Here is a 144,179-nt window from a genome sequence, read left to right as displayed (position 1 = left end):
AATGTTTTTGCCCTGTGGCAGCTGGACTTGAGGAACTGAGTAGGTGCATAATTTTTTTCTCAAATCAAGGATACTATTCCAGTTTTATAACAGTGAGAAAAGCAGGAGAATTCAAGGAATGTGAGAATTTGACTGTGCGTCAACTCTAATAAGAAGTGACGCAGCGTGGGAAAGCTCCATATTTATAGACTTTTATGGGCTGATCCACTCTGATTCATCATTAAACATATCATCACTCCCCACCATGAAAATATATGATTGTGAAATATGCAATTTAGTTTGGGAGCTACAGTTTTGGAAACGTTCTTATATCTATAATAAAAATAATATATATAATAAAATACACAATGTGATACATTCTTATTATAAGATTTGGCTGTTAGAGATTATAATGCCACATTTCTTGGCTCGTAGTGAAAGCGGAAAGAAAAAAACACAAAACCCATTTCAAATTTCCCACCAGTGTTTCTACCACATAAAATATTGTCTGTTTCTCTTTCTATCTTTATTATATTTAAATATTATGCTAATATGACTAAGGCATTATTTCAGGTTTGTAGAACATTTAAATTTGTATTAGTCAAGGCAAGACAAATTTATTGATATTTAACAAGGTATGTGATAAAAAAAAAGTTCAACAAAGACACAAAAAGAAACTAACAATCACACCTTCTTTCCAACTCTCATTATTGATTATTATAAACAGGTAAAACTGCTTATTGAAAAGCTTGCAGCACAGAAAACCACACATCTCTTGGCTTTATTTATAGGACAATGACCGCTGTGCTGTGTTCACAAAGCAAACCGTTCACGTCCGTTCAACTTGAAGTTCATTTGTGGTTTATGCATTACATGTACACCGCTTTTAACAAGCATGCACAGCTTTATTTCGTCTCAGATATTTTTAGAAATCAGGAAAAGATGACATTAAAAGTTACATCCGAATACATTTTCATACATGAGGCCCCTGATATTTTTAAAATATTATCTTTAGCATGGAAGTACAGTTGCGCACGTGAAACAGCCAAACCCCAGTAGAGAGAGGGGACTGGGGTGAAGGGGGATTCCCCAAACTGACAAAGGAGAGGGGACAGAAATGAAGCAACCAACAGACCCCCCACAGATGCTTAGAGCTTGAAATTCCCTCCTGTACTCCACTGTTTGGTTTGGAGCGCAAACAAAGGTTAAAGGCCAAATGTCCAACTAGGAAAAAAGATAGTTTTGCTTACTTTGGATTATAATTGTTGCTGACATCTGGGATACATTCTGAACAGTGTTCATAGTTTTTAAAGGATGTTTTGTTGACCAGCACTCATATCAGACACAGTTTTATTGCCTTTAGTAATTATTGGCTTTTATATTTTTAGAAACAACCATGAAATACACTGTCCTGATTTTTGCCCATTATAAAAATCACACAATCAGGATTCAAGTTATGACTTGCTCAATGTCCCTGCAGATTTCCCTCCTATTACACACAATGTCAGTTTATTGTCTATGGCAATAGACACACAACAGTTTCATTCCTCTTCATATTGCTTATATTCTTGTTTGTAAACTCCTAGTTTATTATTCTTCATATTATGTTGCATTGTAAACCTCAGTGCCAGTGCAGTCACACAAAAGTAAAATAAATCTGTGAGATATATAAGATATCTTCAAGTACCTGAGAAACACTTTTGACACTGATTCATTAACAGAACTTAAGACACACACATTTGCACACACAAACAAAGCTCTGTGTTTGTGTTGTATTTGCTCTGTCTCTTATATCACCATTATACAGTTTCATCAGCATTTGTGTCATTCATTTCCTCTAATCACACACGACAAGCCGGTTTGTTAAAAGGGTTTTATAAATAAACTGGACCTAGCTCAAGTTGACTAAACAATATAAATAATATTAATAATGATTCTCTTTTGTCTCACATACAGTAGTCATTTCAAAGTGCTAAAAGAAAGTGCTTGTTACAGAATGAAGCTCTGTTCCTTCACACCAGAGTCCCACCATCTTCACTTCTGAAGTATAGGTTTGGGAAAAATACCTCATCACTGTCATCATCATCATCATCATCATCGATTTCAGGATCTGGGACCTGGGAAGGGTTGGAATGAGGATTAGAAGACAGGAACGCCACCACACCTGGCTCAAACTTTCATTCATTTTCTTATTCTTGCTCCTATTTAGGAGCCTCGGGGGGCTGGAGCCTATCCCAGCATGCATTGGGTGGAAGGCAGGGAAATGCTGGACAGGTCAACAAAGATTAGACAGACAAGCACACTCACACTCCCATTCACACACAGGAAGGGAACGTATAGCGAACCCAGACCTTCTGGCTGGGAGCCGACAGCGCGACGCCGTCGTGCTGCCAGCTCAAACATTTTTGGCAAGTGACTATTACTAATTGTTCTCACCCAACCATAGTATTAGAAGGGAGGAGTTTGGCACACGACAGGACAATTGAACCTATGGTGGATTAGATAATTACAGGGGAGTATTTGCAGGTCAATTTAGCGTGCTTGTCTGTGATTGACAGCTTAGTTGGCACTGCCTGAATAGTTCTGACATGATAAAACCCACTCATCTTGTGCACCATACACATTAAAATCCAACACACCCATGAGCGTAAGGACAAATACAGTTATACATCACCGTTTGCCCAGGAATTTTTTCTTAGTGGGGAAAAGCTTCTCTTAAACTGTATTTAGAATAAATAAAACTAAGGGTTACACTGTAATGGTCCTTTTAAAGTCCGAACCAGAGTTTGATAGGTTGCTACACTGTATTGTTTCACATTGCCTAATATCAAGCAAACATATTGGGTAAATATTTTGGCAGGAGGACCAAAAATTAAACTAGACTGGCAGTAAGAGGATGTTTTCACATTATAATGCTACACCTTGCCATTGAACAACCCAGTATTACTGGGGGTCTTTTCATTTGACGATGTAATGCTCTGCGTCAGATGTAGGCTATTTCCGCTCTGGGGCAGCCGGTAGGTTTTACTCTAGCTAGTGAGAATATTGTTAATGATGCCGCGGTCGCTACTGGCTCGGCAGTTACCAACCAAGCTAGGGTCGTGAAATCTTTACTCTTTGCTGTAATTTGGCTAAAAACAACCCAAACAACCAGCCGTGAACCAACAAAACACACACCAGAAATGAGTTTTTGGTCCACGCCCGAGTCCACATGGTGTGTTCACATCTGTCAAAATGATCTGAGCTTAGCAAAAAGTGAAATCTGTACCAAACGATGTAGGTTTGGAAGCCACCTAAATCGCCTCATTGAAAAAATATATAGGTATATATTATTTGAGTCCAAGGTAACCCAGCACATCTATTGAATAGCAAGGGAAACCATAATGTTCATGTTTGCTTTGTTCCTTTTAGCACTTTGTACCTTTGTTTCTAAGGAAAGTGATATACAAATAGAGTTTATTATTAACATCATTATTATTATTAGTCGCAGTAGCAGCAGTATCAGGAGTAGTAGTAGCAGTTACAGTAGCAGTAATAGTAGTAGTATCAGCAGTAGTAGAATATACCTGCTTGGCAGCCTTGGACTCAGTGTCTACAAAGGCCACAAAATGGATCAGAGTGTATATTCTGGAAGAACAAAGACAACAAAAATTAGATTAAAATGAGATTAAGCAATGGATTAACATCATGAATGTCAAATATTGTAGTGAAAAACTGTACATTTGATCTTATCCATGTGATTACCTGTGGTACAGCATGGCCACAAACTGGACCACAACCAGTACGGCATAGCCCAGGATGAACATGAAGCTGACGGGGTCGATGGCGATGTACTCTCCAGTGAATTCTAGGTCGAGGTCGACTTTGGGGAGGCGGATGGTGAAGGTGGCTTCGAAGAGTTGGAGGGTGAATGTTGCCACCAGCCACAGGGCGTTACAGATGAAGTAGACAAAAGTTATCTATGCATGATGAGAAAGAATAAGATAAGATTAACTTCATGGACTAAATCCTGGCCCATGTGGGGAAATTGTTCCTCTTCTCCTGTCCTTGTGCTTCATAGACTGCCAGCTTTGACTTTTGAAGAAAATCCACCAACAAAATTGAGAGCTAACTCCAACCCACAATGCCCTATTTGTGCTGAACTTCATGTAATGTCTTTGTATTATAACCATTATTTAATTTGATTCATTTGATGACTTAAAAACACATTACCCATAAACAAATTAATCAAGAGTGTCACAATAAAGTCAAAAACGTATTTCCATTGTGTTGTAAAGATGGCAAGGTATATTGGGCTAACTGCATTCAACTTTGATGAGTCACTTAACACCAAACCCAAATCTGTGCAAAGCCTGACATCTAGTGGTAAAAGGCATGCTACTAAAATTGCCATCTCCTATTGGCTGCATCATTGGTGCTAGGTGATGTCACCACCTGTTGTACCCTATAGAAGGAAATGAGGTGATTTGATTGGTCATGATTGAAGCCAGGCCTATCACACCTATTGGTGATGTACAGGTGCGCGCTTCAGGCAATGAAATGAACAAAAATCAGTCGCCATGCCCTGTGCATTCATGCGGTGCAAATTTGACTGCATCTTGTACAGTGTGCCAATGATTGCCATTGATTGCCCAACACGCTCTATTTTCGTGAATCGACGGCACATGGTGCAAAGCGCAGTCAGTGGTGCATGGTGCAGGCGCATAGGGTGTGGCGACTGATGTTTAATATGTAAAGTAATGTAATGTAATTATGTGGCCAGCAGCCTGTGGGCAGATTGGAGGTTAAGTTCTACAAACATTTCTTGCAAGCACAACTGCTTTGAAGGCAAAAATAGCCCCTTTGGTTAGTTAAACCCATATGGACGAGAACAAAGAACCACATTTTTTCTGGCTAAGTGATATTACACTGAAGTACATGTAATTCAATTCCTTCCTGTGGTTTGGGACACACAGCTACCTTGTTTCTGAGCTCTCGGAGGTCATTGGTGATTTTTTTCTGTTTCTTTTTGTCCTCAGGAAGAGGTTCCAGGTACTTTGTCTGCAGTTCTCTCCAGAACTCCTCCTCATCCTGGGAAGAAATGCAGAAACACATTAGACAAAGTTTCATATATTGCATGTACATCATGTCTGCTGCTTATAAGTCATGGACAGGGCAGTAAAGTAACTTTTTTGTATGCCAGCCATATTTGCTGGTGCTTCCAAACCACATTCATTGTTGCATTTCTATTTGTCAGGTAATTTGATGAAGTGCAATGTCTGCAAATAACAATAAATAATAAATTGTATTATAAGTGTAATTCTTGTCCACTTTTGACAAGTATATATGGTGAGCCTCATTTTAAAGAAATTAAATAATAACAGTCTCCTTTGTTCAGATGTGATTCAAAGGCAGACAATTATGCTGAAGTGATAAAGGGAGACCTACACACCTTGTCAAGTGTTGCTTCTTGCAGGTACATGTCATCAGACATGCTCTGTAGTTGTGAGACCCAGCCTGGAAAGAGCATGGAGGTGGGATTGAAGAATTTTAGACAACATGACATGACATCTGAGAGTCTACTGGAATGTCAGTGTTTGGATGTTAATGTCTAGCCTTACATTGATTAGGACATATGAAAGGAGGTTCCTCTTGTCTGAAACAAAATCAGAAACCAAAGTCAGTAAAATACTGAGGTGATTATAATATCATACATCCATTTGTCCATCCATCCAACCGTTCACCTGTTCAACCATCTCACACTTCAGGTTGACAGCTCAGGAAACATATTAAACTACTCCAGTGTTTCACCTCAGAACGTACCTCTGCTCCTCCACAGTGGACCCAACATCCTCCACAACTGTGTTTTGGGGTCGAGGTACAGGTTGTACCACCTCAGATATCAGGTTCTCCTGGCTGATGCTGACTTCTTCTCTACTGCCCTTCTGGCAGGGGTTTTTACAGCATCTGGCCTGCAGGAGGAGCCATTCCAATGCACCTCTGGCTGCAAGGGTAAATTCAGTTTCAGTCCAGTCGACTCAAATCATAAAGTGAAAATATACAGTAGCTGCAAGCAGCTATGCACCAGTTTCCACTGCATGAGGGCAAAGAGCAGAAAACTCCAAAAGAGGATTAGGGCCACACATGAAAAATGTATGTGAGATTAATCTCAGAATTCAGAGTTTAAAGTCAGAACTCTGAGAAAAAAGTTGTAATTCTGAGAAAAAAGGCAGAAAAAAATCAGAAATCTGAGAATAGTCAGAATTCTGAATTTAAAGTCAGAATTCTGAGATTAAAGTCAGAATTCTGAGAAAAAAGACAGAATTCTGAAATTATAGTCAAATTTCTGAGAATAAAGTCAGAATTCTGAGATTCTGAGATTAAAGTCAGAATTCTAAGAATAAAGTCAGAATTCTGAAATTAATGTTCTAAAGTCTAAGAATTCTCAGGATTCTGATTTTATTCTCACAATTCTGAGATTAATCTCAGAACTCAAATCAATTTTTCACATGTGGCCCTAATCCTCTTCCGAAGAAAACTAACATCAAATGTAGACCTGGTAGACACACATCAGTAAGACATCCTAATAGCAGCAAAATTTTGTTTTTACTTGGCTCTAATTCCTTGCTATCGATGTCACACTTGGTGGGTGTTACTAAGTCATAATGTTGATGCTTGTGCCAAGTTTGGTATTGATAGGCCATTCAGAGCCAAATTGATAATATATTAAATATTAATAGAACAGTTATGTGTTCTATGTGATCTGTTCTTTTCTATTCTACTTCAGGGTTCAAACTGGCGTCTACCTTTCTGGACTCTTGTTTGTGGAGGGGCTGCAGGCGTGGCAGCTCCAGCAGCAGGCATCGTCTCTCTGGTGCCCCAAGACACATTGTTCATGTTGACCATGGAGTAAATAGCCAATAGGAGATAGGCGCTTGGGATGCAGAGGATGTAGAGGAAACCATAAAACACCAGGAAAAACTCCTGGGGATGCATTGTCGCGGTGATGACGTAAAGGATTGCCATGGCGATGATGAAGATGCTGCTGGGAGTCAGGATGGTTTTGTCCTTCACCATGGTGCCTGATTGAGGATAAAAAATTAGGACGGATAAATTTGAAGGTTCAAAGCAGCCAGCACCTTAACCTTTAGGCTACTGCCACCACCCACTCATGGTAGCATGGTAATCTCCTATGATACACCCAAGAAGGCTACTGCATAATTATGTTTATGTTGTTGTTGTGGTTCAAAACTCAAAACATTGGAATGTTAATCACAGCCAACACCCAAATTTTGAAATGAACATTGGTTGACACATCAGCTCTTTGGCACCACACCTTGCTCTTATTTTTATGATACAAATAGTATAATAATACTAATAAAAATACACTTATTTGTATAAAACATTTTTTAAAACAAAGTTTAAAAAGTGATTCTCAGTCAAGACAAACAAAACTCCCAGAAACAAGGTTACACAAGAAAGAGGGCAGGAGCATTTATCAATATTTTGATGTGTAAAACATTAAAAGATGTAAGAAAAATGAAAGACAAGAAAAAGAAACACTTGCCAGCACTTAGTTTAAAAGGCTCGGGACTTTCTAATTTACAGCCAAAATGTTATTTTCTGTGGCTGATATTGAGTGGCTAGGCTTAAGGTCCACTTACCTATAATAGACATTACCACTACCAACATGAAGAAGGCATAGCCGACGCTCATAACTGCTGCAATAAGGATCTGAGTGTCTGACTTGAGCTTGAAGCAGAGACCCAGGTAGATAGCAGGAGGTATTACAGCCAGGATCAGTGCGCCGCTGGGGTGAAAGTTAAACATGAAGGTAAAACTACCTGAAAGACAGACAGAAAGCACACACAGGGTCTGGTTTTACAATAGATGAATTAACATAACTTACCGTAATTAACTATCTCTGCCCTTTGAACAGGACCATAATGGAATTTAGTATCCTGGCTTAATTATTTTTGCCTTTTTACAGTGTCATAAATTAATCAATCAGTGGGTAAAGGGCTTCAATTGTATTTTATTTTTGTATTCATTGAAATTATTTGTAAAAAATAAAATAATACTAACGTATATCCAGTGGATTGTGGATTACTTCACTGTGGGAGCAGCAATCCAGTATGCAGGATTTGTTTGTTTTTAAATTTCATTGTCTCATTTTGTCGTATCAAGCACCTGGTCAGGAGGCTGGATGTGCATACAGTACCTCCTTGCTAAATAATGTAAAACCATCAAGTTACACACAGAGACAAAAATCAACCTAACCTGCAATCATGAGGCAGATGGTGGCGGGCCCCAATATGGATGAGGTGATGCCAAAGAGATGGTACAACATGTAGAGTTTGGAGACGGATCGGTTCCTCTTGGAAATCATGTTGGTGGAGCCCAGCAAATCCACAATGTTTGCCATGGTGGACGGACCCCATCGACGACGCTGAATATGTGACAAAATGTGATATAATGTTATACATATGTCACCACACAGACTTATATATATGTCTTTCACAGATTTTAGTTTTTCGGAGGCAGAGCTGCTCTGGAGGCAGAAATAATCTTATTGGTTGAGTTAAACCTCAGTGGGTGGAGCCAAAGAAACTGTTTTTCTTGGTAAGTAATGACTGAAGCCTAGAGAAAAAGACAAGGAGAAAGAGGCAAATGTTATGAAGCATATTTCTCTTGCTCCTGACTGAAAAAAGTTTGGCCATATCAGGTTATCTACGTTAGTAAGTTAGCCTAGCTGACCTTCCAAGTTCAAACTAGCTATACAGCCTATAGCTATCTAAGTTAGTTTAGTTTAGTTAGGTAAGTAAGTTAGTCAGTAGCTAGCTGCTGACCTTCCAACATCATGAATAAAAAAAAAGTTTCCCAGTTCGCTAATTTACACTACAAAAAAATGTGGTTCTTTGGCTCCGCCCATTGAGGTTTAACTCAACCAATGAGATCAGCATGTCTTTCCACAGTGCACTGTGTACAGTTCAGTTCTGTTCTGTTCAGAAACCTGTACTGGTACAGCACACAAACATACTTGGAACTGGCCCAAAGGTGCTGCAGGGACCTTTTTATATTTGTCATATGCAACCAATAAAAACAACCTCTCAGTTTCCCCATGGGAGACTAAAGGGTTCTGATACTGTACCTCACTCATAGGCCCAGTATGAGTAGGGCACAGTATTTGTGCATTGGAAAAAATATCACCTAGCACTCACCTGGTTGTAGAATTCATTGAACTCCTCTGGGGCGTTGGTGTAGGCATCAGACGCTGCGTTGTACTCCACCCTCCAACCCTGCTTCAGCAGCAGAGTACACAGCCAGCGGTCCTCCCCTAGAGGGAGGTAGAGAGAGAGTGTGTGTGTGACAGACAGGGAGAAAGTGAGAGGGATTATGTGTGTGAAAGACAGCGAGATCGAGTGAGAGACACTGAGTGATCTATCAATCAGTCTATTTTGTAGAGTGACCTCTACCTTGGTCGTACTGGATGTAGTGTCTGGCCTCCAGGGACTTGGTGGAGTATCTCTTCATCACGTTGTTGTCCATGAGAGCTGCTGCCCTGAACAGGCTGAAGCAGCCCGGGCTACACAGCACACAGCCGAACACGTGCTCCGCTGTCTTTTGTAGCCAGTGGCCTATAGCATACTCAAACTTCTGGAACCAAACCATGGGACCTGACAAGGGAACAGAGAGATATTATAACACAAACGTCTGCAAAACAAATTAACATTTAGATTGTTATACTGCAAATGTAGATATAAAGTAGACTTCAAGTTTTTGTTGTTGTTGAATTTTTCAGGTAGATGCTCTCAAGATCAAGGAAAACAGAATCGAATCAAATCAAATTGAATCGAATCGAATAGAATAGAACATTTTCCACTCCCGGTGAGGTAAATCCTGCCACATACTGCCACAAAATATATTCTGCTACTGTTGTGATACTGTTGCAATTATTTTTTGTACTTCTTTAATATACTTGTACTGTATTTTTTTTGTCATAGTATACTGTGTGCCAACCTGAACCAGTAGGGTGAATCCTGCCACATGCGGCCCCAACAAGCGGGTACAGTTTCAGGCGATCAATCAGCAGCATCACAGCAGCCGGCTGGAAACCTGTGTCCCCGTCTAAGGCCAGGAGGTAGGTGTTGTGCTTCTCTTTCTGGAGGAACAGGGACAGGAATTTGCTCTGTTTTAGAATTACGCTATAGCCTGCTACTTTCCATAGAGAAATATAGAAGACATGCAATCTATACACACACAAGTTCATGCACACAAATGCCAATTTATATGTACTGTATATATAATCTATATAGTGTGCATAAAGGTTTGACCGATATGGGTTTATTCAGTGGTGATACTGATATTTTTGGATTGAAGCTGCCGACTCATTTTGTGCCGATATTCAACATCAACATCTCTAAATTTCAAGTCAAGTCAAGAAAACTTTGTCATTGTACTGCTGTGCAAGACAACAACACAACAAAATTACGATGGCACTCCCTGATAATAAAAACAATATAAAAAGAACAATATAAATATAAATTTGATTGTTTTCATGCCAACAAATTCCAAAAAGTGTTTCTCCCAGAATTTTATTCTGAGAAGGGTGGAAAAGAAACCAGTGTAGCATTGATCAATTACACAATAATATGTAATCAAACAGCTATCCTGTAGCTGTTGTTGGTGGATGACACTGACTGGCTGATATCCGATTTATTGGTCTAACCCTAGTGTGCATATACACTTTGCACTATACAGCATGTACATACACATATACAATGATGACAAAGTTGGTGTGCTTGTGTGCATGTATGCCTGTGTGTGTGTGTGTGTGTGTGTATATATATGTTTCTGTGTGGATGCATGTGTGTTTTCTGTCATCTCACCTCTATCTTTGTCTTCAGCTCAGCCTCCTCCTCCCCGTTCACCCAGCTTATGTAATATTTAGTCATGAGTCTCCAGCCCAGAAGATAGTACAAGTACATGACCTGGAAAATAACAAATAATGTTTTGCAAAGACATACTGACACAGATACCTCTTTAAAATCCCATACAACCAATGTTTACATCAAACCTGACAATTGTGTTAAAAAAAAAAAATAAATAAAAAAAAAAATAGTCCAACATCTTTTTGATAGAAATTCATACACACAAAAGTAACTAAACCCTAGACCAAAGTTTTTGGATTTGCTGCCATCTAATGGTTAAAAGTGTGCTATTGCAATTGCCATCTGCTGTTGGCTGATCTCTCTCACTGGCATCAACAATCAGCCAATAGCAGATAGCAATTGCAATAGCATGCTTTTAACCATTAGATGGCAGCAAACCCACAAAAGTGGTATAGGGATTAATTTCTCTTTAAGCAAGCCATACTAGCATGAAATAAACAGGATTATTGTGGTAACATAATAATTTTAGAGAAAAATTAGGACTTTTGTTGAGAGATATCCATTTGAAAACGATCACGAGTTTTCTTACAAAATGATCTCTGGCAGAAAAGTAAAGCCAGTTATGTGTTACTGTTAAAGTTACAAATTATCTGAAAAGACCTTTGCTTACAAAATATGTACGGTTTTGATGAGAGAATCATCTTTTTTTTTTTTTTTTTTTACTTTAACTAACTGATATTTTAAGACAAAAATTATTCAAAACTGGATACATACAATTTTGTAATGAAACCCATCACATGATTTGCCCACCTGGGACCATCTCTTCTTGTGGCGGATGAGTTGCTTGTCCTTGAAGTGAACCACCAGCTTGTTCCCGTGAGGCATGGTGACCTCCAGACGACCTCCATACGGCGTCCTCAGGATATTCTGGTCAGGGATCTGCTGCTGCATTCTGAAGAGGCTCCTATCATCCCCCATGAAGATACTGATGCAGAGGATGACAGAGTAGTTCAGAGTTTAAAGTGGCAATCTGCGAGATCCTAATATTTCTATTTTTGGTGAAATCTTTGGTGTGAAGTTGTCATTGCTGTGGTGTTTCTGCACTGCACTTCCCAGAGATCACCTGTCAATCAAACATTGCGGCCAGTATTGCAACGTCGTTTTCCATGGATTTTCTGGTGCTGAAGTTTGAGTTCTATTTTTGTTGTGTTGTGTGTGCCAAAATGTGCATTCCCTAAAACATGTTTCCCTGGCAGTGTGCCCTTTTGTCCTCGGTGTGTGTTGTTATTTTGCCACTGCACAATGAAGTTATTGTGGGTGGAATGCAATTACTGAATGACAGGAGATTAATATATAGCCTGACAACTTCCTTATATAATCATTGGATGCTTGTGGTTTGAGATGAGACCAGAAACAAGCGTGATCTCCGTCCATTACAAGGCAACTAGGTAGGTTACTTTTGGTAGACTACTTTCATTGTAATACCATTAATGTTTTTAAAACTTGGCTTTACCATTTAAAAAGACAGCAATTGGAAAGCAATCTGCAAAAATTTTAATTGTTTTGTTATTTCCTTGTTGTGAAATAGCAGTGAAGACTATGCCAGGGGAAACAAATTTTGGCACAACACCAGCCCTTACTTTGGGCTGCCCTACTGTGGCTCCTCAATGATCTAACAGTGAGACATAGGCCTTCTATGTGAGGTAACTAGGAGACCTACTTTATCTTTTATGTAAAACAGTTCAATGCACTATAAATGTATACCATGTCTAAGCATGGATTTTACCTGTAAACTTCTCTGATGGTTTCCACAAGGGTCTCTGCGTATTCGTTAATGTGGCGTCCCAGACTCCCCGGAACATCTTTGAACGCATCGTCAAAGAAGATATGGGTCTCGAAGATCACATCAGTGTCCTTTGGATCCTTCTTTGGTCTGTATTTGTCCAGTCTGGAGAGTTGAGAGAATCACACAGAGGTGCTTTGATATTTTGCTAAAATCTCCCTAGACTGATTTTTCTGTTGTTTAATTTTCTGAGCTCTCAAGATCTAGGAAGATGCAACCCTGGGACAACGCTGAACTGCATTATCCAAAATGGTTGAAAGAAAATTCTCTGGACAGTCATGCACCTATATTAAGGATTTTTTTTTTCTTTTTCACTATGGGCAGCAGTCCTCCAACTGGAAGGCATTGGTTCAATCGCCTGTGATAGCAAACATACAAAAGTGTCCTTGAACAAGAAACTTGCTCCCTCTAGGGGCGCTGTTGTATAACTGACCGAGTGCTCTCAACTCCCTGTGGTGAGAGGCAATTTCCCTTTGGGGATCAATACAAAAAATAAATCCAACTACTCAATATAGGAATGGGAAAATGACTGTCCATAAAATTTTCTTGTGACCTAGGGGTCTGTGTAACTCACCGGAACACCGAAAAAATTATCTGCATCATCTCGGTGTAGGTCTCATGCCACATGGTCGCACATAGATACACTGTCACTGGGTCTATCGACTTGACACTTGAAATGACAAGATTTGCAAGTTTAAGAAATTGATTTACATTTAGACAATTGACAATCAAAGTCTAGCCAGATGATTTGTTGATGACATCCGTTCCCAAACCCCTAATCCTAACCTGAACCCTCCCCACTACATGCCTAGCTTTTTACTCTTAACCTAAACCTAATACTAATCCTACTTATATATCCTCATTTTGCAGCATTATTAATAACACTATTCCCTATTCAGACTGTGTTGCCTCTTCATTCAAAAAAGAAATTCAATGTTTAAAACAAAAAAATATTTTTTTATTTTTTCAGCCTCATGAGGACGCCACCTATCTCAGTTTCAGATACAATTTTACAATATGTTATCCAGTTGCATCGTTGGATAACACATTTGCATACAGCCAATCATAGCAGCCAATCATAGCATTCCAATTTTCTTCTTTTCTCCAGTTTGTGTTAACCAGCCTTTCAATTTGCATAGCACAAAGGATGGCCTGTTTTCCCCTCATTTGCCATTAGTGGCTGGTCCCCGCCTTCCCAGCAGTTTGGCAGCTTAGCAGACAATTTGTTTTTATATATAAAAAAACATTATTTGAACTTTACAAATGAAAGATCGTTCTGCAACAATTGATACCCCTTTTACTGTAATTTCTAACTACAAAAAGGAATGCAATTTCTAATTTCAGGTGAACTTTAACCCTAAACCCAAGTCCTACCCCTAAACTAGCCCCTTTGTAGGTTTTTCCTGATCCATCCTATCCTATCCTTGTGAGGACATAAATAAAGAAATACAATAATCCACACATACACACATCACACCCACACTTACTACTTCTTCCTGTCGGACATCTGAATATCAAAACGTGTGTTGAGGAGTAAGGACTGCTCTATGAAGGCCCCCTCATACATCCTCCTGATGAACAGGTCTTGGGTTCTCTGAATGCGCTGCAGCTTGAGGAACCAGAGGTGGAGAGTGGCCAGCAGAAGACCCAGCCACCAGGCCACTGCTAAACCTGTGGCAAGATTAACAGAAACATTAAAGGAAAATTTCCACCCTTGGATACTCTTACACTGTTATATACAGTATCATAAATCTGTGATGTTCGGTGCCTTCAAGGAGTTATTTTGTGAAGTGTTGTAGTTGACTATTTTTGTTGTACCCACTTTCCCTCAACCTGCCTTGTCTACTTGTATTTCAGTTAGTGATTTCCTACATTTCCCAGAATGACTTAGGTCTTGTACACAGTATTCTTGCTGACAGGTATGTGACGTGGTGGCCAACAAAACCTGTGTAGAACCCTCACATTGTCTCTTTCTTGCAATTAAAACAACAACAGAAAAATGTAATGTTTCAGTCTCGTGACCCTCCTCTGAAAACATACAACTTTTTGGTCTTGCAGCCTTTCTCAGGTATACATGAGGAGGTTATGCCTGTGGTGTCTTATTGTATTTTATTACATTGTGCCACATTTTATTGTAAGTTTTAACAGGCTCTAGAATCGTACCTGTTAATAGACCTATGTCAATTATCTGGGACAGATCTCGGCTGCAGAGAGTGTGTGTCACATCCAAAACAAGATGCGGGAACGTGCTGCCCTCCAGGGTTTGGTTTCTGCCATACACAGCTACAGTGCAGTAGTCTGTGAAGGTGCTGTTGTCAGTCACATTCAGGTTTGTCCTGTAGTCCTGATAATAAATAAAAACTGGGGCGATGAACACAGCCATAACGGCCAGAGAGGCGAAGTACAAAGGAAGGATGAAACTACGTCTCAGGGCATGCATCTTGCAGGCCGCCACCGCAAACCAGTGGCACAGTGCTGAGGAGATCAGCTGGACCCCAATGAGGATTACTATTGTCCTCGTCTCGCGGTGTGGGATGGTGGTCAGTATGGTCCAGTCCCTTTTGGACAGAGGGACGTAGGCTCCGAGCACACAACCCGTCACCAGGATCCTGACTAGGCTGGAGAGGATGTGAAGCATGTTCCGGCACCGTCTGATGTCTTTAGACAGAACACTCAGGAAGTTTGAGCTGCTGTTGTCGGTAAACAATCTGATGTAGTTCTCCCACCAGTTGAAAGAGGTCAAGAACGACCCAGCGACAGCCAGGCCAGCCCAAATTGCCATCTCGTTCCTGTTTTCGTCCAGCAGGTAGAAGACGAGGAACAGACTGTAGCCCAGCAAGATGAGGACAAAGGCAAATATAGATGGCAGGAGGAACCGATTCCGCTCTCTGGCAATACATTGGGCTGCAATCTGTAAGACCGCAGAGAGGACAGCTACACTGTTGAGTATCGTCACATTGCTCACAATGTCCAAGTGTGGCATAGCCACTATGGTGAGAACCGCTGAACCCAGGGACACCAGGAACTCGATCAACAGAACCTGGGTGACACAAGAAGACAGAAGAAGAAATTTAGTAGTGAAAAAAACATGGATGATTTCCAGTCAGGGACCAAGACAAGGCACTGATATTAAGTTATTAACAATTTTTCCATTAGTGCCATAAGTTTTTCTGTAAGATTTTTCTGTAAGATTTTCTCATTCTAAGCATGCACTTCAAAGAACAAAAAGAAACTGTATTGCAATGATTCCCTACTTCTATCAGAGCATAATTTTAAGTTGGCATGAAGCTGGAGGTGCAATAGCAAAGAAGCCAGTACATAGCAGATCAAAATGTAGGAAAAATACTTTAACCACAGAACTTAAATGGATAGAGTGGTCCTTCCACTGTTTGTCATGGTAATTTGGCTAGTACAGCATAAAATGATGACTATGGAATTTTAAGGGTTAGTTGCTATGGTGGCAACACCAGTCTGGGCATTAAGGTCGTAAAGTGTGTCACACTTGCTTGAGAACTTCAGATGTATCTGTTGCATGAGTGTTTAGCAAACTGTCAAAACTCAACTGAAAGCTGGTGTTTGCGATGAGGTTAATGTAGCATTATCATTATAATTGTGCTTCTCTCTCTAGCTCTTCTTGTCAAAATCAGCATATTAGCAAGCCTAGCTGGTAAGATAGGTAAACTCAATATAGCCCCTTAAATGCTATAAACGAATGTAACTTAGCTTACCTTTAGTGGAGAAAGGGACATTGGCAGAAACAGATTAGCAATAAACATTTCTACTCACTGTGCACAGATGTCAAATCTTTTGACCTATTTAAAAAGACAGAAGCAAGTGGTAAAAGAGCACCACCTAGTGGTGGCTTGCCGTAAGTTGGTTTATACTGAAGCTAGCCCAATGGAACACATTAGGGGTGGGCGATACCGCAAAATTTGGTTTCGATCCGATACCAAGTAATACAGGGCCAGAATCGCCGATATCAATACCGATACTACCGAAAAAGTTTTTTGAATAAACAAAGTGCACACAATTATTTGTGGAGAACAATGAATGTTTTAAAACTTTCACAACTTTTATAAATAAGCAAAGTGCAAATAACTAAACAAAAGCACAAACTACCCTCAACCATTCTTCTTTCCTTCAGTTAGAGCAATGGTTCTCAGGGTGCGCGCCGTGGCGCGCTGCGTGTGTGTGACGTGTATGTTCGTTGTTTGAGTGCACACAACACGACAACAGCAATGGAGAAGCAAAGAGTGCATGCATGTACTAAGATGTGTTCACGACAACGGAACGTTGTTTGCACAGACAGTTCTACTCTTTGATGAAATGGGTACAACGTAGAAGAGAGAAACTGAAACTGAAACTGGTATCGATCCTATTGACGCTAGAATCGATCTTCAGAAACGAGACGTAGTATCTGTAGTATCGATATTTTGGGATCGATCCGCCCACCCCTAGCACACATAAAAATGGCTGCTGCTCCGACGATTCAGAAACGTTGATTTGAATGGGAAAGTCTGTTATATCCATTCAAGTTCTGTGACTTTAACGCACTGGGTCAATTCTGATATAATCTGTGTTGAAGATCTGTTCAACAAGAACAAACCAGAACTTCAGAATGAAAGAATTAAAGTAGCCTATAGATAACCGAGTCATTTAGCCTACTATCATGAATACAATTCCACATGGCTTCACTTCTTCAGAGTGTGAACTTTGAGGACGAGGAAAACAACATAGTAAATACCCCTGTTAGCCCCCAGGTGATGTCACCACCTGCTGCACTCACCAAAATCAAGCACCAAAGATCAGCCAATGGCAGATGGCAATTTCAGTAGCACGCTTTTTACCATTAGATGTCAGGCTTTACACAGATTTGGGTTTGGGGTTAAGTTATTTTGTTTGCTTACATATATACAGTATGTGTGTGTATGTGCTTAAATATACACACACATACATTATTTTTTTTATTTTATCGTGCTGCATTTCTGTCGTGTCATGTTGGATTGCTGTAAAATTCTGGTCAGTTTAGTTTTTACTGCTAGCATGAATTATTTATTATTATAAGCCACTTGGGTCACTGACTCACAGTTGGCCAGACTGAAATAATTGACTTGGGAATTTACAGCACTGATTTGGCTTGTCACACACTAGAAATTTACTGGTTAATAAAATTTACGCACTACTGATCAGTAGGTGGCAGGGCTTTCTCTTACCAAGCCCCTCTTCTCTGGAATCGCCTTCCTATCCAAAATCGAGAGGCTAGCTCGGTTGACTCTTCAAAAGTAAACTCAAAACACATCTATTCGCATTAGCCTTCAACCTCATTTAGTCTGCCCTAAATACTAAACTACGGTTATCCAGCTTATATTCAGTTTTATGTGCGCATGGTACGTATATGTACTGTATGTTACACATTTTTGTGTTTTCATCTGTATCCAGGTATGAATGTAGAGGAGTTTTATGTGCATATTGTGTATTGTTGTATTTTACCTCACTTTTTATATTTTTAACTATTTTAAACATTTTGTTTAGAATGTTTTATATGTAGTTTATCTCACTTTTTACATTTTTATATATTTTGTTAATGTTGCTCATTATTGTTTTATTTTATGTACAGCCCTTTGAGACATATTTTGTGATATCGGGCTATAATAAACTTTGATTTGACTTGACTTACTGATTAATGCAGTTACTCAAAAGTTTCTTTAAAAATGGCAGTATTTTCAGTATAGCATTATGTTTAGTTTAGTATTATAACCAGTATGTTTTAAAACTAAAAAGGCCAAGGTCAATTGGCCTTGGTCAATCAAGCCAAAATCTCAGTTTTCAAAATGTATCTCCATTACTTTTACTAGATCCGATTTCTATACAAACCAGCGTTGTAACATTTTCAAAATCATGCAAGGAAATAATATATTTACCCCTTTAATTGATGGCTTGTTGGTCTTCTCTTAGACCTCCCAAATTCATTGGCCTCTGTTAACCTTTATTGATCAATGGAAGAAATTTACTAGGTGCACATGCTCTGTTTCAGCAGCAGTTCAGCTTCACTTTCATAAGGTTACACCAGTTCACACCTGGAAGCTGTCCAGTACAACCACAGTGTTCTTCTTTTGGCCACTGAAGCTCCTCTGGAGGAATTGGGGGCTAAGTTAACCTTTAGACTAACTTTTAGCCATTTCTCACAGTGAAGTGATATTGAACTTTTCTAAGCTTTATTTACCAGTCGACAGGTTGCAGAGCCTGTATGGTATTTTTTCAGTAATGCACTGATTGACAATCAAGATTTATTCAAAACTGGGAGCTGCCTAGCACAGCCACACTGTTGCTGACTGAGCAGCTTTACTGGAGCAATTTGCCATACAAAACCAACACACTCACAACAACGAAGAACCAGCGAGGATGTTTGTTTTTTTTATTACCCCAAGGCATTAGTCAGAGAGGATGGAAAGTTACTGTTAAAATGTTGTCAGACTCGTCCTTACCACGGCTGCAGTTACTTTGGCTGGCAGCTTTGAGGTTTTGAAGTTTGCCTTCCAGATGCTCTTGAGAAGGAGCAGGACGCTGGAAGAGATGAGAGCGCAGCCAACACACAGCAAGGCGACGGGTTTCTGGTCATCTGGGATGGTCAAAGTGGCCTTATTGGACAGAGTGATCAGCAGGAGGAAAGAGACCTGCAGCAGAGAGCAGAGTCGAGGCAAGACAGATTCAAGTATGAAGTGCTTTGTCACAAAGTGTTTTACAGAGTGAGAAAGGAGAAAAAGAGTATAAATACAGATAAAAAGAAGATACAACAAACTACAAACGCATCACAAATGTTGCTAGGGTGTAGTAGGTGGTTGCTATTATAGAATGGAACTATAAATAAAGATTCTTATTCTTAATAATAATAATAATAATAATAATACATTTTATTTGTAAGCGCTTTACATAGTACTCAAAGACGCTTTACAACAGTTAGTGGCAAATACAATAAATATACAAAAAAAAATACAGAAAAACACTGATACAAAGTGATGATGATAAATGAAGATGATAAAAATGACAAGAGTGTGCATTTCAGTTCTGGAGAGGCAGTGGGAGTCAGATATTGTGGGCCTTTTTGAAAAGGTGGGTTTTGAGTTGATTTTTGAATGAAGGGAGTGAGTCCGAGTTTCTGATGTGCAAAGGGAGGGAGTTCCAGAGGGTCGGGGTAGTGATGGCAAAGGCTCTGTCCCCCAAGGTAAATATTCTTATTCTTATTCTTATTCTTATTCTTATTCTTATTCTTATTCCCTGACACTGGCAGCAAGCATCTTCCAAAACTTGCTCCTGTAATAGAGCCAGAGATTAAAAGAATATTTTTTGAATGGGAGTACTGCTACTTCGGTTACTGTTTTTTGTTTTTTGTTTTTTGTTTTGGGGGGGGGGGGGTTAATTCCTCAAGTTAAAGTAAAACAGTAGTTTAATAAAATAATGATAATAAATTAAGAAAATGTAGAGAATATAAAATGTTTTATGTATTGAATGTACAGTATATAAGATTTAAATGCATCAGTGGACACCTGTTCCCTCTGAATGTTTTTAAACATATCTGCTAACACTGTGCTGTGTAAATCAAAGTGTGTAAAATTTGTGCAATTAAAACTTACTGAAAAGGATCAAAATATTTTTTAATCTGAATTTTAAGTCAAAGGAGATTCCCTGGAAGTGAGTGAATGTTGCCAACAAAGCATTAAGTTTATCCCTAAATGTTTTACAGCATGTCAGTGTCTCAGTGCCCATGAGTCCACTGTGCAAAAATACAATGGAATCACAGTGGTAATTGAAAAATTGTTTTCATGCATATTAAGTTCAATACATATATAAAGATTTAAATATGGCAAACCTTGCTGGAGACAGCCAACCCGAACACCAGCAGGGCGAGCGCACAGAGAGAGAGGAACTTGAGCAGTTTGACCAGTTTCCAAGGAGTCTGTTCATCTTGGATGACCGGGACGTCTCGGCATGAGTCCCACGGCCTCCTGGGGAAAGATAACAAACTGTCAAAATAATGGAATGAATAGACAAAGTAACATATCAACTATATATTGCCTAATTAGAAAACTTCATTTTTTCAGCTGATAAATTTAAGAGGGGGGAAGAATTATTTGCTGCAGCTTCCCATACTGCCCAGGACAACTTTAAAATTACTTTTCTCCTAATAAATCACAGCAGTTTAGAATGAAGTGTTAATTATCCTAAAATATTAGTAGAAACTGAAAATTATCAAAATTGAAGAGTTTCATTCTAAAGCGATATATACTGTATATATTTTTAAAACTGCTGTTACCTGAAATTCATCAATCAACATTTCAAAAACAGGTAATTCTATCCCTCTTGTCTCTGTTTTTTTTCTCTCCCCTTTCCCGACAATTCCCCATCCAGAGGCCTTTTGCTTCTTGCCAGGTTATTGTAATTACATTACAGTTTGTTACATAACACTTGATTTGCCTGATTAAATGCAGGTTCCATTAAAATTACAATTAAAAAAGAAGCTTATAAGCAAAGGTCTTATAACTTGTATCCTTAGTCCAAACAGTGGATATCTAATTTTAGAGCAAGACTCTTACTGACTGATGATACCTTCCTTATTTTCTGCTTAAATAAGTTAACAGCAATTGATGAAAGAGATTAAATGACTATCAGTGCAAAAACATAATCAATTAACGTATCAATCAAAATTGGGCACAAATAAGAACTGACAATGGTTGATTAATATTTCATTTTTCCCTCATTATTTATTGTTAAATAAATTAACTGCTTGTGGTAATAACTAAAAATATTCTACTTCTATTGGTAATAGCAGTTATATAAATATAGAAATATAATATTTTCAATAAAAAAGCACAGACTCACTTTGGTATGTGTCTCTCGTTCTCCATGATTGCGGCAAACCCTGTGCTAAAATTGCCTTTATATTGTTAAGTTAACAGAACATGTGTTTGATCTCCATCCAAATGTCATCGTCAGGACAGCTGAACCTGAAGCACATCCACAGCCATGCCCATAAATATAAGACAACACCCAAACATCTGCAAGTGCTGCTACAGGTGAGGAGCAAGAACAAGCTGAAGGGAAACTCTGCTGTGCTATGTGACCCCACCTTCCTAGTTATTTCTGGGCTGAACTAAACCTGGTACTCTCTCTCATGCAATGTCTTTACCTGTCTATTTATCACAGCACCCATGCAGCACAACCTGGGTAAAACCATAGTAAAACCGCCTGTGTTAATTTTACTCTGAGAGGATAAAAATCAACACTTTGCCAATATTTCTAGAGGTCCACACCCATCAGAGTTAATTTAACATTTTTAGATAGATATTTAGTTTTGAACTCCAATCAACACTTCATGTCAACTCCAACTTTTCACTGGAAAATCAACACTTGACAACACTGGAGAATTTGCTGTGACTTTACAGTGTGTACAGGACAGCCTGAGGCCTGCTGTCACATAGACATATGTTTCCTTTGAACTATATATACTATAATTACAGGAACACCCACCACACACCAGGTAAAATAACCCACAGTATGATATATTAATGTAATATATACACATTTAATTTGATGTTTTATGATGTAAAATGACTTCTTAGTCAAGTTTAGATGTATGTATGTGAGGGTGGACCAGCAGTGAGGCCACTTGCTATACAAGTAATTACTAGAATATTTTTTTTAGAAAAGAATTAATGTAATGCTATTTCTAACCAAAAAAAAACAAAAAAAACCCACTTTCGATACTTATGACAACATGCGCCAATCAGGCATTCCTGACAAAGGTCTCTTCAAACAAAGGTCCCTAAAATGTCTAAAACACTTGAACAATTTTCCAATATCTCATTTTGGAAGTAAACCTTTCATCTGTAGAGTGAGACATACAGTCTCCTCTGTATCGTATATCTTCACTGTCGCCTTCCACTGTGTATGAGGTGCATGTTTTTGCTTGTTTAGATTCTTATATTTGCTAGCATGCTTGTAAAGATAGCTGGTTTGAACAGGAGAATATTGCAGTCGTAAATCACAACTCCCTGGAATCTGGCTTTGAAACTTGTCAGATTTCATTCTCTCAAATGGCAACATACTCAGAATTGTTTGACAGTATTTCTTGTTACTGAAGATTTTTTTCTGGACCTAGTCTGCTTCAACTGTAAGTGAAGAGAATTTTCTATGTAACATGATCAGTAAAAAGAACAGTAATGAGGATGTAGCAGCAAGGCCATTAACGTAGACCGGAAACAACAAAGGCACAAGAACGGAGCCCTGTGGGACTCTGCCTGTTATTATTGCCTTATCAAATGTCCCTCCATTTATAATTACAAATTGCTGCCTGTCAAGAAAGTAATTGTGAAGCCAAGTGTAGCTTTGTTTTGTCTTACACAGACTCACTGGAATCTGATGACATGGACATGACTTGGACATGACGCCCCCCAGCGATGGCTACTTGCAACCCAACACACACAGAAGGGTGAACTGACAACAAATGACAATTTTTATTTTTCCCTTTCAAGCTTTTTAGAATTTCATTTCATTTCAAACTTGTGCAATTTTTTTCAGATTCCAGAAATGATCTTGTGACCCCACAAAATTGTCTTGCACAGGGGTCCCGCTCCAGATTTACAACCACTGATCAAGATTATGTGTGTAGGTCCATCAGTGATTGTGTGCAACGTGTGATCGGAACCAAGCAACTAAAGTGAATCTGTTTTTTCCTCTGCCAAGGAGGTTATGTTTTCACCTGTCTGTCTGTCTGTCTGCAGGATAACTCAAAATCTTATGAACAGTTTTCCATTAAATTTGGTGGACAGATCAGATGAAACCGTTGGCCACTGAAGGAATTGGGTGTTGCTCAAGAGCAACTTGACAGTGATTGTTGGGGGAGGAAAGAGCGTGTCTGACATCCACCAATCAGATTTTCCCAAGATTCAAACTGGCGACCCTTGGGCCACAAGCACGCCTCTCAAACCATTACTGTAGGTTGTTGCAGTCCCAAATCTACTGAAGCCCTACTACTGCATCTTAACACTTGAGTTCAGTTCACTTCGGCCAATCAAAATGTATTGTCTTGTCATTGCCACTTGTATTGTTGGTTATAGTTTGTGTGACACTTTATGAGACTCTTCTGAGATAAAAGAAAGAGCATTTCATTATGTGATAGAGAAGTTATTTTCTATGTAACATTTGTTAATGCCATTTGCTTTTCTGAATAGTATCAGATCGTACTCAGTTGATTTTCTCAATTAAAATGCCCGATAGAAAACCTGAGATCCCTTTCTCAGAATTTTTTCACAACCTTCAATGCCTAAACATTCCTTTGTGCCTTTTTAATTGTAGCTTCCACCCACATCATGAGTGACAAATCAAGAGCCTGAAATTAAATGATGATGACCTTTCTCTCATCAGGGGAGAAACTATGTTGACTCACATACCAAGTGGTTTTATGTGTTTACGCAATAGCAATAATGCAATTATCAATGAATGACACATCCAGTTATAAACATGCATTACAGAAGTATTGGTGCAATTTCACTGTAACAATACAGCACTACAAATTAGCTTGTGACCCCACAAAATAGTCTTGCGCCCTCCTGGGGGGTCCCACTCCAGATTGAGAACCACTGATCACGATTATGTGTGTAGGTCCATCCCTTACAAAAAAGTCACATGTGAAAACCCACATGTGAATTCAAAGCACATGTGCTTTCTGGACACATGTTGGTTTTCACATGTGAACAATTTTTCTCACATTACATTCTGACATCACATGACAGTTTTTTACTTCAGATGTAAAAAAGTTACATTTCTAGATATCTAGTATTTTTTCCACATGTAAAAAAAATTGTGAAAACTTCATTTCACCAATTCGAAAGAGTGTACTTTCAATTCACATGTGGGTTTTCACATGTGACTTTTTTGTGATTGTGTGCAACATGTCATCGGGACCTAAAGTCAGTCTGTTTTTTTCCTCTGCCAAGGAGGTTATGTTTTCGCCTGTTAGTTTGTTTGTCTGTCAGCAGGATAACTCAAAATCTTATGAATGGATTTCCATGAAATTTGGTGGACAGATTAACCTTGGGCCAAGGGACAGCTGATTAGATTTTGGTGGTGATCTCGGACTCCCTCCTTCAGACAGTTATCTATTTTTAGCCATAACTATGGAACCTTTGGCCACTCAGGAATTGGAGGTTACAGTCAGTGCCTTGCTCAAGAGCACCTTGGCAGTGGTTGTTGGGGGAGGAAAGAGCGTGTCTGACTTCCACCAATCAGATTTTCCCAGGATTCAAACTGGCGACTCTTGGGCCACAAGCATGCCTCTCAAACCATTACTGTAGGTTGTTGCAGTCCCAAATCTACTGAAGCCCTACTACAACATCTTAACACTTGAGTTCAGTTCACCTCAGCCAATCAAAATGTATTGTCTTGTCATTGCCAATCACCTTGAAAAATAAAAGGAAGCAGGCCTTGGTATTGTTTGGTGACACTTTATGAGACTCTTCTGTGGTAAAAGAAAGAGCATTTCATTATGTGATAGAGAAGTTATTTTCTGTAACATTTGCCATTTGCTTTTCTGAATAGAATCAGATCGTACTCAGTTGACTTTCTCAATTAAAATGCCCAATAGAAAACCTGAGATCCCTTTCACAGAATCTTTTCACAACCTTCAATGACTAAACGTTCCTTCACGCCTTTTTAATTGTAGCTTCCACCGACATGAGTGACAAATCAAGAGCCCAAAATTAAATGATGATGACCTTTCTCTGAAACTAGGTTGACTCACATATGAAATGGTTTTATGAGTTTACGCAATAGCAATAATGTAATTTTCACTCTAGAAGGATATGTTACATGAATGACAGGAATAGGAATTGATCAAAATCTAAACGTGTCCACTTATAAACATGCATTATTGGTGCAGTTTCAATGTAACACTACAGCAGCAGAAATCTCTCTCTCTCTCTCTCTCTCTCTCTCTCTCTCTGTATGAGACACACAGCAACTCCTTCTTCCGTCCAAACACCATCGTTAAAACTGATCTTACGCTCATCTACCCTTTACCATTTAAGGCTACTTCTAATAAAAAGCCTGAATGCGAACTGCTACACACCCAAAGACGTACTTCCTTAAAAGTTAATTGACAGGTACAACGCACGTTTTGGATTGCAGAGGGACAGGTACTTCAGGCTGCTGTTTTTTAAGGCAGTATTAACAGTAAAAACATACAGACATTTACCTGCTTAGACACGCTACAAAAAACATAACAGTTTGTTTAATCTAGTATTGAATAGTAAGATCAATTTTCTTAAACACGTGGAAAAATCTGACAGCGGGATAACAGTTTCAACAATTTATCAGGAAACTGAGTATCTTGAAATAAAGCAACCCACTAGTATTAATATAATCTCACTTGATTTAAGAAGTAAAAGATGAAAAAATAAAAATTATCTCACTCCACAGTCATTTTTTTTCAGCAGAATATTTGAGTGTCCTGGATACCATCCTTTTAAAAACTACTAGAGTTTGGGTTAATGAATAATAATAATGATAATAATAATAATAACAATATTTTTTAAAGTTACAAAGTGCTTTACAAAGTCAATAAATTGTTTTACAGAATCACTAAAACAGAGGAAATAAAGCATACATAGCACAAAAAGACCAAATCGCAAAAGGCAATTAAACACCTGAATAAAAACAGGACAGGACAAGGAGAAAATAACAAATAAAACATAAAACAAGAGGAACAAAACAGGACATTATGCAAAAGCCTGTTCATAAAATCCATAAAAGAGACACTCTCTCCTCCCTCAACAACTATCGCGAGGTGCCTTTGAGCAAGGCACTTAACCCCGACATCTACTACAGTAGAGCTGCGGTTTACTGGGCAGCTCCCAGCTGTGAATGTGTGTAACTGTATTCATGTCGACATTGTATTTTTCGCCCCTGTTAGTTTGGTAGTTTGTTAGTTTGTTTGTCTCTCAGCCAGAAAATTGAAGTGACAGGAATAATATCTTTGGGTGTAACAGCAGGTTGGAGGTTTGTTCAGCGCTGGCAGAGGTTTGCACTGTCATTCCAGTTGGAATAACACTCCTCAAATGAACTCAGTGTTTTGAAACTGGGTTTGCCCTCTTATGTGTATCTCTTTTTTTTTTACTCAATGGTACATGACCACTTTTACCTTTTTGTTTTGTTAAGCCCTCTGAGGCTTGTTGTGCAATGTCGGGCTATAAATAAATAAAACTTGACTTGACTTGTGCTGCCAGTGGAGACTGAAGAACCGGACCTCGACCTGACCTTTCAACTTGAATCAGAAGGAGTCACTGCACAATTACCAGGATTAGCCTTGTGCATCCACACTCATGTAGTAACACTTTATTAGTGCTCAGGCTGAGCACTACATAAGAGCCGAATTTGTTTATTTGTTTGTTTGTTTGTTGTTGTCATGTGTGATACTTTTCAAAGAGCATCATTTTTATTAATAATAATAATAATAAACTTTATTTATATAGCACTTTTCAAAACAAGGTTACAAAGTGTTTTACAAAACAAGGTAAAATCACCAACAGAGTAAAAACAAAATTGTCATAAAACACAGGAGTAAAATGTAGGACTAAAAGAAAGTAAATAGTAGAGAGGTAGAGAATAAAACAAGGATAAAAGAGAGAATAAAATAATAAAATTGTGATATAAAATAATAAAAGAGAAAGAATAACAGCCACACTAAGGAAATGCTTTTACATAAAAATAAGTTTTTAAGGCGTCACCCTCAGACAAGCCTGAGGGTGACTACAGGCTTAATGTTTCAAGTCCTGTTTCATTCTTGAGATTTTTCTAATTAATTTCCCTCTTATTATGTAAAGCAGCATGGTGGTTGATTATATTGCAAACCACACCTGGGTGTTACATCAAGCTGGTAAACCGCATCGAGCTGGGAAACCACCAAGACTACTAAGACAGTGTTGGACCTGCACCAACAAGGATGAACTTTTAAAGTGGATTAAATCATGGTTTATCAAACTTTAAAGCTAGTTTAAGACTGAGACATATTTTCAATCTCAGTTTATTCTTTTTTTAAACCTAGATTAACTTTCATCCTGTTGCTCAAATTTAAACTTTAAAGTGACAGTTGTGGTTTAGCTCTCTAAATGGCAACATTTTTGAGATGGAGGAAATTGAGAAAGTTCCTCTATTAAAGATAAAAGACAGACAAAATAATTAAAGTTCAAAGACTCAGTTGAGTTATATGATAATTCCCTGGTTTTCATATTCATCTGTCCTCTCCTGAACTCCTGAAGCTGCTGATCTCTTAAAGGCTTCTGCCAGTTGAAGCATCAGCTTTTCCCCAAAGGAAGAGAAATTTGAGCCATGAAGTTTTGACAAAGCTGATGTCAGTTTGCTAGTCTACTTTTTAAGAGGATCGGAGCAACAGTAATAAAATAACTCAGTTAAATTCAAATTTAACCTATATTTTTTTGTTTGTATTTCTATTTTTTTCTTTTGTTTTGTTAATCAATCATATTTTAATAATTTTAATTTAGATTTACATCATTAATCTTACATTTACTAAACTAGGGTTACATTTCAATTTTAAACCTAGTTTCACTAAACTCTGATTATAATTATTATTATAATCTTACATTAAATCAAACCATGCAATGAACTCAAGTTTGAGTCGAGTCACACAACTTGAGAACTGACCTGGCTCAAAGAACAATGACTCAGACTTCACTTGAACTTGAAAACTAGATTTTCTAAGCATTTGGCTTGTGAATTGAATCTGATAATGTTTTTTCTTAATGTTTATCTTAGTCTTATTTCAGGACAATTTTCTGTTTATTCAGTGGGAATACTCTGATATGGGATCTGGTGATTTACGATGATTCAGCCCACAGTAGCTGAACTGGATCTGCAAGGTGGTTTATGAAAGGTGTTGCCGCGTGCTTCAGGTGTTTGTACTGGCACAAACATAATCCTCATTATATAATGGAGGCTTATTATTTTGATTCTATGTTACATGGCTTATCAAAACATTTTGACACCTCATTAGGATAAAACTAACAACTCTGTCAACAAGGCCTCTTGGCTTGCATTTCTTTGTGTGAATTCTGTGGAAACATACCAGAACATCCAATAGTTTTTCTAAGGTATGTTCTGGAACAAACCAGTGATTCATCAGCACAGCAAGGTGTTGCCTCATTCTTGTTTGTACGCAATGGCATTTCAATCATTTGACAAGAATTGCCAATGATCTAACCTGCTGTTTCATAAATCATCTAAACTTCATTTCTGAAATGGATTTGAACATTTTGTTTGATGTTCAGTTTGATGGATGATGATAGCGGCCGGGCAAAACTGTCAGCATGGGCCACGACACTCTGTGGCTCATCATTGCTTCATTGCAACAATACTGCAAAATGTGACACTTCAGTGGGTCTACAACATAAAACACAACGTTGTCTGTCTTAGGACTGAGCATTTTTTCCCCATACTCTTTCAGACTTTTAGTGCAAATCCAAAATTTTCACTAACTGGAAATGATCAAATTCGTTTAATACATTTCCAGACTTTTCAGACCTGCAGATACCTTAGTTAGTAGTTAGTTATGTGGAAACATCACGTCTGCACATGAATGCCCTGTTGCTGCCAATTTATTAGCATTTATTCAATAGCAGTCAATACTCTCATATAAGCATTGCAACAATGACATGTAGCTAAAATCTTGCTTTATTTAGCCTTTGTATCCATTTAACACCAGAAAGGCCGAGCAGCAATTGACAGCTGTTTTGAATTATAGAACAGAAATATTTCAGCTTTCAAAAAGTCCCTATATGACTCTCCCAGACCCACTTTCCCTACAAACGGTTGTCAGGTTTTCAAAAAAGAAAAAGAAAAAGGGCATTGGACATTTAATTATATTCACTGTTCACAGGAAAAAGGAAATAAATTACAAAAAACTTTAGAACTTTACAAATTTTTAGTCCCATGACAGCAGGGGCTCTATGGATCGCAGCGTCGGCCGGTCGCTCTGTTCACCACTTCATGGGTCTGCAGCATAGACTGTAAAAGCTCTGCAGGCTCTCAATCGGGAGACCGGAGTTTGATTCCCAGCAGGGAACAAGCAAATAGGAGTCTGGGAGCAACTGACAGCTTGTCACAAAAAATATTACTCATCCTTTCATAAGCAAATGGCAAGACATTCTAAAAAAAAACCTTTTGTTGATGGATGAAATACTTTCAGAGAAATACACGTGACACTGTGTCATCACATTTTACTTGTTTTTATTTTATTTAAAACTCAACAAATGAAAAAACTAACACCCCCCCTCTCTCTTTCACACACACACACACACACACATATTCATCCTGTACTACAGTTTAACATTTCATCTCATCTTGGTCCCTGTGAAGCGGAGAGAAGAGCAGCAGATGAACACACTGCTGCGTTCTCCTTTGATGTGCAGGGAATCAAACCACAATATTAAAGCAAACCCAATGACAAAGAAGGTTCTTGACACACACACACACACACCTCTGCTTTTTACATCATTATGACATCATCACTTCAACAAGTGGAATTATTTTCTAGGGTTTGTCTTGAGAAAGATCTTCGGACTGAAACAACAATTAAAGTTGTGATCTGGAACCTTCTTTCTCTTTAGGGACTGTAATTCTGAATCAGGCATGGACAGAGGTGTGACCAGGTCGGCTTCGCTCGAGTCTCAAGTCAGTCTCAAGTCTTGAGGAACAAGTTTCAAGTCAAGTCCCAAGTCTAAATGTAGATTACCAAGTCAAGTCCATGTCATTAATGTCAAGTCTCAAGTCTAAATGTAGAACAGCAAGTCAAGTCAGAACAAATCAAGAGTCCAGTATCAATTTAATATCTTAAAGAAAACTAAATATCTAGGACTTTTCAATGCAATATGGTTTTAATAGGATAAAAACGTGGTAAGAGCATCATGAGTTTGATTTCTATAATCAGTTTCAACTTCAATAAATTCAATCATTCCATACAAATTCAGAAAACAGAATTTAAATTCAGTCGTCTGCTGGAACAAATCTCATCACTTTCAATCTAAGTCATTTACACAAACACAAGATCTCAAGACTTTAGAAACCTTTTCAAGTCTTCAAAGTACAAGTCAAAGTCAAGTCCCAAGTCACCAGAACCCAAGTCAAGTCTCAGGTCTTCTCTTCATGCATCAAGTCAAGTCTCAAGCAATTGAGACTGTGACTCAAGTCTGACTTGAGTCCAGGTCATGTGACTCGAGTCTCCACCTCTGGGCATGGACAGAAGGTTGTTATAGTACCTACTAGTCCTCCTCCCTTATACCCTATACCATTCTCTGTACAGTATGTTTGTTCAACTCAAATAAAGATGACTAAAAACCTGTTTTGACACTAGAGAACGTCAACCCTATCGCCCCAACGTAATATTTTCAGATCCATCTAGAAGTCCCTTTCAAAAATCTAAACTCTGAACATGACGTCGTCTAAAAATGACATCTAGGCCTTTTGACAAGCGAGTGCTCATCAGCATGACACTAAAGATTAAAGAAAAATAAAGAACATGAATGAATCAGATCCGAGTCGAATAGTATTTCCACACAAGAGTTTCTACATTTAAGTACTAGATGGGTGGGCTGTGTAGGCTTAGTGTTATTTTCTGGAACTGAGGACTAAACTGACTCTCCTAATGCGGGAACCCTCCACATCTCTAAGCAGATTAAAACAAGCGCTATGATTGGTTTGTCAGGACCGTTTGACTCAAGTCTGCGATGAAACATGGAAACAAAACGTGTCCTGGACCAGAGGGAACAGCAGAAACGTGTTTTATCCTGAAAATAAAATTTGTTATATAACGAGACAGGAGGAAGAGAGAAGTGAAATCTCTGATCTGGTGCCAAATTAATGCCTCACTTGTCAAAACTGTTGGAAAACGTTCAACACCGATACTGATCTAAAGTCTTGTTTAAATACCTTTTAAGTACATTTCATCAGTAAATCATTAGGTAAATCATTTTCTGTATAAAAAACAATGACAAAGCTTGAGTTTCATCATAACATTGCTTCTGAATATTCACCCACAATTGCACTGATTAGGATTCATACAGTCAAAGGTCCTACATTTCAAAATTCAAGACTTTTTTCCAAACTTTTATTTCTTGACTGGATTAGCACATGTTGGACGGTGTTCAGTGAAAGCTGATAGATAGTGGCTGGGCAATACGACTCAATTAGACAATATCACTGCATAGCTGAAGATAATTCTCCATGACAAGTATCACGTCATATTGAGCAATTTTTTCATACTTCTGCAGTTTTTTTGCAACATTTTTTAAGACCTAGAAATTATCAAATGTCTTTTCCAGACCCGTGCAGGAACATTGTAGGCCTCCAAAAGGTTGGTGGAGCACAAGTCCAACTGTTCCACCACAAAAATCTAGTTCCCTCTAGTGGTTTGGTCTGTAACTGCAGCAGAATTAAGCTTGAATTTCATCCATATTACATTCAAACATGCCCAATTTCCATTACAAAGGCTGAGTAACGACAATATAACAACATCATTTTGGTCCTTTTTCTGTCAAAGATGTCTGACCTATGAGCCATTTACAGATTAACATACTATCACAACACAATGCCATATTACAGGTCAAGGGAATGTCTCTTACTTAGAACAATATGCAATGAAAGTGTGTGCATGACTTTGCAAAAATGTGAACCTTTATTGGCGATACTCGTCACAGTGGGAAACTTCTTCATCGGTCTTCATCATCCATCACGTGTAGAAAAAGGATCAGTGTGGATTGCACAGCGATGTGTTCAAAACAACAGCAATGATTTATTCTCTGTAACCTCTGCCTTTCATAAACAAGAATTAGATTTTAATGATTTGCGCGTGACAATATATAATATTATGATGCCATTTTGAGCATATCTGTAGAAGTGGGCCAAAAATGTGGATGCAAAACATTATCAATTTTATTCTGTGGGATGTGAAAATTTTAACGCTCAGTATCTCCAGACTCCTCTGAATGGAAACGGAAGCTTATAATTCCAAAGTCACAGTCTCTTGCAAGAAAACATAAATTCAAGATGGATAACTGACCAACACACTGACGTCTTCTGCCTGGATCAGTCCCAGTGTGAATGAACGTCTGTTGAAGCACAATCTAGCCAATAAGAATTAGTTACAGCCATTTGCCTTTCTTGCCTGACCAAAGTTTGGGGATTTCACTTATTTCACTATTTCTGTGTTGACCGATTGAAATGGCCGGTGCAAGTAAAAATATTAAAAAAAAAAGCAAGGGTGGGAAATTACCACCAGCCACTAGCCAAATGCTAGGAAATTTGGCTGGTGGCTGGACAGTTTGTCTACTCTATCAGCCACTTTTGGACGTAATCGACCATCATTCTGAGGTGCAATTGTATTCTAACAATGTAAGAACTCCTGTCCTGATTTCGGCCCTCAGTGGAACATTACAGCCGTCTTCCCTGCTCTCAGCCTCTCTTGCTGAACTACCAAGCGGTTTTTAAAAAGCTGACAACTCTGTTCTTTGCCTCTCAAAAAAGGGAGTAGCAACACAAACCAGGGATGTGATCAGGAACTGAAAAAAAAAGGAAAACGGTAATCTCCCATTCACAATCAATGGGTGTTGTCTGTCCCAAAATAAAACTGAAATCCCAATAAAAAAATGACATCACACCCCCGACAAAAACATCCACCTGAACTCTACTTCAACTCTACTTTTCATTTCCTCCTCTTGTTTTTTTGTACCCTTTTCTCTCTCTCTTTCTCTCTGTCTCTCTCTCTCCAAGTCCCTCCCTTCCTCGCTCACTCTTTCATCAGTTTCTCCCCCTCCTCCCCAAATCTCACTCGTACTCGGCGATCAACACCATCATGCCGACTCCGAACAGCAGGGCCAGAATCTCCATCAGCGATTGGCCGAAACTGGAGCGCCCCGCCAGCAGCTCCGGAAGCACGGTCACCGTGGCGATATAAACAAATCCGCCGGCTGTGAACGGCAGGATCCAGGCGGTCGCCGCGGCGCCCACGCCTTCGGCCAATAGGGAGCAGGCTGTGCCGGCCAGGGCTCCCAAGGCTGTCAGCAGCTGTAGACACATGGCCTGATGGGAAACAGGAAGAGGAAGAGCGGTTACCGGGGATCGTGTCAGGGTTCCTGCAGTTTCAATTTAAAAATTCCATACTTTCTCCAGACGTTAATTTATTGATTTAAAGATTTTGGTTGGTGTTCATGATGTCCACCATGTGTGTCATTTTGTATTAACCCTGTTCTCTTTCTAAGAGTGGACATGCATGTGGGTCAAACTTAAATGTGACCAACTGGAAGAGCAAGTAATGAAATACAACATAAGAAAATAGAACTAAGTCTACTGTCGGTCCCATTCACATCTTTGAGTGAAACTACACAATTGTCCTGATTTCTTTGCCTTCCTTTCCAACTCTGCCATGACTAAAAAATCACTGAATTTAAATAATTTTTGTCAAATATGATTTTTATAGTTGCATAAAAATGAAACTTAATTGAAAATAAACCTGCATAACATGGTGAAAAAAGTAAGACCTGTAAATGCTTTCAAGACATTTTAATGCTTTTCAAGGCTTCAATTTAGATAATTTAAGACTTTTTCAGACATTTTGAGGAACAGCAGACACCCTGAGATGGAAAGTCAAACTTCACTACAGCTATTTATGCTTCATATTAACATGAACTCTTATAAAGTCCAACTTCAGCCGTCAGCTACCTTCCTCTTGGTGCAGCCGGACTGAACAAGGATGGCGAAGTCTCCGATCTCGTGCGGCACCTCGTGCAGCAGGATGGTGACGGTGGTGACGGCGCCCACCGCTGGACTGACCAGGAACGACGCTCCAATAGCCAGGCCGTCGGTGAAATTGTGCGTGAAGTCAGCTGCCAGGTTCAGGTACCCCGACACCTTGATGTCTGCATTTAGTGAGAGAATGGGGTGAGAGGACAGAGAAAAGTTATGCTTGACGAGGGGTTTTTGAAGGCCGATACCAATATTTTAGGATATTTTGTGCCAACATTCAATATCTTTAAATTTGACCATTTTTATGCCAGAAAAAAGATTTCAGTGTTTCTGCCCGGAATTTTATTCTTGTCAGGGAGGAAAAGCCTCTGAAGTAGCATTTAGACCATCATGGGACACTACAACTCTCCACCACTCATTTGGCCTTTGAATGAACAAACATTGTTGAACAATTAAATGAATAAATGCAAAAAGAAAAGAAGGTTTTGCAGGGAGAAAGCTCCATAATTTTGCTGGTGGACGAAATGACTGGCCGATATCCGATATTTAATAGCATATCGGCCCAATATATCAGCAAACCGATATATCAGTTTAACCCTAGTACATACAAACTGAAATTGTATTTATTTATATATCTGAAAAACAAAAGTTAAAAAAGATTTGCATTTAAATAATTTTGTTGGTATAGTCTATCATTGGGAGTTGTCCCTCCATGCAAGTGCCATATGAGCGAGTGCATGTTGATTGGCTGAAAAAATAATTGTTTGCTAGTATGTTTGCATTGTTAACATCTATTTGTTGCATGTTATACAAGTTACTGTTTTTGGAGCTTGGGGAGCCGTTATCTTATTTAGAACCAGAGGTTGGCCTGTAAAATCATCACCTGTGCTCTTCTCCTCTTTCTTTGGCAACTTCTCGTCTTTGCTTTCTTTCTCCCCTTTCTTCGTCTCCTCCTCCTTTTCTTCCTCTCCATCGCTCTCCTTTTCCTTGGGAGCAGCTGAGAATGGGAGGAGAGTATTTTAGGTAATAATTCATAATAAAATTCAAATTATCTCCAATCCTCTGACATCAGCTACTGACTCTATGGCTACTGTCATGAATCAATATCTTTCCACGCTGCAACAACGTCGATTCCAGAGTTTACCAGCCACTATTTTACTGGACAAACAGATTTTTAGAAGAGGCACAAAACAATAATTGGTGACGTGCAGAAGTGACACAAATAATTTACCAAGGCTTAGCTGGTGGCTGGTGGTAATTTCCTACCGCGGTTAAAATGGGAGGATGTGGGGGATGGAGGGGATGGAGGGGAAGGTGGACAGGTGACTGGATAAGCAGGACAACCCAGCTAGCCTACCTTTGATAAAAATTTACTTATTTTGTTTGTTTTGTAGCCCTAATACCCCATGAACTCTGGACATTAAAAACACAGGAGATTATATCAAAGTAATCATCAGACTCATCTGGCTGACTGAGCAACCCTGCTTCTTGAAATTATCTTCTTTTATGAAAAAGATCTCAGGTAAAGTAACATTCTAGTCTTGTGAAAACCACAGAAAAACAAAACAATGCAGCTTTGACATTTTTCTAAGTTGAATTCAAAGTTTACATCATGGCATTTGTGTGTCCAGTGAGTTTCATCACCCTTGAGCCTTTGAATCCGCAATGTCTAATTTCAAAAATACACAGGCATCAACAAGGAAATAAGCATTCTTTTCTTCATATATAAAAATCTCATTTTTGCAGCTGATACACGTCTGAAAACAGCAATATTGATTTCTGTTTGGTCGTGAACGATTACGTCACGTGCATCCATGGAGAACACACACACATACACAAAAGAACAAGAGGTGAACAGGTGAATGAGTTGCGTTTCGGCCAGCGTACCGTGTGAGTGGGCGTGGGAATGCCCGTGGCCGTGTCCTCCCTTCAGCAGACGCACAAATTTCTCTACGACCAGGAATGCCACGATCCCACCGAGAACCCACAGACCGACGGACATCATGTGGCCGTGGGCAGCTCCTGTGGAGAGGGAGGAGAGGGAACGCTGGTTGGAAACGTGAGATGTTTGACTTTCGGTAGGTGGCGCTGTTTTCTCTGTCTGTTCAGCCATGGTGGCTATCGCTGCTCATGCTAACTACCCAGTTCTTCTTCTTCTGTTTATTCCAAACAAACCAGAATCGTAAAACGCTTCACTTCCTGTGCAACAGAGGATTTTTCCCAGGAAACAGCTACCAGACACTGGCTGTTTAGAACAGAGAATTTAAAAGCTTTCATGAACAACTATAGGTTGAACTGTTTCCGTGCTAAAGCAATTAGTGACAGTAGCAAAACAGACATTTATTTATATGAAAATGTTGCAGATTCTAACCATTTACTGCATGTTTTTGTCCAAAATGCCTTACAGTGCCTTACTTATTTAAAGCCCCAACTAGGGACTAGGGTTGGATATTAGCGGTGGCTACAAACTCCATGTGCATACATCTTTTATATTTCATTTGTAAAGTGTAATTATGTTAACTGCCCTGTGGCTATCAAATAAACTACTAAATAAATACATAAATAAATAAACAGTACTGTGAGTTTCTAAGGTTTTTGTATAGGTGGCTGTAGCTGTTGTCAAATGGGAAAGATGAGGACGAAAATCCCTGGCGTTTGTATTTCTACAACGAATCACAATTCATAGTATTCCCATGATGTCATGTGCATTTCCTACCTTCATGGTGCTTTACCATATACACAGCTCATTGGCTGTGGCTGTCATTTGACTATAATCACCTGTTAATTTATTACAATCACCTGTTATTTTTTTACCAAGATGGCTGTGTGATGATGTAACAGAATGCTATGAATAGTGTTTTTTCTCTTTGTTATTTTTTATCATATCTTGTCTCATCACTTCAGTACAAATCAGTAATCTCAACTGAAACACTGAACTACAGGGTGTGATGCATGTCCTGTGTGTACACTCACAGGTGTTTAATTGCCTTTGTAGCCCCCACATGCAAGACAGAGGGTGACTGACCGATATGCGAGGACCAACTTGTGGGTGTAACGAAGGGAGGGAAACACAGTCCGCCACTTCCAGAGCAGAAGTACGATTCACTATTACCCCACAAAACATCTGTTTAGTCTGACTGCTGCGGCAAATACAGAGCACCAGGTGAAATGACTTGGTGAAAGACAAATAATATGATTCTTTCTTGTTCTGAAATGCAAGGGCCGCGCCTCTCCTGCTGTCAGAGAACTCCATACCGTGGGAGTGGCCGTGGTCATGTGACTCTTCGCTGGCGTGTGAGTGGCTGTGATCTTCGTCTCCATGGTGAGAGTGAGGCTCTGTAAAGACAAATACGGTACAGCAGGAAACGGAGATCAACATCAAGTCAAAAAGACAAAGCAAAGCTTCCTCATTTTTTCTTGATGTGTTGTCGATGTGTTCATCACTCCGAGTGCATGACTGAAAATAGTTTGTTTGTGCATGTTTGTGTGCGTGATCAAAATCATTCTAGAGTGTAAGGCTGCAATTAACGATTGTTTTCATTATCGATTAATCTATTGATTATTTTTTCGATTAATTGATTAATCATTTCGTCTATAAAATGTCAAAAATAATGACAAATGCCCATCACAAGTTACCAGAGCCCAAAGTGATTGCAGAAAAGCTTTTATTTATAATATGATAGAGAGAAAAGCAGCAAATTTCAGCATTTTTGAAGCTGTAACCAGCAAATGTTTGCTTGATAAAGAGTAACGATTATCAAAATTATAATCCATTAATTTTGTCGCTCGATTAAACGATTAATCAACTAAGCGTTTCAGCACTACTAGAGTGTATGTAAATGATACATACCTATTTACGTTCATGAATCACCTCCCCAGAGAGTACACACACCTCACTGCTATGAGGTGTGTCTATGTACGTCAGTATAAGCATGAGTGTGTGCTTGCACTTGCGTGTCTGTCATCGTACATAGCTCGTACCTGGCTACTATAGCATTAGGTATCAGGAGACAGAAACCGAGAGGGAGGAGGAAACAGCAGTACGGCCCTAAAGCTAAGCTGCACTAAGAAACTTCACACTTTCGTGACTCCAAGTGGCGGCGGGAAATAGCCATTTGAAATTTTGAAGGACTTCATTACCCAGAAATCATGTAATGTGCCGCTAACCAAAATTTCTTCTTTGTAGTGGCAAAAAAAAGGTTTGTATTGGCTCAACGCGTCCTGTAATGGAGAAGATTTCCCACCATTAACCATAGCTGACGCCAGAAATTAATTTGGGGAAAAAGGGTGGATCGATCGCCTTTTAATTAGGGGGGACACTTTTCTCTGTAGCAGCCTTAATTTGTGATTGTGACTGATAAGCGTGGGTGTATTTTTACATAAATCTTGCCTAGTGCAGCTTTAATCATATTTTGTGAGGGACAGTCTATATCCCATGAAAAGCAAGTGAAATATGTTTAATTCAGGCTGCAGGTAAAGGCTTTTGTCTACATTTAGCCTATGCTCTATGTATAAATGTTAACAAATACAGCAACTCAGACAGAGACAGAAGAGGAAACCGAGCCAGAGAGAGTAAAAAGAGAGAGACTTGAATGAATCAACCACCTACCCAGAGCGTGCGGTATGAGGTGGAGGAAGGCGTCGCCCAGCAGCCCCCCGGAGGCGAAGCTGAGCAGCACCTTGAGCAGGTTCTGGTGCTGGTCGGTGTTGGACTGGACTGGGATCAGAAACAGGATGAGGAAGGGAGCGGCGCTGATCAGCAGGGTGGCTCCGACAGCCTGGAGACAGGGAGGGAAGGAACTGAGATTTAGTTTTCATCGGTTCACACCTCCTGGAAACAGGGATGGTAACAGACCGCGAGATCATCAGGGATGTGATGTGCAGGCAACACAAGAATCAACTGGGAGAAAAGGGGAAGAAGGACACACAGTGATCTGCATGTAGGCTATTTGGCCAGGTGTTGAAATTTCTGCCTTTCAAAACTCACTTTGTGGACCATATTCTCTATTTCAGAACAAGGCCCAAACCCCACTCCACACACACACACACCTTGAGAGACTTGTGTAGGAAGACATAAGCTCTATCGATGTTGCTGTGAAACAACAGCGTGATCAATAAAATGATTTTTTTCTTGAAGCCTCAAAATGCTAACATGACTCTTTTCTTCCACAGATGTTTGCTGGCTTGTTAGCATTTTGTGACTTCCAGATAATTAAATTATAATGAGACAGATATGAAAAGGTTATGGGCAATTAACAACACCATATACATTTCACATAAATTATTAGAACACAGAAAAAGCAACCACCAGTCGATTTTTTTAAATTGAGCGGGGCACATCTCTTGTACCGCACTTTATGGGCTGTGGCCAATTACAAACGTCACGCCATCCTCATCTATCTACTCCCATTCTCACTTCTCCACCCATCACCTCCTTCACTGGGACCAGACCTGCATCCAGAGCTCCACCGTGTCCCTCTTCTCTCCCTCTGCCTCTCTCTTCACCCTCTCCCCTCCGTGTGTGTGTCCGTGACCACTCTCCTCCTTGTGCACATGAACCACATCCTCCTGATGGGCATGTCCGTGTCCGTGATCATGTGAGTGTGCGTGTCCGTGATCGTGGGAGTGTGCGTGTCCGTGATCATGTGAGTGTGCGTGTCCGTGATCGTGGGAGTGTGCGTCTCCGTGGTGTTCCTCTTCTGGCGGAGGGAGGTTGGCCTCAGCGCTCCACTTGCTCGCTCCATGGTGCATCTTCACCTGAGCGCCGTGAGAGTGTCCGTGGCAACCGCCTTCTCCATGGGAGTGGCCGTGGTGATGGTGGCCGTGGTGACCGTGGGAGTGGGCGTGTCCGTGGTCGCCATGGGAATGGCTGTGAGCTACGGCTAACTGGGAAGCTAGCAGCAGTACTGCGGATGTGACCAGTGTCAGTGCCAGCAGACGTACTGAGGCCATATTATCCCCTGGAGCAAAGAGAAAAGTGGAGAAGAAGAACACAGATAAACACAAACTCACAGTTTGGCTAATGATGAAAGCCAGTGTTTACATGCACTGAGGTTTGGCCACTGTTGCTTCAAAACGGGACTTTTCCAGTCAATTAGGACTGCATGTTATACACACTGGCTTTGGTTGGCTATGCAGCAAAACTGCCGTTTTCAGACATACATAGACATAGGCATTCATTAGCTGGCTTAATAGATAATTCATTACATCTAATAGACTGTGCATTTAATAGACTCAGCGGTGAGACTAACATTATTTGATAATAGCTAACGTTACCTGCTGATGTGTACACTGTGTTATAACTGTAACGTTACGTTCCTAGCCAGCTAACAGTTAACGATAAAGTTTGATTTAGCTTTGTTTCATTTGCTAGCGGCTTCTCGAGGTGATGTAGATGTAAACCAGATAATCGCTTGGCTTTCAAAGGCGTCAACGTTAATCTCATAGTAAACAGCAAAGCAGGACATCAAACAATGCCCGCTGGCCACCGGTTTACTTAAGTTGTTAAGGAAGCCTGCTAGCTAGCTAACCAACTTGCTAATGTGTTGTTGCTGCAGCAGGAGCAACATCACTTCTTGCAAAACACAATAAAAATAAACAATTCGTTCTCACCGGACTTCGTCAAATGTGACTGTCTGCTGAACCGTTGACTAAGTATGTCCTACGTGCAAGGTATAGGGTAAAGTGTTTTTGCCAACGCTGTACTGGTAGGTATTATTTCTCAGACGTGGCATTTAGTCAACTGATCGAAACCTCGCGGGATCACGTTCCATTCCAAAACATGCCTCCTTCCTTGTTCCCTCGATGTCTCTAGTTAGATGGATAAGGACATTTGTTTTTGCTTGAACCAACTTTATTGTGAATTGAATGTATTTCTGAACTTTTTGTAAGCGTACTGACTCATGAAAAATGTTTTCAAGCATTGTGATAATGGAAAGGAGACATACGAGGGATAATAAAGTCTCAAAGAAACATCGCGAGATGTACCGAGTAGTTTGAATCATCCTTCCCCAGGCAGCAGCATCCTGAAGGAAAGCAGGATGTCAGATGCAAAGTGTTTTCTTTCCTTCCTATGCTTCTCTCCCTCCAGATGCGGTCTTGTCGCCAGAATAACCAGAAAATAATGTTAGGGCGTTTAGCCTTCAAAATAAAAGTTTGAACGTGTAGAAATGTTTTGACTATAAAGGCTGTATACTGTATATTACACTTTGCAGCAGCCATACAGAACACAGACAGAAGTGGACACTGTACAGATCACGTTTCATTGTTACTGCACAAGATGCCAAAACACTCCTACAGACCTCACTTTTACAACACACTAACATTTAGGCCCAAGCAGTTTAAGAAAAATCATGTCATGCCCTCAAAGTCCGCCATACTGCAAAACTGTGTACACTTGTAGAATCAATTGGTACTCATAAAAATATATAATAAATTAATTAAAAATAAAATATATACACATTTTGGCAGAAGCTTGTAAATAACTTTAGCTTATAGTAAAATCATTTTAAACTCCTATTTTGTTCTTATGGGCGAAAATTACAGGGGGGACAGGGGGGTTGTCCCCCTCAGTATATCATTGTAAACATAACTATATAATTTTAAATAAAATAATATGCATTGAAAGCACTTGTGCTAATTATAGACGCAAAACGATGCTTTTTAAGTTTCGAAAGATTGCGTCCCCCGCCATATGCCTCACAGTGATTTGGTCCACTGCCTACCATCCCCGAACCCCCACACTCTCCAGTAGAGTCTGATTGCAGCCGCGGTGGGGCGTTCCTGTAGCGGACGGGAACGCCCACTGCTTTGATTGGTTCGTAGAGGACGGGAACGCCCATTTCTTTGATTGGTTCGTGGGATACAAGAACGCCCATTTTTTCTTCTTCTCTACTTTGTATCCTTTTTCCACTGAAACAACTTTTCTGCAGATGTATTTCTGTGCAAAAGATAGTGGTTTGTTTACTTAGCGGTAGTTATTAGGGCCCGAACACCGACCGGTGCAAAGCCCTATTGTAATGCAAGGAATTATTATTTTCCTTTTTCTGCCGAATGATTCGCATTTTTGAGGGGCTAAAGGTGCTCGACAAGTTGCGAAACTTTGCACATGCCTCAGAAGTGGTGAGAAATTCTAGATTTTATGGGTCTTGTGCATGGGTGTGGCAAAATGGCTCAATAGCGCCCCCTACAAAATTTCAAAAAAATACCCCTCGCGCTACGTTTCACCTACATGGACGAAATTTTGTAGGCACATGTATCATGTCCAGACTTAAAAAAAACCTCAATAGGTGCCATGACCTAAACCCAACAGGAAATCAGCCATTTTGCATTTATTGTGGCATTTTTGGCCATTTACAGGGGTCATACTTTAACGAACTCCTCCAAGGAGGTTAATCGGATCCACCTCAAACTTGCTCAGCGGATATAAAAGACCTTGATGTTGACAAGTTGGTAAAAGCTTGAGTTTTCGTACAACGGCGTGGGCGTGGCGAGGCGTCGAATTTCCATGCTTCACCACAAAACAGGAAGTGGTTTATAACTCCACTGTATATGGTCAAATCTGCCCCAAACTTCACATGTTTGCTAAGTGTCTCGGCCTGAACCCATCTAAAGGCCAATATTTAGTTATGGTCATAGCGCCACCTACTGGCAACACAGGAAGTGGTTTGTAACTCCACTGTACATGGTCAAATCTGCCCCAAACTTCACATGTTTGATAAGACTCCCGGCCTGAACACATCTACATGCCAATATTCAGTTATAGTCATGGGTGAGGCGTCGAATTACCATGTTTCGCCACGAAACAGGAAGTGCTTTGTAACTCGACTGTACATGGTAAAATCTGCCCCAAACTTCACACGTTTGCTAAGTGCCCCGGCCTGAATACATCTATATGCCAATATTCAGTTATAGTCATGGGCGAGGCGTCGAATTTCTATGTTTCGCCACGAAACAGGAAATGGTATGTAAGTCCGCTGTACATGGTCAAATCTGCCCCAAACTTCACATGTTTGCTAAGTGTTCCAGCCTGAAGACATCTACAGGCCAATTTTCAATCATAGTCATAGCGCCACCTCCTGCCAACACAGGAAGTGCTTTGTAACTCCACTGTACGTGGTCAAATCTGCCCCAAACTTCACACGTTTGATGACAGTCCCGGCCTGAAGACATCTACAGGCCAAATTGGAATTATAGTCATAGCGCCACCTACTGGCAACACAGGAAATGACACGTTATATACTGAAAAGGCTGTGGCACACCCCGACGTGTGCGAAGTGCGAGGGCCCGATCATCGCTTTAATTCAATTTAGTTTCCTACCATACATATTCACAAACACCCTGTTGCATGTAAGTTAAGTCAATAACACCAGCAATTAAAATAAAATGTTTTTATGGTGAAATATATTTATTACCTTTTCGATTTTTTTCAAATGACAAAGACAGTACAATTCACACTGTGTGTGTGTGTGTGTGTGTGTGTGTGTGTAGAGAGAGAGCGAGAGTCAGAGAGAGAGAGAGAGAGAGAGAGAGAGCAACAGAGAGAAAGAGAGAGAGAGCCATCCTGCCATCATGTCTAACATCCCAACATTTCATCTACTGACTGAGACAGAAAAGCTCAGTGTTATTGGGAGAAAAGGCAAAAACGATCAATATTGCTGCAATGTTTGTATCTAAATGCCACCAAATAAGGGAGAAAATATAAATATTGAAAATAGTTTTACAAATTTTGTCTTGTCAGAAATGCTCCCCTCTCAATGTCCTGTACTGATATACATTGACTCCAATTACTTTTAATGTATTGAATCACTTTTACATACTATTTTTGATATTGTGATGTGAATGAGCTGTGGGACTCACAATTACTGACGTAATGTGTATGGACTGACCGATTGATTGAAGTGAATACAGGTGGGACTGATTGCGAGGCGGGAGGGACACTAAGCAGACAAAAGACTGGGCAGACGCCGCATTTGGGAGAAGCCTCTTGTTGCTGCGGTTCGGCACTCTTTTGGGAGGGAGGGTATCGTTCGCAGTCATTTAGGACTGCCGGCGATGAAGACAGCGAGAGTGATTGTGTTAGGAGGGGAGGTCTGCTGCCTCCTGTAGAAAGTTAGGGGAGTTGGACGGCGTCTCAAGCTCAGACCCCGGGGGAGGGTCTCGCCGAGAGAGAGAGAGAGAGAGAGAGAGAGAGAGAGAGAGAGAGAGAGAGAGAGAGAGAGAGAGAGAGAGAGAGAGAGAGAGAGAGAGAGAGAGAGAGAGAGAGGAGAGAGAGAGAGAGAGAGAGAGAGAGAGAGAGAGAGAGAGAGAGAGAGAGAGAGAGAGAGAGAGAGAGAGAGAGAGAGAGAGAGAGAGAGAGAGGGAGAGAGGGAGATTTTATAAATCTTCTAGTGTCTCCCTAGCCTATAGTTTCACTTTCAATGCGCTTCAACCCATGATGTAACAGTCTTTCCTGAATTTCTATTGGCTGGAATTGGACTCTTGACTGTGTAACGATCTGCGGACCAGAGACAAAGTTTAAACCAGCGGGCGATGTATTCATAATTTTAAAATGTAGCTAGGCCTACTTCTTTATCAAAGCACGATGAAGGAGTTTATTTTGTTGCTCCTCTTCTGTCATGTTGCATCTCCAGGTAAGATCACATTTCAAATCTGCTTTTAACATGTAGGCTATTTGTGATAACTGCAATTAGATTTAGTTACTGCGTAGGCTGATGTCATATTAAGCTGCATTATATTCACATCGGGCTTTGTTAAATTTAGTGTTGGTTGAGGTGAATAAGTTTGTTTTAATCGTCCTAATATTGCTAAGTTAAATGGAGAATGGATGTAAATATATGTATTCAGTGGCGGACTGGCCATCGGGAGGACCGAGACAATTCCCGATGGGCCGCTCGCTTTATGGGCCGGTGGCCACGGCCACAAAACTTTGAGCCGCCTATTTAAAAAACGAGAGGAGGGGGGGATTGAATATTTGATTTTCAAGTGTTGGTCGGATTAAATAGGCTACACGCTGCCGCTCATTGGCCAGTCCTGTGACTGGTCATCGCTACATCTAGTCCAACAATTTCCCGTCGCCAAAACAAGAGTTCAGGAGGTTAAATAAATCCACACTGTAGAGCGATGTTTCGGACAAAATACAACAAATTACTAAATCTCTAATTTCGTTTTGCATAATGATTATGTAAATTCATATATAGCCCTAGGTAGGCTACTGTTTGTTCTGTGGATGTCTTGAGTCAGGAGAGCATGTGTGTAGGCTACAGGTCACTAACTTGGGTTGCAACAACAAATATGATAGAAGCACTGTGTGAACACTGTTTAGGAGTTGACTGTGTATCTTTGGGAGACTGAAACTTCATTATAAAGTTAACACAGCTGCTCTCCAATTCCAGAGAGATGTCTCATGTCTTTGTACTCTCATATATCATATTAAACCATGGATTATTGATCAGATAGAGACTTCTTGGCTCCAAGTTGAATTCCTTTGTAACACATATATCGAATTCCAAAAATAACAAATTTTTCACTTAAGGCATGAATGGAAGCACCAGAATAAACTATGGAAGAAACTCTGGCGCTCTGCTACTTGTAATGCAACACATGTTTAATACAAAGCAGCGTTTTGGTCCAACAGGACCTTCCTCAGACTAGTAAGTGGATCTTGTCATTCGGGTAAATAGATAAAGCCCCGCCCCTCTCTGTGTCCTCAGCTGTGAGGCAGTCATGACATCAGGGTTAAGGTTCAATCAATAAAATATCTTATGGAATCCAGTAGTCAAAAGTGCAACAAATTATCCCAATAACTGCATATTATATACAGAACTATACACATTATGTATACAGCGATTAGATACCATTGTAATGGGACATCGGTCGTACTTGACTTTCATCTAGCAGCACAGAGAAAGAGACTCCATTCTTGTTACAGCATCACATGCCATGGTATCTCATCATTCAGTCCGTTCGGTGATAGGGTTTGTAATGTGTATATATCCAATACACTTCTCTCTGGTGTAAGATCTTTTCAACATCGCCAACTCTATCTGGTGGGTTCAGCTTTTCTATACCACAGAACCTGAATGATGAGATGCCATGTTTACAATCATTGAAATGAACTGCCACTAAGCATTCTCTATCATTTCTCCCGATAGAGCACTTATGTTCGCTTATTTTGTGTTTTTAGAGGACAATAAGTTTTCCCAATGTATGCCAAACCACAAGGACACTTTATCATATAGATGACATGAGAAGTAAAGCATGTTATTACATCATTAATTGGAAATCTTTTGCCAGTATGAGGATGACAGAAGTATTCACATTTTATCATGTTGTTGCATTGTGCACATCCTTTGCATTTGTAGCAACCATTGCGGAGAGAGCGTAAAAGAGTTTGAGAGACGCCCTTCCTAGGTTTGCTGTTGGCATGTGTTGTGGAATTTCTTCACTAAACAACTCAGTTGACTGCTGCTGATTATGCTTTTATTGGATGCTGGATTACATGCTCAGGAGAAAGGTCATCACTCAAGTAGTGAAATGTCCTTCTGACCGGACATTGAGTCAGTATTTATATTTTGCTCGGGTGGAGCAAACAGAGGAAGAGTAGAAACTTACACACAACCAGCCTGCAGTGACACCTACAGACACAGTTTATATAGGCCTATACAATTCCTCTACACATGCACCAATCTGATTACGTCCCCTTCTGTATAGGAGGTTCTCTGAGGTCAGCTGACACTGTAGGATCTGATGACAGTATATGGCAGTATTTTTTCACAATAGTGCCCAATTTGTGAGCATTTGGGGTGTGTGTAGTGCTGAACATTACTGAACGGTTCTTCTTTTTGGGAAGAGTATTTTGCAAGAGTTCTTCACAGGGTTTATCAAGGGCCATTTTAAAGGCCCTTGATAAAGGCCATCCAGCAACTAAATGTCTGTAGCTTTGTCTATGTAGTCATCAGTGGTCTGGCAAATACGTCTGAGCCTACAAAACTGCATCTTGGGAAGACTTCATTTTAATGGCAAAGGCTGGACTCTATTTGCCACCAACAATGTGTTTCTGTCTGTTTCTTTTCTGTACAGAGATGTGCATAGAGAACCACCTACTTTTTCAACCAACATATTGTATATAGGAAATTTACCTTTTTGGTATGGTATTCCATTGTAAAACTGAGATTGGGATCTTTTTCATTCAGTAACCTATCTAATCCCTGTACATACTGTGTATACTTTTGTATCTAATATGCAGTTATTGGGATAATTTGTTGCACTTTTGACTACTGGATTCCATAAGACATTGTATTGATTGACCCTTAACCCTACTGATGTCATGATTGTCTCACAGCTGAGACAGAGAGGGGTGGGGCTTCACACCCAAATGACAAGATCCACTTAATAGTCTGAGGAAGGTCCTGTTGGACTGAAACGTTAGTTTGTATTAAACAGGTGTTGCATTACAAGTAGCCTGGCAAGACCATCCTGATCACGTGACCTCACATTCTGTTTCGCTCCACGGTTCAGTCTGGACTTCTAGCCGCCCACATGGATTTCCTGAAATTACAATGTAACCGGGCCAATCAGCGACTGCGTTGTAGTTGATGACGTAACCGGGCCAATCAGGGACTGCGTCGTAAACAGAAATGACGTCTCCCGAAGCAACGAGCAGTAACGTTAACGTTAGTAAACACAGCCATAAGTGCATTATTTGACTGTTCTCTTTACAAAGACCAGGGCCGGACTGGGAAAATCATTCAGGCCAGGAAATATAGCGCAAAATATAGCCCCAGTCAGGCCACTTTTTAAGCGGGGGGTCTGGGGGTCCCCCACCAGGAAAACTTTAGTTACAAAGACTTCATTTCCTGCATTCTGGTGAATTTTAGTGCATGTGAATCACAAACTAATGAGCCAACAACTACTTAGTACAATGTACTGTTATGAACCTCAAATAAAACCAAAGGTACGTATCATTAAGGAGGGAGATGACACAAGGACTAACGTTTAACCAATATTTATTAAATAATAAATAACTAAATAAATAACTAATGTACTTACAAAATAGAAAATGAGGCCTGGGCATCAGTTCATCAGTGGTGGGTGCAGGGTGTTGAATGAAATGTACGGGTGTCAAACTAGAGTAAGTGTCTGAGATGCAAAAAAAACTAAAACAAATTAACATATATACAACAGCTTAGCTGGAGGTACTGCAGGAGTCAGGAGGGATGGACAGCTGCTGGGTGAAGGTGGGCTTAGACAGACCCTCACTGCCCTGATTGCCAGCCTGCAGAGGTGGGCAACTCTTTTTTCCACCGTCCATCTTCAAGCGCCGGTTATGCTTGAGTAACTTACAGCCAAAATTACAACAGCTTTTAGCCTTCCGTGCCTGGCTGGCTGCCTCGTTTCTATTGGCCATGCGGGTATTCGTCACAGCGCGCAGCGTTCATAACACTTCCAAACGAGGTGGGGGGGAGAGGGGACTGCGCCCACTTAGGAGACAGGAAGTGTATACCATTTCATACCATTGGCGCAGCTTGTAATGCGTCATCTTGTGTATAGAGCATCTTTGCTATCGCGCCGCCGCAACTATTGTAGAAACACTGGCCTGGCCTGGCCTGGCCTGCTTCTATAGTAAGTTCAGTGGCCTGACTGCGGGGAAAAAAAAATAATCTGTGGCCTGCGGGCCATTTAGCAGGCCGGCCACCGGGAAAACTCCTGGTGCTCCCGATGGCCAGTCCGGGCCTGGAAAGACGGCAAAAATCGTTCACTTCTGTAGAAGACATAGCTTGTTCAATCCTTGCTAACGTTACCATATTTATCCCGTGTATCCATTGAACAGCGCACCGTGATGGCGTCACATGTTTTGTTACGCTGATTGGCTGAAGGAGTTTGTCTGTCAAGGCAAGTACTCCCGCCCACTGAAATCGATGTGGGCGGCTAGAAGTCCAGACTGATCCCTGGAGCGAAACAGAATGTGAGGTCACGTGATCAGCATGTACAAACACCAAGTCAAAGGGACTGTTGCTAGGGGGCGCCCCGGTGGCTCACCGAGTGGAGCGCGTGCCATAGGGCTCGGTCTCTCCCGCGGCGACCCGAGTTTGGGTCCGGCCCGCGGTCTTTTGCTGCATGTCCTCCCTCTCTCTCCCATGCCTTCCTGTCTCTCTCACTGTCTCTGTCCAATAGGCTAAAGCATAAAATGCCTGAAAATAAATCTTAAAAAAAAAACACTTAAATTTTCTTCAGAAACTTTTGCCTTTTCTAGTTTATATATACTGTATAAGTAGTGACGCTAAGTCTTGCTGTATTCATGTATGCATCAATGGGGTGGGGATGGTGTAGAATATTTGCAGGCTGGATGTGGGCCAGTCTGAGTCAAAAAGTCCAGGGCCATTTTCTTGTCCCAGTCTGTCCCTGTATGTATTATGTATTGTCTACTATATCTTTTCATAGCTTTTAACACACTCCTCAACCCTCCACCACCTCCACCCTCCACTTTGCTCACTGCTGACATCTTCGCCTCCTTCTGATGACATGAATTTCCCCTTGTGGGATAATAAAGTTTACCTTCTTTACTGATAAGGTTTCTGTCATCAGTAATCAGTTCTCTGAGCCAGCTCAATCTGCTCCACCAGCTAACAGGGCCTCACTCCTCTCATTCTTCCATCTTACCAAGGATCAAGTCTCCGAGCTTCTGCTTGACTCTCGCCCCAGTACCTGTCTGTTGGACCCCATACCCTCCAACCTCCTGCAGGCCATTTCACCCACACTTATCCCTGCAGTCACACACATCATCAATTCCTCACTTACAACGGGTGTGTTCCCCACTGCATTTAAGCAAACTCAGGTCACCCCACTGCTAAAGAAACCTACACTCAACCCATCTCAGGTTGAAAATTACAGGCTGGTTTCACTCCTCCCCTTCCTTTCCAAGATACTTGAGTGCACAGTCTTTAATCAAGTCTCTGAATTCCTTTCTGAGAACAACCTGTATGATCCTAACCAGTCTGGCTTCAAACGCGGACACTCTACCGAGACTGCGCTCTTGTCTGTAGTGGAAACACTGCGATCAGCTGTGAGCTGCCGGTCAGTCTTCTGTTCTAATGTTGCTAGACCTATCGGCTGCCTTTGACACGGTTAACCACCAAATCCTCCTCTCCACACTCGCTGAGCTTGGCTTCTCAGGATCTGCTCTTCGCTGGTTTGAATCCTACCTCTCAGGGAGATCTTTTAGAGTGTCTTGGAGGGGAGAAGTGTTTAAATCGCGCTGCTTGTCCACAGGGGTACCTTAAGGGTCAGTGCTTGGACCCCTTCTCTTTTCAATATACACCACCTCACTTGGTGCAGTCATCCCCTCACATGTCAATTTGCCCTGTACAACATCAGGAAGATCAGACCCTACCTGTCTGAACATGCAGCACAACTTCTAGTACAGGCTCTTGTAATATCACGCCTTGACTATTGTAAGTCCTTACTGGCAGGTCTCCTGGCATGTACGCTCAAACCTCTGCAGATGATCCAGAATGCGGCGGCACGTCTGGTCTTCAACCAGCCCAAAGAGCACATGTCACTCTGCTGTTCATATCCCTCCACTGGCTCCCAGTTGCTGCCCGCATTAAGTTCAAGTCCTTGATGCCTGCCTACAAAGCTGCAACCAAAACGGCTCCTACCTACCTGAACTCCCTCATTCAGGTCTATGCTCCCTCCCGCCCACTACGCTCTGCCAAGGAATGGCGCCTGGTGCTGCCACCACAACAAGGCCCTAAGTCTCTAGCCAGACTCTTCTCTTCCTCTTCTCTTGATCCGCAGAGTCCCTCTCGATCTTTAAGAAAAGGCTAAAGACCCAGATCTTTAGTGAACACCTTCTCACCTGATGGACTGTGTAATTACTAAAAAAATCTGCCTCTATGCACTCTATGCATTGCCTCTATGCACTGCCTCGTAGCACCTATGTCCTGTCGGACTAGAACTTAGCTTTATGGCACTTACTCTCTTTGTTCTCTCCTGACTAGATCCTGCTTGTGTTGTACTAAAATCTCATGTGAACGTCGCTTTGGATAAAAGCGGATGCCAAATGGGAAATTGTAATTGTACTATAGCCTGTTGATTCATTAATAGATTATCACACTCTTGAATCACATCATTCATATTTCATCTGACAATGTGTCCACTTACCACCAGCATATTTAGACTATTTTGTGATTATAGATATTAATGTCAGCTTTGTCAGCTTTCCTTCTATACTGATACTTATTGATATGATGCATTTAATATGATGAAATATTTTAATTAAATAACAGTTGTCAAAATAGCATGATGACAATAATGACTCATCCAGGTCGTAAAATTTTCCAAAAATGAATATATTTTATAATGTTTTGGAGTGAAATAAACTTAAATCTCTGGCAAATTATAAATCCCTTCTGAGTCTGTGTTAATGAATACCAAGCCTTTAATGAAAACTGTCTGTATAAGACACTTGTTTTATTAATTTATTTATTTGACCCATAGTCATCAAACAGAAATTTAAATTCTCTGCTGTGCTCAGGGAACTTTCAACCGATCATACATTGTTATTGTAAAGATTTATTTAAAAAATGTAAATGAAAACCTGAGTTTCTTCCGTTAACTGTTTATCCGACAGTGACTCACTCCCTGAAGTATTTATTCACTGCATCCTCTGGAGTCCCAAACTTCCCACAGTTTGTGGCTGTTGGGTTGGTTGATGAAGTTCAGATCTGTCACTGTGACAGCAACATCAAGAGAGTAGAACCCAAACAGGACTGGATGAAAAAAGTCATAGCAGATGATCCACAGCACTTGGAATGGCACACTGCGAACTGTATGCAGTCCCTGCAGGTCCTCAAAGCTGAACTTGAGACTCTGAAGCAGCGCTTCAACCAAACTGGAGGTTTGTTTATGTTTCACTTTATTCTGCTGAAATGTTTTTCATCCTGGTTTGTTGTAAAGTCACAGAGAGATGTAGCTTCCATCATGCACACACACACACACACACACACACACACACACACACACACACACACACACACACACACACACACACACACACACACACACACACACACACACACACACACACACACACACACACACAGATACGATGACTGGATGCTAGTCTGCTGTACTGATACAGTGTTTCTGTCCATCCCATAATAACCAACAGAGACTTTTAACAGTTTATCTCCACTAGATTAGATTAGAATAATTTATAATATAAAGAACATAACTCTACTGTAGAAACCTGTTTAGTACAACAGTTTCATAACACACAGCTGATAGAATAACATTACTGCCTGGTTTCTCAAACTACGGAGCAGGACTGTAAACTGGACACAGGCTGCTTCTGCTGGGTCCCATATGACAGTTAGCAGTATGTTTTAATAAACCTGCTGACAGGACAAGATGTTACATTTCTCATCCAGGTCACAGGTTGAAAAAGTGTAACACCCAACTCTACTGTGTCCATCCCATAATAAATATATAGTAGAACTACAGATTAGATTACATTAACTCTACTGTACTGACCACAGTGTGTTGATCCATCCCATAATAAATCTCCAGTAGTAGAAACACATTAGATGATAATAACTTTACTGACCACAGTGTGTTGGTCCGTCCCATAATAAATCTCCAGCAGTAGAAACACATTAGATGATAATAACTCTACTGACCACAGTGTGTTGGTCCGTCCCATGATAAATCTCCAGCAGTAGAAACTACGGAAGCCCTGAGAGGCAAGTGAGAAAAAAAAGAAATCTGGTGATCCATTTTCTAAGCCTGATCTAAATTGTTTTCTCTCCTGTGTTTATGACTTAAGAACAGGTGAAAAAAAAAGTTTTGCCAGGATCATTTTTCTAAGTTACTTTTTTTTTTTTTCACCTGTGAAAACGTGAAAAAAAAAAAAGTTTTGGCAGGTGAATTTTTTTTTTTTTGTCAGGCTCATTTTTCTAAGTGTTTGTTGTTGTAATAATGTAACTAATTTCGGCCACAAGAGTGCACCACTACCCCATGTTCTAAATTGGACTAAAAGAATTAGTGGTGCACTCTTGTGGCCGAAATGAGTATTACAACAACAACAAAAATTTCACCTGCCAAAACTTTTTTTTTCCCACCTGTTGTCACAGATGAAATTTAGATCAGACTTAGAAAATGGATCACCAGATTTTTTTTTTTCTCACTTGCCTCTCAGGGCTTCCGTAAGAAACACATTAGACGATAATAACAGATGGAAATAGTTGTTGGTTGTATGGAATGATTGATAGATGGATGGACCAATCAGGACAGACAGACTGCCTCCCAGTCTCCATAATGGTCCTGCTGGTCTCTGCCTTATTCTGACCAGTTGTAGTAACACACTAGTGAAGAGACTCACTGTCCTGGCTGACCAGGTCTAGCCTAGTGACTAATCCTAGGCTGAAACACTCCTTCAGTGGAAGCTTCTAGACCAGCCTCAGGACAGTCTAGTGAGCTTCTGTAGTTTCTCCTAGGAAGAGGATCTTGTGGGACTGATCCACTGGCTGCAGGGTTTCAGTGGATGTGATGTTAACTCCAGGACCAGGTTCAGTGTGTGTCTGCTAGTCAGGACTCCACCTCAGTGTGTGTGTGTGTGTGTGTGTGTGTGTGTGTGTTCCTGCAGCTCACATGAAGCCACTACCTTCAACAGTGTAGATAAACTGTCTGTTGGTCTCTGTGGTAAAGAGAGGATACTGACTGTGTTAGGATCTCACTCTGTTTTACAGCAGTCTCTGCCTCTCTGTCTCTCTCTGAGCCGTCCACACTGTCCACATTATGTTTGGCTGTGAGCGGCTTCCATCCAGCCAGTAACAGCAGTAGGTGTAGATCCTGTTTTGGTGTCTGTGGATCAGTGTGTCTCTGTGGTAAAGATGTGATATCAACCACTGATAGTTGACTGTGCTAGGATCTCACTCTTCAGTCTCTGTCTCTCTCTCAGGTGTCCACACCTACCAGAACATGCTTGGCTGTGCATGGGATGATGAGACTGGAGACATTAGTGGTTATGAACAGTTTGGTTATGATGGAGAAGACTGGCTGGTATTGGACCTGAAGACACTGACATGGATCGCTTCAACACCACAGGCTGTCATCACCAAACAGAAGTGGAATAATGACAAAGCTAACTTAGCATTCTTACAGAACTTCTACACCACGGTGTGCATTTATTGGCTGAAGAAGTATGTGGACTATGGGAAGAGCACTCTGCAGAGAACAGGTAGAGTCACATGACCTGATGTAGTTTCATGAACACAACAATGTTCATCTGTCTCTTCTGTTTCTATAGAAATATTACACTGAATATGAACCAACATATTAGAGACCCACCGTACATGTAACTGTAATGATTTTTTTTTTACACACATCTTTCTGTCTTTCTATCTCTCTCTCTCTCCCTCCCCTCTCTTTCTCTTTTTTCTCTCTCCCTCCCCTCACCCTCTCTCCCTGCCCCCTCACTCCCACCTGTTTCTGTCTTTGTCTATTTCTCTCTCTCCCTCCCTCCCTCCTTCTCTTTCTCTCTCCCTCTCTCTACCCCCCGCCTCCCTCTCCCCCCCCCCCCCCTCTCTCTCTGTCTCTTTCTCCCTTCTCTCCCACTCTCTCTCTCCAGTGCGTCCCTCGGTGTCTCTCCTCCAGAAGTCTCCCTCCTCTCCAGTCAGCTGCCACGCTACAGGTTTCTACCCTGACAGAGGCATGTTGTTCTGGAGGAGAGATGGAGAGGAGCTTCAGGACCTCATGGACCAGGGAGAGATCCTCCCCAACCACGATGGAACCTTCCAGACGAGCGTTCAGCTGAACGTTTCATCAGTCAAACCTGAAGACTGGGGGAAGTACGAGTGTGTGTTTCAGCTCTCTGGTGTCAAGGACGACATCGTCACCAAACTGGACCCAGCAGTGATCAAGACCAACAACCCGGGTAAGACTGAGATCAGAGCTGATGGAGGAGGAGAGACACATTTAGTTTACTTCTTACACCTGACTTGCAATTCATGATGAATGAATGAATGAATGAATGTATTTGACAATATCATAAAATTACAGCTCTGCAAAGAAAAAGGCACTCAAGCAAAGAGCGCCGTTCTTGTTCAACATCAATTATATGTAAATACAACAATACATTGATTTAAAAAAACATAAAAACAAATACCCATTATCAAACAAAATGTTTGTTTTTTTTATATATAAAAAATGATTTTATATATAGTATCTATGCAAAGTTCCAGCCTATGTTTTCTCATGCAGTGTAGTTTCTATGTACTGTATGGTGTTCCCTGATAGCAACATAGTTTACTCCTCCTTGGGGGTAAATTTGGGCTCAGTCTTGTTGACCATACCACCATTTGGGCAACCAGTTTTTAACTCCATGAGAATATTGAAGGAAACCAAACATGCCGGTCGGTTCACTAAAACACATTAGGTGTCTCTCTTGTTTGTCTGATTCACATGACCTCTTCTCTATACTTAAAATACTGAAGTGGAACAAAAACATAACCTGATCCATCCAGTGTTATGTGACAAAGTCTGAATGCTCTGTTTTGGTTCCAGATGCTCCTTCAGGGATCAATACTGCTCTTGTCATTGGAGTCGTTGCAGGACTGCTGCTCCTCCTGGCAATCTGCATCGCTGGAGTCTTCATCTGGAGAAGGAACAATAATGGTGAGGGACGAAGAGTTTTTTTTACTCATCATGAAGCCATTTTACTCTACTACTGGATTTTAGCATACATGCTTGTGACGGTCTTAATGTTATTGTTCCTTAACTTAATATATAGTTTATGTGTGGTGCTTCTGGTAATGCAAAGTCCATACAGAAACATTTAGTTGACATATCTAGTAATAGTGATGCATATATGTAACTTAATTTTCTCTTTGTGTTTCCTTTCATGAATCTTAAATCATAATCTGTCGTTGAATAATAATGTAAACTCTTGTCTGTTTTTCAGGATTCATACCTGCTGATAGTAAGTTTTCTTCCTTAAATAAAAATTAGATTTTTTTTTGGCATCTACTGTACTGACGATTTTAAATCTTTTTGTGATTCCGTCAATCTTACCCAGTTGATTAATCCTCCCACTCATCCAAATCTTAAATGCCCTGTGAAGTCCACCTTAATTGACTTGATTCTGTCTAATGTTCCTCATAAATTCTCAGCTGTTGGTGTTTTTTGCAATGACCTAAGTGACCATTGTGTTGTTGCTGCTATCAGGAACACTAAGGTCCCTAAATTAAAACCACGCATCATTTGTAAGAGGAATCTTAAACATTTTAATGAACAGGGGTTTTATCATGATTTGTTTCATTTTAATCGGAGTAGAATAGAGCTGATCCCTGATGTGGAGACAGCCTGGACATTCTTTAATGATGGTTTCATGCAAATCATAAATACACATGCCCCATTCAGGAGATACAGAGTAAAGGGGCGTGATAACCCCTGGTTTTCCTCTGAGCTAGCAGATACTATTCATGAGCTTAACTTGGCTTGGGCTAAGGCAAGGACAACAGGTTCTACCACTGATTGGCTTGTTTTTAGACAACTAAGAAACAAATGCTCCTCTTTTATCAAGAAAGCCAAATCAGAATATTATTTGTCTGTCACCACTGAAAATCTAAATGATCCTAGGAGATTTTGGAAAACCATAAAATCCCTTTCTGTGAGCAAAAACTCTCAAGCTGTACCTACCTCTGTTATGAAGGATTCTGTTGCTGTTCATGACAAAATGGAGATATTGAATTGTTTTAACGAGCATTTTATATCTTCTGGCTCTCTGTTTGACTCTGATTGTTCTGCGTCTGTGAAACCCTGTACTGACGTCCCAGTGTATACTGGTCAGTCTTTTAATTTCATGTCAGATGCTAATTTTCATTTCTATGCTGATGACACTGTTATATACTGCTGTGCGTCAACTCTTGTACAGGCCATTGAATACTTGCAAAATGCTTTTATTGTTGTCCAACATACTTTACTTCAGCTGAAATTCATTCTTAATGCAGATAAGACCAAACTTATGTTGTTTACCAACTCTAGGAATAGGCCACAAAATATCCCTTCGGTGGTCACTCTTGAGGGAAGTGAAATAGAGGTTGTTAACTCTTATAAATACCCGGGTATTTTGATTGATGACTCCCTCACTTTTAAGCCACATGTGCAGTACCTGGTGAAAAAGCTGAGGCTAAAACTGGGTTTTTATTTTCAAAATAAGTTGTGTTTTTCTTTTAATGTAAAAAAGCGACTTGTTGCCGCCACTTTTTTGTCTGTGTTGGACTATGGTGATCTTTTATATATGCATACCTCTGCTCAGTGTCTTCATATGGTTGACACAGCTTACCATGCTTCCTTGAGGCTTATTACCAATTGTAAAGCTCTGACCACTGTGAGTTATACTCTCGGGTAGGATGGCCTGCTCTGGCCACCCAGGCTCTGTCATTGGTACACTTTTATATATATAAGACAATTCTTGGTCTGCTCCCATACTACCTATGTGTCTTTATCACGCAGAAAAGTGCCGGACAACACTCTTTGCGTTCTCAGGACTTCTTTCTGCTTTCTGTCCCAAATGCCCGTACGGAAATTGGAAAAAGGGCATTTGTGTATTCTGCACCCTCAGCATGGAATACGTTGCAGAATGACTTGAAACTCAATTAATTAATCTCATTACATGCTTTTAAATCCAAAATGAAAGAATTAGAGGCAGTTTCCTTAAGACGTCAATGTTTTTAATTTACCTGGTTAGTTCTTTTTAATTTTGTCTCCTTTTGTGTTTTCTATTTTATTTATGCTGCTGCCTGTCTTGGCCAGGTTTCCCTTGAAAAAGAGATTCTTAATCTCAATGGGACTTTCCTGGTTAAATAAAGGTTAAATAAATAAAATGTGTAATATTATAATATCTGTTGCTTCCATGGTTTGTACTTAAAAAACAAGGCAGACGTCCAGGCATTAGTAAGCAATCATTAATCTCTCATGTACAGTTCTGTTTCTTATAATATTGCTGTTCATTTCAAATTGTTTGTTTTACTTTGTCGTCTTTTTGTAGCTTCAGAGACTTTATCTACCGAAGTTGTACCTCTTAACTGATCACAGTGAGTACTTCATCATGTAAACTATTCTGTGCAGATGTGCATAACTACTGTACTGGCATAATACTCACAGATTTATAAGCAGATACTCTATCTTTACTAAATCATCAATTCCCTTGAGACAAAAACACAATTTAGAATTGTAATTCACATCCACCTGCTGGTGAGGATTCAAAAAACCATTCTGATAAAGTATTTTCTCACTCAGTGTTACAGTATAATTAATTATTATTAAAACATATTATTATTATATTAATAATTAACAGTTGGTGTTGAGTTTTTATCCTAATTCTGATGAACAAAAAAACAGATTGCATCACTCCATATCTAAATGTTATCTTTTGATCCAGAAATTAATATCCCATATATGAAAGCAAATAGACTGCACAGTGTGAACAATAAGTTCATTATTTCACCTTGTCTGCCTGTTAATCTGTTTTGACAGGTGACCAGTGGAGATAAGAAGAGGATGGTGAACTCCAATAAATTGCTGAGGCATCAAGATAAATTGCAGCATTTGTTTCTAATTTGCAACAAAATTGCGCATTAACAAAACGTGTTTTATTGAATATTGAGATTTAAAGTAGGAGGATCTGTCAAAAAGTTGTTGGACAAATCAAATTGTTAAAATGTGCATTGATTTTATTGCCAAAGAAGAATTTCTGGTTGTTTCTTGAATCATTTTTCTGCATTTGTGCTTCACCCCTGCATCCATACTGTATTGTTGCTACTATTAAATGCAGGTTGTTTATTCCTAACTGAGTGACAGTCAGAACTGGCAGCAGCATCACTGTACAGGTAAATCCTCCTCTGTAGGAGTAACAACATCAGCAGAGTACTGATGCTGCTGTACAGCTGTTTCTGCAGAGCTTTAGTGGAGAGGGATTACTACAGCAGCTACCAGAGACCAAACACATGATGAGAGAACAAACAGAGAGGACACTTCCTTTACCATGCTGACAGACACAGCATTTTGCTTTTCAATTCATGAACAATATCTTATGTGTTTGACTTTATAATTAGCTATGAATTGATCAATGATGTTCTTTTTCACTGGTGAGTTTATAAATCTCACATAATGAGTTTGTTTTGGTTCAGTTCAGTTCTCCTGGATGCTGCTGTGGCTCAATGCTCTGCTCTGTCATTGTAAAGCCATTCAAATCTCTATAATGGTGTGGAAATGATCTCCAATCTGTACAGCTTTTTGAATGGGTATTAGAGCAAGACGTTTACATTTAGAATAGTTGTTTTTTAAGTTTTGTATTTGGTGAACTGCATTTTGTTCTTCATTAGGAAATTACAGCTGTCAGATATTGTGTGTAGATGTTTTAATGAATAATGTTGAATTTGATTTAAAATCCAGTGTTGTAAACTGTTCATGTGCGAGAACAATGTTACACACTTTCTGTTAGAGAACATTTTTCTGGAGCTGCTTTTAGCTTTTCTTTCATTGATTTTTTTTGTGGCTTTTATTTATTTTCATTATTCCTTTGGGATCTGCTCTGTTCTGCTTCATTCCAATTTGAATCGTTATGAGTGTGTGTGTGTGTGTGTGTGTGGGAGACACACACACACACACACACACACACTCCAAATTGGAGGAGGTTAAGGAATATGGCATCCCTTTTGTTTAATGAATGAATAAAATGTTTCTGAAAACCTGTTGATTCTCTGTTTATTTATTTGTTGTTTATTTGGGGATCATAGTTACTTGCTCTGCTGTCACTAACTGTCTCTGTTTGTGCAGAACAATTAGACAAATATATGTTGAACTGCAATTAAGATTCCCAAATCAGTGTCAGTGACAGAGAATGTGTGTGGCCTTGTTCAGAATACGAACAAAATGGTAGAAAATTATCATATAATATATATATATAATTATATCATTGCCTTCTGGTTCCTCTTGCCTTTGTAACGCCCTGTCTGAGGAGTTGAGACTTGCAAAATGAGTGTATGGATTTAGCATTTCTACAGACTCGCTTTGATATAATTTCCTACTCCATTATAATTGTCTTTGCCTGTTTAACTCTCACCTTACCCTGGTTTTAATCCCTACTTGGGATTTTTATTGCTCATCACATTGGCTTTGATTTGTTATTTTTTTTATTTTTTTGGAAAGCACTTTGTAAGACTTTTGAAAAGCACCATATAAGTGAAGTCTGTTGCAGCATAATGCACCTCATTTGCATCCACATTAAGAGTGATTGATGTCTCTGCCGTCTCATGACAACAGAAGATGACATAAAATGGCAGCATGCACATGATCTCAGGAAAAACGGATGTGAAAGACTATGCATGCATGTGTGTGTGTTTGTATGTGTGCATGTGTGTTAACGATGTATATGTTACATCACCTTGGTTTGTCATGTTAATATTTTATTACCTAGGTATGATGTTATAAACGTTTTCATATAAGAAGCTTCATGACTTGAGTTATTTTTCGGTTGAACAGTAAGACATTGTACCACTGTAATGCATCCCTCGTGCACACTGGCTGGAGATTTTAACCACTGGAGGGAGCGCTTCACCAGATTTAGGAATATCAATGAAACCCCATTAGCACTTATATGTTGATGTTTTGACCAGGACTGTTGTTTTTCATCCCAGGATATTTACAAATAAAAAAACCCTCCCTTTACACTGTTGTACCTCTTTAAAATATGGGCAGCGGCGTGACACAGGGAGTAGGGAACTCTATAGACTATCAACCAAAACCCTTGTCAGCAAGCATTGGCACTTGCTGAAGTGTCCTTGAGCAAGACACTGAATCCCTACCAGCTCCAGGGTTTGCTGAGCCTGACCTCTGACCTCCCTGTGGAGGGGGAAGGGGGGGGTGGTCTGTTAAGTCTTACATTACATTACAGTAGCTCTGAGCAGCATAGGCTAGCCTAGCATGAACCATGAAGCATAAACCAAAGTATACTTTCACTTTCGTTAACCTCGTTGGATCAGTTCAGAGTCAGGTGACGCTGGACTGAGCCTTAATTGGTTCATGTGTTCAAATGCGACTGATGCTATAGCCGCTCCTCCGCTTTCCTCTCAGTCACGCCCTGGTGCTGCACCGGGTACCATCTTTCTCGACAGCTGGAGCTAGTTGGTGATTCAGAGTTATTATGTTAATATCATTTTTTTTTCCTCTTCCAAGGCTGTAGATAGCAGTGACAATGAAGACCTTCCTGGCTCTGGTCCTCCTGGAAATACACGGCGCTGCAGCTGGTGAGTTACTTTTTAATTGTTTGATTGTAAAAACAAAAATAAATAACAAAACAAAGCCTTATCTGTTTAGCCTTTCTGTGTGCATAAATCTAGGATTCGTTTGATAGGCTTTGATGTTTGGTTTCAGGGAAACGTTTCAGATTATAACATTTAAAAAAAAATAGTGACTAAGTGTTAAAGTCAATATGTCTATTTTCTAAAAGTTTACAAGTATATAAATCCCAAACCCATAACCCATAAATCACTATAATAGTTATGGAAACATACAGTGTGTCTGTGGTAGCGTACTCAATAGTGATTTTATACTTACCTTTGTCCTAAGTTGTGGTGTTTAGGATTGCTTTGCTTTTTGCTTTTAAGCTTTAGCCTAAAAACACAGTTCTATCTGCGTGTCCATGGTGATATAAAACAGGTTAAAACACAATCTCGTAGTTATTCAGGCTCTAACCAGGCCAAACCAAAGGAACATTGGATTGATGAGAAATGCTCCAAGTTTGCTGGACTTTGGATTTTGTTCCAACAAATGTTGTGTTGAAAAGTAACACAAATGTGTATTGTCCCAAAAACCTTGTTGTTGAAAATGACACATCCTCCTTTTTTACAGGGCGTAGCCCGTTGGGCTGCAGGAAGAGAAGTTGATCTCAATCTGAATGTTTTGCTTTGATTTGTGAAACTTTCATCTGTATCCAAAAAATCACACGTACTAGACCTTAATAAAATAACTTTGGCATGCCATGTTTGTTTTGGACTTTCTTACCTCGGGTGACTTGCAGGAAAGCAGCTGAATAAATTTATATTCCTGCATCAGCAAATTCACATTACAAATTACGTATACAAAGGAGTGCAAGGGCCCAGAAAACAATTGTGGCAAATATTACTGTTTATCTAAAATATTTATGTATAAGAGTATTTAGTAAAATAAAACACCATGAAAACACTTGGTAAACACCAGGCAGAAAGAGCCTAAGCCATACAATATCATAAACTGTAAATATCTAATAAACCTCCATTTCCTAGTCCATGATAAAGGTTGGCCTGTCTGTTGCAATGTCAGCAATAGTAAAGATTTATTATGAGTGAGTTATGAGTGAGTGGCTAGATTTTCAGGTCTTATGTACTGCACTGTATTAGCAGGCACCTCATTTATATTTTCTTAACATGGCAACATGCTTGTGTTTAGAGTTTATTACTAATGACCTCAGTATAACCTGTTTTTAAAAAGAGTGACACTGTTTTCTTATGCCACAGTTAGACATTCGCTGCAGTACTTCTACACTGCCACATCGGGAATGCCAGGATTCCCAGAGTTTGTCTATCTGGGAATGTTGGATGACATGCAGATAGATTATTACGACAGTAACATCAGGAGAGTGATCCCCAAGCAGGACTGGATGGCCGAGACTGAGGGACCTGAGTGCTGGGACCAACAGACTCAGGCCTTAATTGGTGCTCAGCATGTCTTCAAAACCAACATTGATGTTGCCAAGCAGCGTTTCAATCAGACTGGAGGTGAGTAGTTCACTGTTATTATGAAAACCATTTATACAGGGTGTGATGTAGGATATAAAGACTAACTAATGGACACACACACACACACACACAGACATATATGCACGCACACACACCTTCATAGAGACCTTCAAGTGTCTCTCCTGCTGTCTCTCGGTGCGTTTCATTAGTCGTTTCAACCGGCCCTCGTTGACTTCCCCTCGGCACTTCCCCTCGGGGAATCCCCGCCGCCATCTTAAGTGTCATTCCATTACCCTGATAACTCAAGTGAACTTTCTGAGATCGACCCTTCAAGGGCCGAGGGCGCGAGTCAACAATGATGTAGACTTCACAAGCGCATCTTTCCCAGGATGCATTGTGATCGCCCGTCAATTCCAGTGCACGAACAGGTGATATATATAAATGTAAGTAAACAAACAATATTTAGATGATTTAGACATATATTTATAATTTATCATCTGCAATATTTTATTACTCATTGTTCTGTGTAATTTGTATTATGTATTATTATTATTATTATTATTATTATTAATAATAATTATTAGGCCTGCTTAAGGGCAAGTGCATTCCATTTCAAATATTCTGCTCCCCCTCAGACCCCGCCCCCCTGCTCTGCAAGTGGCCACTCGCGTGACGCCCGGTGCTATGTATTACCAAGTGCCGAGGGGAAGAGAAGGAGGGTCTGTTAAATGACCAATGAAACGCAGCTTCTGACTGACCAAAGGCTCCTCACCCACTTCCTGTTTATATCTGTGACATCATCCATCAACAGTGTTTTATTCACACAGATTCAACTGTTTGATACTGAGGGTTTTATTCATTCACACACCTGACTGAAACACACAGTCAGACTCAACACACACATTACTAAGACTGAGACTACTGGATGCTGCACTGATACAGTGTTTCTGTCCATCCCATAATAACCAACAGAGATTATTAACAGTTTATCAACAGTTTCACAACACACAGCTGATAGAATAACATTACTGCCTGGTTTCTCAAACTACGGAGCAGGACTGTAAACTGGACACAGGCCGCTTCTGCTGGGTCCCATATGACAGTTAGCAGTATGTTTTAATAAACCTGCTGACAGGACAAGATGTTACATTTCTCATCCAGGTCACAGGTTGAAAAAGTTTAACACCCAACTCTACTGTGTCCATCCCATAATAAATATATAGTAGAACTACAGATTAGATTAGATGATAATAACTCTACTGACCACAGTGTGTCCATCCCATAATTAATCTCCAGCAGTAGAAACACATTAGATGATAATAACTCTACTGTCCACAGTGTGTTGGTCAGTCCCATAATAAATCTCCAGCAGTAGAAACACATTAGATGATAATAACTCTACTGACCACAGTGTGTTGGTCCGTCCCAGTAGGCGGCACCAAGCCAACATCTGCAGGTGGAAATAGTTGTTGGTTGTATGGAATGATTGATGGATGGATGGACCAATCAGGACCGACAGACTGCCTCCCAGTCTCCATAATGGTCCTGCTGGTCTCTGCCTTATTCTGACCAGTTGTAGTAACACTCAGTAGTAGCACTCAAGCCGTCCACACTGTCCACATTATGTTTGGCTGTGAGCGGCTTCCATCCAGCCAGTAACAGCAGTAGGTGTAGATCCTCTGTTTTGGTGTCTGTGGATCAGTGTGTCTCTGTGGTAAAGATGTGATATCAACCACTGATAGTTGACTGTGCTAGGATCTCACTCTGGTTTACTTCAGTCTCTGTCTCTCTCTCAGGTGTCCACATTGCCCAGGTGATGTTTGGCTGTGAATGGGATGATGAGACCGGAGAAGTTAATGGTTATGAACAGCAAGGTTATGATGGAGAAGACTTCATAGTATTGGACCTGAAGACACTGACATGGATCGCTCCAGTACCAGAGGCTGTCACCACCAAACACAAGTGGGATAATAACAAAGCTAGATTAGCCCAAAAGAAGAACTTCTTGTCCCGGATTTGCATTGAAGAGCTGAAGAAGTATGTGGGCTATGCGAAGAGCACTCTGCAGAGAACAAGTAGAGTCACATGGCCTGATGTAGTTTCATAGACACAACAATGTTCATCTGTCTCTTCTGTTTCTAATATACAGAAACATTACAGTGAATATGAACCAACATATAGAGACCCACTGTACATATAACTGTAATGTTTTTTGAATTTACACACATCTGTTCTTTGTCTTTCTCTCTCTCCCTCCCCCCTCTCTTTTTCTTTTTTCTCTCTCTTTCCCTCTCTCTTCCTTTCTGTACCTCTCTCTCCCCTCCTCTCTCTCTTTGTATCTCTGTCTTTGTCTCCATCTCCCCCTTTCCCTCCCTCTCTCTCCCTCCCTGTTTCTGTCTTTCTATCTGTCTGTCTCTATCTCTCTCTCCCTCCCCTTCTCTATTCCCTCTCTCTGTTCCTTTCTTTCTCTCTCCCCCCCCTCTCTCCTTGTCTCCCCCCTCCCTCTCTCACGATCTCTCTGTCTTGCTCCCCTTCTCTCTCCCTCTCCCCAACATCCCTCTCTTTCTCTTTTCCTGTCCCCCTCTCTGCCTATCTCCCACTTTCTCTCTTACTTCCTCCCTCCCTCCCTCCCTCCCCTCCCCCTTCTCTCTCTCTTTCTCACCCCCCACCCTCTCTCTCCAGTGCTTCCCTCTGTGTCTCTCCTCCAGAAGTCTCCCTCCTCTCCAGTCAGCTGCCACGCTACAGGTTTCTACCCTGACAGAGTCATGTTGTTCTGGAGGAGAGATGGAGAGGAGGTTCATGAGCTCATGGACCATGGAGAGATCCTCCCCAACCACGATGGAACCTTCCAGACGAGCGTTCAGCTGAACGTTTCATCAGTCAAACCTGAAGACTGGGGGAAGTACGAGTGTGTGTTTCAGCTCTCTGGTGTCAAGGAGGACATCGTCACCAAACTGGACCCAGCAGAGATCAAGACCAACTGGGGTAAAAGCTTGGATATGCTTCTTTAGAACTGTTTCTGAGAACCGCCCGAAACGAACTTCTGAAAGCCCTGAACCTTCATGGTTTTTCAGAACAAAAGGATATGTAGGAGGAGCTGCAGGCTGTCCATCAAACAAGGGGGAGGGGTAGTAAATAGGAACTAGTCATAGGTCAGAGGTGAAAGCATGTGCTTACTGTTGTCTGTTCAAAGAAATGGCAGCAGGCTTGTTTACCATGTCACAGGTTTATTTGTGGCGCTCCGCCACAATATCAGCACAAGCCACAAAATCAAAAGTTGGTCAGTATATAGAAATTGATCTAAAGCGATCTGTAATGCTGCACGTCACGTTATGCTCTCTGTCGCACCAGAGACTGAACTCACCAGCGCTCACACAGCTGCCACTTGTAAACTCACCACACACACACACACACACAATTTCCCATTTGGCAGACGCTTTTATCCAAAGTGACGTACATATGAGATTTCTATGATCATTCAATAATTTTTATAATAACGGCACCTATAGCGTTTCTATAATAATTATGTCATTTCTTTAATAATTGGCACCTACAGTGTTTCTATAATCAATCAGTCATTTCTATAATAAAAGCCACCTATAAGTTTTTATAATCAATCAGTAATTTCTATAATAATTACCAAAAAAAAAGCCAAAGGAGCCATCGTTACGCACAGCCATTATGCACTGGCACCGCTATATATTGTGAGCCATAATGGCCTGATTGATCACACCAGTAGGTCTGATTTATGATTGCATTATTCTTATTCCCACATTACTGTACGATATGGTGAAAATATGGAAATCTATTTACTATTACTATACTATTACTATTTTACTCTTACTAGAAATCACACTTGCAGAAAAAGGATGTTAATGCACACATCTATAAATATTTAACTCTGTTGAGACCTAATAGGCTACTATGGTGCGCTTAAGGCTCAAAGTAAAATGTTGCACAAATTCCCTCTTTCATATTATCCTGCTCTTTGCTGCTCTTATCCTCTCTTTTAGCTATATCACACTCACCTCAACTGACTCAGAAAGTGTACATATACTTGCTTGGAGGTAGGCACATTCTCATGGCATTCTCCTAATCAATCTCTCTCTCTCTCTCTCTCTCTCTCTCTCTCTCTGTGTGTGTGTGTGTGTCTCATATATGACATATATGGACATATGGATAGAATTCTTTGGGGAAACAATAAGACTTGTATGATGGGGTTTGCACCTGTTTGTTTTTTTTGTTTTTTTTCATTTTCATACCTCCTTGTGTAAAATATCACCAGGCAAAAATGCATTCCAAAAATATCCCCCCTCTCACAAATCGCACCCTGCCGCCGCCTATGGCGTTTCTAATATCATTCAGTCATTTCCTATAATGACTGCGCCTACAGTGTTTTTATAAAAACTCAGTCTTCACTCCTATAGTAACTGCTATAGTGTTTTTCTCCTGGACCGTGCCGCCGCTGTAAGACAAAATTCTCGGGGGAAACACTAGATTAACACCCCAGCCTGCTGTCTCCCCCCAGGAGGTAAAAGCTTGGTCTACACCGCCTACACGGCAGCTTACCGGAAATTGTTTAGTGGAGAAGCTACAGGCAGAAATTTGCAGCTCCCTCCAGTCCCAGCCCTTCACACCTCTTTACATCAGGCCAATCGCTGCAGAGGGGGGCGGCATGTGGAGAGTCACATTTCCGAACTGCATCGCATCGTTTCTCTCCTTGTTGTGGTTTTGTTGTCATTTTAGTTTCTGTCATCCAGTTCAGTTTGGTTTTTGTCAGTCATATTGATACTGTTTTTTTGCTTCTTTTGAGATCAGAAGTTTCCATGAGAAGCTTTTGTCAGTGTTATATATCCAAATGAACAGATGAAATTAAACTTTTGTAAAGATTTTATATATGGTATCTATTGCCTATGTTTCTATGCACTGTATGGTGTTCCAACCAGACAGTTTTAACTCCGTGAGAATATTGAAGGAAACCAAACGTGCCAGTCGGTTCACTAAAATACATTAGGTGTCTCTCTTTGTCTGTTTGTCCATTTCACATGACATGACTCTATACTTAAAATATTAAATGGAAAAAACAGACATAATCTGATCCATCCAGTGTTATGTGACAAAGTCTGAATGCTCTGTTTTGGTTCCATGTTCTCCTTCAGGGATCAATACTGCTCTTGTCATTGGAGTCGTTGCAGGACTGCTGCTCCTCCTGGCAATCTGCATCGCTGGAGTCTTCATCTGGAGAAGGAACAATAATGGTGAGGGACGAAGAGTTTTCTACTCCACTAGCATAGGATTTAGCATACATGCTTGTGGCAGTGCTAATGTTATTGTTCCATAACTTCATATATATTTTATGTGTGGTGCTTCTGTTAATGCAAAGTCCTTAAAATGTAAATATTATCATAACAAATACATTTAATTGACATATGTAGTAATAGTGATGCACATACATGTAACATAATTTAGTGTTTCCTTTCATTCATCTTTATTTGTAATCTGTCATTGAGTAATAATGTAACCTCTTGTCTGTATTTCAGGGTTCAAACCTGCTAACAGTAAGTTTTCCTTTGATTGTTTTTTTGGCATCTGCTGTACTGTAATGTGTAATATTTGGATCTGTTGCTTGCATTGTTTGTACTTAAAAGACAAGGCAGAGGACCAGGCATTAGTAATCAATCACTAATCTCTCATGTCAAGATCTGTTTCTTACTTTATTACTGTTCATTTCAAATTAAATTCTTTTACACTGTCGTCTTTTTGTAGCTTCGGAGACTTCGTCCAGTGAAGTTGTACCTCCTAGCTGATCACAGTGAGTACTTCATCATGTAAACTATTCTGTGCAGATGTGCATAACTGCTGTACTGGCATACTACTCACAGATATAGATACTCTATCTTTACTAAATCATCGATTCCCTTGAGGCGAACACACAATTTAGAATTGTAATTCACTTCCACCTGCTGGTGAGGATTCAACAAGCCATTCTGATAAAGCATTTTCTCACTCAGTGTTATAGTATAATTAATTATTTTTAAAAATTATTATTATTATATTAATGATTAACCGTTGGTGTTGAGTTTTTATCCTTATTCTGATGTACAAAAAAGCACATTGCATCACTCTATATCTAAATGTAATCTTTTGATGCAGAAATTAAATATCCAATACAATATGAAAGCAAATAGACTGCACAGTGTGAACAATAATAAGTTATTTCACCTTGTCTGTCTGTTAATCTGTCTTGACAGGTGACCTGTGGAGATAAGAAGAGGACAGTGAACTCCAATAAGTTACTGAGGCATCAAGATGAATTGCAGCATTTGTTTCTAATTTGCAACAAAAGTACACATTAACAAAACTTGTTTTATTGAATATTGAGATTTAAAGTCATAGGATCTGTCAGAAAGTTGTGGGACAAATCAAATTGTTCAAATTTGCGTTGATTTACTCTGCAAAGACGAATATTTCTGGTTGCTTCTTCTTGGTTCTTTTTTCTGCATTTGTGCTTCACCCCTCCATACTGTATTGTTACTACTATTAAATGCAGGTTGTTTTTTCCTAACTGAGTGACAGTCAGAACTGGCAGCAGCATCACTGTACAGGTAAATCCTCCTCTGTAGGAGTAACAACATCAGCAGAGTACTGATGCTGCTGTACAGCTGTTTCTGCAGAGCTTTAGTGGAGAGGGATTACTACAGCAGCTACCAGAGACCAAACACATGATGAGAGAACAAACAGAGAGGACACTTCCTTTACCATGCTGACAGACACAGCATTTTGCTTTTCAATTCATGAACAATATCTTATGTGTTTGACTTTATAATTAGCTATGAATTGATCAATGATGTTTATAAATCACACAAAATGACTTTGGTTCAGTCCTCCTGGATGCTACTGTGGCTCAATGCTCTGCTCTGTCATCGTATAGCTGTTTAAATGGTGTGGAAATGATCTCCAATACAGCATTTTGAATGGGTATTAGAGCAATAAGTTTTCATTTACAATTTGAATTGGTGTGTGTGTGTGTGTGTGTGTGCATGCATGTAGGGGGAGATTTTGAAGGAGGTTAAGGAGTATGGTTCCCCTTGTTCAACTTGCACAGAAAATGGTTTACATTGTTGAATAAATAAAATGTTTCTGAAAACATAATTAAGAGTTTTTTCTCTGCTTATTTCTCTGCAAAAACCAAGGTTCGCCTTGGTGTGTGAAATGTCCGAACCACGTTGGAGGCCTCAAAGACGGAACAAGTCCTCAGTGGGATGAAGAGGCATCACCTGGACACAGACTTGGGGACTCGAGTCACATGACTTGGACTTGTGGCAGACTCAAGTCACAATTTTAACCACTTGAGACTTGACTTGATTTGGGTTCTGGTGACTTGGGACTTGACTCTGACTTGTACTTAATGACGATATATGGAGACATTTAGCCCCTCGTATGTACTTCATGTTAGACTTTGGTCTCTTAGATTTATTGTATGTGTTGTAAGTTCTTCTATGTTGTATTTGAACCTGCTGCTTAGTTGTAGGCCTGTATGTTAGTAGTGACTACTGCTTGTAGTTTGAATTTGTTTGATGCAATTAAAAAAAAAAAAATAGAACTTCTGGTCAGTCATTCGTTATTTCAGAAACTTGGCTGGGTGGTTTTAGTTGATGGGAGGGGCGGGAAATTGATGATGGTTTTATTGGTTGTAATTTTTATGTAAGCCAAGTCACGACTAAAGAAGTCTCCACCACTACAGATTTTCTGTTTCCGTTAAGTAAAAGTAATAATATTTTTATATGAAAACAGCCTAAAGTAACATAAAATCTGTGTCATTTCTTGGCATTAATTGTCAAATACGTGTATGGTATGATAGATTGAGCTAAAAACAAATTCAGTGTGACTTTGTGTGTGATACCACATCTTTGCCTAATCCTCTACTGTGAGCATATTTATGACTGAGAGACAAAAAAATCTGTAAAATCTGTCGTTGTGTGTGAAGTAATGAGTTGTCTTCTCTCCCTAGCCTATAGTTTCACTTTCAAATAACAACCTCAGCGCTTCAATTCAGCCTAGTAACCAATGATGTAACAGTCTTTTCTGAATTTCTATTGGCTGGAATTGGACACTTGACTGTGAGGCTGACTGTATAACGGTCTGCAGACCGGAAGCAAAGTTTCAACCAGAGGACGATTTATTCATTATTTTAAAATGTAAGCTACTTCTTTATCAAAACAAGATGAAGAAGTTTATTTTGTTGCTGCTCTTCTGTCATGTTGCATCTCCAGGTAAGATCACATTTCAAATCTTTCCTTTAAATATGTGGTTGTTGTAACTGCAATTTGATTTAGTTAGTGCATTATATTCACATGGCTTTGTTGAGTTTAGTGTTGGTTAAACCGAGAATAAGTTGTTTTAATCTTCCTAACATTGCTAAATTAAATGGAGAATGGATGTAAATATATGTATTATCTACTATAGCCTGTTGATTCATTAATAGATTATCACACTCTTGAATCACATCATTCATATTTCATCTGACAATGTGTCCACTTACCACCAGTATATGTAGACTATTTTGTGATTATAGATATTATATATATACATATTATATTATATTATATTATATTATATTATTATGTCAGCTTTGTCAACTTTCCTTCTATACTGATACTTACATATATTTGACAGTGTTTTGGAGTGAAATAACCTTAAATTTCTGGCAAATTATAAATCCCTTTTGAATCTGTGTTAATGAATACCATGCCTTTACAAAATTACTGAAAACTGTACATTATTCAAGACACTGTTGTGTTATTCATTTATTTATTTGTCCCATAGTCATCAAACAGAAATGTAAATTATCTGCTGTGCTCAGGGAATTTTCACCCGATCATACATTGTTATTATAAAGATTTATTTTAAAAATGTAAATAAATAAATGAGTTCCTTATGTTAACTGTTTGTCCCACAGTGACTCACTCCCTGAAGTATTTCTTCACTGCATCCTCTGGAGTCCCAAACTTCCAAGAGTTTGTGGCTGTTGCGTTGGTTGATGAAGTTGAGATCGGTTACTATGACAGCAACACCAAGAGAGCAGAACCCAAACAGGACTGGATGAACAAAGTTATAGTAGATGATCCAGAGCACTTGGAGAGGCAAACTGAGAGATGTATGTGTTCCCAGCAGGGCTTCAAAGCCGAACTTGAGGCTCTGAAGCAACGCTTTAACAAAACTGGAGGTTTGTTTATGTTTCACTTTATTCTGCTGAAATGTATTTCATCCTGGTTTGTTGTAAAGTAACAGAGAGATGTAGCTTCCATCACACACACAGATACGATGACCGGATGCCAGTCTGCTGTACTGATACAGTGTTTCTGTCCATCCCATAATAACCAACAGAGATTATTAACAGTTTATCTCCACTAGATTGGATTAGAATAACTCTACTGAACTGCCCACAGTGAGTCGCTCCATAATAACTCTACTGTAGAAACCTGTTTATCACAACAGTTTCACAACACACAGCTGATAGAATAACATTACTGCCTGGTTTCTCAAACTACGGAGCAGGACTGTAAACTGGACACAGGCTGATTCTGCTGGGTCCCATATGACAGTTAGCAGTATGTTTTAATAAACCTGCTGACAGGACAATATGTTACATTTCTCATCCACGTCACAGGTTGAAAAAGTTTAACACCCAACTCTACTGTGTCCATCCCATAATAAATCTCCAGCAGTAGAAACACATTAGATGATAATAACTCTACTGACCACAGTGTGTTGGTCCGTCCCAGTAGGCGGCACCAAGCCAACATCTGCAGGTGGAAATAGTTGTTGGTTGTATGGAATGATTGATGGATGGATGGACCAATCAGGACAGACAGACTGCCTCCCAGTCTCCATAATGGTCCTGCTGGTCTCTGCCTTATTCTGACCAGTTGTAGTAACACACTACTGAACAGACTCACTGTCCTGGCTGACCAGGTCTAGCCTAGTGACTAATCCTAGGCTGAAACACTCCTTCAGTGGAAGCTTCTAGACCAGCCTCAGGACAGTCTAGTGAGCTTCTGTAGTTTCTCCTAGGAAGAGGATATTGTGGGACTGATCCACTGGCTGCAGGGTTTCAGTGGATGTGATGTTCACTCCAGGATCAGGTTCAGTCTGTGTCTGCTAGTCAGGACTCCACCTCAGTGTGTGTGTGTGTGTGTGTGTGTGTTCCTGCAGCTCACATGAAGCCACTACATTCAACAGTGTAGATAAACTGTCTGTTGGTCTCTGTGGTAAAGAGAGGATACTGACTGTGTTAGGATCTCACTCTGTTTTACAGCAGTCTCTGCCTCTCTGTCTCTCTCTGAGCCGTCCACACTGTCCACATTATGTTTGGCTGTGAGCGGTTTCCATCCAGCCAGTAACAGCAGTAGGTGTAGATCCTCTGTTTTGGTGTCTGTGGATCAGTGTGTCTCTGTGGTAAAGATGTGATATCAACCACTGATAGTTGACTGTGCTAGGATCTCACTCTGGTTTACTTCAGTCTCTGTCTCTCTCTCAGGTGTCCACACCTACCAGATGATGATTGGCTGTGAATGGGATGATGAGACTGGAGGTTATGTTAATGGACATCATCAGTATGGTTATAATGGAGAAGACTGGCTGGTATTGGACCTGAAGACACAGACATGGATCGCTTCAACACCACAGGCTGTCATCACCAAACAGAACTGGGATAATGACAAAGCTGACTTAGCATTCTTACAGAACTACTTCACCACAGAGTGCATTGATTTGCTGAAGAAGTATGTGGACTATGGGAAGAGCACTCTGCAGAGAACAGGTAGAGTCACATGACCTGATGTAGTTTCATGGACACAACAATGTTCATCTGTCTCTTCTGTTTCTAATGTACAGTAACATTACAGTGAATATGAACCAACATGTATAGACCCACTGTACATATAATTATAATGTTTTTTGAGTTTACTCATATCTGTTTCTGTCTTTCTATCTCTCTCTCCCTCCCCCCTCTCTCTTTCCTCTCTCTCTCTCTCTCTCTCCCCCCTCACTCCCACCTGTTTCTGTCTTTGTCTATTTCTCCCTCTCTCCTCCCCTCCCTCCCTGCCCCCCCCCCCCCCCCCCCCCCCCCCCCCCCTCTGCAGTTCTTCCCTCGGTGTCTCTCCTCCAGAAGACTCCCTCCTCTCCAGTCAGCTGCCACGCTACAGGTTTCTACCCTGACAGAGTCATGTTGTTCTGGAGGAGAGATGGAGAGGAGCTTCAGGACCTCATGGACCAGGGAGAGATTCTCCCCAACCATGATGGAACCTTCCAGACGAGCGTTCAGCTGAACATTTCATCAGTCAAACCTGAAGACTGGGGGAAGTACGAGTGTGTGTTTCAGCTCTCTGGTGTCAAGGAGGACATCGTCACCAATCTGGACCCAGCAGTGATCAAGACCAACAACCCGGGTAAGACTGGGATCAGAGCTGATGGAGGTGGAGAGACACATTTATTTTACTTCTTACACCTGACTTGCAATTTATGAATGAATGAATGAATTTGTTTGACAATTTCATAAAATTACAGCTCTGTAAAGAAAAAACACTCAAGCAATGAGTGCTGTTCTTGTCCAACATCAAATTATATGTAAATACAATACAATACATCGATTTAAAAAATACAACAAATACTCATTATCAAACAAAAAATAATCCTATTGGCCTCTGAGCCATTTCTTGAGCGCACATTTCAAACCTCCTAGACCTTTAAGTGTCTTAATATTACTTGGCAACCTATTCCACAAACTTACTGCTGCATATAAACAAATACTACAACAATACTACAATAAACAAATAGACATAACCTGATCCATCCAGTGTTCTGTGACAAAGTCTGAATGCTCTGTTTTGGTTCCATGTTCTCCTTCAGGGATCAATACTGCTCTTGTCATTGGAGTCGTTGCAGGACTGCTGCTCCTCCTGGCAATCTGCATCGCTGGAGTCTTCATCTGGAGAAGGAACAATAATGGTGAGGGATGAAGAGTTTTTTACTCCTCATAAAGCCATTTTTACTCCTCTAGCATAGGATTTAGCATACATGCTTGTGACAGTCTTAGTGTTATTGTTCCATAACTTTACATATACATTTTATGTGTGGTGCTTCTGCTAATTCAAAGTCCATGAAATATAAATATCATCTTAACAAATACATTTATTTGACATATCTAGTAATAGATGTATAAAAGACCAAATAATGAAAGACAAGAATTGTACTTTTGAACTGTGTAAAGTGAGTACAGAAGAGGTGGAAAAATTATTGCTGTCTATCAATAATGAGAAACCACCTGGTATTGACAACTCCGATGGAAAGCTACTGAGGATGGTAGCTGACCATATTGCCGCTCCCATTTGCCATATCTTTAATTTGAGCCTTGAGAGTAATGTTTGTCCCCAAACCTGAAAAGAAGCTAAAGTCATTCCACTACCCAAGAATGCTAGGACTGCCTTTACTGGCTCTAACAGCCGACCAATCAGTTTGTCACCTGTTCTTAGCAAACTCTTGGAAAAAATTGTATTCGACCAGATAAAATGCTATTTCTCTGTCAACAATTTGACAAGTGACTACCAGCACGCTTATAGGGAAGGTCACTCAACATGCACAGCACTTACACAAATGACAGATGATTGGCTGAAAGAAATTGATAAAAAGAATATCGTGGGAGCAGTACTGTTAGATTTCAGTGCTGCCTTCGATGTGGTTGATCACAAATTATTATTGAAAAAACTCATGTGTTATGGTTTTGCTCCATCTGCCTTATCATGGATAGAAAGCTATCTATCCAATAGAACACAAAGAGTTTTCTTTAATGGAAGCTTTTCAGATGCTAGACATGTAGAGTGTGGAATTCCACAAGGAAGTTCGCTTGGCCCTTTACTTTTTTCTGTATTTACTAATGATCTTCCACTTGCTCTTAAAAAAGCCTGTGTGTCCATGTATGCTGATGATACAACAATATACATGTATGCACCCACAGTTAATGAAATCACTGCAACCCTCAATAAAGAGTTGCAGACAGTACTAGAATGGGTTACTAGCAACAAACTAGTCTTAAACATATCAAAGACTAATAGCATTGTATTTGGTACAAATCACTCCTTGAGCTCCAGACCCCAGCTGAATCTGATGCTGAACAATGTAGCTGTTGAGCAAGTAGAGGAAACAAAGCTTCTTGGTATTATTTTAGATTGTAAACTGTCATGGACAAGGCATATAGACTCTTGTTGTAAAGATGGGGAGGAATATATCTGTTATAAAGAGGTGCTCTGCTTTTCTAACATCACACTTGACCAAACAAGTGACCTGCAGACTCTAGTTTTATCACATCTAGACTATTGCCCAATGATATGGTCAAGTGCTGCAAAGAAGGATCTAGGAAAACTGCAGCTGGCTCAGAACAAAGCAGCTCGTCTTGCCCTTCGATGCACACTAAGGTCTAATGTAAACAACATGCATATCAATCTCTCCTGGTTGAAAGTTGAGGAGAGGCTGACAGCATCACTCCTTGTTTTTGTTAGAAACATTAATGTATTGAAAATTCCTAATTGTTTGTATAGTCAACTCACATTTAGCTCTAACATACATACCTACCCCACCAGACATGCCACTAGAGGTCTCTACACAGTTCCTAAATCTAGAACACAATCAAAGCAACGCACAGTATTGTATCGAGCCATGGTTGCATGGAACTCACTTCCAGCTCAAATTGCTAAAGCACACAATAAAGCAAGCTTTAAAAAACAGGTGAAGCAACACCTAATAGCCCTACGCTCGTAACCACATTTTGTACATTTTTTTTTTGGATAGGAATATCATATCAATATGTATATAAATATGTTGTAAGATTTCACTTTGTATGTATATTCAGTGCTTAGGAATTTAGTGCATATCTATATATATATATGTAAGTGTATATGAAGAAGAATATGTATAGTAATATGTTTGTGAGAAAGGATATTGTTAGTTATATTTTCTGATTTTAATATCATTTGGTTGTTTTGTCTGTAAGTATCTTATCTGTTGTCATGCTTTTATGTTTTGTGTGGACCCCAGGAAGAGTAGCTGATGTTCTGCATTAACTAATGGGGATCCTAATAAAATCCTAAATCCTAAATAGTGATGCACATACATGTAACATAATTTTGTGTTTCCTTTCATAAATCTTAATTTGTAATCTGTCATTGAGTAATAATATAATCTCTTGTTTGTATTTCAGGATTCAAACCTGCTAACAGTAAGTTTTCCTTTGATTGCTTTTTGGCATCTACTGTACTGGATCTGTTGCTTGCATTGTTTGTACTTAAAAAGGACATGGCAGAAGGCCAGGCATTAGTAATCAATAACTAATCTCTCATGTTCAGCTCTGTTTCTTACATTATTACTGTTCATTTCAAATTAAATTATTTTCTTTGTAGCTTCAGAGACTTCGTCTACCGAAGTTGTACCTCCTAACTGATCACAGTGAGTACTTCATCATGTAAACTATTCTGTGCAGATGTGCATAACTGCTGTACTGGCATAATACTCACAGATTTATAAACAGGTTCTCTATCTTTACTAAATCATCGATTCCCTTGAGACAAAAACACTATTTAGAGTTGTAATTCACATCCACCTGCTGGTGAGGATTCAAAAAGCCATTCTGATAAAGCATTTTCTCACTCAGTGTTTCAGTATAATTACAGAAAACAGTTGGCGTTGAGTTTTTATCCTTATTCTGATGTACAAAAAAGCACATTGCTTCATTCTATATCTAAATGTTATCTTTTGATCCAGAAATTAATATCCCATACAATATGAAAGCAAATAGACTGCATAGTGTGAACAATAATAAGTTCAATATTTCACCTTGTCTGTCTGTTAATCTGTCTTGACAGGCAATGAGTGGAGATAAGAAGAGGATGGTGAACTCCAATAAGTTACAGAGGCATCAAGATAAATTGCAGCAGTTGTTTCTAATTTGCAACAAAAGTGCACATTAACAAAACTTGTTGAGATTTTAAGTCATAGGATCTGTCAGAAAGTTGTTGGACAAATCAAATTGTTAAAATTTGCGTTGATTTACTTGCCAAAGATGAATATTTCTGGTTGTTTCTTGGATTGTTTTTCTGCATTTGTGCTTCACCCCTGCCTCCATACTGTATTGTTGCTACTATTAAATGCAGGTTGTTTTTTCCTAACTGAGTGACAGTCAGAACTGGCAGCAGCATCACTGTACAGGTAAATCCTCCTCTGTAGGAGTAACAACATCAGCAGAGTACTGATGCTGCTGTACAGCTGTTTCTGCAGAGCTTTTGTGGAGAGGGATTACTACAGCAGCTACCAGAGACCAAACACATGATGAGAGAACAAACAGAGAGGACACTTCCTTTACCATGCTGACAGACACAGCATTTTGCTTTTCAATTCATGAACAATATCTTATGTGTTTGACTTTATAATTAGCTATGAATTGATCAATGATGTTCTTTTTCACTGGTGAGTTTATAAATCTCACATAATGAGTTTGTTTTGGTTCAGTTCAGTTCTCCTGGATGCTGCTGTGGCTCAATGCTCTGCTCTGTCATTGTAAAGCCATTCAAATCTCTATAATGGTGTGGAAATGATCTCCAATCTGTACAGCTTTTTGAATGGGTATTAGAGCAAGAAGTTTACATTTAGAAATATATTTTTTTTTTCAAGTTTTCTGTTTGATGCACTGTATAAGAGGTTAGTGAGATTTGTTTATGTTTTAGATGTTTTAATGAATAAAGCAAGAATCAGAATTTAGGTAACACTTTAGGGAACACATATTAACTATTAACTATGGATTTTCCCTTAATAGTATCGTAATTTCCCCCAATATGTGATACTAGCACCTTATAAGCATATATGTGCAACACCTTCCTTACTAACTGCTATAAGCACTAATTAGGAGGCTGTTGAGGGAAAACCTATAGTTAATGGGGTATACAATAGTGCAGAATAAGGAGCTAATAAGTGGTTTGTAATGACTAATAATGAACCAATACAATACTAATATGCATGCTAATAAGCAACTTATTAATAGTTAATATGTGTTGCCTAATCTAAAGTGTTACCAGAATTTTTAGTATCCGATGCTGTAAACTTTATTTGGTAGAACAATGATTCTTTCTTTTAAAGAGCATTTTTCTGCAGCTGGTTTTAGGTTTGTTTGTCTTTTTGTGTTTTTTTAATTTATTTTCCTTGTTCCTGTGGGATCTGTTCTGCTGTACTTCACTACAATTTGAATTGGTGTGTGTGTGTATGTGTGTGTGTGTGTGTGTGTGTGTGTGTGTGTGTGTGTAAATTGTAAAGCCGTTCAAATCTCTATAATGGTGTGGAAATGATCTCCAATCTGTACAGCTTTTTGAATGGGTATTAGAGCAAGACGTTTACATTTAGAATAGTTGTTTTTTAAGTTTTGTATTTGGTGAACTGCATTTTGTTCTTCATTAGGAAATTACAGCTGTCAGATATTGTGTGTAGATGTTTTAATGAATAATGTTGAATTTGATTTTAAATCCAGAGTTGTAAACTGTTCATGTGCGAGAACAATGTTACACACTTTCTGTTAGAGAACATTTTTCTGGAGCTGCTTTTAGCTTTTCTTTCATTGATTCTTTTTGTGGCTTTTATTTATTTTCATTATTCCTTTGGGATCTGCTCTGTTCTGCTTCATTCCAATTTGAATCGTTATGAGTGTGTGTGTGTGTGTGTGTGTGTGTGTGTGTGTGTAGGGGAGACTTTGGAGGAGGTTAAGGAATATGGCATCCCTTTTGTTTAATGAATGAATAAAATGTTTCTGAAAACCTGTTGATTCTCTGTTTATTTATTTGTTGTTTATTTGGGGATCATAGTTACTTGCTCTGCTGTCACTAATTGTCTCTGTTTGTGCAGAACAATTAGACAAATATATGTTGAACTGCAATTAAGATTCCCAAATCAGTGTCAGTGACAGAGAATGTGTGTGGCCTTGTTCAGAATACGAACAAAATGGTAGAAAATTATAATATAATATATATATATAATTATACCATTGACGTCTGGTTCCTCTTGCCTTTGTAACGCCCTGTCTGAGGAGTTGAGACTTGCAAAATCAGTGTATGGATTTAGCATTTTTACAGACTCGCTTTGATATAATTTCCTACTCCATTATAATTGTCTTTGCCTGTTTAACTCTCACCTTACCCTGGTTTTAATCCCTACTTGGGATTTTTATTGCTCATCACATTGGCTTTGATTTGTTATTTTTTTTATTTTTTGGAAAGCACTTTGTAAGACTTTTGAAAAGCACCATATAAGTGAAGTCTGTTGCAGCATAATGCACCTCATTTGCATCCACATTAAGAGTGATTGATGTCTCTGCCGTCTCATGACAACAGAAGATGACATAAAATGGCAGCATGCACATGATCTCAGGAAAAACGGATGTGAAAGACTACGCATGCATGTGTGTGTGTTTGTATGTGTGCATGTGTGTTAACGATGTATATGTTACATCACCTTGGTTTGTCATGTTAATATTTTATTACCTATGTATGATGTTATAAACGTTTTCATATAAGAAGCTTCATGACTTGAGTTATTTTTCGGTTGAACAGTAAGACATTGTACCACTGTAATGCATCCCTTGTGCACACTGGCTGGAGATTTTAACCACTGGAGGGAGCGCTTCACCAGATTTAGGAATATCAATGAAACCCCATTAGCACTTATATGTTGATGTTTTGACCAGGACTGTTGCTTTTCATCCCAGGATATTTACAAATAAAAAAAACCTCCCTTTACACTGTTGTACCTCTTTAAAATATGGGCAGCAGCGTGACATAGGGAGTAGGGAAATCTATAGACTATCAACCAAAACCCTTGTCAGCAAGCATTGGCACTTGCTGAAGTGTCCTTGAGCAAGACACTGAATCCCTACCAGCTCCAGGGTTTGCTGAGCCTGACCTCTGACCTCCCTGTGGAGGGGGAGGGTCTGTTAAGTCTTACATTACATTACAGTAGCTCTGAGCAGCATAGGCTAGCCTAGCATGAACCATGAAGCATAAACCAAAGTATACTTTCACTTTCGTTAACCTCGTTGGATCAGTTCAGAGTCAGGTGACGCTGGACTGAGCCTTAATTGGTTCATGTGTTCAAATGCGACTGATGCTATAGCCGCTCCTCCGCTTTCCTCTCAGTCACGCCCTGGTGCTGCACCGGGTACCATCTTTCTCGACAGCTGGCGCTAGTTGGTGATTCTGAGTTATTATGTTAATATCATTTTTTTTTCCTCTTCCAAGGCTGTAGATAGCAGTGACAATGAAGACCTTCCTGGCTCTGGTCCTCCTGGAAATACACGGCGCTGCGGCTGGTGAGTTACTTTTTAATTGTTTGATTGTAAAAACAAAAAAAAATAACAAAACAAAGCCTTATCTGTTTAGCCTTTCTGTGTGCATAAATCTAGGATTCGTTTGATAGGCTTTGATGTTTGGTTTCAGGGAAACGTTTCAGATTATAACATTTAAAAAAAAATAGTGACTAAGTGTTAAAGTCAATATGTCTATTTTCTAAAAGTTTACAAGTATATAAATCCCAAACCCATAACCCATAAATCACTATAATAGTTATGGAAACATACAGTGTGTCTGTGGTAGCGTACTCAATAGTGATTTTATACTTACCTTTGTCCTAAGTTGTGGTGTTTAGGATTGCTTTGCTTTTTGCTTTTAAGCTTTAGCCTAAAAACACAGTTCTATCTGTGTGTCCATGGTGATATAAAACAGGTTAAAACACAATCTCGTAGTTATTCAGGCTCTAACCAGGCCAAACCAAAGGAACATTGGATTGATGAGAAATGCTCCAAGTTTGCTGGACTTTGGATTTTGTTCCAACAAATGTTGTGTTGAAAAGTAACACAAATGTGCATTGTCCCAAAAACCTTGTTGTTGAAAATGACACATCCTCCTTTTTTACAGGGTGTAGCCCGTTGGGCTGCAGGAAGAGAAGTTGATCTCAATCTGAATGTTTTGCTTTGATTTGTGAAACTTTCATCTGTATCCAAAAAATCACACGTACTAGACCTTAATAAAATAACGTTGGCATGCCATGTTTGTTTTGGACTTTCTTACCTCGGGTGACTTGCAGGAAAGCAGCTGAATAAATTTATATTCCTGCATCAGCAAATTCACATTACAAATTACGAATACAAAGGAGTGCAAGGGCCCAGAAAACAATTGTGGCAAATATTACTATGTTTATCTAAAATATTTATGTATAAGAGTATTTAGTAAAAAAAACAAACAATGAAAGCACTTGGTAAACACCAGGCAGAAAGAGCCTAAGCCATACAATATCATAAACTGTAAATATCTAATAAACCTTCATTTCCTAGTCCATGATAAAGGTTGGCCTGTCTGTTGCAATGTCAGCAATAGTAAAGATTTATTCTGTATCTGAGTTATGAGTGAATGGCTAGATTTTCAGGTCTTATGTACTGCACTGTATTAGCAGTCACCTCATTTATATTTTCTTTTGCTTCACCCAGACTGTCTTAACATGGCAACATGCTTGTGTTTGGAGTTTATTACTGACCTCAGTATAACCTGTTTTTAAAAAGAGTGACACTGTTTTCTTATGCCACAGTTACACATTCCCTGCAGTACTTCTACACTGCCACATCGGGAATACCAGGATTCCCAGAGTTTGTCAGTCTGGGAATGTTGGATGACATGCAGATGGATTATTACGACAGTAACATCAGGACAGTGATCCCCAAGCAGGACTGGATGGCCGAGACTGAGGGACCTGAGTGCTGGGAGCAACAGACTCAGGCCTTAATTGGTGCTCAGCATGTCTTCAAAACCAACATTGATATTGCCAAGGAGCGTTTCAATCAGACTAGAGGTGAGTAGTTCACTGTCATTATGAAAACCATTTATATAGGGTGTGATGTAGGATATAAAAACTAACTAATGGACACACACACACACACACACACACACATACACACAGACATATACGCACGCACACACACCTTCATAGAGACCTTCAAGTGTCTCTCCTGCTGTCTCTCGGTGCATTTCATTAGTCGTTTCAACCGGCCCTCGTTGACTTCCCCTCGGCACTTCCCCTCGGGGAATCCCCGCCGCCATCTTAAGTGTCATTCCATTACTCTGATAACTCAAGTGAACTTTCTGAGATCGACCCTTCAAGGGCCGAAGGAGCAAGTCAACAATGATGTAGACTTCACAAGCGCATCTTTCCCAGGATGCATTGTGATCGCCCGTCAATTCCAGTGCACGAACAGGTGATATATATATATATGTAAGTAAACAAACAATATTTAGAGGATTTAGACATCGTAGGAGCCAAATAAAGAAGTATTCTGTTGGACTGTGTGGTTGGTATGTGCCCCATGTGGCCAACCTCGGCATTGAATTGTTGATAAATTAGCATCCGTTGATGGCGTCATGGTCATTAGTACCGGCTGTGCACAGTGCATGCTGCTTCAGGACGCCAAGAGCCGAAATTGTTTTTCAACTGGTTTTAAGCTAAGTTACTTGTTCAAAGTGAAAGTTTAAGTTTGTTTGTTTTTTTTGTACTTTGGTTTGCCGCGGCATATCCTGTTTTGGTCACTATAGCGTAGTTTGACGCACACACACACACACACTCACACACACGTTGCCTTTCTATCTATTCATCAACTGGACTACCGCTGGACGCCAAACCGTGAGTAACCTGCGGAACGAACGTAACTTCGTAACCTTGTTGTGTACGTTTCTTGGCGATAGAAATATGGCCTAATGGACCTTTAGAAGGAAGCCATAACAGACATATTTATCATTTATCATCTGCAATATTTTATTACTCATTGTTCTGTGTAATTTGTATTATTTATTATTATTATTAATTATTAGGCCTGCTTAAGGGCAAGTGCATTCCATTTCAAATATTCTGCTCCCCCTCGGACCCCGCCCCCCTGCTCTGCAAGTGGCCACTCGTGTGACGCCCGGTGCTACGTATTACCGAGGGGAAGAGAAGGACGGTCTGTTAAATGACCAATGACACGCAGCTTCTGACTGACCCAAGGCTCCTCACCCACTTCCTGTTTATATCTGTGACATCATCCATCAACAGTGTTTTATTCACACAGATTCAACTGTTTGATACTGAGGGTTTTATTCATTCACCAGCAGTAGAAACACACATTAGATGATAATAACTCTACTGACCACAGTGTGTTAGTCTGTCCCAGTAGGTGGCACCAAGCCAACATCTGCAGGTGGTAATAGTTGTTGGTTGTATGGTGTAAGGGAAAAATAAACTTCACCCTTTGTGGGTCAAAATGAATAAGCAAAGGTTCAAGAGTCTTCTGTGGATTCTTTATTCAGACATGCATGGTTCAGTTCAGTGTTCCAGACAAGCAACAAAGAAGTGACAAAGAAAGGAGTGGAGATGATTCACTTATATAGATTAGAGTAAACAAAATCATAAATCTCGGCACAGAGCCAAACCCACAGTTCAGATTTCTTGGCACAAAGACAAGCCACAGCTCAGTTCATTAACTATGTGTCCACCTATAGGATCACACAAAACCACACATCATTACATCATTATGGTATGTAGAGAAGAAAAGACACTCTACTCTGAGAACAAAGAACAAAAGAACAGAGTGTGTTATTCATATAAAACAACACAATATTCATTTTATTTCTTACAATGGAATGATTGATGGATGGATGGACCAATCAGGACCGACAGACTGCCTCCCAGTCTCCATAATGGTCCTGCTGGTCTCTGCCTTATTCTGACCAGTTGTAGTAACACTCAGTAGTAGCACTCAAGCTGTCCACACTGTCCACATTATGTTTGGCTGTGAGCGGCTTCCATCCAGCCAGTAACAGCAGTAGGTGTAGATCCTCTGTTTTGGTGTCTGTGGATCAGTGTGTCTCTGTGGTAAAGATGTGATATCAACCACTGATAGTCAGTGTTGGGGGTAACGCGCTACAAAAGTAACGCGTTACAGGTAATATATTACTTTTAGCAGTAACGAAGTATTATAACGCGTTACCAATAGGATTTCGGTAATATTATTACAGTTACTATGTCAGGTAACACGTTACCACCCAAAACACACCGCGCGCCGGACCGCCACCAGAAAAAAATATCCCCCGAAGAAGACTGTTGCCATGGCTGCAGGCTCTACATTTTCGAAATGGGTATACTCCCATTACTTTGAGTTTATCAAAGAAAAGGACAACAACATAATAGTCAAGTGCAATCTATGTGTAGGGAAGCCGAGGGAACTGTCTACAGCGAAAAATAGCACAAGTAACCTGAAGAAACACCTGGAGAGGGTTCATGCTAACACGAAGCTAACTGAGAGAGACGACGTTGCTAGCAGCAAGCAGAAGAGAAAGGCAGAGGACGAGAGCGCGAGCAAGCGGAAGCAACAGAAATTGGATTTCTCTGACATGCTTGAACCCCGAGAAGTGAGGAGGCTCGTGGCAGACTATGTTGTCGAAGATATGCAGCCTCTGTCAACAGTAGAATCACCAGCTTTTAGAAAGCTTATCAGCAAAATTCCTGTCAAAACCAATAAGGTAAGCTAACGTTGCCAATGTAGAGACCAGGTTATGCCGAGGTACGCTAGCGATAGCGTTATTATTATAAACCGTAGCCTAAACAGCGGCATATAGCCATATAATTGTGTGGTTGTGTTACAGATATATATGTGTGGTTACCGTCAGATACTGGGTGGTTACAGATATATATCTGTGTGGTTACAGATCGCTGATTGCCCATTTAAACCGTAGCATGAGTTTAATACCTACGTTAGCTATCTTCTTAATTTTTCAGCATCATGTACTACCTACTAGACAGAAATACATTCGCCAAAGAGTTGGATAATTCATATGCTTTAATGGAAAAGGAGCTAAAGAAAACAATTAAAGCGCAGCAGTATGCATCAACATGGATCGATGCAGGTACTTTGAAATGAGAGAAGGTGGCGATAGCTTGTAAAAGATTCAGGGGCCGACACACTTACGACGCAATTGCAACAGAGCTAGAGGACATTTTTTCCCAATATGGACTGACCAACAATAAAGTGACTGCATGTGTGACGGACAATGGAAGTAACTTTGTGAAGGCGTTGAAGGAGCATCAACAGCAGCAAGTAAACTCTGAGTCTGACGAGGAGGAGGAGGTCGAGGATGATGGCAAGGTGACCTTTACAGACCTCCACAGTGTGCTCACCACCGATAATGATGCCCAAGACAGTCCATGTGCACTGCCTCCCCACCATAGATGCGCAGCCCATACACTTAGTCTAATTGCGAACAATGAAGTTAATAAATGGCTGGCATCTAATCCAGAATCGCGGTCTGTGTATCATAGTGCTACAGGCAAATGTTCAGCACTGTGGACGAAGGCCAGCCGCTCCACAGTTGCATCAGAGTGCCTGGAACAGGTCAGTGATAGAAAGCTGATTGTCCCCACAGTAACACGGTGGAACTCATTCCATGACGCCTATGCACGGATCATAGAAATGCTGCAATGCTCCAGTGAAACATGGCCTATCGCAAATGACCGCTGGACTGCCTGACATTATTGTGGGAGCAATCAAAGGTCGATTTGCCGCAACTCAACTCCAAGGATGCGTTGTTGGCCGCTGTCTCGCTGCCCAAGTTCAAGCTGCGCTGGGTAAGAGACGAAGCCAGAAGAGACCACATTAAGCTCCTGCTCACTACGGAGTGCCGCTCCCTTACACAAGAGCCTGCAGCCCCGATGCCCGATCCTCAACTCGCTGCTGCCGCCTCCAGCGAGGATGACTTTTTTTCCTTTGATATACAGCCTGATGCCACCACTGACTCCAGTGCGCCCATGTCCATGGAAACAGAGGTGATGGATTATCTCAAATCTGCCCCTACGATGGAAAGCCTGCACCAGTTTCCAAGAATTAAAAAAATCGCACTCCGCTCTAACGCCCCAACACCATCCAGCGCACCAGTCGAAAGACTCTTCAGTCTCGGGAGTCTTGTGCTCACCCCAAAACGAAACTGTCTCGGTGATGGACGCTTTCAGTGGCTTCTCCTGATACGCTTTAACAGGTACTTTAGTGGTATGGAATAGGCTCCAGAGCCCTAAGTATAGGTCTAGGCTAAGTGCCTTCAATAGTTTTATTTATCAGCCTTTGTTTGGCTATAGGTTTCCTCGGTTGTATATTTAGCCTTTGTTTGGCTATAGGTTTCCTCTGTTTAGCCTGTGTTTTTTATTTTTTTTTTATTTTTAGGCTATGCTTAGCCTACATATTAATATAGGCCGGGGGTCAGCAATTAGGTTCAACCATGGGCCAGTTTTTTCATGATTTTTCATTGGGGGGCCGTTACCCGGTGCAGTGTAAACGCAGGACTATATGTTTTTTTATTTATTTATTTTAATTAATTTAAGAATGAAATAGATTTATAACAGTGTTAAGGACTGTATCTGAGGGGGAATAAATGGCATCAATACACCATGTCTGTTTGACTGCCAACCATTTGTGTTTGTGAAGAACAAATCTGTTATTGTTATATAGGCTAAAGTTGTGGAATTAAAACAGTTGTTAGAATTCACACATTAAACTTTAATTTCTAGTAGGTTTAATTTCAGCACCATGCACTGTTCAAATAGCAGCCATAGTTTTATGGTGTGGGGGATAAATGTATAGATGTAACAAGGATATATTGCAATAATTGGGATTTACAGGAGCCTTGTGTTTATTTTGTTATCTACAATAGATTTGTGAAAAAAATATGTAAAAGATTTGATGTAAACTATTAAAGTCAAAACTTTCATCAGGGGGCCAAATATTTTTTCTGCAGGGCCGAATTTGGCCCACGGGCCGCTATTTACCTACCACTGATATAGGCTATGCGTGTGTTTAATAGCCTAAGTTCTTGGTGAAGTCTCCATGTGGGACTGAAATGGGCCATATTTCGTAATGATGAGTCATTTGTTGTTTGTGTTGGTCCCATGCTCTTTTTCTTATTGCTATTTCAGGGCAGGATATAGGCCTAGCTCGTAAAATATTGGTTTGCAAAATAGTCACTCATTCTGGTTTACTTCAGTCTCTGTCTCTGTCTCTCAGGTGTCCACATTCTCCAGAGGATGTATGGCTGTGAATGGAATGATGAGACTGGAGAAGTTAATGGTTATGATCAGTATGGTTATGATGGAGAAGACTTCATAGTATTTGACCTGAAGACACTGACATGGATCGCTCCAGTACCAGAGGCTGTCACCACCAAACACAAGTGGGATAATGACAAAGCTAGATTAGCCCAAAAGAAGAACTTCTTGTCCCAGATTTGCATTGAACAGCTGAAGAAGTATGAGGGCTATGGGAATAGCACTCTGCAGAGAACAGGTAGAGTCACATGACCTGATGTAGTTTCATAGACACAACAATGTTCATCTGTCTCTTCTGTTTCTAATGTACAGAAACATTACAGTGAATATGAACCAACATATAGAGACACACTGTACATATAACTAATGTTTTTTGAATTTACACACATCTGTTCTTTGTCTTTCTCTCTCTCTCTCTCTCTCTCTCTCTCTCTCTCCCCCCTCTCTCTTTTTCTTTTTTCTCTCTCTTTCCCTCTCTCTTCCTTTCTGTACCTCTCTCTCCTCCTCTCTCTCTCTTTGTCTCCATCTCCTCCTTTCCCTCCCTCTCTCTCCCTCCCCCGTTTCTGTCTTTCTATCTGTCTCTATCTCTCTCTCCCTCCCCTTCTCTTCCCTCTCTCTGTTCCTCTTTCTTTCTCTCTCCCCCCTCTCTCCTTGTCTCCCCCCCGCCCTCTCTCACGATTTCTCTGTCTTGCTCCCCTTCTCTCTCCCTCTCCCCAACGTCCCGCTCTTTCTCTTTTCCTGTCCCCCTCTCTGCCTATCTCCCACTCTCTCTCTTACTTCCTCCATCCCTCCCTCCCCGCCCCTTTCTCTCTCTCTCTCTCTCTCTCTCTCTCTCTCTCTCTCTCTCTCTCTCTTTCTCTCTCTTTCTCACCCCCCACCCTCTCTCTCCAGTGCTTCCCTCTGTGTCTCTCCTCCAGAAGTCTCCCTCCTCTCCAGTCAGATGCCATGCTACAGGTTTCTACCCTGACAGATTCATGTTGTTCTGGAGGAGAGATGGAGAGGAGCTTCATGAGCTCATGGACCACGGAGAGATCCTCCCCAACCACGATGGAACCTTCCAGACGAGCGTTCAGCTGAATGTTTCATCAGTCAAACCTGAAGACTGGGGGAAGTACGAGTGTGTTTTTCAGCTCTCTGGTGTCAAGGAGGACATTGTCACCAAACTGGACCCAGCAGAGATCAAGACCAACCGGGGTAAAAGCTTGGATATGCTTCTTTAGAACTGTTTCTGAGAACCGCCCGAAACAAACTTCTGAAAGCCCTGAACCTTCATGGTTTTTCAGAACAAAAGGATATGTAGGAGGAGCTGCAGGCTGTCCGTCAAACAAGGGGGAGGGGTAGTAAACAGGAACTAGTCATAGGTCAGAGGTGAAAGCATGTGCTTCCTGTTGTCTGTTCAAAGAAATGGCAGCAGGCTTGTTTACCATGTCACAGGTTTATTTGTGGCGCTCCGCCACAATATCAGCACAAGCCACAAAATCAAAAGTTGGTCAGTATATAGAAATTGATCTAAAGCGATCTGTAACGCTGCACGTCACGTTATGCTCTCTGTCGCACCAGAGACTGAACTCACCAGTGCTCACACAGCTGCTGCTTGTAAACTCACCACACACACACACACACACACACACACACACAATTTCCCATTTGGCAGACGCTTTTATCCAAAGCGACGTACATATGAGATTTCTATGATCATTCAATAATTTTTATAATAACGGCACCTATAGCGTTTCTATAATAATTATGTCATTTCTTTAATAATTGGCACCTACAGTGCTTCTATAATCAATCAGTCATTTCTATAATAAAAGCCGCCTATAAGTTTTTATAATCAATCAGTAATTTCTATAATAATTACCAAAAAAAAAGCCAAAGGAGCCATCGTTACGCACAGCCATTATGCACTGGCACCGCTATATATTGTGAGCCATAATGGCCTGATTGATCACACCAGTAGGTCTGATTTATGATTGCATTATTCTTATTCCCACATTACTGTACGATATGGTGAAAATATGGAAATCTATTTACTATTACTATACTATTACTATTTTACTCTTACTAGAAATCACACTTGCAGAAAAAGGATGTTAATGCACACATCTATAAATATTTAACTCTGTTGAGACCTAATAGGCTACTATGGTGCGCTTAAGGCTCAAAGTAAAATGTTGCACAAATTCCCTCTTTCATATTATCCTGCTCTTTGCTGCTCTTATCCTCTCTTTTAGCTATATCACACTCACCTCAACTGACTCAGAAAGTGTACATATACTTGCTTGGAGGTAGGCACATTCTCATGGCATTCTCCTAATCAATCTCTCTCTCTCTCTCTCTCTCTCTCTCTCTCTCTCTCTGTGTGTGTGTGTGTGTCTCATATATGACATATATGGACATATGGATAGAATTCTTTGGGGAAACAATAAGACTTGTATGATGGGGTTTGCACCTGTTTGTTTTTTTGTTTTTTTTTCATTTTCATACCTCCTTGTGTAAAATATCACCAGGCAAAAATGCATTCCAAAAATATCCCCCCTCTCACAAATCGCACCCTGCCGCCGCCTATGGCGTTTCTAATATCATTCAGTCATTTCCTATAATGACTGCGCCTACAGTGTTTTTATAAAAACTCAGTCTTCACTCCTATAGTAACTGCTATAGTGTTTTTCTCCTGGACCGTGCCGCCGCTGTAAGACAAAATTCTCGGGGGAAACACTAGATAAACACCCCAGCCTGCTGTCTCCCCCCAGGAGGTAAAAGCTTGGTCTACACCGCCTACACGGCAGCTTACCGGAAATTGTTTAGTGGAGAAGCTACAGGCAGAAATTTGCAGCTCCCTCCAGTCCCAGCCCTTCACACCTCTTTACATCTGGCCAATCGCTGCAGAGGGGGGCGGCATGTGGAGAGTCACATTTCCGAACTGCATCGCATCGTTTCTCTCCTTGTTGTGGTTTTGTTGTCATTTTAGTTTCTGTCATCCAGTTCAGTTTGGTTTTTGTCAGTCATATTGATACTGTTTTTTTGCTTCTTTTGAGATCAGAAGTTTCCATGAGAAGCTTTTGTCAGTGTTATATATCCAAATGAACAGATGAAATTAAACTTTTGTAAAGATTGTATATATGGTATCTATTGCAAGTTCCAGCCTATGTTTCTATGCACTGTATGGTGTTCCAACCAGACAGTTTTAACTCCGTGAGAATATTGAAGGCAACCAAACATGCCGGTCGGTTCACTAAAATACATTAGGTGTCTCTCTTTGTCTGTTTGTCCGATTCACATGACATGACTCTATACTTAAAATATTAAATGGAAAAAACAGACATAATCTGATCCATCCAGTGTTATGTGACAAAGTCTGAATGCTCTGTTTTGATTCCATGTTCTCCTTCAGGGATCAATACTGCTCTTGTCATTGGAGTCGTTGCAGGACTGCTGCTCCTCCTGGCAATCTGCATCGCTGGAGTCTTCATCTGGAGAAGGAACAATAATGGTGAGGGACGAAGAGTTTTCTACTCCACTAGCATAGGATTTAGCACACATGCTTGTGGCAGTGCTAATGTTATTGTTCCATAACTTCATATATATTTTATGTGTGGTGCTTCTGTTAATGCAAAGTCCTTAAAATGTAAATATTATCATAACAAATACATTTAATTGACATATCTAGAAATAGTGATGCACATACATGTAACATAATTTTGTGTTTCCTTTCATTAATCTTTATTTGTAATCTGTCATTGAGTAATAATGTAACCTCTTGTCTGTATTTCAGGGTTCAAACCTGCTAACAGTAAGTTTTCCTTTGATTGTTTTTTTGGCATCTGCTGTACTGTAATGTGTAATATTTGGATCTGTTGCTTGCATTGTTTGTACTTAAAAGACAAGGCAGAGGACCAGGCATTAGTAATCAATCACTAATCTCTCATGTCAAGATCTGTTTCTTACTTTATTACTGTTCATTTCAAATTAAATTATTTTACTTTGTCGTCTTTTTGTAGCTGCGGAGACTTCGTCCAGTGAAGTTGTACCTCCTAGCTGATCACAGTGAGTACTTCATCATGTAAACTATTCTGTGCAGATGTGCATTACTGCTGTACTGGCATAATACTCACAGATATGTAAGCAGGTGCTCTATTGTAGCATTTCACCTTGTCTGTCTGTTAATCTGTCTTGACAGGCGACCAGTGGAGATAAGAAGAGGACAGTGAACTCCAATAAGTTACTGAGGCATCAAGATAAATTGTAGCATTTGTTTCTAATTTGCAACAAAAGTGCACATTAACAAAACTTGTTTTATTGAATATTGAGATTTAAAGTCATAGGATCTGTCAGAAAGTTGTGGGAAAAATCAAATTGGTCAAATGTGCGTTGATTTACTTGCCAAAGAAGAACATTTCTGGTTGTTTCTTGGTTCATTTTTCTGTATTTGTGCTTTGCGCTCCATACTGTATTGTTGCTACTATTACAGTAAATGCAGGTTGTTTTTTCTTAACTGAGTGACAGTCAGAACTGGCAGCAGCATCACTGTACAGGTAAATCCTCCTCTGTAGGAGTAACAACATCAGCAGAGTACTGATGCTGCTGTACAGCTGTTTCTGCAGAGCTTTTGTGGAGAGGGATTACTACAGCAGCTACCAGAGACCAAACACATGATGAGAGAACAAACAGAGAGGGCACTTCCTTTACCATGCTGACAGACACAGCATTTTTGTTTGTCAATTCATTAACATTATTTTGTGTGTTTGTGTGTGTGTGTTTGTGTGTGTGTTTGTGTGTGTGTATGTAGGGGGAGATTTTGAAGGAGGTTAAGGAGTATGGTTCCCCTTGTTCAACTTTACATTGTTGAATGAATAAAATGTTTCTGAAAACCTAATTAAGAGTTGTTCCTCTGCTTATTGCATCTGAGGTTCGCCTTGGTGTGTGGAATGTCCGAACCACGTTGGAGGCCTCAAAGACGGAACAAGTGGGGATAAGTGAATGTCACTGGACTTACTTTATGATGGATCCACCATCCTCCATTCAGGTCACAAACACCCACACACATGGTGTAGCCATCATTCTCTCAAAGGAGAAAGACAAAACCTTGCTGGAATGGGAACCAGTGAGAGAGAGGTTGATCAGAGTACATCTCAGTTCAAAGTACTGCAAACTAACCATCCTGCAGTGCTGTGCACCAACAAATGAGGCTGAAGAGGACAAAGACAACTGGTACGAACTCCAAAGTACCCCAACACAACATGCTTCAGATAACTGGAGACTTGAGAGCCACAGTGGGCTCTGACAGTACCAACTACCAGAGAGCAATGGGCACCCAGGGGTGCAAAGAAAGAAACAACAATGGAGAACACCTGATTGACTTGAGCATGAACAACAACCTTGTCATAAGCAGAACCATTTTCCCACATAAGGACATCCATAAACTCAGGTGGAAGTCACACACAAACGAAAGTTTGTTGCTGTCATAAACTAAGTCACATTATTTTTCAAAAAAGGTAAAAGCAAAAATGCCCTAAAGCTACGCAATATAATGGAGATGTACAGTATGAAGACATTTAGCCCCTGGTATGTACGAGAACTTCCGGTCAGTCATCTGTTATTACAGGGTGGTTTTAGTTGATGGGACGGCGGGATATTTCAAAAGTCAATGATGGTTTTATTGTCCCCACCACTAAAGATTTTCTGTTGTCCAGGAAGAAAACGTAATGAGATTTTTAACCCTATATAAAAATAGCCTACAATAACATAAAATCTTTGTCATTTCTTGGCATTAATTGTCAAATGTCGATAGATATTTGAGATAGAGATAGTCAAGAATGAACAACATAATGGGTTCTCCATGTCGTGGCCACGACATAATGACCTCGTTCCCATGCCTTAAGTCGCTTCCACAACATAAGGATCTAGTTCCATGAGATAGTAAGAAAAGTCATGGGATTTTGATATAAAAATACAATAAAATAAAATCTTTGTGTTGTTTTTTTTTGGCATGAATTGTCAAATAGGTGTATGGTATGATAGTTAGATTGAGCTAAAAAATGCAGTGTGATTTTGTGCGTGATACCACCTCTTTACTAAAGCGTTTTCAAAATAAGTTAGGGTTTTCTAAGTCTTCTAGTGTCTCCATCGCTTAGTTTCACTTTCAAATAACAATCTCAGCTCTTCAATTCCGCCTAGTAACCCATGACGTAACTGTCTTTTCTGAATTTCTATTGGCTAGAAACTTTGGGCCGCTGACTGAGGCTGTCAGGCTGACAGTGTAACGATCTGCGGACCGGATGCAAAGTTTCAATACTTTGGCCTTTTCATTATGTTTTTTTTAGCAGAGGATCTATGGATCACACTGTCGGTCGGTCGCTCTGCTCACCACTTGCTGTAAAGTGGGTGAAAGTGCGCCGCAGGGAGTTAGACTGCAGACTCTCGATCGGGAGACAACAGTTTGATTCCTGGCAGAGACGCTTCAACAAAATGCAACGTCGCGGGGCTGTTGGACTCTTTGTATTGTTAAATGTAGGCTACTCCTTTATCAAAACAAGATGAGGGAGTTTATTTTTTTGCTCCTCTACTGTCACGTTGCTTCTCCACGTAAGATCACATTTAAAATCTTTCTTACGTAGACTAGTTATAACTGCAATTTGATTTAGGCTGATTTAAGCTGCATTATATTCACATCTGGCTTTGTTAAGTTTAGAGTTGGTTAATTAATAATTGTCAGTACTTAATCATCACATTCTTTTACCTTCTTTTAACCATTTACAAAATTAATGAAGGCTTATAGTGTCATAGTCATTGAAATTCTCCGTTGTGCTCAGGGAATTAAGAACCAATCATAAATTGTTAATATAAAAATTGATTTGACAAAACCTGAGTTCCTTACGTTAACTGTTTCTCCCACAGTGACTCACTCCCTGAGGTATTTCTACACTGCATCCTCTCAAGTCCCAAACTTCCCAGAGTTTGTGGCTGTTGGGATGTTTGATGAAATTCCAGTAATTCACTATGACAGCAACACCAAGAGAGCAGAACCCAAACAGGACTGGATGAACAAGGAAGATGATCCAAAGTACTGGGAGATGAGTACTGGGTACTTTGTGGTCTCCCAGCAGCAATTCAAAGTCAACATTGATATTGCAAAGCAGCGCTTTAACCAAACTGGAGGTTTGTTTATGTTTCACTTTATTCTGGTAAAATGTTTTTCATCCTGGTTTGTTGTAAAGTAGCAGAGTGATGTAGCTTCCATCACACACACACACACACACACACACACACACACACACACACACACACACATATCACAGCCTTCACCAGCCTTCTGTTTTATTCACACAGATTCAACAGTTTGATATTGAGGGTTTTACTCATTCACACACCTGACTGAAACACACAGTCAGACTCAACACACACATTACTAAGACTGAGACTACTGGATTCTAGTCTGCTGCACTGATACAGTGTTTCTGTCCATCCCATAATAACCAACAGAGATTATTAACAGTTTATCTCCACTATATTCGATTAGAATAACTCTACTGAACTGCCCACAGTGAGTCGCTTCATAATAACTCTACTGTAGAAACCTGTTTATCACAACAGTTTCACAACACACAGCTGATAGAATAACATTACTGCCTGGTTTCTCAAACTGGAGCAGGACTGTAAACTGGACACAGGCTGCTTCTGCTGGGTCCCATATGACAGTTAGCAGTATGTTTTAATAAACCTGCTGACAGGACAATATGTTAAATTTCTCATCCAGGTCACAGTTTGGAAAAGTTTAACACCCAACTCTACCCAACTCTACCCATAATAAATACTGTATACAGTAGAACTACAGATTAGATGATAATAACTCTACTGCGCGGCCCACAGTGTGTTGGTCCATCCCATAATAAATCTCCAGCAGTAGAAACACATTAGATGATAATAACTCTACTGACCATAGTGTGTTGGTCCATCCCAGTAGGCGGCACCAAGTCAACATCTGCAGGTGGAAATAGTTGTTGATTGTATGGAATGATTGATGTTTCTGTGGATGTGATATCAGCCACTGCTAGTTGACTGTGCTAGGATCTCGTTCTGGTTTACTTCAGCCTCTGTCTCTCTCTCAGGTGTCCACATTGTCCAGTTGATGTATGGCTGTGAATGGGATGATGAGACTGGAGAATATAATTGTTATCATCAGTATGGTTATGATGGAGAAGACTTCATTGCATTTGACCTCAAGACAATGACATGGATCGCTCCAACACCACAGGCTGTCATCACCAAACACAAGTGGGGCAGAGATAGAGCTTATAATGAGTATTGGAACAACTACCTCACCAAGGAGTGCATTGATTTCCTGAAGAAGTATGTGGACTATGGGAAGAGCACTCTGCAGAGAACAGGTAGAGTCACATGACCTGATGTAGTTTCATGGACACAACAATGTTCATATGCCTCTTCTGTTTCTAATGTACAGAAACATTACAGTGAATATGAACCAACATATAGAGACCCACTGTTCATATAACTGTAATGATTTTTGAATTTACACACTTTTTGTATTTCTGTCCCCCCTGAGCTCTCTCTCTCTCTCTCTTTCTCCCCTCCCCCTCTCTCTCTCTCTCCAGTGCTTCCCTCGGTGTCTCTCCTCCAGAAGACTCCCTCCTCTCCAGTCAGCTGCCACGCTACAGGTTTCTACCCTGACAGAGGCATGTTGTTCTGGAGGAGAGATGGAGAGGAGGTTCAGGACCTCATGGACCAGGGAGAGATCCTCCCCAACCACGATGGAACCTTCCAGACGAGCGTTCAGCTGAACGTTTCATCAGTCAAACCTGAAGAGTGGGGGAAGTACGAGTGTGTGTTTCAGCTCTCTGGTGTCAAGGACAAGTTGGTCACCAAACTGGACCGAACAAAAATTAAGACCAACCGGGGTAAGACTGCGATCAGAGCTGATGGAGGTGGAGAGACACATTTAGTTTACTTCTTACACCTGACATACAATTCATGAGTTTTGTTTCTGTTGTACTGGACTGGACCGTTTCTCTCCTTGATGTGGTTTTGTTGTCATTTTAGTTTCTGTCATCCAGTTCACTTTGGTTTTTGTTTGTTTCTTTTGAGATCAGAAGTTTTCATCATTCACCCAAATGAACAGATGAAATTAAACTTTAAAAAAACATTTTATATAATAATAATAATGATAATGATAATGATAATGATAATGATAATAATAATCTTTATTTATATAGCATTTTTCGAAAGACAGTTACAAAGTGAGGCAAAAACTGCATAAAAACATAAAATAAGGTAAAACAGATATAAAAAAATAATAAGCAAAGATCCTAAACAGACTTAAAACAGGAGAATAACATGGTGACATAAAAGCAGAACAGACTACAACAAGACTAAGTCTAAGAGCCCTGCGACATTTTCGTTCGCGGGGCTGTTCGAGGTCCTCAGACTGTGCTCTGGCTGATACAGGCTTAAAAGATCTCTAATATAACTAGGGGCTAAACCACACTGAGCCTTAAAAGTCAACAGCAAGATCTTAAAATCAATTCTATATTTAACAGGCAACCAATCAAGAGAGGCTAAGAGAGAGGTAATGTGGGCACATTTCTTGGTGTTTGTTAAGAGTCTGGCAGCTGCATTTTGGACCAAAATGCATGTATGGTATCTGTTGCCAAGTTCCAACCTATATTTTCTCATGTAGTTTCTATGTACTGTATGGTGTTCCCTGATAGCAACATAGTGTATTCCTCCTTGGGGGTAAATTTGGGCTCAGTCTCATTTACCATACCACCATTTGGGCAACCAGACAGTTTTTGACTCCATGAGAGTATTGAAGGCAACCAAACGTGCCGGTTGTTTCACTAAAACACATCAGGTATCTATGGAAAGAGATTGGACTCAACTATTGACAAATTCTCTTCTTCCTTGCAATATTCTCAAATGTAAAATTGGCTTGTGAAGTATTGAATCTGCATTTGTGGATCAAGTGGTACGCGTACATTCAGTGACACAAGTTTGAGACTTCCCTCTTTTATTTTTAGCCCCGCAACAGTAGGGGCTCTATGGATCGCACTGTCGCTCGCTCTGTTCACCACTTTATGGGTCCCGTGGGTGAAAGTGTGCCACAGGGAGTTAGACTGCAGACTCTCAATCGGGAGACCAGAGTTCGATTCCCGGCAGGAAGGAACATTCAATGTCGCGGGGCTGTTAGACTCTTAGTCTTGTTTTCATTTTGAGACTATCCATTCCTGCTCGATCCACACAAATAGCTACTGATCCCACACAAATGTGGCTACTTCCTGTGTGCGCCCAGAGCAAGCAAGCCAGCTAGCGCTAGGTGGCAGTCTCCTGCTTCTGCACAGCAGTGGCTCGTTCATAGCGCGCATAGAGCAAAACCACAGCAGGACAACTGGTACTAACTGACCCTCTCACCTCGGTCTAGCAAAGACAGTGAAACCACAGCCCCATTACAGATAATTAATTTAAGACAATACAATTCTGATGGCAAAAATTATTACTGAAGGCAAAACACACGTGATGTTTCTATTATACACAAATTTGTCAATAGTTTTGAGTCCAATCTCTCTTCATATCTCTCTTGTTTGTCCGATTCACATGACCTCCTCTCTATACTTAAAATATTAAATGGACCAAATAGACATAACCTGATCCATCCAGTGTTCTGTGACAAAGTCTGAATGCTCTGTTTTGGTTCCATGTTCTCCTTCAGGGATCAATACTGCTCTTGTCATTGGAGTTGTTGCAGGACTGCTGCTCCTCCTGGCAATCTGCATCGCTGGAGTCTTCATCTGGAGAAGGAACAATAATGGTGAGGGACGAAGAGTTTCTAACTTATCATAAAGCCATTGTGATCCATTAAGATTTAGCATACATTCTTGTGACAGTGTTCATGTTATTGTTCCATAACTTCGTGTATATTTTATGTTTGGTACTTCTGTTAATTCAAAGTCCATAAAATGTCAATTGTATCTTAATAAATAAATTTAATTGACAAATCTAGTAATAGTGATGCACATACATGTAACATAATTTTGTGTTTCCTTCATAAATCTTAATTTGTAATCTGTCATTGAGTAATAATGTAACATCTTGTCTGTATTTCAGGGTTCAAACCTGCTAACAGTAAGTTTTTCTTTTAATTGTTTTTTGGCATCTACTGTACTGTAATGTGTAATATTTGGATCTGTTGCTTGCATGGTTTGGCAGAAGGCCAGGCATTAGTAATCAATCACTAATCTCTCATGTCCAATTCTGTTTCTTACAATATTGCTGTTCATTTCAAATTGAATTATTTTACTTTGTCGACTTTTTGTAGCTTCGGAGACTTCGTCTACTGAATGTGTACCTCCTAACACATCGCAGTGAGTACTTCATCATGTGAGAACACAGTGAGTATGTTAAAGATTAAATAAAAATAAAAATGTAAACTATTCTGCGCAGATGTTCATTCAACCAAAGGTACATAATTGATGTGCATAACTGCTGTACTGGCATAATACTCACAGATATATAAGCAGATATTCTATCTTTACTAAATCATCAATTCCCTTGAGACGAAAACACAATTTAGAGTTGTAATTCACATCCATCTGCTGGTGAGGATTCAAAAAGTCATTCTGATAAAATATTTTCTCACTCAGTGTTGCAGTATAATTACAGAAAACAGTTGGCGTTGAGCTTTTATCCTTATTCTTATGTACAAAAAAAAGACTACATCACTCTATATATTTTGGTAACATTTAGATATTAATATCCCATGCAATATGAAAGCAAATAGACTGCACAGTATGAACAATAATAAGTTCAATATTTCACCTTGTCTGTTAATCTGTCTTGACAGGCGACCAGTGGAGATAAGAACTCCAGTAAATTACAGAGGCATCAAGATACGTTGCAGCAGTTGTTTCCAATCTGCAACAAAAGTGCACATTAACAAAACTTGTTAAGATTTTAAGTCGTAGGATCTGTCAGAAAGTTGTGGCACAAATCAAATTGTTAAAATGTGCGTTGATTTACTTGCCAAAGAAGAATATTTCTGGTTGTTTCTTGGTTCATTTTTCTGCATTTGTGCTTCACCCCTGCCTCCATACTGTATTGTTGCTACTATTAAATGCAGGTTGTTTTTTCTTAACTGAGTGACAGTCAGAACTGGCAGCAGCATCACTGTACAGGTAAATCCTCCTCTGTAGGAGTAACAACATCAGCAGAGTACTGATGCTGCTGTACAGCTGTTTCTGCAGAGCTTTAGTGGAGAGGGATTACTACAGCAGCTACCAGAGACCAAACACATGATGAGAGAACAAGCACAGATCCTGTACAGGCCCACGGCACGTGTGTCCAATTCATTTCAATTCAATGCGATGAACCTAAGCATTGCCACACGTTTATCGGTTAAATAACCTATTCCACTAATGTTACTTCAAGGTAATAATGTTACCGACCGTTAAAGTTTGTATGGCAGCAGAAGACGTGTTATTACCGTTTACAAATCCCGTTACTAACACATGCAAGTTGTGGAATTTGAAGTTTCACTTTAGTTTTCACAATGGGAGACTCTGTTGGATGGTCATGGCTAGAAGGTATCCACATTTTGTTGAGCAGACGTGTCTCTCGTGAGAGTTGGTCTGTGTCGCTCTCTGTAGTAGAACAGGGTAGCTGTCTGACGTTGATGTCGCTGTAGGCGATCGCACGGAATATCATAATAAAAAGCTTAGAGGCGCTCTGATTAGGTGAAAAAAATGAAAAAGCCTTTATTGACTACATGGCTGAACACTGATTAAAAATTTAAAAAGTAAAGTAAGCATCTATCTTCGGATCTTGGATCTTCGGACGGATCTTATATTTGTTTATTGCCCTTTCCGAAGAGCAGCTGTCATAGGCTACATGTTTGTCCATTGAAAACACAGAAGAACCCACACAACGCTCTTTCTCTTATTAGCAAGGGTGGAAATATTTTGCTGAAGTATTGTACTTAAATATACATTTGATCACATCCATACACATTTTGTGGCTCTCCATAAACATCAGAAACTGGACAATCGGCCAATTGTGGATCCATTCACAGTGAACGATCAGTCAGCAAAGAGAAAAGTGTGAAAAAATGTTAAATTCCAATAAACTTCAGAAACTGTGGGCGCTGTCTGCCATTTTTGTGGTTACCGTACTAGTAACCTAGCAACAGTCACCTCCTTGCAGTCAACAGAGCACCAGTGCCGACGAGAGTTTGACAAAATGCGGATACCTTCTAGCCATGACCCTGTTGGATTGAGTACAAAGCTGCTGGTCTGTGCATCGCCCGCCTGACCGCCTGACTGACTGACTGACTGACTGACTGACTGACTGACTGACCGACTGACCTGAATCTGCCTGGTGAAGCCCTCAGCTGCACCATGGGAAAAAAAGAAAGAGGACACTTCCTTTACGATGCTGACAGCCACAGCATTTTTGTCTGTGAATTCATGAACAATATCTTGTGTGTTTGAGTTTATAATTAGCCATGAAGGTTAGGGTTACAATAAATTACGTTATTTTTTTCTGGTGAGTTTAAAAAGCACACAAAATTTGTTTGACTTTGGTTCAACACAGTTCTCAGATGCTGCTGTGGCTAAGTGCTCTGTCATTGTAAGGCCATTCGAATCTGTAATGGTGTGAAAATGATCTTCAATATGTGCAACTTTTTGAATGGGTATTAGAGCAAGATGTTTTCATTTTTTGTTTTCATTTTTTTGTTGTTTTTTAAGTAGGCTAAGTTTTCTATTTGGTGAACTGGATTCTGCTCTTCATTAGGAAATTACAGCAGTCAGGTGTCATGTGTAGATGTTTTAATAAATAATGCTGAAATTGATTTAAAATCCAGTGTTGTAAACTGTTCATTTGCTAGAACAATGTTACACACTTTCTGTTAGAGAACATTTTTCTGGAGCTGCTTTTAGCTTTTCTTTTATTGCTTCTTTTGCGTGGCTTTTATTTATTTTCCTTGTTCCTTTGGATCTGCTCTGTTCTACCTCATTCCAGTTTGAATTGTTATGAGTGTGTGTGTGAAAGAGAGTGTGTGTGTGAGTGAGAGACAGAGAGAGAGAGAGGGTGTCTGTGTGTGTGTAGGGGGAGATTTTAGATTTGGAGGAAGCTAGGCTATGGCACCCCCCTTAGTGCAACTTGTACAAAATAGGGTTTGATGAATGAATAAAATGTTTCTGAAAACCTAATTCAGAGTTGTTTTTCTGCTTATTTCTGTGTTGTGTATTTGGGGATCATAGTTGTTTTATAACCTAACAAGGATTGTTAAAACACTGACCCAGTGCCTTGGCTTTGTGTGGTTGGACTATCCTTTTTGTTGTAATAAGAAAAATTATCTGTGACATCCAAATATATAGCTAATAGTAAAGAAAAATCTACCTAGGCCTATACATTAAACAGCTTGGTGTTCCCTGCTTTCTCCTATCGACTTTGATTTGCTAAATTGGTTTCCACTCTGTTGCCATGTCATCCTCCAGAAAAGTGAAAATGAGATCAATATTATTTTTACAGACCCTATCATCAAAACAACGGAATCTTAATGTCCTACAAATTAAGACACCACTGATCATGGAGCTTACATTTTATTCTGTAGGCTATTGGTTAAAAATTATGTGAATCTATACCATTGCTGTCTTCATCTTAATCTATTCCAGCTTGTTGTTGGCTTGCTCTTTGGTGTCGGGTCGTAATGTAACGACCAGCTTGTTACCTTAGGCTAACGTTAGCTAGTTTACGCTAAAACCCAAGCTGTGAAGCTTAACAACACTTTACAACATAGTTTATGCAAATTTACGGACCTCCCTCATCTCTGTCACGCTCTGTTTGGGCAGGAAAATGTCAGTTACCGTTACAACTTGGTTCAGACCAGACTGGCAAAAAGTAAGGCTTTTACTCTGAAATGGAGGTCCGTCCTGTCTGGAAGTGAGAGCCCGTCCTGCTCACGCCTCCACAGTTCTACTTTTCTGGGTTGACTAACAGCAAAAAGTAAAAATGCAGCCACAAGAGGGCAGCAGTGCGCCATTTCATGGAGTCATTGAGATAAAAGTGGGCTAAAATTATAAATTTACACACTATCATGTGGTGTGCACTCCTGTCCTCCTCTGGCAGAAAATATTATGTTATACTACTAAGCTCTACCACTTTTTTTCTCCTTTGCTATCTCAATTATATTAACGACTACTGATCAAGCTAACATGTAGCATATTATACTGTAGTGTGCCCGCTAACTGTTATCGTTGTTGGTGCACTTACTGCTGTTCCTGCTGGATGCAATATTATTTTCAGCCACCAGAGGGCAGCATTGCGCCACTTCATGGAGCAGTAGTGCACGTCTGCCCTCTTGTGGCTGAAAACAGTATTACACGACTGAACCACTACTGCACTGCTGCTACCTGTTAACCTGTTAGCTTTATCACCAAGTCAATATATTGAATATTGAGATAGCAGAGGGGGGGAATGATAAAACTTGGCAAAGACATCTCTGGCAAACTTATTTTCACCTGTTTTTAAGTCTTTATATTGAGATAAAGGCGGAATAAAATTAGAATCCACACCTGCACTATCATGTAGTGTACTGCACTCCTGTTCTCTTCTGACTGAGTTCTACTAGCCTACTAAGTTCTACATTTTTTTTCTCCTTTGCTATCTATAATTGCTAACTATTGATTACTATTGATCAAGCTAACATGTAGCATTTTATACTGTAGTGAAGTGCCTGCTAGCTGTTGCATTGAACAAGTTACTGCCGTTGGTGCATTTATTTCTGTTCCTGCTGGATGTAATTGTGACTACCAGAGGGCAGCAGAGCGCCACTTCATGGAGCAGTAGTGCTGCCCTCTTGTGGCTGAAAACAGTATTACATCTAACAGGGACTGAACCACTACTGCACTGCTACTAACCTGTTAGCTTTCTAAGTCAATATATTGAGATAACAGAGGGGGGAAATGGTCAAACTTAGAAAAACGATTTCTGGCAAGCTTTTTTCACCTTTTCTTGAGTCATTATATTGAGATAAAGGCGGGGTAAAATTAGAAATCCACACCTTGTACTAGTGTAGTGCACTCCTGCCTACTTGTGGCTGAGTTGTAGCCTACTACTAAGTTTTAAAAAATAATTATCCTTTGCTATCTCAATATATTTACTATTGATCACTATTGATCACTGTAGTGAAATGTCCGCTAGCTGTTGTATTGAACAAGTGATCAGTTTTCTATGAACCTCATTAAGTTACATTAATTCACCCCTTAATTCATGCAAAATCCCCTTAAAATTAATTAATGTTTATGTAATGGAAAAATGAAGGACATTTCAGGGATAAAATTAAGGGGTTTGGTTTCGTAGTCATTGGTGCACTTACTGCTGGATGTAATATTATTTTCAGCCACCAGAGGGCAGCAGTGCGCCACTTCATGGTGCAGCAGTACTCTTCTGCCCTCTTGTGGCTGAAAACAGTATTACACATGGACTGGACTACTGCAGTGCTACCTGCTAACCTGTTAGCTTTTTCACTAAGTCAATATATTGAGATAACAGAGGGGGGGAATGGTAAAAGTTATAAAAACGATCTCTGGCAAACTTATTCTGACTTTTTCTTGAATCATTACATTTAAGATAAAGACTAATAGTGTGCTTGGGGACTGAGAGGTCCCGGGTTCACGCCTGTTCCCTGCTGGTTGTCATATTATTTTCAGCCACAAGAGGGCAGGAGTTCACCGCTGCTCCCTGTTCAATAGGCCTGAACCCTCCCGTGTATCAAGAGCATTCACCTTCAGTTTATCGAGCAGTAGTGCACTCCTGCCCTCTGGTGGCTGAAAATAATATCACATTCAACAGGGATTACCTCCCATCTTCACGTGAACCCAGAGGATCCCAAAACATTAACACTTCTGTTAAACCGGAAACAGGAAAACTAATTTCAGAACTTAGAAAAGGATGCTGCCGATTTTGTTATGCTTCTCTCCAGATGCGTTCCTAGAATAACCAGAAAATAAGACTTCCTGTTTGGGCGTTTAGCCTTCAAAATAAAAGAGCGCAAGTTTGAACGTGTAGAATGTTTTTGATTATCAAGGTTGTAGGCTATATATTACACTTTACAGCAGCCAGACTGAAGTGGACACTGTACAGTTCACCTTTCATTGTTACTGCACAAGATGCCAAAACACTGTAGCCTACTTTCACAACACACTAACATTTAGGCCCAAAATCATGGCAGGCCCTCAAAGTTTGCCATACCGCAAAACTGTAACATTTGTAACTGTCATTGGTAATCAACAAAATATATATTTAATTAATTAAATAAATATATATTTTTGGCAGAAGCTTGTAAATTAGTTTAGCTTGTAATAAAATCATTTTAAACTCTTATTTCATTCGTATAATGTTCATGCTGTACATTATCCCTTACATAAGATTTCCTTGATGAGTTTAGTTAGTGACTGGCTGGTTGATAGATGCTACAAGTTGTGTGTAATTGACTTCCATAAGCCACCAACATGAACCAATATGGTACTAGTTGGTTAATGCAAACAGTTTATTGAGAGATCTTGGTTAGACATGTAACATGTTTTTCTGAAAGTTCTGAAACTTTTCTCTTTTGTCTTTTAACCACTGACAAAGAGGCTGTAAAAGTTTTAATGATTGAATTTGGTGTAGGCTACTTTATTCAGTGGAATGTAAATAAAGGGACAAGCAGAAGGAAATGGAGCTCCAACGGGCTCAACTAGAACTTCCGGTTTGTAATGACGTCTCTGTGTGTTTTGCAACACTGAAATTGAAACCGCAGAGCATCTGTTTTTTACTTGTCAATTTACAAAAGTCTTCTTGGATAGATTACATGATTAGATGTCTTCCAAATATAGGCTAGTAATAAAGTATGTTATTTTCAAGCAGAAAAACTTTATATAAAATGTATATTTGAATATTTATTTGAATATAATTTTTTAAAGATCCCTCCAAAGTTTGTTGCTTTCATAAAATCAATCACATTATTTTTCAAGTCTGAAAAAAAGTTAAAAGCAAAAATGACCTATAGCTATGCAATATAATGAAGAAGATATATGATAAGACATTTAGCTTACTTTATGTCAGACTTTGGTCTGTTTAAATTTTATTTTTATAAATATATTTATTTTGCATGTGTTGTGAGTTCTTATACATGCAATTAGAAAAAAAAATAGAACTTCTGTTTAGTCATCTGTTACAGAAACTTGGCAGGGTGGTTTTATTTGATAGGAAGGGAGGGATTGTTCAAAAATCTATGATGCTTTTATTGGTTGTAATTTATAGGCTAAACTTACTGGTACACCATGAAGTCACCACTACAGAGAGAGGGGGTGGGGAGGTGGGGGACTAAAGAAGTCACTGCCACAAAACATCGTCAGTTTTCCAGGAAGTAAAAGTAGCTAATGAGATATTTATTGTGTGATACCACATCTTTGCCTAATCCTCTACTGTGAACACATTTACGACTGAGAGACAAAACAAAATTGTAAAATCTGTCATTATGTGTGTGAAGTAATGCGTTTTCAAAATCATTTGGTGTTTTTATAGGTGTTTCCCTCGCCTAGTTCCACTTACAAAGAACAACCTCAGCTCTTCAATTCAGCCTAGTAACCCATGACGTAATAGTCTTTTCTGAATTTCTATTGGCTAGAATTGGATCCTCGACTGGGAAGCTGACTGTAACGATCTGCAAGTTTCAATCAGCAGACTATTTTATTCATTCATTATCTTCAACTGTAGGCTACTTCTTTATCAAAACAAGATGAAGGAGTTTATTTTGTTGCTCCTCTTCTGTCACGTTGCATCTCCAGGTAAGATCACATTTAAAATCTTTCCTTTGAACATGAAGTTGTTATAAGTGCAGTTTGATTTAGGTACTGTGTAGGCTGATGTCACATTAAGCTGCATTATATTCACATCTGGCTTTGTTGAATTTAGTGTTGGTTAAGTCGTGAATAAGTTTGTTTTAATCTTATTGTTAAGTTAAATGGAGAATGGATGTGAATATATATTAGAATAGATATTTTCTACTGTAGCCTGTTGATTCTTTAATAGATTATCACACTCTTGACTCACATAACTCATATCATAATATTATTTCGAAAAAGGCTTAATTCGTTCCCCTACATATATGTATTTTTTAGAGTTATTTTGACATTGTTTGTCATATAAATAACGAAAAATGCAAAATCATGAATGGCAAGACCTCTGAGAGGATGTAGCAAAACGGACTGGCTACGGAAGACTGATTTGAGGCACTTAGGGCACTCTAGAGCAGTGGTTCTCAACGTGGGGTCCGGGGACCGCCAGGGGTCCTTGAGGGGGTTCCAGGGGGTCCACAGCAAACTGATGAATTGTTAAACTTCACCATTACTTCATTCACTTGAAGTTAACACAGTTAGAATGTAGAAGAATGACTATTTTGGTCATAGTTTCACTCTTATCTCTCTACCTACAATACAGATAGTCATGGAATTCTGGACAAAATCATATCTAACAATAAAAATATTCTCAGATTTGGGTCGGAGAGGCATCATATGAAAAACGTTGAGAATCACTGCTCTAGAGACACACTTTGAATGTTTTTTTTATGTTTTTAAACTCTATTGTACATGCTGGACAGTAAACACACACACATACAGCAGTACCTCCAATTCTGTGAATTGTGTATGTTTATTTCAAACTCCCTGTTACAAACAAAATGAATTTCCACATTTGTGGACAACAAAGGCATTCTATTCTATTCTATTGAAAATCTCCTCAGATGGCTCCATTACTCTCTCTGGCTCACTTTATCCAGTGGGAATGTAAATAAGGCAACAAGTGGAGCTTCACCAGGCTCCACTTCCTTCCTTTACTACAATGTTTGTAATGAATTCTTGAGGCTTAGATTGAATTTGAACTTTAATAATTGCGTGTTGTGCAACACTGAAATTGACACTGCAGAGCATCTGTTTTCTATGGAGTCCTGGAAGTTTCGTTTTGTTTCTTTATTCACACATATACAAATTTAAAAGAGGATACAATATATAATTTGCAAGTGAATGTGAAGGAGAATTGCCTAAAAACCCTCCAGGGGCTTGAAAAGTGGCATTCTCCAGGCAGCATATTACAAAAAATAATTACAGCAATGTAAAATACACAATTTGAATGCATTTATAAACTAGAAGGGCACTCGGAGAGCGCAGACCTCCGCCAAGGTTCGTGCCATTATTGCTCGCTCGTGAGTCGGATCCGGACCTGCTCCAAAATTCAATGGGCTCCTCCTTGGCCCATGCTACACCCCTCCACGAAGTTTCATGAAAATTGGGCCAGTAGTTTTTCCGCAATCCTGCTAACAGACAAACAAACAAACAAACAGACAAACAAACGGCACCGAAAACATAACCTCCTTGGCGGAGGTAATAAGTTTAGACATAGTAAAAAACGGAGACATAGTTCAGCATAGTACGTGACAACAATGCATCCCATAACACCCATCTATTACACAAGTATAAAGAATCAGTCATAGTCATAAGACACACACACACACACACACACACACACACACACACACAAACACACCAAGAATACTCATTTATAATACATGCAAATATACACAAACACTATTAACAGACTAAGAGTAGACACTCATGTGATATGGTTTAGAGTTTTCATAAGACAAGAAAGATAAAGAAGAATATACACATAAATAATGACCAAAAAAATAAAAATAAATAAAAAATAAAAAAAACAAGCCATATTCATAATAGGCCTTTGGACTTGTATGACAAGGAAAATATTGGTTGGACCCAGCTTATATAGGCAGCCCATATGGAAAATATTGGTTAGTTAGGAGAAGTGATTTCAGGGCTCTTTTGAACTGCTGTGAAGACAAATTCAAAAAATGTAATGGCAGAGAATTCCATATTTTGGACCCTCGGTAGAATATACTACTGAGATTGGGAAGTACGGGAATAAGGAGACAAAGGCTACGTGTGGAATAATTATGGAATTGATAATTGTATGCAAATATGTCATGAAAAAAAGGGGGAAGGGTTCTTTTTAAGGAACTATGAACAAATAAACCAATCTGGAGATGGTTCACTTGATAAACGCTGAGGACACCTAAATGAAGAAATAGAGGCTGAGAGGAATGTCTTTGATGTACACAACTTATTATTCTTAGAGCTTGTTTCTGGAGATGGTATATAGGCTCAAGTTTGGTCTGATGAGTACTAGCCCAAGCTATGTTACAATAATTAATATACGGATAAACCATAGAATAATATAACATAGTGGCTACCTCAGTGCTGATAAGTGGTGGGTTTTGCCTAGTATACCAATACTCTTGGCCATTTTCGTAGTTATGGCCATGATATGAGGTTTCCAAGTAAGGATTTATCAAGCAGAACGCCAAGGAATCGTGTAGAACGACGGAGGTGAAATGCTGTTTTTGTTGTTTTTCTTTAACTCGTGGGAACGTGGTGTATGTCATGGTCACAACTTACTAACGCATGGGAACGAGATAATAAATTAGACAAACCGATTGACTGATCACACATGAGCAGGTCTAATTTATGCACTGCTATGTGCATTATTGTTATACTGTCATACTGATTTGGTGACATTATGTGAACCTATTTACTCGCACTAGAATAAAGATGAACGAAGGTGAACTTGTAAGAGCTTTCCCAGCATTCAGGAATGAAATGGTGAAGTTGTTCCAGACAGGACGTCAGATTTGTAAAATGGTCTTTACACATTTTTTAGGGGTCCAAGCACGTTTTTGTACGGATTATTATTATGCCGCTTCTTCTTCTTCTGCCTTAAAAGTATCTGGATCTCAGAAACCGTAAGAGCTACAGCAACCAAACTTGGCAGGTCCAAAGTTTCAGCCGCTACTCAGGCAACAAAAATCATGTCAATTGGCCTCATGGTGGAGCTATAACAAGCAACTTTATGTTTTGGCCTATAACTCCTGAACCATACATCATAGAAACAAAATTCCATTTTCCCTGGATTCTTTGGCTCATTCCGCATCCATATAGGCCACGCCCATTTCCATCTGACTTGATTTTCCGCTGATTTTCCAAAACTGTTTTTTTTACTACTACTACTACAAATTTTGTCCAATCTTCACCAAATTTGGTACACAGTAGGCCTAGATCTGGACTGTCCTGCATAAAAGTTATCGCACAGTTTTTTGATATTCCATACCGTTTTGATATAATTGGCTTCCAAAGTTTGGTCAAATGTTGTGGGCGGGGTCTATTTTACAAAAATTGCCATAACTCAGGAACACATTGTGCTCTCTCAACCAAATTTGGTACACTTGTGCAGGTATTAACTCTGAGCCAATATGCAAAATTTGTTGTCATTTCACCTATAGGGGGTGCTATAGCAACATTTCAATTTTTAAATGGCCTTCAGTCGGTCACTGTAGAAACAAAATGATTTGCCTTTATTGCTGGATTCCTTGGGTCAAGCCGCATCTATCCATATAGGACACTCCCATTTCAGCCCACAAGGGTTTCCGCCATTTTGAATTTGGTCAAAAACACATTTTTCGCTACCTCTTTTACAAACTTGATCCAATCTTCAGCTTCTCTGGACTGTCACAAAAGTTAATGAGCAGTTTTTTGATATTCCATAAAGTTTACTATTATTACTGTATTAAACAGCGCCTCCCTCTTGCCCCTCCTCTCTGTCTCTCTCTCCTTTCTGCTCTCCATGCCTCCATGGTGCTGACAAGGCGCACACTGATCCCACATGCATTAATTGTCAAATAGGTGTATGGTATGATAGTTGGAATGAGCTAAAAGTTGAAGCTTGCCTAATCCTCCTACTGTGAGCATATTTACGACTGAGAGACTTAAAAATCTGTAAAACCTGTCGTTATGTGTGTGAAGTAATGCCTTTTCAAAATCAGTGAGGATTTTGTTCAGCCTAGTAACCCATGATGTAATACTCTTTTATGAATTTCTATTGGCTAGGGTTGGGCTCTTGACTGCGAGGCTGACTGCTGACTGGATCAACCGGCTGACACTATCATTATTTTCAAGTCTACTTCTTTATCAAGATGACCAACAAGATGAAGGAGTTTATTTTGTTGCTCCTCTTCTGTCACGTTGCATCTCCAGGTAAGATCACATTTTAAATCTTTCCTTTAAACATGTTGTTGTTATAACTGCAGTTTGATTTAGTTACTGTGTAGGCTGATATTAAGCTGCATTATTCACATCTGGCTTTAAGTTTATGAAAGTGAATAAGTATGTTTTAATCTTCCTATTATATCCTAGTATTACAAAGTTAAGTGGAAAATTATGTGAATATATATTTTCTACTACACCCTGTTGATTCTTTAATTAATAGATTATCACACTCTTGACTCAAACCACTCACATTATAATATTATTTCAACCAATAATGTGTGTTCACTTATCACCATTTAGTCCATAGAATGATTGAATGAAATATCCACCTTTTGAACAATAAGGACAGCATCAACTGTTTGTTTTTGTTTTTTGTTTTTTTAAATAATTATTCAGGAATTTCAGGTACTAAAACTCTCTGAAAATGGATACATTCTACATTGTTTAGGAGTGAAATAACTTTAAATTTCTGGCAAATTCTAAATCCCTTCTGAGTCTGTGTGAATGAATACCACTGTCTGTACATTACTCTTTGCTCAATACACTGTTTTATTTATTTATCTATTTATTTATTTTGTCCCATAGGCATTGAACAGAAATTGAAATTATCTGTTGTATTCAGGGAATTGACAACTGATCACACATTGTTAGTATAAAAATTGATCTAAAAAATGTAAATCAAAATCTGAGTTCCTCATGTTAACTGTTTGTCCCACAGTGACTCACTCTCTGGAGTATTTAATGACTGCATCCTCTGGAGTCTCAAACTTCCCAGACTCTATGGCTGTTGCGTTGGTTGATGAAGTTCAGATTGGTCACTGTGACAGCAACATCAAGAGAGCAGAACCCAATCAGGACTGGATTATCAAAGTCATAGTAGATGATCCACAGGACTTGGAGTGGTACACTGCGAGATGTGTGGACTTCCAGCAGTTCTTCAAAGCCGAACTTGAGACTCTGAAGCAGCGCTTCAACCAAACTGGAGGTTTGTTTGTTTCACTTTATTGTGCTGAAATGTTTTTCATCCTGGTTTATTGTAAAGTAACAGAAAGCTGTAGCTTCCATCACACACACACACACACACACACACACACACACACAGATACGATGACTGCATGCTAGTCTGCTGTACTGATACAGTGTTTCTGTCCATCCCATAATAACAACAGAGATTTTTAACAGTTCATCTCCACTAGATTAGATTAGAATAATTTATAACAAAAAAACATAATAACTCTACTGAACTGCCCACAGTGAGTCGCTCCATAATAACTCTACTGTAGAAACCTGTTTATCACAACAGTTTCACAACACACAGCTGATAGAATAACATTACTGCCTGGTTTCTCAAACTACGGAGCAGGACTGTAAACTGGACACAGGCTGCTTCTGCTGGGTCCCATATGACAGTTAGCAGTATGTTTTAATAAACCTGCTGATAGGACAAGATGTTACATTTCTCATCCAGGTCACAGTTAACACCCAACTCTACTGTGTCCATCCCATAATAAATATATAGTAGACCTACAGATTAGATTAGATGATAATAACTCTACTGACCACAGTGTGTTGGTCCATCCCATAATAAATATATAGAATACTAGAGATTAGATGGTAATAACTCTACTGACCACAATGTGTTGGTCCATCCCATAATAAATCTCCAGCAGTAGAAACACATTAGATGATAATAACGCTACTGACCACAGTGTGTTCAGGTTCAGTGTGTGTCTGCTAGTCAGGACTCCACCTCAGTGTGTGTGTGTGTGTGTGTGTGTGTGTGTTCCTGCAGCTCACATGAAGCCACTACCTTCAACAGTGTAGATAAACTGTCTGTTGGTCTCTGTGGTAAAGAGAGGATACTGACTGTGTTAGGATCTCACTCTGTTTTACAGCAGTCTCTGCCTCTCTGTCTCTCTCTGAGCCGTCCACACTGTCCACATTATGTTTGGCTGTGAGCGGCTTCCATCCAGCCAGTAACAGCAGTAGGTGTAGATCCTCTGTTTTGGTGTTTGTGGATCAGTGTGTCTCTGTGGTAAAAATGTGATATCAACCACTGATAGTGACTGTGCTAGGATCTCACTCTGGTTTACTTCAGTCTCTGTCTCTGTCTCTCTCTCAGGTGTCCACACCTACCAGATAATGTTTGGCTGTGAATGGGATGATGAGACTGGAGAAGTTAATGGTTTTGGTCAGCATGGTTATGATGGAGAAGACTGGCTGGTATTGGACCTGAAGACACAGACATGGATCGCTGCAAAACCACAGGCTGTCATCACCAAAGAGGGGTGGAATAATGACAAAGCTGCCATAGAAGGCTGGATTAACTACCTCACCACGGAGTGCATTGATTGGCTGAAGAAGTATGTGGACTATGGGAAGAGCACTCTGCAGAGAACAGGTAGAGTCACATGGCCTGATGTAGTTTCATGGACTCAACAATGTTCATCTGCCTCTTCTGTTTCTAATGTACAGAAACATTACAGTGAATATGAACCAACATATAAAGACCCACCGTACATGTAACTGTAATGATTTTTGAGTTTACACACATCTTTCTGTCTTTCTATCTCTCTTTCTCCCTCCCCTCTCTTTCTATTTTCTCTCTCTCCCTCCCCTCTCTCTCTCTCCCTGCCCCCTCACTCCCACCTGTGTCTGTCTTTGTATATTTCTCTCTCTCTCCCTCCCTCCTTCTCTTTCTCTCTCCCTCTCTCTACCCCCCTGCCTCCCCCCCCCCTCTCCCTCTCTCTCTCTCCTCTCTCTCTCTCCCCCCTCTCTCTCTCTCTCTCTTTCTGTCTCTTTCTCCCCTCTCTCCCTCTCTCTCTCTCCAGTGCTTCCCTCGGTGTCTCTCCTCCAGAAGACTCCCTCCTCTCCAGTCAGCTGCCACGCTACAGGTTTCTACCCTGACAGAGGCATGTTGTTCTGGAGGAGAGATGGAGAGGAGCTTCAGGACCTCATGGACCAGGGAGAGATCCTCCCCAACCACGATGGAACCTTCCAGACGAGGGTTCAGCTGAACGTTTCATCAGTCAAACCTGAAGACTGGGGGAAGTACGAGTGTGTGTTTCAGCTCTCTGGTGTCAAGGAGGACATCGTCACCAAACTGGACCCAGCAGTGATCAAGACCAACAACCCAGGTAAGACTGGGATTAGAGCTGATGGAGGTGGAGAGACACATTTAGTTTAACTGACTTGTAATTCATGTGTTTTCTTTTTGTTGTTCTGTACTGGACTGTTTCTCTGCTTGTTGTGGTTTTGTTGTCATTTTAGTTTCTGTGATCCAGATCAGTTGGGTTTTTCAGGATTTTTATTTTATCAGTTTTATATATCCAAATGAACAGATGAAATTAAACTTTTAAAAAGATTGTATATATGGTATCTATTACAAGTTCCAGTCTATTGTCTCATGCAGAGTAATTTCTATGTACTGTATGGTGTTCCCTGATAGTGAGATAGTTTACTCCTCCTTGGGGGTAAATTTGGGCTCAGTCTTGTTGACCATACCACCATTTGGGCAACCAGACAGTTTTAAACTCCATGAGAATATTGAAGGAAACCAAACATGCCAGTTGGTTCACTAAAACACATTAGGTGTCTCTCTTGTTTGTCTGATTCACATGACCTCCTCTCTATACTTAAAATACTGAAGTGGAACAAAAACATAACCTGATCCATCCAGTGTTATGTGACAAAGTCTGAATGCTCTGTTTTGGTTCCATGTTCTCCTTCAGGGATCAATACTGCTCTTGTCATTGGAGTTGTTGCAGGACTGCTGCTCCTCCTGGCAATCTGCATCGCTGGAGTCTTCATCTGGAGAAGGAACAATAATGGTGAGGGACGAAGAGTTTCTTAATCCTTATAAAGCCATTTTTACTCCACTAGCGTAGGATTTAGCATACATGCTTGTGACAGTCTTAGTGTTATTGTTCCATAACTTCATATATATTTTATGTGTGGTGCTTCTGATAATGCAAAGTCCATAAAATGTAAATATAATCTTAACAAATACATTTAGTTGACATATCTAGTAATAGTGATGCACATACATGTAACATAATTTAGTCTTTCCTATCATAAATCTTAATTTGTAATCTGTCATTGAGTAATAATGTAACCTCTTGTCTGTATTTCAGGGTTCAAACCTGCTAACAGTAAGTTTTGCTTTGATTGTTTTTTGGCATCTACTGTACTGGATCTGTTGCTTGCATTGTTTGTATTTATAAAGGACATGGCAGAAGGCCAGGCTTTAGTAATGAATCACTAATCTCTCATGTCCAGTTCTGTTTCTTACATTATTACTGTTCATTTCAAATTAAATTATTTTACTTTGTCATGTTTTTGTAGCTTCGGAGACTTCACCTGCTGAAGTTGTATCTCTTAACTGATCACAGTGAGTACTTCATCATGTAAATTATTCTGTACTCAACCAAAGGTACATAACTACTGTACTGGCATAATATTCACAGATATATAAGCAGATATTCTATCTTTACTAAATCATCGATTTTCTTTAGATGAAAACACAATTTAGAGGTGTAATTCACATCCACCTGCTGGTGAGGATTCAAAAAGCCATTCTGATAAAGTATTTTCTCACTCAGTGTTTCAGTATAATTACAGAAAACAGTTGGCATTGAGTTTTTATCCTAATTCTGATGTACAAAAAAACAGATTGCATCACTCTATATCTAAATGTTATCTTTTGATCCAGAAATGAAACCTCATGCAATATCAAAGCAAATAGACTGCACAATGTGAAGAATAATAAATTAAATATTTCACCTTGTCTGTCTGTTAATCTCTCTGTTAATCTGTCTTGACAGGCGACCTGTGGAGATAAGAAGAGGATCATGAACTCCAATGAGTTACAGAGGCATCAAGATAAATTGCAGCAGTTGTTTGTAATTTTCAACAAAAGTACACATTAACAAAACTTGTTTTATTGAATATTGAGATTTGAAGTTATAGGATCTGTCTGAAAGTTTTGGACAAATCACATTAGTCAAATTTGCATTGATTTACTCACCAAAGAACAATATTCATGTTCTTTTCTCTTGGTTCATTTTTCTGCATTTGTGCTTCATTACTACACTTTACTACATCATTACACCCTGTCTTCATACTGTATTGTAACTACTATTAAATCAGGGATGCAAGCTCATGGAGAGTGAAAAAGGTGACAGATACCAGGGCAGGCACAAAACCACTCAGAAATCATTCACTTAAGTGCCCTATTTTGGGATCAAAAAGGTGACTGTCACCTAAAAGTGACTAGTTTGCCTGTAAATGCAGGTTGTTTTTTCTTAACTTAGTGACAGTCAGAACTGGCAGCAGCATCACTGTACAGGTAAATCCTCCTCTGTAGGAGTAACAACATCAGCAGAGTACTGATGCTGCTGTACAGCTGTTTCTGCAGAGCTTTTGTGGAGAGGGATTACTACAGCAGCTACCAGAGACCAAACACATGATTTACTCTGTAAATCAGAGTAAATCCCCCCCCCCATCGCAGCCCCAGCTCGTCACCCATAATCACAGCACAGTAACTTGGACCCTGGACCCTTGCCCCTGACCCCCCTCCCCCTAACCTGCACTAAATCGCTTGATCTGGACTATGTTGCACATGGATATTATGCACCTTGACTATAAGCTTGGATTCAACTTACACAGAAGTTTGTTATTACACAGGACTTAATGCTCAACATCACTTTGGACACTGAAGACGCTTGAGATACTTTTAATTTTAGTCTTATATTTTTTTCCCTCATAGTTTTATAGTGTTATATTTATTTATATTGCCTTGTATCTTTCCTGAACTATTTTTATTACCTTATTACTGTACTTTGGTCAGGAAAGGTCAGGTCACAGGTTGAAAAAGTTTAACACCCAACTCTACTGTGTCCATTCCATAATAAATAAATGAATTAAATTAATAAATAAATAATAAATTAACTCTACTGTACGGACCACAGTGTGTTGGTCCATCCCATAATAAATCTCCAGCAGTAGAAACACATTAGATGATAATAACTCTACTGACCACAGTGTGTTGGTCCATCCCAGTAGGCGGCACCAAGCCAACATCTACAGGTGGAAATAGTTGTTGGTTGTATGGAATGATTGATGGATGGATGGACCAATCAGGACAGACAGACTGCCTCCCAGTCTCCATAATGGTCCTGCTGGTCTCTGCCTTATTCTGACCAGCTGTAGTAACACACTACTGAACAGACTCACTGTCCTGGCTGACCAGGTCTAGCCTAGTGACTAATCCTAGGCTGAAACACTCCTTCAGTGGAAGCTTCTAGACCAGCCTCAGGACAGTCTAGTGAGCTTCTGTAGTTTCTCCTAGGGAGAGGATATTGTGGACTGATCCACTGGCTGCAGGGTTTCAGTGGATGTGATGTAAACTCCAGGATCAGGTTCAGTGTGTGTCTGTTCGAATCAGCTCAGCTCTTTCCCGCAAAGTCTGCCAGAAACTTGGGTGTCATGATTGATGACCAACTAACCTTTAGGAGCATGTGGCTTCTGTTGCTCGGTCATACCGATTTTCCCTGTACAACATCAGGAAGATCAGACCCTACCTGTCTGAACATGCAACACAACTCCTAGTACAGGCTCTTGTAATATCATGCCTTGACTACTGCAAGTCCTTACTGGCAGGGCTCCCGGCATGTACGCTCAAGCCTCTGCAGATGATCCAGAACGCGGCGGCACGTCTGGTCTTCAACCAGCCCAAAAGAGCACATGTCACTCCGCTGTTCATATCCCTCCACTGGCTCCCAGTTGCTGCCCGCATCAAGTTCAAGTCCTTGATGCTTGCCTACAAAGCCGCAACCAAAACAGCTCCTACCTACCTGAACTCCCTCATTCAGGTCTATGCTCCCTCCCGCCCACTACGCTCTGCCAAGGAACGGCGCCTGGTGCTGCCACCACAACAAGGCCCTAAGTCTCTAGCCAGACTCTTCTCTTCTGTGGTTCCTCGGTGGTAGAACGAGTTACCACTCCGTTCGATCCGCAGAGTCCCTCTCAATCTTTAAGAAAAGGCTAAAGACCCAGCTCTTTAACGAACACCTTCTCACCTGATGGACTGTGTAATCACAAAAAATATATATATATACTTCTTATCTGCCTCTATGCACTCTATGCATTGCCTCTATGCACTGCCTCGTAGCACCTATGTCCTGTTGGACCAGAACCTAGCTTGTTGTTCTCTCCTGACTAGATCCTTGCTTGTGTTGTATTAAAATCTCATATGTATGTTGCTTTGGATAAAAGCGTCTGCCAAATGGGAAATTGTAATTGTAATTGTCTGCTAGTCAGGACTCCACCTCAGTGTGTGTGTGTGTGTGTGTGTGTGTGTGTGTGTGTGTGTGATCCTGCAGCTCACATGAAGCCACTACCTTCAACAGTGTAGATAAACTGTCTGTTGGTCTCTGTGGTAAAGAGAGGATACTGACTGTGTTAGGATCTCACTCTGTTTTACAGCAGTCTCTGTCTCTCTGTCTCTCTCTGAGCCGTCCACACTGTCCACATTATGTTTGGCTGTGAGCGGCTTCCATCCAGCCAGTAACAGCAGTAGGTGTAGATCCTCTGTTTTGGTGTCTGTGGATCAGTGTGTCTCTGTGGTAAAGATGTGATATCAACCACTGATAGTTGACTGTGCTAGGATCTCACTCTGGTTTACTTCAGTCTCTGTCTCTCTCTCTCTCAGGTGTCCCACATTCTCCAGTTGATGTATGGCTGTGAATGGAATGATGAGACTGGAGACATTAATGGGAAGTTTCAGTATGGTTATAATGGAGAAGACTTTGTAGCATTGGACCTGAAGACACTGACATGGATCGCTCCAACACCACAGGCTGTCATCACCAAACAGAGATGGGATCCAAACAAAGCTAATTCAGCATACAGGAAGAACTACCTCACCAAGGTGTGCATTGATTGGCTGAAGAAGTATGTGGACTATGGGAAGAGCACTCTGCAGAGAACAGGTAGAGTCACATGACCTGATGTAGTTTCATGGACACAACAATGTTCATCTGTCTCTTCTGTTTCTAATGTACAGAAACATTACAGTGAATATGAACCAACATATAGAGACCCACTGTACATATAACTGTAATGTTTTTTGATTTAACACACATTTGTTTCTTTTTCTGTCCCCCTCTCTCTCTCTGTCTCTCCCTCTCTCTCTTTCTCTTCTTTCTCTCTCTCCCTCTACCTCTCTCCCCCTCTCTCCCTCTTTGTCTCTTTCTCTCCCTCTTCCCCTTTCTTTCTTGCTCTCTTTTCCTCCCCCCACTCCCCCCTCTCTCCTTGTCTCTCTTTTTCTCTCCCTCTCTCCCCTCCCTCTCTCACCATCTCTCTCTCACTCCCCCTCTCTCTCCCCCTCCCCAACATCCCTCTCTTTCCCTCTCTCTCTCCCCCTTTTCCTACCTCTCCCTCCCTCCTTCTCCTTTTCTGTCCTCCTCTCTCTCTTTCTCTCCCTCTCTCCCTCCCCTTCTCACCATTTCTCTCTGTCTCTCTCCCTTCTCTCTCTCTCCGCCCCCACCCATCCCCCACTCTCTCTCCACTCCTCCCTCTCTTTCTCGCCCTCTCTCTCCCTCTCCACCCCACTGCTCCTGTCTCTGTCTCTTACTTTCTTGAGTGACTTCATATATAGTTTGGTGCCTCTGGTGATGCAACGTTTATAAAATGTAAATATCTTAAGAAATACATTTAGTTGACATCAAATCTGCTGTCAGTAATTTTCTTCAATTTGATTGTTATTTGGCAAGTACTATACTGTAATTTGTAATAGTTGGATCTGTTGCTTGCATGGTTTGTACTTATAAAAGACATGGCAGAAGACCAGGCATTAGTAATCAATCACTAATCTCTTTCAATATTCTTTCATTTTTCTTTCAATATTACTGTGAATTTAAAAATAAATTATTTTACTTTGTCGTCTTTTTGTAGCTTTGGAGACTTCATCTACCGAAGTTGTACAATTTACGGTTATAATGCACATCCACCTGCTGGTGAGGATTCAAAATCCATTCTGATAAAACATTTTCTCACTCAGGGCTACAGTATAATTAATTATTATTATTATTATTATTATTATTATTATTATTATTATTATTATTATTATTATTATATTAATAATTTACAGTTGGCGTTGAGTTATTTTCCTTATTCTGATGTACAAAAAAGCATATTGCATCATTATATATCTAAATTTTATCTTTTGATCCAGAAATTAATATCCCATACAATATGAAAGCAAATATTCTGCACAGTGTGAACAATAATAAGTTCAATATTTCAGCTTGTCTGTCTGTTAATCTGTCTTGACAGGTGACCAGTGGAGATGAGAAGAGGATGGTGAACTCCAATAAATTACAGAGATATCAAGATATTATATTATTATAGTATTGTTGCTACTATTAAATTGTTTTTTCCTAACTGAGTGACAGTCAGAACTGGCAGCAGCATCACTGTACAGGTAAATCCTCCTCTGTAGGAGTAACAACATCAGCAGAGTACTGATGCTGCTGTACAGCTGTTTCTGCAGAGCTTTTGTGGAGAGGGATTACTACAGCAGCTACCAGAGACCAAACACATGATGAGAGAACAAACAGAGAGGACACTTCCTTTACCATGCTGACAGACACAGCATTTAGGTTTGTGAATTCATGAACAATATTTTGTGTGTGTGTGCGTGTGTGTGTACGTGTGTGTGTGTGTGTGTGTGTGTGTGTGTGTGTGTGCGTGCGTGCGTGTGTGCGTGTGTGTGTGTGTGTGTGTGTGTATTTTGAAGGAGGTTAAGGAGTATGGTTCCCCTTGTTCAACTTGCACAGAAAATGGGTTACATTGAATAAATAAAATGTTTCTGAAAACCTAATTAAGAGTTGCTAATTTTCTGCTTATTTCTCTGCAAAAACCAAGGTTCGCCTTGGTGCGAGGAATGTCCGAACCACGTTGGAGGCCTCAAAGACAGCACAAGTCCTCAGTGGGATGAAGAGGTATTACCTGGACCTTCTGGGAATAAGTGAATGTCGCTGGACTTGCTTTATGATCGATCCACCATCCTCCATTCAGGTCACAGACACCCACACACATGGTGTAGCCATCATTCTCTCAAAGGAGAAAGACAAAACCTTGCTGGAATGGGAACCAGTGAGAGAGAGGTTGATCAGAGTACATCTCAGTTCAAAGTACTGCAAACTAACCATCCTGCAGTGCTGTGCTCCAACAAATGAGGCTGAAGAGGACAAAGACAACTGGTATGAACTCCAAAGCACCCCAACACAACATGCTTCAGATAACTGGAGACTTGAGAGCCACAGTGGGCTCTGACAACACCAACTACCAGAGAGGGGCACCTCTGGAGAATGGGCACCCACGGGTGCAGAGAAAGAAACAACAATGGAGAACGGCTGACTTGAGCATGAACAACAACCTTGTCATCAGCAGAAACATTTTCCCACACAAGGACATCCATAAGCTCAGGTGGAAGTCACACACATAGATAAATGTTGTTTTTTTAAGACTCCTCTGAAGTTTTTTGCTTTCATAAACTAAATCATTCTATTCCAAATCCTTGAAAAAAGTTAAAAGCAAAAATGCCCTAAAGCTATGTAATATAATGAAGACATTTAGCCCCTCGTATTTACTTTATGTTAGACGTTGGTCTGTTATATAGATTTATTGTATGTGTTTTAAGCTCTTCTACGTTGTATTTGAACCTGCTGCTCAGTTGTAGGCCTATATGTTTGTAGTGACTACTGCTTGTAGTTTGAATTTGTTTGATGCAATTATAAAAACAAATAAAATAATAGAACTTCTGGTCAGTCATTCGTTATTACAGAAACTTGGCAGGGTGGTTTTAGTTGATGGGACACAAGGATTTTTCAAAAATCAATGATGGTTTTATTGGTTGTAATTTATAGGCTACACCTGCTGGTACACCATGAAGTCACCACTAAAGAAGTCTCCAGCACTAAAGATTTTCTGTTGTCCAGGAAGAAAAAGTAATTAGATTTTGATTTAAAAATAGCCTACAGTAACATAAAATCTTTGTAATTTCTTGGCATTAATTGTCAAATAGGTTTATGGTATGATAGATTGAGATAAAAAATTGCAGTGTGACTTTGTGTGTGATACTACATCTTTTCCTCATCCTCTACTGTGAGCATATTTACGACTGAGAGACAAAAAACAACTTAGTTTCACTTTCAAAGAACAACCTCAGCACTTCAATTCAGTGTAGTAACCCATGACGCAACTGTCTTTTCTGAATTTCTATTGGCTAGAAACTTTGAGCTCCTGACTGAGACTGTCAGGCTGACAGTGTAACGATCTGCGGACCGGATGCAAACTTTCAATACTTTGGCCTTTTCATTATGTTTTTTTTTTAGCAGAGGATCTATGGATCACTGTCGGTCGGTCGCTCTGCTCACCACTTGTTGTAAAGTGGGGGAAAGTGCGCCGCAGGGAGTTAGACTGCAGACTCTCGATCGGGAGACAACAGTTTGATTCCTGGCAGAGACGCTTCAACAAAATGCAACGTCGCGGGGCTGTTGGACTCTTAGTCTTGTTAAATGTAGGCTACTCCTTTATCAAAACAAGATGAGGGAGTTTATTTTTTTGCTCCTCTTCTGTCACGTTGCTTCTCCAGGTAAGATCACATTTAAAATCTTTCCTGTGAACTGCAATTTGATTTAGTTAGGCTGATATCACATTAAACTGGGTTATAGCCTATTCACATCTGGCTTTGTTGAGTTTAGAGTTGGTTAATTACTCATTGGCCGTAATTAATACAACCCACTCCTGAAACATCACTGTTTTCACTTGTCACCAGCATAGTTATAGCATAGATCCTCAGTTGTTTTTTTTTTTTTTTTTACCAAACCAGCAAAAGCCGTTTGAGGGCGCTGTGTTAATAGATATTGTCAGCTGAACCCAAACAGCTTCCTTCTATACTGATAATTACAGTTATGATCAATTTAATATGATTAGATTATACAATTAACAATTTAGAGCAATGTGGATTTTAAGAGTTTCACTTCATAATGAAATATCCACCATTTAAAAAAAATAAAATGACCCATACTCTAACAAAATGATTGCTGGCATGAAATTAAAGCACATTATGGGTTACTACTGAAGTTATTTTTGGAAAAAATGACTCATGAATTTCAGATAGTAACTTTTCCAAAAATTGATATATTTTTTGGAGTTTTGGAGTGAAATAATGTTATATTTGTAGCAAATATAAATCTGTTCTGAGTCTGTGTTAATGATAACCAAGTTCCAACCCTTTACAAAATGAATGAAGACTGTCCATACATTACTCTTTGCTCAAGACAGTTGTTTTATCTATTTATTGATTTATTTATAGTCCCACAGTCACTGAAATTCTCTGCTGTGCTCAGGGAATTAACAGCCGATCATACATTATAAAAATGTATTTGACAAAACCTGAGTTCCTTCCGTTAACTGTTTGTCCCACAGTGACTCACTCCCTGAAGTATTTCTACACTGCATCCTCTGGAGTCCCAAACTTCCCAGAGTTTGTGGCTGTTGCGTTGGTTGATGAAATTCAGATAGATTACTGTGACAGCAACACCAAGAGAGCAGAACCCAAACAGGACTGGATGAACAAAGTCACAGCAGATGATCCACAGTACTGGGAGACGCAAACTGGGGTTTGTGTGAGTAACCAGGAGTTCTTCAAAGCTGAAATTGAGACTCTGAGGCAGCGCTTTAACCAAACTGAAGGTTTGTTTATGTTTCACTTTCTACTGCTAAAATGTTTTTCATCCTGGTTTGTTGTAAAGTATCAGAGAGATGTAGCTTCCATCTCACACACACACACACACACACACACACATCCTTTCTGTTGCACACACACACATGCCATCTCTCTCACATGCACACAACACACACATACATACTCAGTCACGTTCAAAGACAATGCTCTAATATTCTATCAGGCTCAAATGTATGTATGTCAGTGTGTTGGTCCATCCCATAATAAATCTCCAGCAGCAGAAACACATTAGATGATAATAACTCTACTGACCACAGTGTGTTGGTCCATCCCATAATAAATCTCCAGCAAGAGAAACACATTAGATGATAATAACTCGACTGACCACAGTGTGTTGGTCCATCCCAGTAGGCGGCACCAAGCCAACATCTGCAGGTGGAAATAGTTGTTGGTTGTATGGAATGATTGATGGATGGATGGACCAATCAGGACAGACAGACTGCCTCCCAGTCTCCATAATGGTCCTGCTGGTCTCTGCCTTATTCTGACCAGTTGTAGTAACACACTACTGAACAGACTCACTGTCCTGGCTGACCAGGTCTAGCCTAGTGACTAATCCTAGGCTGAAACACTCCTTCAGTGGAAGCTTCTAGACCAGCCTCAGGACAGTCTAGTGAGCTTCTGTAGTTTCTCCTAGGAAGAGGATATTGTGGGACTGATCCACTGGCTGCAGGGTTTCAGTGGATGTGATGTTAACTCCAGGATCAGGTTCAGTGTGTGTCTGCTAGTCAGGACTCCACCTCAGTGTGTGTGTGTGTGTGTGTGTGTGTGTGTGTGTGTGTGTGTGTGTGTGTGTGTTCCTGCAGCTCACATGAAGCCACTACCTTCAACAGTGTAGATAAACTGTCTGTTGGTCTCTGTGGTAAAGAGAGGATACTGACTGTGTTAGGATCTCACTCTGTTTTACAGCAGTCTCTGCCTCTCTGTCTCTCTCTGAGCCGTCCACACTGTCCACATTATGTTTGGCTGTGAGCGACTTCCATCCAGCCAGTAACAGCAGTAGGTGTAGATCCTCTGTTCTGGTGTCTGTGGATCAGTGTGTCTCTGTGGTAAAGATGTGATTTCAACCACTGATAGTTGACTGTGCTAGGATCTCACTCTGGTTTACTTCAGTCTCTGTCTCTCTCTCAGGTGTCCACACCTACCAGAGGATGTCTGGCTGTGAATGGGATGATGAGACTGGAGACGTTAGTGGTTATGAACAGTATGGTTATGATGGAGAAGACTGGCTGGTATTGGACCTGAAGAGACAGACATGGATCGCTTCAACACCACAGGCTGTCATTACCAAACAGAGATGGGATCAAAACAAAGCTCAGTTAGAATACTTACAGTACTACTTCACCAAGGAGTGCATTGATTGGCTGAAGAAGTATGTGGACTATGGGAAGAGCACTCTGCAGAGAACAGGTAGAGTCACATGACCTGATGTAGTTTCATGGACACAACAATGTTGATATGCCTCTTCTGTTTCTAATTACAGAAACATTACAGTGAATATGAACCAACATATAGAGACCCACTGTACATATAACTAATGTTTTGGAGTTTGCACACATCTCTGTGTTTCTGTCTCTCTTTCTCTTTTTCTCTCTCTCCCTCTCTCTGTTTCCCCACCCCTTCTCTCTCTCTCCCTCTTTCTCTCCCTCTCCACCCCCCCACCTCTCTCTCCCACTCTCTCTTACTTCCTTCCTCCCTCCCTCCCCGCCCCCTTCTCCCCCCTGCTCTCTCTCCCCTCTCTCCCCTCTCTCTCTCTCTCTCTCTCCCTCTCTCTCCTCTCTCTCTCTCTCTCCAGTTCTTCCCTCGGTGTCTCTCCTCCAGAAGACTCCCTCCTCTCCAGTCAGCTGCCACGCTACAGGTTTCTACCCTGACAGAGTCATGTTGTTCTGGATGAAAGATGGAGAGGAGCTTCAGGAGCACATGGACAAGAGAAAGATCCTCCCCAACCACGATGGAACCTTCCAGACGAGCGTTCAGCTGGACGTTTCATCAGTCAAACCTGAAGACTGGGGGAAGTACGAGTGTGTGTTTCAGCTCTCTGGTGTCAAGGAGGACATCGTCACCAAACTGGACCCAGCAGTGATCAAGACCAACAACCCGGGTAAGACTGGGATCGGAGCTGATGGAGGAGGAGAGACACATTTAGTTTAACTGACTTGTAATTCATGTCTTTTCTTTTTGTTGTTCTGTACTGGGCCGTTTCTCTGCTTGTTGTGGTGTTGTTGTCATTTTTTGGGGTTTTTTCAGTTTTTTTTTAATCCGTTTTATATATCCAAATGAACAGATGAAATTAAACTTTTAAAAAGATTGTATATATGGTATCTATTACAAGTTCCAGTCTTTTTTCTCATGCAGAGTAATTTCTATGTACTGTATGGTGGCTCAGTCTTGTTTACCATACCACCATTTGGGCAACCAGACAGTTTTTAACTCCATGAGAATATTGAAGGCAAACAAACGTGCCGGTCGGTTCACTAAAACACATTAGGTGTCTCTCTTGTTTGTCTGATTCACATGACCTCCTCTCTATACTCAAAATACTGAAGTGGAACAAAAACATAACCTGATCCATCCAGTGTTATGTGACAAAGTCTGAATGCTCTGTTTTGGTTCCATGTTCTCCTTCAGGGATCAATACTGCTCTTGTCATTGGAGTCGTTGCAGGACTGCTGCTCCTCCTGGCAATCTGCATCGCTGGAGTCTTCATCTGGAGAAGGAACAATAATGGTGAGGGACGAAGAGTTTTTTTTATTCATCATGAAGCCATTTTTACTCCACTATTGGATTTTAACATATATGCTTGTGACAGTCTTAATGTTATTGTTCCTTAACTTAATATAGTTAATGTGTGGTTCTTCTGGTAATGCAAAGTCCATAAAATATAAATATTATCTTAACAGAAACATTTAGTTGACATATCTAGTAATAGTGATGCATATATGTAACTTAATTTTCTCTTTGTGTTTCCTTTCATGAATCTTAAATCATAATCTGTCGTTGAATAATAATGTAAACTCTTGTCTGTTTTTCAGGATTCAGTTCTGCTAATAGTAAGTTTTCTTCCTTAAATAAAAATTAGATTTTTTTTTTGGCATCTACTGTACTGATGATTTTAAATCTTTTTGTGATCCCGTCAATCTTACCCAGTTGATTAATTCACCCACTCGTCCAAATCTTAAATGCCCTGAGAAGTCCACCTTAATTGACTTGATTTTGATTAATGTTCCTCATAAATTCTCAGCTGTTGGTGTTTTTTGCAATGACCTAAGTGACCATTGTGTTGTAGCTGCTATCAGGAACACTAAGGTCCCTAAATTAAAACCACGCGTCATTTGTAAGAGGAATCTTAAACATTTTAATGAACAGGGGTTTTATCATGATTTGTTTCATTTTAATTGGAGTAGAATAGAGCTGATCCCTGATGTGGAGACAGCCTGGACATTCTTTAATGATGGTTTCATGCAAATCATAAATACACATGCCCCATTCAGGAGATACAGAGTAAAGGGGCGTGATAACCCCTGGTTTTCCTCTGAGCTAGCAAATACTATTCATGAGCGTAACTTGGCTTGGGCTAAGGCAAGGACAACAGGTTCTACCACTGATTGGCTTATTTTTAGACAACTAAGAAACAAATGCTCCTCTTTTATCAAGAAAGCCAAATCAGAATATTATTTGTCTGTCACCACTGAAAATCTAAATGATCCTAGGAGATTTTGGAAAACCATAAAATCCCTTTCTGTGAGCAAAAACTCTCAAGCTGTACCTACCTCTGTTATGAAAGATTCTGTTGCTGTTCATGACAAAATGGAGATATTGAATTTTATATCTTCTGGCTCTCTGTTTGACTCTGATTGTTCTGCGTCTGTGAAACCCTGTACTGACGTTCCAGTGTATACTGGTCAGTCTTTTAATTGCGTATCTTTCTCTGTGCAGGAAGTTCATAAAGCCCTAAAAACTTTAGATCAGAAAACCCTCAGGACCTGATCTTATTGATTCTTACTTTTTGAAATTGGCAGCTGATTTTGTAGCAGAGCCTCTTGCATATCTTTTTAACCTTACAGTGGAAAATAAGGAAATTCCTAGGATATGGAAATCTGCTTTTGTTCTCCCTTTATTAAAAGGGGGTGACCCAGCTATTTTAAATAACTATAGGCCAATATCTAATTTATCAGTACTGGCTAAAATTGTTGAAGCTCTTGTGAGTGATCAACTAAAGGAGTTTTTATACACCAATGCCATTTTATCAACATATCAATCAGGCTTTAGAAAAAAATACCATCACAGCTGCACTGAAGGTGGTAAATGACATTTCTGTTGCACTTGACAAGAAGCAACATTGTGCATCACTTTTTATTGATCTGTCCAAAGCTTTCGACACAGTTGACCATGATGTTTTAAAACTTAGACTTCTTAACTCAGGACTCTCGGAGAAAGTAGTCGCTTGGTTCTCAAACTACCTTAGTAATAGGTCTCAGTGCATTAGATATGATGGTCTATGTTCTGATATTGTATCCGTCTACAAGGGTGTACCACAGGGCTCTGTATTAGGTCCACTTTTATTCACTATTTATATAAATAATCTGGGTCAAAACGTGTCAGATGCTAATTTTCATTTCTATGCTGATGACACTGTTATATACTGCTGTGCGTCAACTCTTGTACAGGCCATTGAATACTTGCAAAATGCTTTTATTGTTGTCCAACATACTTTACTTAAGCAGAAATTCGTTCATAATGCAGATAAGACCAAACTTATGTTGTTTACCAACTCTAGGAATAGGCCACAAAATATCTGAATACTCTGTTTTGGTTCCATGTTCTCCTTCAGGGATCAATACTACTCTTGTCATTGGAGTCGTTGCAGGACTGCTGCTCCTCCTGGCAATCTGCATCGCTGGAGTCTTCATCTGGAGAAGGAACAATAATGGTGAGGGACGAAGAGTTTTTTACTCCTCATAAAGATCCACTAGTATAGGATTTAGCATACATGCTTGTGACAGTGTTCATGTTATTGTTCCATAACTTCATATATAGTTTGGTGCCTCTGGTGATGCAACTTTCATAAAATGTAAATATCTTAAGAAATACATTTAGTTGACATCAAATCTGCTGTCAGTAATTTTCTTCAATTTATTATTTGACAAGTACTGTACTGTCATTTGTAATATTTGGATCTGTTGCTTGCATGGTTTGTATTTATAAAAGACATGGCAGAAGACCAGGGATTAGTAATCAATCACTAATCTCTCATGTCAAGTTCTGTTTCTTTCAATGTTGCTGTTCATTTCAAAATAAATTATTTTGCTTTGTAGATGTTTTGTAGCTTCGGAGACTTCGTCCAGTGTTGTACCTCCTAACTGATCACAGTGAGTACTTCATCATGTAAACTATTCTGTGCTGATGTGCATAACTGCTGTACTGGCATAATACTCACAGATATAGATACTCTATCTTTACTAAATCATTGATTCCCTTGAGACCAAAACACAATTTAGGGTTATAATGCACATCCACCTGCTGGTGAGGATTCAAAAATCCATTCTGATAAAACATTTTCTCACTCAGTGCTACAGTATAATTAATTAATATTATTATTATTATTATATTAATAATTAACAGTTGGCGTTGAGTTATTTTCCTTATTCTGATGTACAAAAAAGCACATTGCATCATTCTATATCTAAATGTTATCTTTTGATCCAGAAATTAATATCCCATACAATATGAAAGCAAATATTCTGCACAGTGTGAACAATAATAAGTTCAATATTTCAGCTTGTCTGTCTGTTAATCTGTCTTGACAGGTGACCAGTGGAGATAAGAAGAGGATCATGAACTCCAATAAATTACAGAGATATCAAGATATTATATTATTATAGTATTGTTGCTACTATTAAATGCAGGTTGTTTTTTCCTAACTGAGTGACAGTCAGAACTGGCAGCAGCATCACTGTACAGGTAAATCCTCCTCTGTAGGAGTAACAACATCAGCAGAGTACTGATGCTGCTGTACAGCTGTTTCTGCAGAGCTTTTGTGGAGAGGGATTACTACAGCAGCTACCAGAGACCAAACACATGATAAGAGAACAAACAGAGAGGACACTTCCTTTACCATGCTGACAGACACAGCATTTTGGTTTGTGAATTCAATGATGTTCATTTTTACTGGTGAGTTTATAAATCACACAAAATGAGTTTGACTTTGGTTCAGTTCAGTTCTCCTGGATGCTGCTGTGGCTCAATGCTCTGCTCTGTCATTGTAAAGCCGTTCAAATCTCTATAATGCTGAATTACTTAATTCCAGTTTGAATCGCTGAGTGTGTGAGAGAGAGATTGCGTGTGTGTGTGTGTGCGTGTGTGTGTGCGAAAGAGAGAGTGTTTGTGAGAGAGGGAGAGAGATAGAGAGAGGGTGGCTGTGTGTAGGGGGAGATTTTTGATTTGGAGAATAACCCCTTGTTAGTGTAATTTAACAAAATAAGGTTTGATAAATTAATAAGATGTTTCTGAAAACCTAATTCAGAGTTGTTTCTTTGTTTGTGTGTTGTGTATTTGGATATCAAAGTTGTTTAATAACCTAAAAAGGATTGTTATGACAAAGGTCTATTAGGTTTATCAGATTGATAATTTAGAGACCAACAGAAAGTCACGTGACATCCTCATCAGGTCATTTCTCAGTTCAGAGGGAGATACATAATCTGTCCAGAGGGGGCGCTGTGACACTGCTGAGTCCTCTGTAATGGTAAACTCAATGATAAACTTTTTTTCATTAACATTTATAAAACATTAAGACATCGTAGATTTACACTTTAAAAATAACCAAGTTAAAAAAATGACAAACATAAAAAAAATCAAAGTTAAAAAATTAGTTATACGTATATGTTTAATTGTTTCAAAGCTAAACCCAGTGAGCAAAAACATGTGTTTTACTGTTAATTAATGAACACTGTCAACACAAACTGAAACATGAGACATCAGGTGATCAATGATCCCACCTTCTGATTTCAACTAAATCAAATGAGCAGTCAAAGATTTTAGCTTTGAAATGAGTCAAACCTCTGATAAAGCAACAACTGATAGGTAATTAATCACTCTAATCATTAACACATTTGAAACAGCTGCTCATATAACATTAACATTTTTTTTTTTTTCTTTCAGAAATAAAACGTATTTCTGCATCAAATGTGATGCAGATTTTTATGTTGTTGGTTAAACTTTGGGGGGAAATCTGATAATGAGCGCCGGACACACTCTTTCAAATCTATAAGGAAGAATGAAAAATGTCACAAACTGTACCAGAAAAAAAATATCACAAATGTTGTTTCATTAGCCTACCAGGAATGGCAGAGCAATGGCACTGAACCTTTTGGGTGTTGAATGTGTGTTTCAGTTAGTTTCCTCTAGAGGGCAACATAACTCTGAAAACTCCTCTGCTGAGAATGAAGCAAGTTACCAGAGAGAAACAAGTTACCAGAGCAGATTTTCAAACCTTCAGCCTTTCACAGTGTCCTTTCCTTAATTTTTTCAACCATTAGTTATCCAGCTTAGTTCTATTGTGAAGGATAATGAAGGATTTATGAAGGATCTCCTCAATGGGAGATCTGGCCAAGACAACAGTATATTTAGTGAGAGACAGAACAACACATTCTGTAAAAAAGTAATACGCAAACTTAGAAAGAAAGTGAGAGAAGGAGAAGAAGAGAGACTGAGATGAAGACAGAAACAGAGAAAGAGACAAACAGAGACAGAGAAGGAGGATAAACAGTGGTTAAAACTTGAGTAAAACAGTCACCTTAGTGTGTGTGTGTGTGTGTGTGTGTGTGTGCGTGTGTGTGAGTCCTGCAGGCATGATCATCAGTGTAAAAATGACTCAATTTCATAATATTTTCAAGGAAATTATACTGGCAAAATAAGAGATTAAAAAAAGCATGTTCATGTTTATGTAAATGTATTTTGTCATTAAAAACAATAAGTATATAAAAAAAAAAATGCAAGTTTTACAAATAATTTGTGAAAACAGAACTGGCAAATGGTAAATAGGCATTGGGTAAATTAAAACATGTATGTGTAGGTTTCAAATTATTACAAAAACTGAAAGAATGACTTGGAGCATGGGGATAATACATAACAACAGACTGGTCACCTACAAAAATTGTCGTAATTGGTAGTCTAGCAGTCAGAGAAGAGGGCTTGTAACCAGAAGGTTGGTAGTTCAAACCCCTGACTGTCTGGGAAAACCTGGAAGGATAAATGAATCAGTAAGGCTCTCCTCTCTCTCTGCCCGCAAGGCAGGTAACCCCCATCTGCTCCAGTCAGCTGCTCAGACCAACAGCAGTGGCTGCACTGGGCAGCTCCCAGTACGAAGGTGTGTAACTGTATGAATTTCACATTCATACAGTTACACACCTTCGTACTGGGAGCAGGATGTTGTTGAAAATGAGTGTGCATGCTCAGTCAACTGTGATTGGATAAATAAAGGGTTGAAAAAAAATCTATCTGTTGGTCTCTGTTCCTAGCTTCATCTTTCACCCCTTCTTGCCTCCATCAGAAAAGACTAACTGCTAACTCAAACATTCTTTTTCTTAACAGTTCTCCTATTCCCATAATAGGAGCGTAGATGACAACAGAATGCAGTGTGTGGTAAAATATTCAGAAACTGCTGATATTGAATGAAAGAGGGCACAGGTTTTCTTTCAATTACTGATGGATTATTTTTCAAGGATCTTTCCTCATTCTCCTTCTTTTATATTTTTCTCTCAAATCCAACAATCTCAACATACTGTGAATTTCAGGTGATTGATCGGCCTATCAGAGGCAACAGAACCAGCTTTGTCAAATTCACTTACTTTCCTTTACTTTGTAATTACACTGTAATTACAGAGCAAGAGACAGCCACAATCTTTTGATCCGATTAATCAGTTTATTGTAACTACTACAGTGAGTAGATATTTGAACTAGAATAGAGATGGCAAACTATTCATACCACAGAAAGTGACATGACACACACACACACACACACACACACACACACACTCAGTATTTTCCCCACATGATTTAAGCAAAGATTACTCAATAGAAGACCGTTAAAAGTGAATTAAGTGAATTTGACTGCTGAATTGCAGGTGCATAGGCCACAAAAACTGCAAAATTATTTAATGTGACAAGGGGAAACGTCTCAAAAATAATGACAACACATACCAAACACAGACAAACTGCCTCTACAGTGGAGGAACAGTGGTGGCAGTCGAAGCTCACCAATAGAGATAGACGGACACCTCACAAAACTACATAAAAAAACGGCCTCAAAAACGATCACAAAATTAAATCATTACCTCTGTGTCACATACATTTTACCTTCATAAAGTTGGTATTTATGGCAGAGCTGCCATTCAGAAACAGCTTGTATCCAAGGCCAACGCACAAAGATGCATAACCTGGTGTGAGGAGCACAAAACCAAGTTCTAAATTTGTGCATAAGAACTTCCAGTACGCACAAGAAAATTTATATTCATCAAACGTGTGTATATGCACAGCGTTACGCAATCAACAATATTAAATCCCATACATTCTATATGGCTGTGATCGTGCACGGCCAAAGTCATTTACATAAAGAAACGCACCAAACTGACCATATAGAGCAGTCCAGCGATGACATTTCTTTGTAGGCCAATGCAGAAGTTAGCTCTGCCATGGTTCTTTGGCCGCAGCCCCACTAACTTAACTTCATAACTTCAATTGGTTTTTGAATGTGGCTTTGGACTGATGCCGAAAATAAGATCTGTGTTTAACGCAGGCTTGTGATATTCATACATTTAGTTATATGAGATAATTTTGACAAATCAAAACTGCTTTCATGAATTTTAAAGCATAATTGTAATCCATATTAGTAAAAAGCTAACACTAGGCTAACCTGCGAAAAATATGAAGTACAGCAGACACAAAGCTTCAGTTTCAGGCAGCTATCAAATTCAGAAACCTAAAATTTAAAAAAACTACAATTGGAAAAAGCTATAAATCGGTAAATCTACAGTCTAAATTGAAAAGAGCGTGAGTACTACAGTTCAGAGGCTTTATGACGGATTATTCTGCGTTATGACATGTTCTAAGACAAGTTAGCCATTTGCTAGCAACTTACTTTATTAGGGTGCATAAAACCTTCACAATTCACAAATGGGATGTTTAATGGTTTATTTTATCTCACAGAATTAAACATTTCTTAATCAAACTTTCTTAAAGCTTGTCTTAACCACAGACCTTATTTTCAGTCTTTTAACCAAATTCAAGTTAAAATCGTAATCACTTTTCAGCCGAGGGAACCCATGGCTCAAAAATGCTGACTCACTTCCGGGTTTTAGGAATCAAAACTGGACCGCTCTATTTGCTCAACAACCTTCCCTTTGGGCCACTGTAGATGCAGATTAAATTGTTGTGAAGAACATGGAGCACATGAAAAAACAGAGAGGAACTTTACAGATTGTCTTATAAATGAAGTAGGGCAATACCAAAATGTGCTGACATGGCAGACAATTTAGTGAGAGTATATGCACTATATTTATTAGGAATGTGATTAGTGTCCTCTTCCAACTATTATAGCACTGTGCTTACTTAACAGTTAATTTCTCCTTTGGATAGTCATTTCAAGTTTTTGCTAATGTCTAATGCAGACTAGTAGAGCTATTTTACCCGCAATTACACTTTTCTACCACCAGGAGTTTGTGCGTACACACAGAAATTGATAAATCACATTCTGTGCTTAGAAACATTCGTACATCTGGATGGGTTTACATTTGACTTCAAGTCCGGCTCCTTCCACAGCCTCCCAAATCAGCAGATCGAAACATCATTGAAACTTTATGGACAGTAGATTTCCACCTCCTTCATCCCTCAAAGAACTGCAGGCTTTGCTTCATGAGGAATGAGGAAAAGTCCAGTATCCATGCGGCACACAGTTCAGGACGCAGTGTGACAGCAGGACAAGGAGGACTGAAGCTGTTCTGAAGGCAAAGGACGGCCCTGCTCCTTATTAGCTTCTTGAATTTCATATATTGTTCAGCATTAACATTATTTTGTCCACTCTCTATATATACAAATAAGCATTTTATCACTATGTGCATTGCAGCTTGGCATGCAGCAGGTTTCAGCAGCTTGGTGAGAGTCCAGCAGCGCACAGGAACCAAACACATGAGACAGCAACACTGAGGAGGATGGAAACCTGATGGAAATGCATGGGATCTGTTCAAACCTCGTGGACTGGGCACATGTTGTGGAGGCAGAAGTGGTTTCATGTGTAAAGACTAGCCGTTCCAAACTGTGGAACTCTCTCGCACTGAACCTGAGAGCCACTGATACACTCAGCAATTTTTGAAATAATCTAAAAGCATATTTATTTAGTATTGCTTATACTGTTTTTCATTTTGTAATCTGCTAATTTTCTCTCTCTGTCTCACTGTGTTTTAACTCTTAAGTTTTACATGGTTTCTAAACTGTCTAATGTTTTAAATGTATCTGTTTTTCTCTCACTCTGTTTTTTACCTTACTTTGTCTTTTCCTTTATTTAAGCACTTTGAGCTGCATTTTATGTATGAAGAGTACTATATAAATAAAGTTTTAGTATTATTATTATTATGACTGTATGAAGATGAGACATTATGAGGCATTGTAAGTCATGCAAGATTTGTGCAAACAACACTAAGTAATGAGACTAGACAGCAACAGTAGTGAGGTTACAGGCACTTGCATAGATTTTGCAAATACTGTTAGGTGAGTGGGATTACAGAATTAGTGCTCCAGACTGTATTGGTTAATGGACATTTTACACAAATATACTGTGTGAAATGTGAAGGAAATTTAAGGAGACATTGTGGTTGAAGTCAGGTGGAATCCTTCAGACCTTTGCAATCAGAATAAGACACCATTTCAATGCCACGTTCAATAAATACACATAAATATAAATATACATGAAGATACAAAAACAATTTGTGCACACTGGTGCTGAGACAAATCAACAGTTTACAGATATTAACTCTCATTCTGATATATCTATTTGCTGATATATCAGGCTGATATTGGGCTTTTATTAAATATCAGATATCAGCTTACAGAGAGTTAATATCAGTTTACAGATATTAACTCTCATTCTGATATATCTATTTGCTGATATATCAGGCTGATATTGGGCTTTTATTAAATATCAGATATCAGCTTACAGAGAGTTAATATCAGTTTACAGATATTAACTCTCATTCTGATATATCTATTTGCCGATATATCAGGCTGATATTGGGCTTTTATTAAATATCAGATATCAGCCAGTCAGTGTTGTCCAGCGGCGATGTGATGGACGTTTCTCCCTGACCACAGCTACATGGAAGAATGCAATGAAATTTGGTTTTCATCAAGTGTATTAAAAAAAATATCTAAGTTGGAACTAAACGCTCAAATCTGATTCATAACTTTAGACTCAATGCATTAGAACCACATTTAGGCTTTTGCTAATGTCAGAGTTTTGCATTAACAGTTTATTACGATGTTATACTGCATGGTAATTCATTGTGTGTGACAGTATTGGTGATAAGGCAGCAGGACGGCCTGGAGACTGTTCTGTAACTGAAAGGTCACAGGTTCAGTCCCTGTCCTGTCGAAGTCTCCCTGAGCCAGACTCTGAGCCTGCTCACTCATTGTCTGCAGCTCTAAATTAAAGTAGAGGCTAAACACCGAAAACGTAAAATGATTTTACCATTTCATACTTTGAGAAACAAGAGACAGATGTCAGACACACACCCAGACAGACAGACAGAAATCCAAATCAATCAATATCCTTGTCATTGAGTAAAGTCTACTTCAAGTTCACACGTTCTCAGGGGCGTCTGCAGCCGGCTGCTCATTTTGTCCGGGGGAACTCCGCTGACCCCCAAGCCACCGCCGGGGATTGTCCTGATGCAAATCAGGGGGGGGGAACCAATTCATCGTCGCACAATTCGATTAGACATCTGCATATTGAGCATCTGCACCCCCGAAAAACTGCCAATACCACACCCCCCCTCCCCTGTCGCCCCCACATTCTCCCGCCCCCCACGGGGGTAGCGCCCCACGACCCCGGGGGCGGCCTCTGTCCCGGCTCCCCCCCCCCCGTCTCCCCCGTCTCCCCCTCCTGTCCCCTCCTGACCCTGTCAGGCCCGGCTACAATACCTGACCCCGCCCCACAGACGGGACGAGTGGAGTTCAAGGTAAACGTCCCTTTCTCTGCGTCCGTCTGCGGGCCGCCCTGTCCGGCTCCTGTCCGATAATCACATGCACCGCTCTTTTTTTTTTTCATACTTTCTCACACACACACACGCACACACACACACACACAGTTATTTTATCACAACCTTTTTTTGGAGGAGACATGACTTTGCCTTGAAAATGAAGGCTTTTCTTTTTCCGGAGCTTTTCCATCCTAATCAATTCCGACCGGTGGCTCTTATTCAGACGTCTCTCCCACTCAGACGATTTCCCTCCTTTTTTTTTTTTTTCACTCTTATTGATTCATCAGGCTCTCTTTCAGCGCTGGGAAGAGACAGCGAGCATGTCAAGAAGTTTAAAGCAACATGTGTTTGAGCCCTACCACACACAATGCAAAGTTGAGATGTAATGTGGAGAGTCCCGGCCATAAAACCTGCACTGTTTTTTTGCTGTGTTGACACCTTGTAATAGTTGTGTTGATGAATGTATGGTGACAACTGTCTTTCATATATAGATATATGAATGCACATATTACAAATATCTCAAGGGAACACCAAAATAAATGTTTAACATCTGAAAGAAACATCAGAACTCACCAGCTATCCAACATGAAGAGTTGTGTCTGTCTTTTGTATCATTTTATTCTGTATAAAATACTGTGAAAACTTTCAAACAGATCATCAAAACCAACCAAAAACCTTTCTTTGTTCATGCAGAAGACTGTGGTCGTTGGTATGGCTGCTCAATCAACTTTCCCCGGATAAATAATGGTTAAAAAAACAATGTAATCACTGATAATCTAAAAATAGTGCTGTGTGAGGGAGAGAGAATCCTGTGCTGATATAAAAAAGGAATACTCAAAAAAAACAGTGGGGTAGCACATCTGAAAAAATGTCTAGATACAATGTTCCCCTCGCCTGTATAAACTGACCTTGCACTTGTGTGTTTTTAATGCTCTGAAGAAGGATTTTCTTGCTGAAACTTGTTAGAGTTTTGTGCTGTGTACTGTATCCAGTCATTTTTTGCCCTAATTTTGAATGTAATGTTTTCGAGTGGTCATATTGGAACTAGAAACAGAATCTAACACTGCTGTTCCATCAGAGCAAACATTAGAGAACAGCCAACCCAACCATAGACTCAAATTAAGCTCCGTATTTCCATTAGATTACACACTGACATTTTGAGGCCTTTGGCAGGCGCTCTCTCATCCACTGAAGCTGGAAATTGTAAATTGCATCGTCTTGTTCAAGAGCAAAATATTAGATGCTGTTGGTTGATGCCATGTGCTGGTCACTTAAGCTTTGTTCACACTGCAGCTCAAAGTGTCCCAATTCTGATTTTTCCCCTCACATGTGACTCAGATCTGATGTTTTCTAATCAGTGTGCACAGCAAAAAGCTGCATGGAGTTGCATTTTCTCAATTCTGATCTGGACCACATGGATATTCGGTACAAAATCAGATCCAAGGCACGCGACTTGCATTTGAGCGCTCAAGTTGGAATTTATCAGTGTTGTCATGACAATAAGTAAATCTTACGTCATTCACCTGAGAGAATAGAGGTTTTGCAGTTGCATTACAAATCTCCAAGCAACCACAGCTGGCACCGTCATGGAGATCCATCGGAGAATTGGCTATACATAAAAAATGTCTATATATAACCAAGCTGGATAAAGAGAGATAACCTGATGAGGATTGTTGTGGTGTGGGTGTTAATGTAATGTTATGAGTAAAAGGGAATGGTCCAATAAGGTAGATCTTTTTCCAAATGTGGGTTACTGTAACACAGTAAACATAAATGAAAATTCCTCCCTCAGACACTCACACATTGTTATATATCACCAATCTCAGAGTTATTTTGTGATGAAGTGTTGCAATTTACTTTTTTATTGTAGCCTTTCCCTCACTTTCCCTCAACCTGTCTTGTCTACTTCAGTTAGTGATTTCCTACATTTCCCAGAATGCCTGGTGTCCATCCCCAGAGTACAGGCATGAACTAGTTGCATTCAGCTGTGGGTTGTTATACATGACCAGAGTAAAGTTAGCTTGGTATTGGATGTTCGTGGATATTCGTTTTCCCACCTTCAATGACTTGTAAAGCAAACAAGTAAAAGTACATTGATGAATACATGTGTGATTACTGGAAGAGGAGGAACAATTTACAACCACTGGTTTCAATATTTGAGAAAATATTGAATACTTAGTTCATGTGAGAAACATGCTATTGAAATTTGAATGTGTTTATACATAAGAAAAATATTTTCTCAAAACTTGAAGGCACATACGGTAACCAAAATGTGTTGAAAATAAGTGTTAGAAAACAGTTGTGACGTCTTTTGTTATTGTTTCTCTTTTCGCCATCGTTGTCAGTTCATACTGGCATCAAATATGGGTTACATTAATCTCACGTAGCCACACCTCCAGCTCAAATGATTGAGGTCTGGAGAAATTCTCATCATAAAACATGGAAAAACGAGACCTTGCTGAGCCAAAGGCAACACTGATTGGTTCTGAGTTTGAAAGATTCTCCCACAATCCCCCGGAAACGACACTAGGTTTGTTTTTCTGCCCGGGTAGAACAAGTTTGCATCATTAGCTTATAGCCACAGCGCTAGCTACTTCGCTGAGTCAATTCAAGTTAACATACAAAATCTTTGGGTAAATTAAACAATCGAGATAAAAATAGATGAAAATTTTGAATTAAGACTTAATTATGTTATACCAGAAGTAAGCTCATTACACCAGATCGAGTCTCTAACTGTAGAAACTTCCTTGTTGTTCCTGCAACAGCAAACAAGTGAGCAGCAGCGGTAGGCTCCGCCCCAGACGAATGTGACTGGTTTGAATGGTGACGATGGCGGATGTCATCATCATTCATCAAATTGTTTTATTTTCTATCTAACATTGTGTTTAAATTTCTCCAGACCGGTGTTGTTTGAGCTGGAGGTGTGGCTATGTGAGATACGGGGTACTTCATGGAATAGATCATAACAGCCATCCAAAAAAATCAGATATGAGCAGCAGTTCAGAAATGAGCATGAAGCGAATTTCTAAAAAATGAAAGTGTGTCAGCGCACGTGTGTGTGTGTGTGTGTGTTTGTGCGCGTGCGAGCATGCATGTGAGTGAGTGTGTGTGTATGTGAATGTGTGTGTTCCTCGGTGCACATGTGTCGGTATGTGTGCCACTGATCACTTTGAACCTCGTCCCTCTGATTCTTGGCAGGAAGTGAGCGTCAGCAGCTCTTGGTCATAAAACTGCTTTTGGTCGCTCTCCCAGAATGCACTGGGAGGGGAGAGGACAGAGAATCTCTGTGTCACCTCGCCATGGCACGGGATGTGAAGAGATTGCTGGGAATGTCAATAATCACTCGAACCGAGGACAAGCTACTGACTGCTCTCAGTGAAGAACCACCTGAACATCACTTGAGGGAAAAATCAAACAGAATTATCTCTTTAGTAAAGCAATGACACCTGCAAGGACTGTTTACTGCCTTTTATCCATTTACTGGATACTGGTTCCATTCCAAAATGTTATGAATTTTAATTCAAACAACAAATTCAAACAAATTCACAACAACAGTTGATAAGACTAGACAGGGAATATAGTCAATAACCTGATATAGTATATGTCAAGAGTTTCCTTCCAATCTGAAATATCCACCAATTGAAAAAGGCAACATCTCTTGATACAAAATGATTGCTGGCATGAAAACTCACTGTGAATTAATAAGTGATTGCGTATGAAGTGATGAAGTATTTTAAGACTTTTCTTTACAAAATAGTTAAATTTTTGATGATGTAATTCCTGTTTCCTGTATTTTTCAACTGTTACATAACAATCTTATCCAAAAAAGGATTAATAGAGACGTGGAATAAAACCTTTCCGATAAAATAATGTTTAAAAAAATGTTATTACCTGATACACTGTACATTGCTAACTAACTACTCTCTATCGGCAGTTGATATAACACAATAGTGATCCAACCTATTTCCAGTTCATAAATCTTTTCCACTGTCTGTTCTAAACAGCCGGTGTCTGGTAGCTCTTTCCTGGGAAAAAACCTCTGCCGCACAGGAAGTGCTGCGTTTTACGTTTCCGTTTGTCTGGAATAAACAGGAGAAGAAGAACTGGGTAGTTAGCATGAGCAGCGATAGCCACCATGGCTGAACAGACAAAGAGAACAGAAACTCAAACTGCATCAACAGAAAATCCAAAGAAAAAGACGTCACAAAAAATGAAGAATCTCACAGATTACCGCTTCTAACTTTTTACTATTATGGTACCTGAAGGGTTCGGGATAGCTAATAACCTCAATGATATTCACTTATCAGCCAATTTCTTTGATGCCAGCAACCATTACATAGATATCGCATTTTTCAAATGGTAGCTATCTGTTCCAATTGTTTTGTTTTAATTTCATCTAGGAGTGATCATGATGGGTGAGCCAATGCAAAAGTCCTTGTGTCTGATTTTCTGTATAGAGTAAGGGTTAGGAAAGTACTTCATATCGATGCTATGAGATAAAACAAAAATATCTCATATCAGTGGAATATTTTCAGGAATATCTTGACATTGACAGTGAAGTTTGAATAGGACAGAATAATATAAAGCAAAATAGTTTTCTACCCCTCCAATCTGTAGAATAAAGACGATAGAGGGGAAAAAAAAACCTGATTGAGTTGTCAAATTCGGTGTCTGTTAATGTTATCTGTCGTGGAGCTCGGGGCTCAGCGTTCTCCCATCGGGGTATATTTGTAGCTACAACACAATGTTCAAAAGCCTTTGTCCCTCATCCTATTGCTGTGATCTGCGTCTCGGGGCTTGTGGACAAAAGGTGTCAAACGGAGCGTTGGACTTGGCCTGCCATGTCGTCCTGAGGCTGCTCCTAATCCTATTACTGTGGGCTGCAGAGGAGCACGGATCCTGCACTCCCTTCATCCTAGCACTATTAAAGTCTAAGGGGCCCTGTGTGTTTACTCTGTGTGTGTGTGTGTGTGAGAGAGAGAGAGTGTGTGTGTGTAATTGCATTGTAAGCGATTCCTTATCCACGTTGTCATAATGTGTTATCCACTGATGCGGTTGGAGGTTGGCCGTCTTTCTCAGTTTGCTACGGGGCAGGTGGACATTTCAATCTCGCGCTCTCTGCTCTCCCCCTACTTCAGCGTAACGCACAACTGCAGCCGCTTGATACATCATACAGCAATAATGAAGCTTCGACTGAGATCTTAATCTGGAGAGTATTTGATGCCATGGTGGAAAAAAGAAAAGAGCTTCTTATGCACACTTGAAATGTCTCACAGGAATAGGACAAAAAAAGTAAAATACATACAGAAGAGACAAAATGTCGACTCACTCTTTGCAAATATCATTCAATCTGACAATTTTGACGTCTAATAATTCTGCTAGCATGTGACAATTTCAAGTCACATTATTTTGATTGTACTGTATGTTACAATAATTATGTGCGCTCATTGGGAGAGAATAGAAACGAGCCAAACTTCAGGCGCTGCTGAGCTCTGTGGTATTGGAAAAAGAGTAAATTCAACCCCGGTGTGCATGAATTTCTGTGAATGTTTGACAAAGTGAAAAAGTCTACAAAGAAAGTGAAAGTTGGACATTATTGTAAGAAAGCTAAAGAAACTAAAACCTTTAAAGTCAGTCTAGGAACCCGCTGAGTTTCGGTGGCTCAGGGTTCTGCAGCTGAAATGTAAAAAAAAAAACACTCATACTCTCCATTTACTACTTTTTACATTTAAATTATCCACTTACATTTTACATTTACATTTTAGCCATTTAGCTGATACTTATGCAAAGTGATGCACAATTAAGTGTAACAGAAGAATAAGTTAAAATTCCTGAATTGGCGAAATTGCAAACAGCCAACTATAAGGACTGCAAAGGTCAAAGCCACAGTTCAGACAAATAGATAAAATAATCTAAATCCTGTGTCCCTAGAATGGTCCTGTATGTTAGAGAAGTGCTATGTAAAGAAATAAGAGCCAGGAAGTTTCAGAAATTTTCCCATGTTGAACAAAATATGATTCGTTGCCCCCCTCAGTCTGTCCTATTGTCTGTGAGGAATCAAAAACGACCGGAATGAAATGTTGGCGAAGGGCCTTTTGTTTTCCCTGGGTATCACTTATGTGGCTAAAGTGCAGGTCGCGGCCACACAGACAGACACACAGGCACACACAGCCGTCCGCAGCCTCTCAATAGTCGCATTTGCGCGTACATTGACCAGAGTCAATTGCCTGTCAAATGCTATGTGCGATTAGGCACCAGTAGGTATAAGACCTAATGCAGGGAGCCTCCCAAAGAGGCCAGCCTGGACGTTGGGGGGCCCCACTCCCTGAACCTCACTGCCCTCCTCTCTCCCCTTCACCCTCTGCACCCCCCTCCTCCCCCCAACACACACACACACACAAACACACACTTTCATCTCACCGCCCAGTTCAATGTTAATGTCCAGCGGTGTCCACTCCCTGGACTTCTCCCTCCCGCGCAA

At 39.9% G+C, this 144,179-nt stretch overlaps 7 protein-coding genes and 1 long non-coding RNA gene across 13 annotated transcripts; 6 read left to right on the top strand and 2 right to left on the bottom strand.

The window, feature by feature from the left end:
* Window positions 1–1,991: 1,991 nt before the first annotated feature.
* Window positions 1,992–13,320, bottom strand: LOC139928413 (chitin synthase chs-1-like). Its single transcript, XM_071920965.2, has 15 exons — window positions 13,268–13,320; window positions 12,637–12,798; window positions 11,661–11,835; window positions 10,848–10,949; window positions 9,979–10,120; window positions 9,435–9,635; window positions 9,180–9,295; window positions 8,239–8,407; window positions 7,623–7,802; window positions 6,765–7,040; window positions 5,411–5,475; window positions 4,939–5,049; window positions 3,724–3,938; window positions 3,546–3,606; window positions 1,992–2,096 (listed from the first exon to the last, which is right to left on the bottom strand). The coding sequence occupies exons 1-15, from the start codon at window positions 13,318–13,320 to the stop codon at window positions 1,992–1,994; spliced, it is 2,133 nt and encodes a 710-aa protein (XP_071777066.2).
* A 16,651-nt stretch (window positions 13,321–29,971) lies between these two features.
* slc39a7 (solute carrier family 39 member 7) lies at window positions 29,972–41,230 on the bottom strand. Its single transcript, XM_071909399.2, has 8 exons — window positions 41,110–41,230; window positions 39,949–40,457; window positions 39,107–39,275; window positions 37,753–37,833; window positions 36,385–36,519; window positions 35,381–35,494; window positions 34,474–34,670; window positions 29,972–33,834 (listed from the first exon to the last, which is right to left on the bottom strand). Exons 2-8 carry the CDS (start codon window positions 40,447–40,449, stop codon window positions 33,580–33,582), a joined length of 1,452 nt encoding a protein of 483 aa, XP_071765500.2. The 5' UTR covers window positions 40,450–40,457; window positions 41,110–41,230; the 3' UTR covers window positions 29,972–33,579.
* A 3,754-nt stretch (window positions 41,231–44,984) lies between these two features.
* Window positions 44,985–70,860, top strand: LOC139923710 (major histocompatibility complex class I-related protein 1-like). 2 transcript variants are annotated; one of them, XR_013507500.1, is made up of 9 exons: window positions 44,985–45,128; window positions 52,130–52,396; window positions 54,458–54,736; window positions 65,958–66,260; window positions 68,435–68,533; window positions 68,816–68,833; window positions 69,042–69,087; window positions 69,527–70,253; window positions 70,469–70,860. XR_013507500.1 is itself a non-coding variant. In XM_078290447.1 (8 exons), exons 1-7 carry the CDS (start codon window positions 45,080–45,082, stop codon window positions 69,080–69,082), a joined length of 1,056 nt encoding a protein of 351 aa, XP_078146573.1. In that variant the 5' UTR covers window positions 44,985–45,079; the 3' UTR covers window positions 69,083–69,087; window positions 69,527–70,427. The 2 variants fall into 2 exon arrangements, 1 of the variants encoding a protein (XP_078146573.1); XM_078290447.1 differs by lacking the exon at window positions 70,469–70,860 and having other exon boundaries at window positions 69,527–70,427.
* Window positions 58,547–60,250, top strand: LOC144542895 (uncharacterized). The gene is made up of 2 exons (XR_013507502.1): window positions 58,547–58,592; window positions 59,035–60,250. It is a non-coding gene; the product is annotated as an uncharacterized LOC144542895 (long non-coding RNA).
* Window positions 70,861–70,882: 22 nt separating the features above from the next.
* Window positions 70,883–80,129, top strand: LOC139923709 (major histocompatibility complex class I-related protein 1-like). Its single transcript, XM_078290446.1, has 8 exons — window positions 70,883–71,548; window positions 72,235–72,501; window positions 73,816–74,097; window positions 74,420–74,725; window positions 75,186–75,284; window positions 77,530–77,547; window positions 77,729–77,774; window positions 78,191–80,129. Exons 1-7 carry the CDS (start codon window positions 71,500–71,502, stop codon window positions 77,767–77,769), a joined length of 1,062 nt encoding a protein of 353 aa, XP_078146572.1. The 5' UTR covers window positions 70,883–71,499; the 3' UTR covers window positions 77,770–77,774; window positions 78,191–80,129.
* Window positions 80,130–81,605: 1,476 nt separating this feature from the next.
* LOC139908637 (uncharacterized) lies at window positions 81,606–119,362 on the top strand. The gene is made up of 15 exons (XM_078290513.1): window positions 81,606–81,672; window positions 82,944–83,204; window positions 88,432–88,710; window positions 89,364–89,666; window positions 91,867–91,965; window positions 92,248–92,265; window positions 92,474–92,511; window positions 94,928–95,057; window positions 95,370–95,630; window positions 96,581–96,859; window positions 97,085–97,387; window positions 99,196–99,294; window positions 99,591–99,608; window positions 99,802–99,874; window positions 116,461–119,362. Exons 1-14 carry the CDS (start codon window positions 81,621–81,623, stop codon window positions 99,849–99,851), a joined length of 2,190 nt encoding a protein of 729 aa, XP_078146639.1. The 5' UTR covers window positions 81,606–81,620; the 3' UTR covers window positions 99,852–99,874; window positions 116,461–119,362.
* LOC139919848 (major histocompatibility complex class I-related protein 1-like) lies at window positions 111,512–130,969 on the top strand. 5 transcript variants are annotated; one of them, XR_013507499.1, is made up of 9 exons: window positions 111,512–111,625; window positions 112,356–112,622; window positions 113,760–114,038; window positions 114,469–114,774; window positions 115,369–115,467; window positions 115,771–115,788; window positions 120,593–120,654; window positions 120,974–121,299; window positions 121,565–122,463. XR_013507499.1 is itself a non-coding variant. In XM_078290442.1 (8 exons), exons 1-8 carry the CDS (start codon window positions 111,565–111,567, stop codon window positions 121,046–121,048), a joined length of 1,167 nt encoding a protein of 388 aa, XP_078146568.1. In that variant the 5' UTR covers window positions 111,512–111,564; the 3' UTR covers window positions 121,049–121,368. The 5 variants fall into 5 exon arrangements, 4 of the variants coding, with proteins under 4 accessions (XP_078146568.1, XP_078146570.1, XP_078146569.1 ...); XM_078290442.1 differs by lacking the exon at window positions 121,565–122,463 and having other exon boundaries at window positions 120,974–121,368; XM_078290444.1 differs by lacking the exons at window positions 120,593–120,654; window positions 120,974–121,299; window positions 121,565–122,463 and adding exons at window positions 115,982–116,027; window positions 130,259–130,969 and having other exon boundaries at window positions 111,514–111,625.
* LOC144537852 (major histocompatibility complex class I-related protein 1-like) lies at window positions 123,141–128,438 on the top strand. The gene is made up of 6 exons (XM_078290512.1): window positions 123,141–123,296; window positions 124,133–124,399; window positions 125,583–125,861; window positions 126,247–126,552; window positions 127,080–127,192; window positions 128,388–128,438. The coding sequence occupies exons 1-6, from the start codon at window positions 123,248–123,250 to the stop codon at window positions 128,436–128,438; spliced, it is 1,065 nt and encodes a 354-aa protein (XP_078146638.1). The 5' UTR covers window positions 123,141–123,247.
* Window positions 130,970–144,179: the final 13,210 nt, after the last annotated feature.

This window comes from Centroberyx gerrardi, chromosome 19 (assembly GCF_048128805.1).
Source record: "Centroberyx gerrardi isolate f3 chromosome 19, fCenGer3.hap1.cur.20231027, whole genome shotgun sequence".
Taxonomy (NCBI): Eukaryota; Metazoa; Chordata; class Actinopteri; order Beryciformes; family Berycidae; genus Centroberyx; species Centroberyx gerrardi.
Note: the sequence above shows the minus strand (reverse complement) of the source record. Positions and strands in the feature narration are given on the sequence as shown.

What these genes read in the sequence shown, in the direction of transcription:
- LOC139908637 (XM_078290513.1), top strand. Translation starts at nt 81,621, where the DNA reads ATGAAGACCTTCCTGGCTCTGGTCCTCCTGGAAATACACGGCGCTGCG. An exon ending in AATACACGGCGCTGCGGCTG is followed by an intron (nt 81,673 to 82,943) that starts GTGAGTTACTTT and finishes CTTATGCCACAG; the next exon opens with TTACACATTCCCTGCAGTAC. An exon ending in CTGTCACGTTGCTTCTCCAC is followed by an intron (nt 95,058 to 95,369) that starts GTAAGATCACAT and finishes TTTCTCCCACAG; the next exon opens with TGACTCACTCCCTGAGGTAT.
- LOC139919848 (XM_078290442.1), top strand. Translation starts at nt 111,565, where the DNA reads ATGACCAACAAGATGAAGGAGTTTATTTTGTTGCTCCTCTTCTGTCAC. An exon ending in CTGTCACGTTGCATCTCCAG is followed by an intron (nt 111,626 to 112,355) that starts GTAAGATCACAT and finishes TTTGTCCCACAG; the next exon opens with TGACTCACTCTCTGGAGTAT. An exon ending in TAATGCACATCCACCTGCTG is followed by an intron (nt 120,655 to 120,973) that starts GTGAGGATTCAA and finishes CTGTCTTGACAG; the next exon opens with GTGACCAGTGGAGATGAGAA.
- LOC139928413 (XM_071920965.2), bottom strand. Translation starts at nt 13,320, where the DNA reads ATGTGGCATGAGACCTACACCGAGATGATGCAGATAATTTTTTCGGTG. An exon ending in ATAATTTTTTCGGTGTTCCG is followed by an intron (nt 12,799 to 13,267) that starts GTGAGTTACACA and finishes TCAACTCTCCAG; the next exon opens with ACTGGACAAATACAGACCAA. An exon ending in GATTCACCCTACTGGTTCAG is followed by an intron (nt 9,636 to 9,978) that starts GTTGGCACACAG and finishes TTCCCTTGTCAG; the next exon opens with GTCCCATGGTTTGGTTCCAG.
- slc39a7 (XM_071909399.2), bottom strand. Translation starts at nt 40,449, where the DNA reads ATGGCCTCAGTACGTCTGCTGGCACTGACACTGGTCACATCCGCAGTA. An exon ending in CCTCATACCGCACGCTCTGG is followed by an intron (nt 37,834 to 39,106) that starts GTAGGTGGTTGA and finishes TTGTCTTTACAG; the next exon opens with AGCCTCACTCTCACCATGGA. An exon ending in TGACCACGGCCACTCCCACG is followed by an intron (nt 36,520 to 37,752) that starts GTATGGAGTTCT and finishes CCCTCTCCACAG; the next exon opens with GAGCTGCCCACGGCCACATG.
- LOC139923709 (XM_078290446.1), top strand. Translation starts at nt 71,500, where the DNA reads ATGAAGAAGTTTATTTTGTTGCTGCTCTTCTGTCATGTTGCATCTCCA. An exon ending in GAGCACTCTGCAGAGAACAG is followed by an intron (nt 74,098 to 74,419) that starts GTAGAGTCACAT and finishes CCCCCTCTGCAG; the next exon opens with TTCTTCCCTCGGTGTCTCTC. An exon ending in GATCAAGACCAACAACCCGG is followed by an intron (nt 74,726 to 75,185) that starts GTAAGACTGGGA and finishes GTTCTCCTTCAG; the next exon opens with GGATCAATACTGCTCTTGTC.
- LOC139923710 (XM_078290447.1), top strand. Translation starts at nt 45,080, where the DNA reads ATGAAGGAGTTTATTTTGTTGCTCCTCTTCTGTCATGTTGCATCTCCA. An exon ending in GCGCTTCAACCAAACTGGAG is followed by an intron (nt 52,397 to 54,457) that starts GTTTGTTTATGT and finishes TCTCTCTCTCAG; the next exon opens with GTGTCCACACCTACCAGAAC. An exon ending in GAGCACTCTGCAGAGAACAG is followed by an intron (nt 54,737 to 65,957) that starts GTAGAGTCACAT and finishes CTCTCTCTCCAG; the next exon opens with TGCTTCCCTCTGTGTCTCTC.
- LOC144537852 (XM_078290512.1), top strand. Translation starts at nt 123,248, where the DNA reads ATGAGGGAGTTTATTTTTTTGCTCCTCTTCTGTCACGTTGCTTCTCCA. An exon ending in GCGCTTTAACCAAACTGAAG is followed by an intron (nt 124,400 to 125,582) that starts GTTTGTTTATGT and finishes TCTCTCTCTCAG; the next exon opens with GTGTCCACACCTACCAGAGG. An exon ending in ATAATGGTGAGGGACGAAGA is followed by an intron (nt 127,193 to 128,387) that starts GTTTTTTTTATT and finishes TTCTCTGTGCAG; the next exon opens with GAAGTTCATAAAGCCCTAAA.